General features: G+C 42.7%; 2 protein-coding genes across 3 annotated transcripts; both read left to right on the top strand.

The window, feature by feature from the left end:
* The first annotated feature begins 27,399 nt into the window (after positions 1 to 27,399).
* On the top strand, positions 27,400 to 29,040 carry HNRNPA0 (heterogeneous nuclear ribonucleoprotein A0). The gene has a single exon (XM_044454548.1). The coding sequence runs from the start codon at positions 27,598 to 27,600 to the stop codon at positions 28,528 to 28,530; it is 933 nt and encodes a 310-aa protein (XP_044310483.1). The 5' UTR covers positions 27,400 to 27,597; the 3' UTR covers positions 28,531 to 29,040.
* Positions 29,041 to 36,546: 7,506 nt separating this feature from the next.
* On the top strand, positions 36,547 to 100,407 carry KLHL3 (kelch like family member 3). Of its 2 annotated transcripts, XM_044454524.1 has the most exons (15): positions 36,557 to 36,785; positions 51,418 to 51,531; positions 57,044 to 57,150; positions 62,914 to 63,035; positions 72,297 to 72,459; positions 78,093 to 78,202; positions 81,510 to 81,626; positions 83,839 to 83,988; positions 84,331 to 84,448; positions 85,151 to 85,348; positions 86,034 to 86,135; positions 87,046 to 87,174; positions 88,927 to 89,067; positions 97,667 to 97,810; positions 99,103 to 100,407. In XM_044454524.1, exons 1-15 carry the CDS (start codon positions 36,772 to 36,774, stop codon positions 99,129 to 99,131), a joined length of 1,758 nt encoding a protein of 585 aa, XP_044310459.1. In that variant the 5' UTR covers positions 36,557 to 36,771; the 3' UTR covers positions 99,132 to 100,407. The 2 variants fall into 2 exon arrangements, with proteins under 2 accessions (XP_044310460.1, XP_044310459.1); XM_044454525.1 differs by lacking the exon at positions 72,297 to 72,459 and having other exon boundaries at positions 36,547 to 36,785; positions 78,098 to 78,202.
* Positions 100,408 to 144,179: the final 43,772 nt, after the last annotated feature.

Here is a 144,179-nt window from a genome sequence, read left to right as displayed (position 1 = left end):
CCCTGACAGCTGTTATGCGCAACGCACAGATCCTCACAGACAGCACGGGTTGCATGACCGCCCAAGCACCCGCCCAGCTGAAAGCACTGGCTGCCCACACAGCGCTGCGTGCATCGCTCCCGCCCATCAATGGCAGCCACCAGCGTGACCCTAGTGCTATAGGTGGTTGTTGCCGTCGTCCGAATGATTTTGCATCGTTTTTTTTTTTACTTCTGAGGTTTTTTAAAACAATTGTTTATTATGAGCTCTGCAGCTTTCCAGTGCTTGCCAGAATGCAGATGGGAGGTTGTTACATCATGACATTCTCCTGTTGGCAATAAAAGCTGGACAATACAGAGATCCTTGCGTCAAATATTGGTTTTTAAGGTTAAAAGACCATAAGGTTTGGTGCATACAGCTTGTGAAGTTCTGGTGTGCTGCCTGAGTATGCCCATTTTTTTAAACGATCTGATCAGCACATGTTGTGTAATTAGCTTCTAAGAGCCAAACTAAACAAAAGTGAGGGCTGGGAGCAAATATATGTATATCACTTTGAGTTCCTGGTAGGAAAGGCAGGATAGGAATGTAGAAAGTAGATTCCTTCTTTCTCTCTCTCTCTCTCTCTTTTTAATAGTGACTTCCTTCCTTGATCACCCTTATCTTGAATGGGAACTTGATTGATGGGAGGCCCTGTGGCACCCCACTAGTTACCTCCATCCAATTTGAGAAGGTGCCATTGATGAGCACTCTTTGTGACGGATTTAGCAGCCAATTTTGGAACCACCCAGTAGTTTTTCCATCTAGTCCAGCTTTTGCCAATTTGCTTATCAGAATGTTGAGTAGCACTATGTCAAAAGCGTTGCTAAATGTCTAGGTAGATTATGTCCACATTATTCCCTTTGTCCATTTGAGAGGTTACCCAGTCAAAAATGAGATTAAATTAGTCTGACAGGATTTATTTTTGATAAATCCATGCTGACGTCTATTAATCACTGCATTTTCTTCAAGATGCTTGCACTTTGCTTATCATTTTCCTGAGTTCGTTAAAGTCGGCTTTCCTGAAGTCCAGGATGCATGTTTGGCTCCAGTTACCCTTTGTCTCCTTTATAACTGAGAATTCAAGTATTGCATGGTCACTTTCCCCCAGAGTTCCCATGGTTGTTATTAAGTACACCAGGCCATCCCTGTTAGTATTAAATTGAGGACAGCCGATCCTCTTGTTCCTTTCTCTACTTTCTGCTGGAGAAAGTTGTGGGCATACATGTCAGGAACCTCTTGGAGGGGCCATGCTTGGCAGAATTTGTCTCCCAGCTTGTATCAGGGAAACTGAAGTCTGCCACGATGACTACATCATTCTTCTTGGAAATGCTGGCAAGTTGCTTTTCAAAGGTTGCATCCTTGCCCAGTTTTTGACTGGGTGGTCGGTAATAGACTCCAATAACTAAGTATTTTTTATTTTTTGCTCCCTTAAAATTTTTCTTCCTTAGTGGTCCCAATCCACTTCAGGGCGTTTTACAGTTGCTTTTTTTAAAGTGATGCACAAATGCAATTTTCTAGCTGATTCTAAGGAATTTCATACACTTCAGCTGGCCAATAAATATTATCTAACACTGCTTAGATGTGGCTGCAGGTAGGAACTGATACATAGATCTTTAAAGCAGCACTTGACCCGTTTTTATTTTCTGATTACATACTCTCACTTTTGAATGCACTTCTGAGATGCAGTTTGCTTCAAAGGCAGGGTTGGCCCTGCTATGCAGCAAGATGAAGTGAGCTGCTTTAGGTGGCATCACAAGTGGGACTGGCAGAAGGCCGACACTGGTAGCTGAACAGTGCAGATGGACAGTTTGAGGCACTTTCCCTAGTAGTCGGTGGAGGGCACTTGGGCTTTGCTTCAGACAGCCAAATGGATTGGGCTGGCAGCTTGAGACTACTTTTCTCTGCACATTTCTAAATTTGCATGGCTTTTTAGTTGCCTTATGTCAGGAGTAAGGAACCTTTAATTCTTATGACTGTTAACACCCATGTAAATCAACAACATAAAGTTTATGTTGTTGATTTACACTGGCATTATCCGGCTCCAGATTAGAAAACATTCTTTAGATGTACGATAATAGCTTCAGTAAAGTTGTTCACGTGTTGCTAGACTGTGCTGGAACACACAGAGAACGTGTGCAGGGGAGCAGCCTAACAAAATTCTCATTTGTCCCTCTTTCACTTAAAAAAAAAAAATCATCCCAAGCCCACTTACAGACATTCTCTTTGAATAGCCAAACTATGACTCACCGTAGTCCATTAAAGAAGTGAAACTCAATCCGTTTTTGCTTTTCTCAATACGTATCCCGCTGTTTCAAGTTAAAGCCAAGATGAAGAAACAAGCAATCTGTATAACATTAAGAAGAAGCACAAATTAAATTGACCATCATTCTTACCTATTTTTCCCATTGTCACATAAGCATTCATGGACTAGATGCCATTCATTCACGTGTTACAGTTTTCAAGTTCCACAAGACCCTTTTGTTGGCTTTGCTGCTTCTGGGATTTCCCCCCACCCTTATTTTTTTTTTAACAGAACATAATTTTCTTTGGGATTTTTCTTTGTAATGCTTTCCTTTTGCAAGTATGGGCAAGCAGAATTTGAGAGAGCCAAAGGCTGATCATGCTGACTTTAGCCTTGCAATATATGACAGGCCATAACATATGGTCTGTAAAAGCTGTGGAAATATTATAACAAACAGCAGCATGGAATTTTGGGTGTTACCATTCCTCTTTCCAAAAAGTACCACAAAAACAGGGAAACACCAGGTGTGAGTGTTTTATTCACAGAGTTTTGATATGTCATATAACCCACAGATTTGATGCACTATTTGGACTTTATGACTGAAGTTTCAATATGATCCAAGAATGCATTACTCACATCCATCACGCTTGATTAGGGGACGGGGAAGCACACAAGAGGGATGGAGCTGTCCCCACATCAGAATCACTTCCCTCACTGCACTGCATGGGGAGGTTTGAGGCGGGCTTAAGCTGGGTATGTGCTCATGTCTAACATTTGGCCCTCCGGGACAGAGTGGCATTTTATTGCCTCAACTACCAGAGCCTTCAGGTAAATATGCACTCACAATCTCTCTGCTGTCATTGGCACCTACCTTGACGAGCTGCATTCTTTCCCTTTCTTCCTACCATGCACAAAACCACACCAATTCCCAAGTTCTTTTACCATAGATGATATAAACCAAATGTATAGAGTGTACATCAATTGATTGATCTGACCTGTCCTGTCCTCTCCTGTCCTATTTATCATCAGTACGACTCAGTACAAACAAAAGCTTAAGGAGATTGTTTGAAAAAATAACAGTCTTTCCCACACAATTGAAATGTATGATTAACTCAATGCACAAATCTGAAACATAACATACCATATGTTGGTTTGATCCACTGTTTCGATACTTTTAGAATGTGGTAAGGTTACTGACATGTTGACAAGACCAGTTCAAGGTCCCATTGCTGAAAAAGAGAAATTGTATTGTGTATTAGCATGCAAACAATGGCTGTGGCTTTGCTGAGGCCTCTTCCTTGCTTAAGCTACTGCTCCTTTATGGACATTGTGTGATGATAATGAAACCTACTGCACTGAATCATATGGATTTTATTATTTATTTATTTAAAACTTTTCTAGACTGTCCCATTACCGAAGTCTCGGGATGGTTTAACAATACACAATGTAAAAATAAAACACAGAGTCCTAAAAATCCAACTAAGAATAAAACCCCAATTAAAAAGGTCAGGTCCTAAAACATTGGGAAAATAAAAAGGTTTTGGCTTGGTGCTGAAAAAAATAAAGTGATGGTGCCAGGTGAACCTCTCTGAGGACGAATTCCACAATTGGAGCACCACTGCAAAGAAGGCCCTTCTTCAGATGGTCACCCTCCAAATCTTCAGGGAAGGCACCTGGAGAAGGGCATTTGCCCCATATCTCAAGGGGCAGGCAGGCACATAGGGAAGGAGACGCTCCTTCAGATAACCAGGCCGTAAGCCATTTAGAGTTTTATAGGTCATCACCTTTATTTATTTATTTAAGGTTTTTATATGCCATCCCATTACTAAAAAAAGTCTCTGGATGGCTTACAGAGATGGCTTACATTATGGATTGATTACCCATCCAAGTTTGGGTTCAGTGGTATGAATTTATTTATCCATGTGAAAATCAAGCTAACACGTGCTCACATGCTCTTTGGGGAGACTAATGAGATTTCTGCAATTGGAAGCAGCTTCTTCATTAAGAGGATACCACTACAAGCTTGGGGAAATGATGCTAACGATCAGACAATGGAACCGACTGCCTAGTGAGGTGGTGCCCTCTTCATTGCTTCAGGTATTCAAGCAGAGACCAGAAAGCCATTTCTCAGGGATGCTTTAAACTGGGTTTCTGCACTGAGCCATATATTGAATTCAATGGTCTCAATGATCCCTTCCAACTCTGTGATTTTGGATGCCTTGCAATCCTACTGGTACCCTTCCATGTGCCAATATCGTAGAAAGATCTGCAGCTCAAGTGATCTAATTCCATTGAGAGATGTCAAGCGTGAGTTGTCCTTGAGTAATATGAACATTCAGCCTGTGGTGATTAATTTTTTATGGCTCATTCAGACATGTAAGTGATCACTTCATCCTGCAATCAGTGAGTGGTAAACATGTTATCTGGCCTTAGGATTCAGACACATTAAAACCAAGTCTTCCATGTCTCCCGGTTCATAACCTGGCTGCACATACAACTCAGACTTTTCTGTGATACTGCTTTTTAGATTTGTCTATTCTCCTTACAGAGCTAACCAGAATTGAAAAGTATGCATCGATTGATGATTAAAGCTGATTTTGTTAAAAAAAACTTCCAAAGAACATGCATTTGGAGACTAATTATGTCTTAAACATTTATGCATGTAACAAAAGCTGGGCAGTTCCTTTTCTTGCAGGGTGGGGATTTTTGAGGCTGCAGGGGCAATTCAGAATAAAAAGCTGCAGAGACAGGATGCAAAGGCTTTCAATCAATCAATCAATACAATAATTGACCTCCCTCTTTAACTTCTCTGCTCTAAACCTGATAACAACGAAGTTGATTAGGTCTTTATATATGGCTTTGTAAAAAAAACCCAAAACTTTAAAAATTCCAGTATTACAGAAATAGTTGTAAATTGGATACTTGTGTGAGATTGTGTTTTTACTTTCAACATTTCATGTATGAGGTACTTATGTGCATACATGCAGGGGGGACACACACCCGGATTCCAATCCAAATGCAGCCCCTTCTGCCTCAGAAGAAGTCACCATGGAGGGCAGAGGCTGTAAGCAGCTTTGGGAGAGCTTTTTCTGAGTCCAGGGAGAATGTGTAGCACACACCTCTGTATGCACACAGAGGTGCAGCTGTGGTCTCTCAAACAAAGTTATCACTGACCATATTAAACCACAGGTTTTCTGTAGGTGTGTACATTATTTTTAGTTGAGTCATGACGGCAGCGTGCACATTCAAATTTATGACATGCAAATCAGTTTAGATATGCAACTGGATAGCGCTTTCAGTGGGGTGGGTGACTATGAAACTTCGCAAACCTTACAGCAGAATTAAAATATTAGTATTTCCTCAACCATAAAATAGCAGCATCTGGTTCTGTTTGATCATTTCATGTAGAGAAAAACTCTAGGTGTCAATCATTTTATTGCATTGAATTGGTTGTTGCTATATCAGTTTTAGGGGGAGTTGTTTGTGTAATTCTGATTTTTTAAGAGCTGCTATTCCTGTTATAAGAAGTTAGACATACACATAGGAAAGCTGTGCATGTGTGTTTGTGTGTGCATGCGTTTGCATGTGTACATTGCAGGATTACAGCCAGGATCTACAATACTGAAAACATTTACTTCAGTGTAACATTGGAATAGAATCTGAGATCCCAATCTGAGTATGATAAGCTTGCTGTCTCAGAGACATAGAACTCAGCAGAGGACCATTATAGCTTAAACAGAAAAAGAAAAGAGCACTGAAGATCTGACTCTGAAAACTAAGATGCACAACTGTACTAGAGAGATGCCAAGAGACAAGTCAGTCTTAGGAGAAGTGAATTTTTTGCAACCTAATTCCCCAAAGGTGAGGGGCATCCTTTCCCTCCCCAACTTTCCACCTTTCTGTACTGTACAAGCAGTACTACCTCCTTTTAAAAGCAGAATCAGATTTACCAAAATTTATCCAGAATTGACATAACTGTTTCATGATAAGGTGATGGATGACAACGTCTTTTTCAGAAGTGTTATAGCTACACGGCATGATGAAACAGATGCATAATCATTCCAAAAGAAAGCAAGGATAAAAGATCATTTTTGGAAAAACTCATACAGAAGGCTTCTTTTGTGATGGCATAAGACAGAAGTTATTAAGCACTCAACTTCCATTCCAGCAGCTGCTGAGGCAACTGTAATAAGACCAGAATTAAAAGAAACTGAATGCATTCTCACATGAACATAACACTTGGGTAATAAATTTTCCCCGTGCTTTGCTCTTTTCCACTGTCCCTACCATAGATCTCATCCATTTGGAATTAAGCAGAATCTTCACGAGAAAGAAGCAATGCATATTTTCAAATTCTAAAAATCTGGGGAAAGTGGTATTTTGACATGTGCATCTTCAAGACTGGGGTCCATCACTGAGGCCTAAAGGGCTGCACAGAGCACCCCGTTTTCCCATTCCAGAAGCAAACTCCTGCCCCCCCCCCCACCAGGGTCAGGTGGCATCCCATGAGGTGCTTCAGGATCTGTGGGAGGAAGTGTAATCCACTCATGCACAGAGGGATGGCATCCAAACCATTGTGCACACACACAGCAAGCACAGGAAGACAGAAAAAAGAAACAAGAAAAAAATATCATGAATACTTCAATGTCTTACCTTGTGGAAGTTTCGAATAACATTTCCTCTCCTTTGCTTTGGCTGGTTGTCTTTTCCTTTTCATATTAAGTGTTGACAAAACTAAGAATCCTCTACTTTGTGTCCAAACAGATGTGCTGGCCTTGCTAACTAGAGTGAGACATAAAGCCTCTTCACCTCTCCCCTTTCTGAAGCGACCCGACAGAAGGAGGCTTTCCAGTGGGGACTGAATCCACCACAGTGAAAAGCCCCTGTTTGATTCAGAGAGAAACTGAGAAATAAGACAAGCTCTGGAGACTAGGAGGAGTGGAAAGCCAATGAGGAGGCAGCTGGGAGGAGAGACCAGTAGCCATGGGGACGATCTTTTTTATGGACATTTTTCCAGGTGTTATCTTGCTACCTGTGTTGCAGTTATCTATTTCACTGTATCCTTGTTTACTTTTTTTTATTAAATAGAATCCATGCTGTATTTCATACATGTAAATATTTGCAAAAGGCTTATTGCTTCATTGTAGAACATGGCAGTGACAAAATATGGGGCTTATGCAGCCAAATGCTTGACTTGCCATTTTTACTTTTTATTTTGTTTTTGTTTGGTTCTTCTTGAGATGTTGATGGCACAATTGAAGTGTGGTTATTTTCCCACTGTAAGTCCTGTATAATAATCTGCAGGCTGTTCAAATCAGTAAGTCGGATTCTGCCCACCCCCAAATTTTTCTGGGCCAGATGGGATACACCTCCCACAGGTGCAGCCTCCCACCTGTGGCCTCCCAACCATGCTGGTGGGCAGTGAATACCTGAGACAGCACTGAGCTAGCCTTGGAGCACATCTGAGACCACAGGTGCCAAGACTCGAAAGATGGGCTGTAGCGAAATAGTACCCGGGAGATATGGCAGCAACTCAAAATGGCTTACATGTGTCATTATCTCAGTAATCCTTACCAAAACCTTGTCTTGCAGCTGAGGATTATTATGCCAGAGGTGCGGATGGGGACAGGGGAAGATTGTAGCCTGAGTTCATGGCAGGGTTGAGATTTACATGCAGGCTTTCTTGTCTCACAGTGCAGTCGTACTTGTTCTCTTTGCCATGATTAAAATGGTAGCTTGAAACTCAGATATTTTCCATTATGCCACACATTACCTATGATTTATTTATTTATTTATTTATTTAAAGTTTTTATATGCTGTCCCCATTGCTACATAGCCTCGGGACGGCTCACAACACAAATAAATAAAACAAATAAAATTACAATTAAAACTTGGAAACACACTGGCTGCATAATTAAAACTATAAATATTAAAGATTATTAAAATATTATTTAAATAAAAAGGTCTTGGCCTGGTGCCGAAAAACAAATAATGACGGTGCCAGGTGGACCTCTCTGGGGAGCGCATTCCACAGATGGGGTGCCACCACAGAGAAGGCCCTCCTCCGGGTACTTGGCTTCCTGACATCTCTTACGGAAGGCTCCCGGAGGAGAGCCCCTGCTGCCGATCTCAAGGGGCGGGAGGGCAAATATAGCTGCAGGCGTTCCTTCAAGTATCCGGGTCCCAAGCCATTAAGGGCTTTATAAGTAATTACCAACACCTTGAATTGAGCCCGGGCTTCAATGGGAAGCCAGTGAAGCTGGTAGAGGACTGGGCTTATATGAGAATCAGCAACCTGGCTGCTCTATTTTGCACCATCTGAAGTATCCGGACTGTCTTCAAGGGCAGCCCCACTTATTATATGTAAGAAAAGCCATGCTGGATCAGACCCAAGGTCCCGCTAGACCTGCGCTCTGTACCCACAGGGCAGACCAGCTGCCCACAGGATCCTTCCAGCGGGAGGGGTGCAAGAGCTTCTCCTGTCCATGCTCCTCAGCAACTGGCACACGCAGGCAGTAGCATATAGCCAGTAATGCTAGTAGCCCCTGCTAGCCTCTTCGTGTCCCCCTCTCCACTTTGCCACTCCGTGCACAGTTCCATGCGCCTCTGTCATGTCTCCCCTTCCTCGCCTTTTTTCTAAGCTGAACAGTCCCAGTATAGACAGCCCTGGCATTCAAGTGGGATTATTTATTTGCATTCATTTCTCCTTTTGGTCCTGTAAGTGGAGACCCTCTGTTGGGAATCTCAAATTCTAAAACTGGAAAAGATGCTACCATAGAAGCATAAGGGAAGGGAGTGGAGATGTGTTGTCCTCCTCAGCAAGTTAGTTAGGTGCAAGATACTTATCCATTCCCCTCTTTTCACAGCTATTTTATAATTTCTTCACTGAATGAATATCTGCACCCTTGCATGCAGAATTGCAACAACTGACATCTGATTTCATGCATTACTTTATTTATTATGATTTTTATATAGGCTCTGTGCAGTTTACCATGCAAAAGTCACTGCTTGATAAGAAATTAAGGACACAGTCCACTGCACTGTTCCTTTGCTAGATGGAAGTTTCTGATCTTCTTTGCCCTGCTAGGCTGTTGACAGCAGGATAAGAGGAGGATGAAGCCGCTGGTTTTATCTCTCTGTCTTCCATTTTGCATTTCCGCCCCTTTAGACAGCCCTTTCAGCCTGCCAAGAGGAAGCCAGCTGGTGGGGCTGGGCTTGGGCTGGAGAGATCATAGGATTTCTTGCATCACAAATGCCCCCTTTCCCCTCTGAGACTGCATCATGACCTCAGGAAGTGGGGGGCATTTTTCCTTCCGTGGTGCCTGCAAGGGGACAGAGCAGGGGGCAGAAGCAGATTCCAGAGTCCCTTTCTCAAGTCTGAGCAGAGTGGGGGCATCTAAGCATCCGATGGCCCCCAGGGTGCTCTCCTGTGACCACAGAATTTCTCTCTACTATTGTGTAAAGGGACCCACAGCCTAGAGGGAAGCTGATGCTGGGTACAATTTTCATTGTTCTGCATGAGTTACATTTTTACACTGTCCCATTACACAAGATCTCTGGGACAGTGCAATGCATTAAAAACATAAAATACAAACAATGACTAGAAATTGCACATTATAAAACCACGATAAAGCCAACCACAAGGAGTATGAGTAAAAACCCTCCAGCACATAACCCATCACTGAGCTCAGTTCAAAGTGTCAGCATTCAAGGTGCTAAATGGCTTGGGGCCAAGATATCTAAAGATTCATTTCCTCCCATATATATGGCCAGACCTAAAGGATCATATTCTCCCCTGTATAATTCAGCATACTTTCGGACCTTCCTGAGGCATCCTCCTCCAGGAGATCCTGCCAAAGGAGGTGAGGTGGTGGCTACCCAGAAGAAGGCCTAGTCTGTTGTGGCATCCCAGCCAAAGAAAGAGCTTCCCAGAGAGGCCCACCTGGCAGCTGCACTGTGCTCTTTCAGGTATCAGGTGCCTGAAGACCGTATTTTCTCAGGCACTGCAGTCTTTCAGTTTCTGCTTTGAACCTGTTACTGTAGATCTTGTTGCCTCTGAGTGCAAGAGCCACAGTGACAAAACATAAGCACACAACTGAATTAGCAACTCTGTGAGAAGAAGGTGCTGTTTGCTGTTCTCGAAAGCTACCTGCATTATCACGTGAAGCCAAAACTAGGTCACAGCAAAGGGAATGAAATCCCAGTTACAAATGTCCAGTTAGGAGCTGAATCCTGGGAGGGAAGTCCAGCAAGAACTTAAGGGTCTTGCAGCTTTGCCCTAACAGGGATTCCTGAGTGGTTGAAGAGAACCTCAGCCATATTTTAAACTAAACCCAGGCGTTAAAACAACATATAGCATTACATTAACCAGAGCCAAAGTGTAGGCCTTGCTAGTAGAAGCATTAGCTAATGCAGAAAAAATGTTTGCGCTCAATGGAAGGCCCAGGTTTTAGGCTTTTTAGAGCAGGTCAAAAATGAAAGGTCAGAAATCAACTCATCCCAAATTTGAGATGAAATCCCAACTCAGTCGAAGTTATTTACTTTTTAAATATGTCCAAGGGACTGAGCCCTTATAAACCACACCCCTTCCTGAATCAGATACGCACTGTCAGACTGCTGTGTCCCCAGGGGAGCCTAAAATGCACCCCTTCTCAAATCATCTATCCTTTGTCCGCTTTTCCTCCAATGAGATGGGAACCAGTTGGAAACACTGACTACAGTGCTCTAGGATTGAATATGTACTTAAGTGAAAAATTGACAAGGAAGCCCAACACAATCTGATTTCAAAAGAGGAAACTTTTTAAAAATAAGGTAAGTGGTAAAAAGGGGGAGTCAAGAAGGTTAAGTTCCTTGGAAACCACCGCAACAGAAACTCACCTGGAATGCATATCATGGGTTAAGAAAGCTAGCCCCAGGTCCAAAAAGTCATCACCATGGTTAATCGGAAGCAAACGAATGCCCAAGTTTGTAGACAACACCAAATTAATACTAATCTGTGTCACCCACTCTGGGAGGCTTTGTTTGACTGATGCTAACGATAATTGCAACAAATGAGTGGACCAGCTGGGATGGGGAGTATAGATTTTTGTACCCTTTGTCTCTTATCTTCAGTGGGATTCAATACATGTAATATCAGGTCTCAGCCCTTTCAGATCTGGAATGCACCTTTAACTCAGGTACCCACTTCTGAATTCCTATAAGTATATGTATTTGTATAGTGGCAGTACTTACTGTTCTGCTCACTTTAGATCAGACCCATGACTCAGACCCTGTCAGAGATATGTAACATTAGGCATGGCACTGAGAAAGCAAACAGAAAGATGTTTTACTACAACTTTCAATCACCTGGTGAAATTGGCCACTAATGTTCTCCATAGAACAGTCTTATAGAATCCCTTTCTGTAAGATCCAGTGAAGGGCACTGCCTTAGTTGACTTTACAAGAGAATTAATCACATTTACCACAGAGCAATGGCACTTAATAATGACTGCTAAACAGAGGTTCCAAGGTTGGGGCAGTATCTCATATTGCCCTCATGTTCTGCTTGTAGGCGTCTTAGAAGCATCTTTTCTGACTGCTAAAGGAATTAAGCTGGACACTGAACTAATGATCCATTCTTTTGATCCAACAGGGCTTTTTCCTACGTTCTTATCTTTCAAAATGCTCTACAGTTGTACTTGAGCGGTACCAGCTGCACAGATAAAGCGTGCATGCAGGTAATTCTGCAGTGTCCTACCAAGGAGCTGTAATTCTGAGGTTTAACATTTCTGATCATTTTGCCGTATGAATCTCCCATTTATTTTCCATATTCTTTGCCAGATTTATTACAGAACTACCCATGCCCTTAAGAGTGCAGAGAGGGCAGAATGTCAGCAGTTCTTTTCTATTACAGCACTGAAGTGATGTGATAAGCTGGCGCTGTGGCAATGCAGAGTGGTCCTTCTCTCATCACTTCAGTGACTAGGGTGAAAGAGTAGCTGCAATTCTCCATTCCACAATATGAAACCTGTTCCGTATCAACTCTGACCATCCTGGGGTGTCCCAATGTTATTCATATTCTTTACAGATATTTGTAATGAATAATTTGATCATTTTCACTGCCTCCCCATTCCTCCCTCTCACATGTATCTAGTTTTATAGTACTGTAAAATATAACTTTTACAAGACAATATAGTTTTCTGGTTGCACAAAAAAGAACTATTTATTTTTTAATTAAGAAAATGGCAATATTTGTTAAGGGTGGCAAATCAAATTAGCTGGAAAGGAAGAGATGCTTGGTGAAATGTGCACTCATCCTCAGTTTAGCCAGAAATAATTATTGTTTGCGATCAAACAGCTAAGAAATTGCTGACTGACCAGAAGTAAAAGCCAATAACAAAGAGAGCTGAGGAAAGGGCTCCACAGGCTCTGTGAAAAAGCACAGGCCTCACTCAGGGGCCAAAAGTCATCTATGAAGGTTTGCAGTGAACTTACCAGAGAAGTGGTTCCACACTCTTGGTACCACTAGCTAGAAGGATCAGTCCTTGGTATTCTATCACCATATTCCTTTGCCCAATAATCGAAGTTCTCTGGATGGTTCCAACTATTCATAAAAGTAATACATTGTTGTAAAATATCATACCATTGTAATAAAATGCAAACATTTTAAAATGAAAAAATTAAAACAGTAAAAGCAACATAGAATGAAGAGTAGCCTTCTAAAAGCACCTGGGATGAGTAATTTCTTCAAGCCCTTGGATTAGATCTTTAAAAGCCTCGGTATAAAGGGACATCTAAACCTGCCTCTGAGAAGATGGCAAAGTTGGCACTAGTCGGGGTGGAGGTCATTGCTTGGGGGGGGCACCCCATACTAAGCCCACCTTCTTGTTGCCCACCTCTGAGCTTCCCTTGGAGTTGGCACGCAGAAGAAGTTCCCAGATGCTGACTGGGTAGACTGTAGATGGGAGAGGCACTCTGTCAACTGCTCCCAAGTGGTATATGGCTTTATAGATTAAAACCAGCCCCTTGAGTTGGGCTTGGAAGCATGAAGGCAGCCAGTGGAAGTGGACCAGAACCGATCTTATATGTTCAGACCTGCAGGTTCCAGTTATTAATCTGGCTGCCACATTTTGCATGTTCAGCAGCTTCTGAACTATATTCAAAGGCAGCCTCACATACAGTGCATTGCAGTAATCTAATTTAGAGATCACCAGAGCATAGATTACTTACATCAGGCTACCATTGTACAGATAGACGTGTGGTTGGGCCACCAGCTGAAGCTGGCAGAAGGTACTCTAGGCCACCTGATCCTCAAGTGATAAAGAGTGCAACAGGTTGAACACCCTCCATCTGGTTGGAGGAAACATAACCTGTCTTGTTCAACATAGCTTCGGTTTGTTAGTTCTCATCCACTCCATTATCACAGGGAGGTACCAGTTTAGCACATCCACAGCCTTACCTGCCAAAGACAAAAACAAGAAAAAGAACTGTGGGTCATACTGATAGAAATGCACTCCACAGGTCTGGATGAGCCCATCCACCAGTTTCAGGTAGATGTTAAATAACATGCAGGACAGAATGGATTCTTGAGGAACTGCATGCTGGAAGCCCAAGGGGTGAACAATATATCTCAACAGTATTCACACCTTCTGAAGATAAGCAGTTGAAGAACAGCTGCAATGCAGTTCCATCCACTCTCAACTCAGAGTCACCCCAGCAGAATAGCTGAAAGCTAGCAAAATATCTATGAGTATCAACAGGATCAGGCTCCCCTGACTCTTTCCTGGCATAGGTCATCATACCAGGTGACCAAGGCTGTTTCTGTATCAAAAGCAGGTCTGAACCTTGACTGAAATGGATCCAAATAATCAAGAGTGCAGAAGCTGATTGGCAACCACCCTCTCAAGAACCTTCTGTGGGAAGAGAGCTCTTGCTACTGGCCTAAAATTCTTAAAATCCTACAGGTCAAGGGAGGATTTCTTCAGGAGTGGTCTCACTGTTTCATGTGGCAGGGGAGCAAACCCTCTTGCAAGAAGACATTAATCACCTCCCTGGCCTAGTTAGTTGTACCTTCCTTGTGGCCTTTTAGCAGCTGAGGAACAGGGCAAGGATCCAGTACGCAGAGGGCGGCACAGACCTGCCCATGCACCTTGCCAACATCTTCAGGCTGTAGCATCTGCAACTCATCCAATAAAACTGGACCAGACTGTGCTCTGGGTGCTTCACCTGATTCAACTGCTATGACAATCAAGCATAAGTCCCAGTGGATGCAAGTCTTCTTTTTCTTGGAAAGAACCAGCAAATATATTACAGCAGGACTCGGATGGGTCTAAGCTTTCCTTCGGGCCAGAATGTAATAGGCCCCAGATGCCTGTAAAGAGCTCTGTTGAGCAACAAGTAGAAAATTGAATAGAGGCAGTGAGTTCTTTGCCACCCTCCCTCTCCCTAAATAGACCTGACAGTAGGCACACACCAGGGCTTGATTTCATTTGCTAGGAATTCTCTCCCATATGCATTCAAGCAGCCTCCTGGTATATCCATGCCAGATTTTAATCTGAATTTTTAAGGAGCTATCCATGCTACCAAACCCTCCCCCAAAATAGTTTTAGCACCATGAATCGTTCAATTCAAGTTCAAATAGAAACCTAGAATGGATATGGTGTTCCACTGACACTGAAGCCACCATCCACTGCTGTTTTCTGACAAGGGACCTAGATCAGAGCGTTGAAAAAGCTTCTAAGGTGCAAGTTTGGGGAGGTTTGTCTAGGAAAAGGTGATCAACAAATTATCCTGGACACAGGCTAGTTATAACAGTCAGTGGTTTTTGCTATAATGTTATCTGCCCTATATTCTGCTAGATTGCTGTTTTGTTTTGTTTTCCTTTTGCCGCCATGTTAGCAGCTATTTTCACAGGAACTGTAACTGTACTATTCCAACAAGGTCAAGCGGCCAGATCCATGGGTGGTCAACCTGTGATACATATGTGCACTGCCAGTGGCAGAGGCACTGGGGCTGTGTGGCTTCCCACAGAGGACCACTGGGGTAGAGGGCCCCTGGGTTTGGTTATAACACAGGCTCATGCGTACAGCCCTTCCTGCCCCCTGCAGTGCTACACAGCTCTACTGCTCTCTTCCTAGCCCAGTAGGCAAAAGCCAACATTGCCCACAGCACAGGGCAATTTGCGTTATAGCACGCCATGTGCTGGCAGTGTATTGTACTTAGAACTTGTGTCCACAAGGGTGGACACCATGATAAAGTTCAATCAACAGAGCTTTTCTCCAACGATTAGCTAATCCTCAGTGCCTGTCTTAATATCACCTGCCATGTAGCATCATAACTTTTTCAAAGGTTTTTCCTGAAAAATAAATCTGTACCCACTGAAAATGAGCGCTTTTAGCATTTTGAATGCTTGTAGGTCCAGTAAAGATTGTCATCTGTTTTGCTTTGCTAAGTTTTCTGAAGAATCTGCATGGCTGCCAGTCAGGAACATTAGGCCAGGACCTCGTAGTTGTTTAAAGAGGTGATTAATTTTAACATGCAATTCCTATATTATGGGGTTACTAAATAGGAGATATGGCTGTATGTAATTGCTTCAGTGCTATTATCCACAGCCTGAATTAGCACTAGAATAACAGTAATTGTTCTACACTGTTTGAAAAAACAGTTAATGAATACCAGAATTGTATTTGTTTTGCTTGAATCTTCATGATACTTCTAATTGCTGAATAAAAAACTACATCCAAGGAACCTTTAGCACTAGATAAATGTGGATTGATTACACTATAATTTGATAAGAAAGAATTAAGAACATATTGCTGATAAAGTCTTGCAAAATAGAACAAATACTATTAGGTATTAGATAACAGAGCCTCTCCTGTTGGGCAAAAGTAGACGAAAGGCGAATTGCATTTTGGAAGGCAGGCAACATCTTCAGCAGTATGTGTCTAACACTTCATTTTCTCTTCACACAAGGACTAACTGTAGAGTGCCTGTATTCAAAATAGTAATGACAGTTAATTTAAATCAGAATTAATTCAGAATTTATGGCTTTGTTTTCCCAGCACCAAAATTCTCAGTTGGAAATTTTAGCTAAAGAGGAAATTATCATCCCTTACACTGTTTCTCCCTTTAGTTTCAATAACTTGGTTCCCTGGGAGAGAACTATACAACGGTATATCCACTGAAACATTCAGAGTCTGGCTAAGAATCTTTTTTGTCAACAGAAATCTGTTTCCAACTCTTCTTATCTAATGCTCAGTTTATTCATACCAGTCACAATTAAAAAATTGATGGTCACCCAGCATTTAGCTTTGACGTGGCCTGGATAAGATCAGGCCTCATTTAGCATCATTTCCTAGACACATGCCTCAAAGTACTTAACTGGAGATTAATTAGGCTTAACTGTATCCACTACATCCCAGAGAAAACAGACATTTCCAAATGTCTTTGGAGGGCTTCTAGATGCAACGATCCTTGTTCCAATTATGTGTGGTTAATGGATTACTTCTAGTAAGAAAAAAGCCAGAAATGGTGGTAGAAAAACATGGGAGAGGTACAAGAAGAAGACGCTGTTGTTTGGGCACAGCCCCAAAATTCCACAAACAAGACAGGGGAATGGCACAATAAAAACCTCATCTGGAAGTTTGTGAATTATATTCCTGGTGCCTTGCCAAAGTTGAGTCTCTTGCTTCTCACAAAGAGAGAGGACTGCAGAGATCAAATTCTGCTACTTCTGTCTATGGGAAACATGTTCTTGGAATCAGTGGAGAGAGCAGCAGGCATCAGGAGCAACAAATGGAGCAATCACAGTGCTCAGTCACCTTAGTTACTGTTTGCAGGGCAGGACTTGTCCTGTCTCATTGGTATCCCATCTTTAAAAAGACCATTTTAGGGCCAAATTACATACCACGTGAGAGATCAATATTCCTGATTTTGTCAGATTGTGGAGGAGGCCTGAATTAGTTTGGGGCTGGGAGAGAGGTCATGAAACCTTGTCTCTCATCATAAACCTCCCATGTCAGCTGTAGTTTGTTTCTTATATGACTTGAGAATGGGTCTGAATCTGGATTTGTCATGTTTAAGTCTAATGCTCCATAGCATAAAGAGTGTCTATGAGGCAAAAAAAGTTATGGTTTGAACTCCAAGATAGAGGGTGGTGCAGTGGATCAGAGAGCACCGTCCTGCTCTGAGAAGAGGGTGAGAAGTAACTTTGTGGCTGACCGAAGAACAACCAGTGCAGGCTGAGAATCCAGCTCTTTCTCAAACAGGAAATGCATATTCCACCATGGACAGAAAGTGTGAGGGAAGCACTTAATTACAGAAGATCTTCTGGGACCAAAAATTGTTTTAACTCAACCTGGGCCCAGCCTCTGATTCATCAAGTTCTTTGTTCTCTTTGTTTTGACCTCTATAATTACCTTGGAGTTTAGGCTCTCAGTGTCCATCCTTTCTGCTTCAACATCTTTCATATCAGTGTTTCTCAGTTCCAATCTGGGTTCCAACTGAGTTTAATTCAGTAAATGAAAACTCTTTTGGTTTAGCATGTTAAGTCTTTCCATGGTGATTCAAGCATCAAAACACAGGCAAATTACAGCTGTTAAAGGCCACATCTTTAGCAAATGCATGATTTAGGTAACATGTATATGGCGTGGTATCCAATGCTGTGGTTAATTCTTGCTTCACCATTATCTTTGAGCAGAATGGCTATCAATAGAAGGGTAGGGGACAGAATTCTTAAAACTGTCAGTTCACTGGAATAGACATACTGATTCTATGCAGCTGAAATTACCACTTTACAGTACAAGTACCCAACTGACAACCAATGCCATCCACATAGAATTAATGAATAACTTTATTGAATAAGTCTTCCAATCATTTCAAACAAACAAAACCAGAAACATATGAACATTAAAAAACAAACAATAGTTAAACTAAATATTTGCATTAATATTTAAAAGTCATATATTATAATTGAGAATAACATATCAAGATTTCAAAACATTATATTAAAATTGTCAAACACTGTACAATACTTATAAGCAATATAATTTGTGACAGTTGATAAAACCAAACATATACTAACACATATTAAAACTATTAATAAAATCTGTTAGCCAGTCTATTTTTCCAGTTCTTTTTTTCTTATGGTGGCTACTCTAAGAGCAAAAAGGACAATACTCTGGGATACAAAAAGGGAAAAAACAATGCATAATCTATCCTTCCTTGGATACATCATCTATCTTTCATTGGAATATCTTGGAATCTACCCTGTAACATTGTATCCATCATCTCAAATTGGAGGTGAGTGAAGGCTATGTGCTGGTCCCACTTCATATTACAATATATATTTTTCTTCCTTAAATTGAAGTCTAGTCTTGGATAGACATTTCATGGCCCTCAAGTTTGATAGTGTGGCTATATCAGTCTGCTTTCTAATATCTGAAATCCTCCATTTGACAGCATATCTTATATTCTTATATTGATGCTAGGAATGCTTACAGTCTCCAGACTAAAAGCATAGCTTGGTAACATCTCTATAAATTTATGGAGCCAGGAAGTTTCCAAGGTTTTAGCGATTTGGTCAATAAGATACTTTTTTGAAAGCCTGTCTTCACTCATCAAAACTAACTTGAAGCAATAAATAAATAGCCTAAGATGCATTTGGTCTGAAACTGCCATAGTTCCAAATTCAGTTCTAAGCACATTGGTTAAACAGGTTGGAGCCACCCCAACAATCATACATAAAAAGCAATTCCGGACCCTTTCTATCTCCTTGCTGTTAGAAAATCCCCAGATTTCTGCCCCACAAAGTTGTACTGGCAACACTTTTGCCTTGCACACCTTAATGACTGGCAAGAGGGAGTCAGATTGTCTGTCTTTCAAGAGCCTGTTATTGTGCACAGGCAGTTGCCTTAAGCTCATTTTTCTTTAGTTGCAATGCCCAGGATCCTGTAGAAGAAAAAGCTAGGCCAAGGTAAATATAAGATTCCACCTGTTCAATTCCTTTTGAGTCCAAAAACCACTTACGTGGCTTCTTTTTCTTATAAAAATAGCACGTTTGTATTAATCATTAAATTATTTTCCCTATGATAAGCACTAAATTTTTTCGGTAGCCTTTGCAAACCAACCTGAGCAGTGGACATCAGAGTCATATCATCTGCATACAGAAGCATGCTAACTGGCATGTTATCCAAAGCCTTTGGCATATGAAAAGCTTGACTAGGAAGTGTGGAAACAAGATCATTAATATAGAAGTTAAAGAGGAATGGTGCCAGAATATATCCCTGAAGAACTCCTTTACTTGTGGGGATCTCATTTGTTAATGCTTGATTTACCCCAGTTCTCACCTTTAATCTAATGTCAGTGTAGAGGCTCTTTATAAGAAAAAGGAGTCTCTGATCAATGTTTGTTTTAGTCAGTTTTCCCCAGAGAAGATGTCTATTTATTGAATCAAAGATGGCACTTAAATTGATAAAAGTGGTTTAAAAAGGTGTCCAGCCTTTGTGGAATATTAGGATATCAAATGGGATAAAAATAAAACAGTTATTGATAACAGACCTCAATAGCATTTTGAGCAGCCCACTCCTTTTTGGTATAGAAATCTGACACAGATTTTGCAGGGATATCAATTAAACGGATGAGCCTATAGTTTCTGGGGTCTACACAATTACCTTTTTTTATAAAATAGGGGAGCAATTATGCTTAGTTTCCATCCATTATGCAATCTGTATTTCTTATGTGAGTAAACAGACCTGCAAAGACTGTAGCCTACCAGTCAACAATTGTCTTCAAAGAGTTCAGGAGGCAAGGAATCGCCCCGCCCCGCCTTGCCTTTCAGTGTTCTTTAGTGATAAAATAAGGGACTTTAAGATTGAAGGTCATTTTGAGAGTGCATCAATATTCACAAGATTATTTTCTGCAAAGTTTTTTCTCTTCCCATTTGCCTTATCCTTAAATAATTGAAAACATACACCAAAAACTTGCTGGATTTCTAATTCTAGCTCCCTGTTCCAGTTCTGTCCAGCTTTTTGCATAATAGTTAACTTTCTTCCATATAATTGATTTCTTGTAATTTCACCTAAGCTTAAGCATGAGTGTTTGTGCTCCACTATTGGAAGAATTATGGGCAATTTTCATTTGTTATTCTCACTTTTTCCCTTTGATTCTCTACATTCTGCATCAAACCAGTGACATTTTACATTCCTTGGACTGTTTCTCTTAACACTAGTTATTAACAAGGGTTTCATTCATGAGCAAATTACCTGATATGCAAACAGAACAGATTCAATGTTCCTGTCAAGGGCATGTATCGGATTTCCCAGTGCTCTTCCCTTGCCTGAGCTCAGGAAAGACTTAAGATTCAGAGTGTTCACTTGCTGCCACCTTAATCTTTTCTTGTTCACTATGTCTGACCTACTTATTACAAACTTGTCTGACATACTGGTCTCTGATTGGATTCTAGGATTATCTAGGTTGATGATTGCTCTCATTTTAAATTTACCTTGATTCTTGGGAATAGGTGAACATTTCATCTGGACACACAAATATAGTCTATGACACTTCCAGCGGAATGTGTAAAATATGTGTATGGACAGGGAAGCCTAGGGTCACTAGGCCCTAGAATTTGAAGCCCTAATTTATATGTCAACTCCAGCAGGATCCAATCCGCTTTATTTACTTTCTTATCTCTGGAAGATCAACAATATGTTTCCTGTAGGTCTTCCTGAAGGCCTCACTGCTCTATAGATTGTGCTGAATTGGGGCCAATTCTAGCATTATAATCACTCAGCACAATCATCTGGGAATTTCATACCTAAAGTCCTCCATCAGATATTCCAAAAAACCCAGACATTATGTGAATAATACTGTGAGTTGACTGGTGGCATATAAATGTTCACTAATAATAATGTTAGAGTTGGGGTCTTTAACCTCACTACAGCACAATTTTGATGAGAGTACAAAGATGGTGGCACAAACACTACTTCAAAACAAGATTCTCCTTAGAAGTGTAGAGACTGAAGCCAGCCCTAATAAACTGCAGCTATCAGGGTGTGGGCTACAGAACTTGGCTGTTTAAATACTCATTTGCATGTTACTGAAACAACTCTATTTTAGTTCCTGGTATTTTGCAACCTAGTTTTCCTACTCTTGCTTTTTCTTTGGCCTAATTCCTCTTGCTGCTGAGACCTGGACTCCTGATAAGATTCTCTTGCTTGGACTAGCTCTGCCTCACATCCTGCTTTTGCACTGCTCTTCTTGACCAGTAATACTGTGCTTCTGATCTCTACCCGACAGACTTTGCTGAACAGATTTGACCCAATCATAGAGGGTCAAGCTAAAGGGACTTAAATGCAGAATTCCTTGCTTCTGTCCTCTTCTACTTTTCCCAGCTTTAGTTGGAGCAACATGTTCTACTCCAGGGTGTGGGATCCAAGGTAGAAGATCCCACTTGTGAAGACCTAGAAATGGATTCTGACTCCTTGGAGTTGCTGCTGCTGGAAACCTCAGTTTCAGTCCAGATCATGAGAATCTTCTGTTTTTCTATTCCAAATTGCTTCCTTCTAGTGGCTTCCAAAATGCAGGTAAAATATGAATTTTGAACTCTGGAGCAAAGGGAGAAAGCAGACTACAGAGAAAGTTTTGATCAGAAAAAACTGTGATCACAGAAAGTGTTAATTTTCTTAATTGTCCCCAGTGATGAGAGTTTGCTTGCCAAGCCACCCACATCATCTTTTTCTCATTTGAAGAGTAAAAAAACACACACCTACACACACACACTCTTCATAGAGATTGTATTATATGGTTATCATCCACAGAGATATAGCATACAGAATGGCATACAGTCACAAAAGAATTTTCAAAGCACCAGCCAGATGAAAAATGGGATTACTGGTAGCTAGGCTCCTTCTGTGCCAAGCAGGAAAAACAAGAGAAGCAAGAAACTGTGTGAAGGTGAAAACAGCCTATGGTGGCCAATACACACAAAGCAAAGCTGAATTTAAGATTAATGTATACATTTCTATAGGATTTTAGAAATGCAATTCGTTATTTAAAGCACAACAACAACACACCTTTGAGGTTGTGCTTCTGTTGTGAAGATGTGCCTTTCCCGAGCATTTTACGTGTAATTGACTTCTCTGCGGCTGCCAAACAGTATTTTGGGAAACAGCATAAAAGCCTAGTAACATACGTATACCAACTTGTTGCCATCCTGAAACTGGTAGTCAAACTCTACCAGCTGAGGCAGTTCCTTCAGCTTAGTTAGGGAAGGCTCACATCATGGATCCATATCTACTGACACTTCCATATAGAATATGGTCTCTTCAGTGTGTAATTGGAGATGACACCACATGGGGTGGAGCTTGGAATCTAGATCTCTATGCTGTGTTGCTGTTTATAGAGTCAAGCTGCAAACCTTTTTCAAATATCCATTATTTAAAAGACATGAAATTGTTAGAGTTTCCAATATATATTTTAGTATGTGTGTGTGTATAATTTTATTTTATACATGTATACATTCCAGAAATAAAAAATAAGCAGATCACTTTGAGTTTTAGCCCAATATTCCTTTGATCCAGCTTTATTAATGTGTACTTTTTTAATGCTACTCTGCCACCATGTGGTTCCAAAAAGGTATTTTTTAAATGTTGTAGTTTGACGAGAGTTGCACAGATACAGAGAATGCTAGACAGTGCTTGACTGGGAGTCCTGTGTACAACCTGGTACCTGCAAATAGCTTACAGGAAACAGAGCTTAAACAAAGGGCTCCAAACAACTTCCATGGCCAACATATACCATTTTGTAAACTGGTAGTCTGGGTGAGTGGTAACAATCATTCAGGAAGTGCCCTCACTTTTTTCAATTTGTTCCCTATGTTTTCTTCCCATTGTTTTCTTCATTTGCCTTAATCATGCATTGCAAGTGCTCTTCATGGATTAGGAAATCCTGGGTCCAAAGCTCTGCTATTCTGTCTTGTTGTCTGATCCTTCCATGTCCCAACAAACCTCTGGTTGCCTAGGAAATTTGAAAGTTTATGATCATCACCTTCCATTTTCTGTGCCATAGATAGCTGGCTGTGGGGGATTCAAAAGATGAGTTTCCTGTGTTGCTAAGCAGAGTCTGTCCTTTCCTTCCCCACATGCATAATGACAAGGTTTGAATGACACACCTCAGGTAGCATATGCAATTCCACTTGGGAGTTGTTGTATTGTGTGAACCTAATGAGCTTGGGTTATGTAAAGGTTAACATTTTTATACATGCAGTTTTATTTAAAAATTAATAGATGGCAAGGACACTTCACGAAGCAGTGCTCAGCAAAGGAAGACATCTGTACGGTAAGCATTAAAAAAATAAAAAGAACCAAAAGAAGCTCTCTTGTTGCCACCCTCTGAGTCTCAGAATGCAACAATGAGAACACTAGAAAAAGCACTTCTATGGGTGATCATAACAGCACAGGTAGGTGTATATGGGAGAAGGTGTTTGACTTGGGTCTGGAAACAAATCAGAAGCCAATGCAAGGAAGAAAGTCCACTAACACATGCTTCTAGTTTGAAATCTCACAGCCATATTTTGCACTAAGTGAAGTTTCAGGACAGTCTTCAAAGGCAGTATCACACAGAACACATTATTTGAAATGGGAGGCTAGCAGGGCATGGATTATTGCAGCTATGGTTGCAGCTGAAACACCAACCACAGCTGGTAAAAGATGCTCTTCCTTCATACTGTTCACTTGACCCTCAACTGCCAGTGATGAATCTAATAGCATCACAGTTGCACACCTGTTCTTTCAGATGGAATATGTGTTATATTCCAGAACAGGTTGTATCCCTATCATCTACTCTGAAGAACCATCCACTAGCCTTGGCTCCAATAGTACTGTGACTAGGTACCACTTCAGTATCCCCATAGCCTCCCCGGCTCTGAAGAGAACAGAGCTACATGTTATGTGGAAAATGTTCTCCAAAACCCTGAATGACCTCACTCATGACTTTCTAACACTCATGATGTTAAAAAGTTTGAGGGGTAAGATAGAATGTTGTGTGACCCAAAGCAGAAATCCCCCAGAACCACCTTCTGAAAATGTCTGTTCAAGAAAGAGTGGAACCATAACAAAGTTGTACTGCTCAAACCTAACTCAGGCAGCCACAATAGGATAATATATTTGATGGTATTAAAAGTTCTCTTGTTCTGACAAGCAAGTATCCTGCTTCAATATACAACTGAACCTGAACTCTAACTGAAGTATACCCAGAAAATCAGTCTCATTCAAGAAAGCTTGGGATTGGTCAGCTACCATGTGCATAAATACATTTGCCACTGCCTTGTAACTCTGAAAGTTCCTATGTCAAACCGGGAGTGTTCACACATCTGCCTCCTGTAAAGAGGCTGTGCCCACTTCCTCTCCCAAAGATGATTAACTACCTTCTGGAGCGAGCTGTTATTTTCTGGATGATTCTGAGGACATAGTGGTGACAGAGAAAATTGGCTTTTTCACTGCCATTGCCACCGGAGGGTAGGCCTGAAAGAGTTCAAAAATGAACTTTTGTTCAACTGTACTTGTTCCAAGCTTTCCTCCATTTACATTCTAGACTTCTCCCAACTTCCTTCATTGTTGTCAAGATTTATATATAGAGGAACTATCTCTTCACACAGGCTTTCCCTGGAGTGTGACCCATTCAGCTATGGTTTGTAGCACACAGCAGAGTGTGCAGTTGTACTGCAGAATAATTTTGTGTTGTTGTTATATAAATAACATAAAAACACTATTTATATGTTATAAACATCAGTGCATTTTATCCCCCCATGTGTTATCATGATTGATACATCTGTGGAATATAAATCCAACTAATAAATACATTTTGCTAAGCAGGGGAGATTATTCATGAGAGACTGTGTCAACCACCTGAATCATCCCTGTGTTCCACAGATCAGCCAGAACTTTTTGACAGAACCCCAATTATATTAGTTTCTGGGGCCAGACCAAATGCATACCTCTTTTACAGTCTAAATTTTAACAGGAAGTGATCTGACAACGGGGGACAGGTTTTAAAACCCCCCATTTTCATATCACTATCCACTCTTGTAATGGTGCTTTTCCTGAGAAAAACAGGATAAAACCTTCGTGGGCAATGGTCACACAGGCAAGCAGGCATTCTTTACACCACCATCTCAGCATAGTCTAAATTTTTGTAATGGCTTGGGAGACCAAAAAAGTGAGCAAGATTCCTCTCAGCCCTAATTCAGTTGGAAGACCCATGACATTTTGATGGAAAACGTGCTCTCCCATCCCACCACCTTTTCATGTGCAGAAGTCAACAGCCTAGCAGTTGAATCTAGTATCAGGACATCATTCTCTTCTGCATCTGAAGATAGCAGGCAAGGTTAAGGGGTGTAGGGAAGGCTGAGTGGCACACTCAGCTCCGTCCTTCAACACCTTGCTACCTCTGTGCATCTTCAGCAACTTGTTGCTGTGGCTGAAGGCACATCCCTCTCTGTATCAACCTGTCTGTGGCATTCTCACAGTATCTGTAACTCATGTGTCACAGAATGCAAGAGCCTTCTCTATTGTGGGATTCCAATTATGGAGCATCCTCTTCACAGATTGGTACCAACTGTTGTCCTTTGATGTAACGTGAAAACTTAATTTGCCCAAAGCATTATTTGAATAACTTTCAGCCTTCTTTACTGCCCTGGTATTTGATGAAATACAGTATACAAATATTCATGGTAGGGCCATAAATATTGGCTTACAAGAGCTGAGCAGTGCTATCAGAAATTTTGGAAGCTATTAACTCAGAAATAAACTTGGCACCTAATAACTATAACATAAACATCAAGCTCAGGGTACCTGTTCCATTGCATGGCCTCTGGGTTCAGGATAAGCCCTGGCAATGGATTTCAAAAAGGGTATGCAGAACAAGCTTCACACCACCTGCTTGTGTGTGTTGACAATTTGGTGCTTTCCAGTAATGGTAGGTTTTGTGTTTTTAACATTGTTGGTATAATCTGATCTATCTAGCACCTGCCATAGACCTACACTGTAGCAGTTAAATGATGTCTAAATGACTGCAAAATGTGTTTAATTTAATGAATACACCTTCATTAAATTACCAAGGGATAGCTTTTGATTACACAGGATATACTGGTCTCATTGAACTTTATATGAATCATGAACCACTTATCAGATCAAAACAGTTGAGAGGGCATTGCTATGAACAAGGATGCTCCTTCAGCACTTAGTTTCCTACAATGCTTCTGCTATTGGGCGATATATAAACGAAATTAGTAACAAGCGTGAGACACTTGAAAAATTTTATTTTTCTAATTGTTAAAATAAAGATAATTTCCACACTCCCACGAATCCAACCAAGTATCTGCCTGTATTCCTGGTATGTTTCGTAATATGACTGCTCAGGGCTAAAAACCAAGAACCCTTCGCTCCAGGTTAAGAGCAACCAAGGAACTCCCTTCTCTACAACAGAAACAGTCATTCTGAGTGTGCTTACTAGACAGCAACCCGAAAAAAAAACCGCCCTAACAAAATGGGGCCTTCCGCTGAGTAAAGGAAGCTGGACTCGGAGTCTTAGCGGGGAAGAGACACCCCCTTCCCGCTCGCTGCCGATAACGCTGCAAAGATGGAATATGCACGTGAGGGACCGACCGTGCCTGCTACGTAACGGTCGCGGTCGCTCGGCCGTTCAAATTAGCCTCGTTATAGCCGCAGCGTTACCTTCCTCCCACCCGTAGAGGAACACCGACGCCAAGAAAGAAACGCGGGCGCCAGCCAGCGAGAATGTTCATTGGCTGCTGCCGCTCTTCATTGACATACTGGCGTGGGCGCCTGCCCGTTTCCGACTTTCTCTCGGCGCAAATGTGCGCCCGCCTCTGCGGTGCGCCCCTCTCTAAAAGATAACGTGATAGGTGCCTTCGAACGTCAGTTAGGGTCTCTTTCCGCGTCTTAATTTTTTAAAACTCCCCGTTGCGCGCGAAAAGGATATGATTGGCTTTCGAAACTGTCATTCAACAGAGTAAAAGCAGGGCAATGGCGGGAGTTCGTTGGCTCAGTTGGCACTCAAGAAAGGGGGCGTGCCTCGCGCTACCACGGTGGGCGGGTTGTTCTGCGTTTCCTTTGTGTGTGGGCACCAGTCGCCGGCTGCGAGCGCGCCTGAGGAGGAGTAGAAGCCGCCATTTTGTGCGTTTCCTCTCCCCACCCCCTTTCCCCGTTCTCCGCCGGTGAGGCTAGGCCGAGCTGCCCTCCGTACGAACGTCAACCTCGTAGCGCCTGTCGGTCTTAACTAGGCTGCAGCTGCCCCCTACCGGCGGCAGCGGCGAGGAGAGGTTAGGCGGCCGCGGCTCCGGCATGGAGAACTCCCAGCTGTGTAAGCTGTTCATTGGCGGCCTGAATGTGCAAACGACGGAGGCTGGGCTGCGAGAATACTTCGAGGCCTACGGGACCCTGACTGACTGTGTGGTGGTGCTGAACCCGCAGACCAAGCGCTCCCGATGCTTCGGCTTCGTCACCTACTCAGCGGTGGAGGAGGCCGACGCCGCCATGGCCGCCTCTCCACACGCTGTGGACGGCAACGCGGTGGAGCTGAAGCGGGCCGTGTCCCGCGAGGACTCTGCCCGACCCGGGGCTCACGCGAAAGTGAAGAAGCTCTTCGTCGGAGGCCTCAAGGGGGACTTGGGCGAGAACGACCTGGTGGAGCACTTCAGTCAGTTCGGCCCGGTGGAGAAGGCGGAGATCATTTCAAACAAGCAGAGCGGCAAGAAGCGGGGCTTCGGCTTCGTCTACTTCCAGAACCACGACGCCGCGGACAAGGCCGCCGTAGTCAAGTTCCACCCCATTCAGGGCCACCGTGTGGAAGTCAAGAAGGCCGTGCCTAAGGAAGACATCCAGGCAGGAGGTGGGGGCTCTTCCAGGTCGAGCTGGGGCGGACGGGGAAGAGGAAGAGGCGGCGGAGGAGGAGCTGGCAACCGGGACCACAACGGGCTCTCCAAAGGAGGCGGCGGCGGTGGCGGCGGCGGCTATAATAGTTACGGAGGCTACGGCGGAGGCGGCGGCGGTTACGGATCGTACGGCGGAGGCTCCTACGGTGGAGGCGCCAGCGGCGGCGATTATGGCAATGGGTACGGCGGCTTCGGCAGCTACAGCCAGCATCAATCCTCCTACGGCCCCATGAAGAGCGGAGGCGCGGGTGGTGGAGGGGGCGGCAACTGGGGGGCCCGCAGTAACAGTGGACCATACAGAGGCGGTTATGGTGGGGGAGGCTATGGAGGCGGCTCCTTCTAAGCGGGAATACCCCTTGACCGTTCTGGGGATGTCAGTTTTGTCTGCATGGAGTATGCCCTCCGTTTGTACCGGGCCAGGTTTTCAATTGTTCCCCTACTCTTCGCCTAAGGGCACCTCCATACAAAAGGCTCCCATGATGCGAAGCAGCTCTTGAATATCCCCGCTGGGGTCGCTCTGCTGCCTGTGTCACTTCTTTCTGAAGATGGACTGGGCCTCTCACACAACGATTTTTGTGTTAGTCATTGATGGACTCTATTTTTTTATTGCTTGGACATTAGTCGTTTTTATACTAGGAACAAGATATTGTTTTAATTTTGGTTTATTTGGGGTTGGGAGGGAAAGTCGTGCTTATTCTGGAGTAAAACTTGGGAGGGAAAGGGGAATTAACTTTGTAAGAACTTGGATACCTACACATTTTTTTCTACAAATTTCTCTGGTTCCATGGCTGTAAAAGAGGGGGAAATCGTTTTTACATTTTTTATTTTTTAAATAAATCATTGTGTTCATTGACCTTTATATGTCTCTTTTTCCTAGGGTGCATTCCATACAGTTCAAACAAAAACTTTTTGAGTCAGAAACAAGTTATTCCTCCTCACATTTCTACATGTGTTTAGAATGAAATGCTTTATTTTAAATAAAGACCCCCTCCCTCTCTTTCTTTCTCTTGCTGCCCTACTATCCTGGATTTTTTACTGCTTAAGAGTTATAGGCCAGTTTTTGAAAAGTCTGTTGATGGATGGAGTCAGTTAAAACACTAGATAGTGCATTCACTATTTTGTAATTAGGTTGTTGCCTTGCTGACATAGTCTGTTTTTGTATTGGGAATTATCCATCAACCTATGTTCTAACACATTTAAAGCATGTGCTTTTTTATATAAGTGTTCAAAATTTTGAATTGCTCAGTTTCATATTGTGTTATTTATTGGCTTGCCTGTAAATGATCCATTATGGGGAGGGTGCTTTCCTTTCTATTAAATACTTCGTTTGCATAGTGAAGACATTTCAACTGGATACTATCTTTACTGTTCTTGCTAGAGAAGCCAAGTATCCCTTAGATTGCCACCTGCTGGCAGAATAGTTGGCCATTGCCATAAGCTTTACCTCAACCAACCAAATTGGGGTTCATATCTTTAGACACTTAGGTGACAAGTCAACTTGCATGCCAACAAAATTACTGGAAGTTGGCTGAAGTTATGCATTTAAAAACACCTGTAAGCAAATTTCTTTATTAAACATTTAAAATGCCCAATCTTTAAAATTTGTGCTAGGTGACTGATAATTGGGCCAGTAACCTAGGGGCCAGTTGTAAATCAACATCTCTGTAGTCTGCTTGATGTATATGTAGCCCTCTTACACAGTACAAGTTTGTTGTTCTATTAACAATGTTCTAGAGAGAAACTGCCTTCCTGAATAGAAATATAGAATAGTTATGGATATTACAAATAAAGAATTGAATTCTTCACATGCTTCAGTGAGTATATATGAAATGGCTAAAATGTTGCTGGTTTTTAAATAGGCTTCAACCAAAGTATTGCAGCCTTCAGAGCACCTTTATGTTTTAGTGATTTTCCCAGCTTCATCTGTTACATAGGATTTAGGTCCAAAAAGTTAATGTTAGATGATTGATGGGAATTTGTTTGACTCAGCAGGCTTTTAGCAAAACAAAAAATACTGTAAGGTAAAGTTGGGTTAGTAGTTTTTAATAAGTATTAGTGATGGATGAAGCAAATTTACGTGAGCTACAGTACTGAACAAAGTTCCTGACTACCAGTGTGGTGAAATACATCCGAAAGAGCATGTTTTATTAGTTTGCTCTTGAAGCTCAAGCAGCTATACTAAGTGCACATCAATAAATTGGTTTGACTTGTATCTGTTTGGCTGTGTAAAAAATGCAGGTGGATTGTTGGTTAATGCAACCAAATTTAAGGGGTAACATCAGTCTATAAACCATAAGAATGCTTAGAGCATATCATACTTTCCCTATATAGAAAGCACTTTATGTAAGAAAAAGCATGCAATCACACTGCATTGGCTTTGCAGCACATGAGCATATAACAAAAAATCCATTTATGTAGTTGTTGCATGTGGTGGTCTATATGTGGGTTTTACACAGCAGTGTATTCTGTCTTTTTAAAGCAACTATAATGTGGAATAATCTTTAAGGGTGTTTAGGAACTGTTGTGCCATCTTGAGAAACTTGGGCTAAGAAACTTCAAAGGAAGTTGAAAAACTGTACATTTAATGATGTTGAGGAAATGCTCTAATTAAAAAAAAAACAGTGGTCTTGTCTCTTAGAAGAAAAGGAGCGCCATGGTCATTAGATCTCTAGGAGTGTGTAGACACAATGGACAAGTTCACATGATTGCTGTAGTCCATTGTGGTTTATTTAGGCCATGGTGGGTTGTGGTGCATACCAGCAACCATTTTGAAAATTCATTCCTCAATGAGGGCTTGCTGTGTTTTGTCATGATGTTTGAACCTGGCCAGCAGGGCTTATTTTTGGGTTAAACAATGCTCATGGTCTGTTGAAAGGTTGAAGGTTGTTTCACTTCAACCTTGGTTCCACAAACCATGGAAACAGCCCACTAGGGGCTGAATATTCAGAGGAGCTCAGGCATGCACCACAGCACACCCCATAAACAGTCATAGGGAGAACTAGATCACTGTCTAACATAGTTTTTGTATAGCTTCTGTTTGCTTAGCAATTGTCCTGTAGAATAGTACCCTGATTTCTTTTGAGGCCTTAAATAAACCAAAAAAGTATGCAACAGTACATGTGTATTAGGGGTTTAATATAAGAGGAAGAAGCATTGTACCCACCCTTACTACCACTTGGGTATTTGTACCACTTTGGGATTAATTTCTATATTAGCATGTCTGGTAACAATTCTGTGTGGTACTGTTACTGTATGTTGGTATGAACAGACTTGCAGAATACTTTCTTGGGCACTATATAACTACTACTCAAAATACTGCTGTGTAGTTATGTTTATTTTCCCAATGAGAACATCCTGGTGACATACCACTGTTTATTACTATAGTAAAAATGGTTTGTATATTGCCCTTAAACTTACAAGTGTGTCTACATATTTGTGACCTTTCAAATGATTTGTAAGGTTGTGCCATGTGTAATGAACTGCAAAAACAACACAAAGTGATGCTTAAGTAAAAGGTGTTCTCTTTCAGTGTTAAGGTTTATTACTAATAGGTAATATTTGAAACTGTAAAGTTCATCTGTGTATGGGGAAATAATGTACAAGTGGTACAATCCTATTTCTCTTAACTTATACATACTTCCTTTTCCTAGTTGTTTCCTCAAGTTAGCACAGCTTTCTTGGAAGAGTTACAGGTCAAAAGCTGTGAGTTAACTATATATGCAAATTGGTCTTGCAAAGGTTAAGGAAGTGCAATATATTAGACAAATTCAGATGCAGTATCTGAATCCTACAGTAGTGTAGGATTCAGATACATTACCTACATATCTTGATTTAATTATATCAATGTGCTAGGTGTGATATCTTCACTTTTTGTGGAATGACAGAAGCAGCCTACCCTGATACTTCTGTAATAATGACAATTGCACAGAGCATTGAAAAACAAGATTGTGGCAAAGACTTTGACACAATTAAAAGTTGTACCATTAAACTTATATTGTACTTCTGGCTATACCACAGAAGGGATAACAAAATGTTTGCTTAGCTCTTTGAAGATATTTAAGTCTCCACTTTGTGCCATCTTTAAGGTTAAGAGCTTTAGGTTGTTAAACACTTAATAGTCTTCATTGAAAAGAGAGCCAGAAGCTTAGTTACTCATCAGTTTGAACTGTAGATCACATAGGAGATTAACCTGGTGAAATGGAAACACTTTTATTTTTAACTTCATAAAACTTACTGCTTATTTTCTGAGCAATTAGAAATACTGGACTGTTGAGTAAAGATGCTTACATCTTCCATTAGATCAAACATCTATGAGAAAATCTATGCACTAAAAGCAAAATTAAGCTTGATGTGCAGATGACAGATTTGAAATATTTATATGTCTTAACTATGAACACTTTATATATGAACACTTTATGGTGCTTGGTTTGTGAATGCATAATCTTCCTCTGCCATTCTTGACACTTTCACCTGCTGACAGATTAGTTTTCTGCAGATCCTGTGTGTGTTCGCTTTTCTAAAGTCTAATTTTTTCTTTTATGTATGTGTGCATGATGGTAGAGAGACCTTTTAAACAAGAAATGACTTGTGCAAACAATCCACATTGTGACATACATCATGCAAGGTAATGTAATCCCATACATCTTGTCATGGTACCCTGAAACAAAGGTATGCTTTTAGGCCAGAAATTGAAATCCTAGAGTGAGCAGACATATTTGGGACTAACTCGTATACCTAATTGTGTTACAAGCTCGGATCTTGGAACTCAGTACTATTCATGTATTATTAACAGCTTTTTGGGCATTCCCATCATACAGCATTAATAACTGCTATGTTTTAGACTCCTCACAATATTTGGTTGTATAGACATAATGGAGACAAGTGTATTCTTTCTTATATGGTACATAATTAGCTATGCTTTAGTATAACTACATCAAATTTTTATTTTAACCTGACAATGATGTACCCATGCATGTTCATCACTAAGGCGGCAGTCCTATACATCCTATGCCACTGGGACATACTGGGAATTAGAGGTCTTTTTTCTGTCTAAATATGCATAGGATTGCACCTTAAATGATTTAACATTTCTAAAAAAGTCATTAGATCAAATACCAGAAACTAAATGAAGAGCTACTAACTTGTTCAAGGCCACTTGGTGGGCTTCATAAGCAAGATAAGGATTTGAATTGGTTTCTACAATCAAGTGTCCTTTCATACATGATCTTCTGTTTCCTCTTGAATGTTTTCAGTACTTAGAAACTAAAGAATTTGGGACCGATGACAATCTATTCTGTGGGTGGCAAGCAACTTGCCTGAAAAGGCATCTGGTTTACTTTCAGTGTCATATGTGTGTTGGGTCTACATTTGTGGGCAATGGGGGAATCTTGCTTCATGGTTGAACTATGTAAGTTTGTTTTTTTTTAAGATGTAAGGTCTGTGACAACTCTCTGTATAAGTTGACATAAAGATATAAAGGGGGCTGATTGACTCTTGAGTGCTGAATGTGAACAAATTCAAAAGTATAACCAACTGGCAGAACAATATAGTGAAGACGTGCCAAGGTCTTACTATAAGTATGTCATTACTATGTCTAAATCTTCCCATTTAAGATAGGGTTACAAGTCACTGTACCACATATACAGTTTGCTGGCACAACAAATCTGAAAATTTGGTTTGTTAGTGATTTTATTGTGCAATGTCAGAACTAGAATAGAGAAATAGGTTCCATAAAATGGGCTCACGACATGTGAATTATAAAAGCTGAGAAATACTTTGTACAGTCTTCATTTGGATTTCCAGGGTCAGATTTTGAAAGGGTTCTTTATGTTGTTAAATGAATATACTAAAAATAGCAACCTCAGTGCTGCTGCTTATGTTGCTAAAATTGCATTGTCTGTTAATTCGAGCGATCAACAAGCTTGGGAACCAAAAGGCTGTGGAAGAACAAAATATTTGTGGGGGGTAGGAGAAACCTAAGGACAAATAGTCTCTAAAAATAGCCAATGAGGGTGAGCATACTCAGTGAATACAGAATTCTGGCTGATGTGGGGGTGGATGGAAAACTAGGAGGGAGTGGTATTAGAAGTATTCTAGGCAGAAGCATACCTGGTTGGCAGGAACTGTAAGCATGACTACTTAATGCTGAAGTATTTCATTGCAGGTTCCATTTGTACAAATAGAATAGTACTTAGAGATTCTCATTTTTGTGTGGCTTTTACCATGACAGTACTGCAGTGATGAGTGAAGATGTAATTATCTCAATCTTGTAGCTTTAAAGCACATATTTCTCTGAATCTGGATTTGGCAGTCCTCATGTTACATACAAAGAACATCAACACTGATAAATACAGCTCACGGAAGATTTTCAGTTAATGTTTAGGCACACTTTGGCTCTGCTACCACTTGGTTCTCAATGTTCCTTATGCCTGATTCAACCTTAGCTATAGCAACACATCTTTGTGTCTGCAGTTAGACATGGAAAGTTTTTGAGTTGCTACTCAGTCAAGCGGGAAGGAAGGATTAACTGGGTTTACAGCTTTTGTCCAACAGAGCTGTTCATATACCCCTTAAAATTTGTATTGAGAAATTGTAATGATTTGATCTGGATTTCTAGTAGTTGGGAAGATTGAGGCAAGAGCGAGCATTAATGAATAATGCTTAAATTGATGCATATTTCTGCTGACTATTACAGCATGACATGGGTGGAATTTAGCATGGCAAAATATTGACAAGAAACATTGCTGAATAGTCTCAAATGGAAATCAATAGGAAAAAAGTGAACCAATAGTGGAAAAAGCACATCACAAGTAAAATCAGAGTTTTACTGTGAAAGCAGTTGTCAGACTCATTATGGGTGGTTGGCTGAGCATCTGTTTACAGAAGCCATGTCACAAATGTTAAAAGAGTGTTAAGGCTGACCAAATTCTTTAGGCCTTTTTTCTGTCTCAGGTTTCATAAGATTGTGTTCTTAAGCTGTGATCCTATACACACCTAGGAATAAGTCTCATTGAGCTCAGTGAGACTAAATTCTGAGTATACAATTGCACTGTTGGTTCATGATGCTTGAAAGAGTCTGCAGCTCGCTCTTACTCAATATTCTACACCAGCTTCTCAACCATTCTCTTGAGCAGAGTGTTTCTCTTGCATGTTCCCATAGAACAGAATAGGAAAGGTGGAAGAAGGGGCTGTTTTTTCACTAGCAGTAGGTTTACTTGTTCAGATATTTGTATTTCTCTTTGCAAGACAAATATCTTCACAAAGCTTATCAGTGTAGTATAAATTACATCTAGAAACAATATTTAGTAAAATCAGCAATCCCACAGTTGTAATATAATTATGAAAATAAAAAGCATCCATTTAAAGTAATAAAATACAGACCTGACAGAACAGTTTACCTAGTTGGGTATTTGGAAACCCCTGGTGTCTCAGAAATTTCCCTGTCTGGAAAACAAATTTTAAGACTGAACTGAATTTCATTGCAAGTACTTTGACGGTTATTGGCAATGGCCTCTGGGCCTTCCAAATCTTTTTGAGAACTGAGTAATAGGCTTTTTGTAAGACTATTCAATGGTCTGAACTTCTTAGTAGGTATGTTTAGGAATTAAGTTTAGTTTCAAAAGTGTGTAAAGGCACAGTCTTACACAGGCTTAGACAGAAAAAAAGACCAAAAATTCCTAGTACCCTTCAGTCAGCTATGCTGCAAGTTGTAGGTCTCTTTTCTGTCTAAATAGGCATAGAAATGTGCCCTAAATAAAATTGAAGGGAGAGTGACTTTCTAGTTCTTCAGGAGAAGCAATAAAAGCATGTGAACCTTACCCTTTCTTTCGGAAAACAATTTCCCAACAATACCTCATCATTTCAACCTTCCCAGTTTTTTTATTTTTGTGCTGTCATTGATGATAAAGGTGTCATTTCTCATATTTGTCCCTTTCACCGACTTTTATACATCTTTTAAGTAGGTTATTACCTGTAATAGGCCTTACAGCAGCGTGGAATAGGGTTTGTGATGCTATGTGCTTAAAAGCGAAGAAAGTGTCGATTCCAGCGCAGGCGATTAATGAACCAGACCAGGAAAGGGCACGCTATTCCATTGGCTTTGCTCCATTTGCTAAATCCCCGTTGGTGGTTTTGTTTTGTTTTTTTTTTAAAGGAGCGGGAGCCTGAAGGATGCACTGTGCAAATGCAACGATTTCCAACAGCAGCTGAGGCGGTGCACTGTACCTATGCCCGCAGCTGCTGTTGCCAGGAAACAGAGTAGGAAGCTTGGAGCGGGAGGAGCAGAGGCAGAAGGGAGTGGGCTGCCGAGGCTGGAGCAAGAGCAGCAGCAGCGGGGAGCTCTGGGTAAAGAGAGTGCTGTTTGCTGCTGCAACGTTAAGCTGCTGCTGTTGCTTTAGGAGCGAGAGGAAACGGCGCCGGGGACAGAAGGAGGGTAGCCGATTGCAGCCATGCTGAATCACAGGCGCTGATTAATTCGCCCAGCTTGCGGCATCCAGACCAGGGAGGACGGTGGGAGACGCGGCGCTGCCCGAGGACAGCAGACGAGGGTGCATGCAGAGTTCAAGCTCCACTCCGGCTGCGCACAATGGACGACGAAAGGTTCGTGCCGAACGCGCTCTGTGTGTATGTGCGCGAACGCGACCGGGCGGGCGCTTTTGTGTTTGCGTAGAGGGGATGGCTGGGCATGCTGAGCTTCCTGCTGGCCGATAGATCTTGAAGGAAGAGACAGGCTTGCCTGATTCATTAGCATCTCTCCAAAGTTGACTCCAGTAACCTTCTGGGAGACGCTGCTTATATGCGTACGTTTATTTGTCACGACCACAGACATCTCTGCCCTCAACCCCTCCCCCCCCCGCGCTGTCACTCTGTCCGACTTGTGTGTGTGTGTGGCTGGACTGGTGATGTTTGCACAGCCCTCCCCGCTCCACCGAGGAATCCCCTTCATTACTTTTACAGATTTCCCCCCTACTTCCTGTCTCCGATGGCCCTTGTTGGAAAGTCTCTCTCTCCCTCCTTCCGCTTTTCTCTTTTTCTCTCGATGTTCAGGTTTAAAAGCCTTTTGCAAGCAACTGATTTGGGGCGCCTTGTAGTTGTGCGGTTTTAAGAATCTTATTTGACGGGTCAGTCATTTTAAGGGGACGGTGCCTCCTAGCCTGGGCAAAGCATTTAACTTATTTTGAGTTTAACGAGCCCTTCAGAAAGATGGTGAAGTGAGGTGTTTGTGTGTACGCGTGCATGTAGGTACGTATGAGCGCTAGACCGTGGCCGGTCAGGCATTAGAATGCAAGAGCAGTGATCCTACTCGGGGCTGTTGACTCCGGTGTGGACTCTCCCATTTTTTCTCTCCTGTTTTTATTTCTGCCGTTATGGATTTTACCTTCTACTTCAGAAATGCATGCCTGCCTGGTTCCTTGGCATAGCAGTTACACAGGCGAAAAGCTAACTTGTTTGCATTTAACCAAAAAAAAAAAAGCAGGAAGTATGTGTGCCTGCGGGCATGCATGGGGCTAAACAGTTGCTATGGAAACATTTGAATTTTGATAAAGTAATTTGGGGTTGATTCACACAAACCACACTAATGTGGGATGCTAGTAACTGTTGCTCCCTGCAGTTTCTGTGCTCACATCTGCTGACATGTCCTATCCCTTGAGATATGAGCTAGGGAGTTGTATGTTTTGACATCGAGGTAACCATTGCATACAATCCACCTGTGGCTCCCTGAAGTTCACATGATCATACAGTAGGACTTGTTACAACCAGTTCATTGCAGTGAATTATCATATAAGGAAGGCCCTTTGCTTACTTGATAAAAACCTCACCATAAAGAAACATGGTACAATTAATTACTTAAGGAAAGAAATGTAGGCAGTGACCATATGTTTGCATTTCAGTGGCAACTGGTGTGTGACAAACCATTACCAAAGACTTTTTCCTCACTGGCTCTTAGATTCTGCCATTTCTGGTTGCTCATTTCAAATGTTTTAAATCTCAACAGTGTTGGCAGTTGTCTAAGTATTTAAACTAACAGGAGTGTAGAACATTTACAAAAACAGCACCACCAGTGACCTGTAACAAGGTGAAAAGGAAAACAATGAGCAGTACAGTACTTGTGATTAAGAAGCAATCTCACCTTTGAATAGTATTGTTCATTTACAATATCTGTGAGGTTTAAGCAAGATGATGAAACTTAAACATGGTGGGAGGTTCTAGCAGTGTTTCCCTGTAGGCAGAGTAGAAATGTGGCTTTCTTTCCATTTTGATGGGATTCAGACTGGTCGAAACAGTACTCCTGCCCCCACTCAGTTTTGCTCTTGTGGAAAAACAGGATATGTAGAGCACTTTTTTTTCATATTGTGAACTAGACTCCTTCAGAGAAGGATGAGAATACACTGCTTTCCATAGCATTCCTTGCTTTTGATTGCTATCAGTTTGTGAAGGAGTGCGCCTTGAATGTTGCTTTAACACTGGAATCCACTGCATAACTACTTGGGAATGAGCCCTGCCAAAGTCAGTGGGATGTAGCCTGCACCCCCAACTCTCTTTCACTCTCTTACACACCTTCTATTTGTACAAGAATTCTCGCCTTGTGGTGTGAGATCATGTAGCTCAATATATGTGCAAATCGCTGCATCAGATAGATAGGGCCCGTCATGTGGACTGTTCCCACTTAATGTTATCCTCTCACCTGGTGATGGTGGATGGTTGGCTAGGTAGTCTCAAGTGACTGGCAGATGCATCTGGTAGAGCTATTTCCACATGACCCAAAGCCATCTGGGAAGGTACCATGACAGGGGGAGCAGGCAGGGAAAGCTCAGTTTTTGTAGCTGGTGCTGGGAAAGGAAAATAAAGTGTCTGTTGTGAGGTTTCATGGAGAATAATAAAGATTTGATTGGGATGGTATATGTTTCCAACCAGGACATACTGGGCAATCACACCAGCAAAAGTTTTATTCTACCACGGGCTACTGTCCTTCAGCTCTCATATTTTATCAAATGATGGTGCTGAAAATTCCTGATGATTGTAACAATAATAATGATAATAAGAAAACTTAAGGCACAATCTTAGGTATGTTTAATCGGAGCCTCCCCTGCAAAACCCCTCCCATTGTTCCCCAGCCGGATAAGTATAGGGTTGTGCCCTTAATGAAGGACTGTGGGCTTAACTACTGTGGCCCAATCTGCATGCTGTCAGAAGTTCAGCCCAAATTGCTGGTGGTGCTGATTTTCATATTCGACCTGGACGCTTTGTCCACAGGCATTGCTAAGAGTTTTAGGAACAAAGGACTGTAGAACAGAGACTGGGTTGTTCATGGTGGAAGAAGTTTGATATAACAAAGGAATCTTGCCAGTTTTTAAATGTCTGCCAGTTCAGGATTAGAGATGACCACATTTGATGGACTGAAGCTCTTTTTCATATGTATGAAATTTACTGAGTGAGTCTATGACTGATAGTATTGGATAGTATAGTATTTTCCTATTACTTGGAAAAGAAGACCTATTCTGTTTTGTAGTTTACTCACAGGCAGGTATGGTTTGAATTGCAGCCTCAAAAATTTAATTGCCTCAGTGTGGTACAAGCCCAATTGTGAATATACCCAATATCAGAGAGAGCTCCACAAATTACTACACCTATGCTACTTAAGCTCATGAGTGTCTTAGTTTTTGTCATCTGAGAAGTTGCAGGTAGGAGGTGGGAATTGAGAATAGAAACCAGAATTGTAGTAAACAACTGTAACTAAGCAATATTCATGCTTCTTGGTTTTATTTATTTTATGATGCATCTTCAGTATGCTGTGTAGTTATTGTCTAATGCTGTAGATTGTGTTAAATAATATTTCATTTCAAAAGAATATTTTAGAGTCATTTTAAGTGTTGAGAGGGAAAAAAACCCCTTGGAGGTGGGGAGAGAGAACATGTTTGTGTGTTTTCCTAAATTTTCGTTTGACTGAGCCTTCACGTGTGCTAATTCCTTCTTAGCAAATGGTCAGGCATTGTAGTTCTCAGTTCTGACAGGACAGTTAACATCTACAATTGACAAGAAGCCGGAGTCCATGGAAGAGGAATCCAGTGTGGCTTCCACCACACTTTCTTACAGTGCTTCCAATCCCATGCTGATAGAGGGAAGTGTCTGTCTTCACCAGTGATTGTCTCCACATATGGACATTCTGGTGGATGGCATGCATGGTATGTATGCTGTTTTAAGGCATCTGCTATTCATGGAATATGCTCAATTGAGCTATACTTCTCTCTTCATTCATTGATGTGCATACACTGCTATGCATTGGTATGAGGTACCATTTGATGCTGCTCCCTCTGCCTGGTTCATATGTCTCAAACTGTGATTTCTTCCTTTCTGGTGAGTAGCGACACATCAGGTCAATTTGTATGAGCTGGCCAGCTCACCGTGCTGAGCTGTAGTGTGTGCCAGGTAGCATTTTGAATATGCCTCCATGAGTGAAATTGCTGTGTTGTGTGTACCTGGGTATTGAAGGCTACTTGAGAGTTAAATAACCCACACATAACGCTATACCAGTCTGAGGGTTGCGTTTAGCTATTGGTAGCCAGGTTTGCATGGTGCTGCAACACCTGCTTGGGGGTGAAAATTCAAAATGCATTGTGGCCCATAATGCGTCACTGTCTCAGTTAGTGAATGCATGAAACAAAGACAATCCTTCAGCCTTCTCATCAAGTCAGGCCATATCATGAGCAGCTAGGTATCTAAAGCTATATGAGTGAAATGCTCTTCAGATTCCATTCTTGTTTGAAAGCTGGGATTTCTCTCCCTTGCCATTCCCTAATCTACTTTATCTGTGGCTGTTTACAACGGTTCTTTCTTCGCCTTCTTTCCCCCTCTGCTTTGGCGTCAGTAGTCAGTTTTTGTTTCATTCCTCTTGGTATGATTCTAACAGATTTGGGATCCAAGCATTATATAACAGATCAGTTATAACTTTTTTCTGATGTCAATAGGAGCAAATGAAGATAAAGGCTATTTTGAAAAATGTCTCTTTCCTCTACTTCACCCTGTTTTTGACTCAGTACTGATAAAGGTCTTTCTTGTAAAACCACAATTTCAGAATTAGCACCACTGATCAGATTTTTAAACCATCAGTAGTAGTGGCTTGGCACCTATGAAACATTATGGAAGTCTTCATCTTCATAGCTGAATAGAGCAACATTAGTCCTGTTAAAATAACTGACACTGGAAATAGTTTTCCCTCCATACATGTGATTGGGATGTTTTTGCAAATGAATTGGCTCACTGGATTCCTGGGACATGGGTTGCTAGATGTGGCAAGAAAACTAACTGGATGGACTTGATCCATACCAGTATTGAGCATGCCCACAAGGGCAGCGCTGTCAGCTGTTGCAGAGATATTAGGATGTGTGTTCTTTCTGCAACCCCCAAGAACATTGTTGAGTTTTCAGGTATGTAAATAGTTGATCATGGATGGTTTTTATCTTTAAAATAAGTCTTTGTGATCTCTTCTTCATGACTAGCAAGCAATGAATAATTTTGAGAACAAATTCAGAGCATTCTTCATAGTAGCAATTTGTCTTTTCGGTTTGGAAGCAGCATTTTTCAGTTTTTCCAAATAGCATATCCCCCCCCCCCCAGTATATCATTCCCCTTTGAACATCATATCCTGTCTTCCTGAACAGTTCTTACAAAATATGTTATGTATCAATGCTGAAGCCTCCTTGTGAGACATGGGTCAACATATCATAGCCTCTATGGCAGCCATTAGTCTGTTGTTGGACACTTCTGATCTCATACATTAAGTTGACTTGTAAGCCGTCCAGAGACCTGCAACATAATGGACAGGGTAAAAATACCCAAATACATAAATAAATAAGTTTGATGTGAATCTAGATAAGATGATAAGATGACAGTGATTTGGAGGTGCTGGAACTTGATTTAGTGGCGTTGTCCTTGGCAGGTCATTTACCTGTTGGGATATAGAATTTACTGGAATGCTTTGCTTCTGCGGCAGTGGCAGATCTGTTAAAATTGCCCATCCTAGGAGTCTGATGCATTGAAATTGTTTTTTGATGGCTCTTGAAAATCCTCTCATCCCTTTTGCAGGCAGATCTGTTAAAACTCTTGCCAGTCTGTGGAATGGAGCATATGGCTTGACTAGTTTGCATGATCGCCCATTTAGTAGATCTGACTTTCTAGTTTTTCAGAGAAGTGAAAAAATGACTGGCATGACAAGTGAAGTGGTGTTGGTGGAGGATACCAAGCTTGGGACTGGGATACTCAAAGAACCACTTCCTTCATCATGAACCTGTACATGTGTTAAGATCTTCTGTGACTGACTCTCCACTATTTCTTGGTGGCTTCTGTAATCTGTTTTCATTGAGACATGGGAAAGAGTCTTTTCTGTAGTTTCTGGGACTCCCAACATAGAATCATAGAATAGTAGAGTTTGATGGGGCCAAGAAGGCCATTGGGCCGAACCCCCTGCTGTTGCAGGACACCAATTAACACCATCCCATTCAGATGACTGCCCAGTTTCTTTTTGAATGTTTCTAGTGTGGGAGAGCCCACCGCCTCTCTAGGCAGTTGGTTCCACTGTCGTATTGCTCTGACAGTTAGGAAACTTTTCCTGTTATCTATCCTGGATCTGGGTTGTTGCTGCTTGAACTGATTATTCCATGTCCTACTCTCTGGTATCAAGAGATCTTCACTGTCCTCTTTGTGACAGCCTTTGAGGTACTTATAGAGGGATATCATGTTCCCCCCTCAGTCTTCTCTTTTCAAGGCTGGACATACCCAGTTCTCCCAGTCTCTCCTCATAGGGCAATGTTCCAAAATCTGGATAATTTTTGTTGCTCCTCTGGACCCTTTCTAATTCTTCTGCATTTCTCTTAAACTTTGGTGCCCAGAACTGGATAAATTATTCTACATGAGGTCTGACTAGCGAAATGTGTAGGGGAACTATTATTTCTCATGATTTGGAAGTAGTACTTCTGTTAATCCATCCCAATATAGCATTTGCCCTTTTTGTGGCTGAGTTGCATTATTGGCTCATATTTGTCATCCACAAAAATTCCAGTGTCTCTTTCCTTTTCAGTTTTGTTGAGCCATGTATCCCCCTTCTTGTATCAATGCATTTGGTTTCTTTTCCCTTAGTGGAGGACTTGGCACTTGTCCCTATTGAATTTCATTCTATTGCTTTCACCCCAGTGTTCAAGATTATCAGGATAGCTCTGGATCTTCATTCTCTTTTTTAAGGTGTTTGCTATTCCATCCAGTTTTGTATCATCTGCAGATTTGATGATCATTCCTCATAGTTCCTTGTCTCAACCATTCATAGAGATGTTAATAAGCAGTTAGCCTAGGTCTGAACACCCCCCTAGTTACCCTCCTCTAGTGTGAGATGGTTCCATTGATGAGAACTCTTTGTGTCTGATTTAGCAGCCAATTTTGGATCCACCTAACAGCTTTCTAACTTTTTGCTAATTTGCTTACCAGGATATCATGTGGCGCTATGTTAAAAGCTTTGTTAAAGTTGAGGTAGATTATGTCCACAGAGGTCCTTCTGTCCATTTGGGAGGTTATCCAGTCAAAAAATGAGATTAATTTAGTCTGACAGGGTTTATTTTTGATAAATCCGTGTTGCCTTTTATTAATCATTGCATTTTCTTTGAGGTGCTTGCAGACTGATTTTTTGAAATAATTTGCTCCAGAATTTTTCCAGGGATTGATCTCAGACTAACTGGTCTACAGTTAATCTTTCTCCCCCTTTTTGAAGATAGGGACAACATTAGCTCTTCTTCAGTTGTCTTCCTTCATCAGGAGGTCTTTCTCCCCTCCCTGCCCCCTTGTTATACTTGCAGTGCTCTTTGAAGATCTTATTCTTTTGACAAGCCTGCTGCACTGTTCATTTTAATTTTCTTGGCATATGAAGTTGTAAGATACCTGTTGTCTTTGGTTGGCATGTGTGCTGGCTGGACATTCACACATTTACTCTCAATATGCGTAAACATCTTTTAAGCTTTAGAGTCAAAAAGTGCCCCCAGGAATGGGTGCATTATTTGGAAGAATAAAGAAACTAGAGATAAGGATTTTCAAAGAAAGAACAGAATTAATTTTTTTTAGGATGAAAGCATATTAAAAGGTTAAACAGCCCCTTTAAGTGGGCAGGTAAATCCCAGAATCTAAAATTGGCCCTCTGGGATTCTGTAGACCACAGCTGTTCCTCTGGGATCACCTCCTTTGTTCCAACCTCTGGTTGTTTGGTGGTTTTGTGGTGTTTGTGTAGGTTTTTCTCCAAAGGTTGCAATGCATCTCCTGAGCCATAGTTACTAGCAGTAAGAGCCATAGTTACTAGCAGTAAGAGAGAACATGCTGGCATGTTTTGTATACTTTGCTCTACTGTCTTTGCCCTTGCCCACCCCTAGGATGTGGGCCTCAAGAGATTCTCCAGAACAGAACTTAGTGCTTGGGCTGAAAGAGGCTTTCTCACCCTGTTTATTTATTTCTCAATTTACATCCTGCCTTTTTCCTACAAAGGGCTCAAGGCAGCTTACATCTCCTCCATCTTATCCCCACAACAACAACCCTGTGAGGTAGGTTGGACTGAGAGTCCGTGACTGGCCCAAAGTCACCCAGTTGGCTCCATGGCTGAGTGGAGACTAGAACCCAGATCATCTGAGTCCCATGCTCTTAACCACTACACCACCCTGTTTAAAAACCATCTCAGCTGAACCAGAATCTACCATGTTAAAAATAGCTAATAATCTGAACAAGTACATGTAAAAAGTGTCTTAGGAGGCAATCCCCATGCCGCCATTTTTGCTAGATGTCCATTTTTGCCTGTCATGCAACAGTGTCAGAAGGAGAGGGAAGGAAGCTGGAGCAGCTTCAGAATACCTCATTCTGGGTGCCCTGGTGTCTTTCCCTCCCTGCTCCTTAAAACACCTTCTTCTACTCCTCTCCGAATTTGTTTTTCTGAACTCAGAGAGCAAGTGTTCTGGCTCTTTCTATGTTAGCTAAGATGGGGCAGGGGAGAGGCTTGGTGCTTTGATTCAAAGCTCCAAAATTAGAGCAATGTCTCCAGCCTTGGAGCTAGAAATCTAAATTACACTATAGCCCTGGGTTGGCCAAAGCGAGGCCCTGGAGCCTCATGCAGCTCTTTGACTTTATTTTGTGGCTTGGCAGCTGTGGCTATGAGTGCCCACGGGCACCTGCCTGCTGCTTGCAACCCTCCCTGCTACCTGTGTCCATGGGCACCTGCTTGCCATTTGCTGCCCTCTTTGCCGCTCAAACATTTGACATTTACACAGCTCTTCTGCTGAGCAAGTTTGGCCGCCCCTACTGTAGCCCCTAGGGGCTCCAGGATTGTTCCCTCTGGAAAGTTAGAAAACTGTGTAATTTCTCTGAGAATGGGATGTATGGAAGAGAGGAAGCAAGGGGACAGACATAATTGGAAGGCTTGGGGATGGTGTTTTTGTAAATGAGGGGTTTCTGAGTTGTGAAAATATGTATTTCAGAGTGAAAGATGATTAAGTTCATTCTAGTTCAAATCCAGTGGCTATGGGATCGGTACATTTGGCAGCACTCTTCTTTCTTTAATAAAATTATGTTTTTAATTGTATCTTTGGGATGAGCTGCTTTGGACATTTCCTAGGAGAGCTGGGATATCAATATTTCATTTTTCCCCCTTCACAGCTATTCAATAGCACTGCTCATCTGCTTGTATTTGTCTACAGTGAAGGTGCCTGAGGGGAGTGTGACTGGAGGGTTGAACTCTCTTTCCTGAAGGATGGGCAGTCACTTGTCTGGCATGAATAGGCTAACAGGATTTTGGCATGGGGGTCCTTGAAGAAGCAAGGGCACTACACTTCCTTTCCCACTCAGTGGCTGGGTTCATATAACATGATAATGCACATTCAGGGGTTGAATAAGGGATGAGTGAGGGTTGTTGTTGAAACGTGCAATTTCCATTCCATTCCGAACCTGACAGGGAACCTAGTGGATTCCCTTCATAGCTTGTCTGTGGTTAATGAACTATAACTTACTGCTACAGTTGGCTTCAGGGAATTTAACAATTCATATTTCAACAACGGATTGTTGTTGTGAACTGTCTTGACAGTTTTGGTTGTTGGGTGGTATAGAAATACAATCAGTAAATAAAACCATGCATCATCGACAACCCATATCCAAACCTTGAGTGTGGGTTATCTTGCTGTGTGAAACCAGTCAGTGTCTGTTTGCTGTGTGCATGATTATCTGCAGGGTATTGCTAATGGGAATGGTGCTCTTTAGAAAAGAGAAGAGGGTTGATCTATTGGCGAATCTCCAAGTGATTTGCCATACAGAGCAAAGGTTTCCAACTCCCAATGGTTTTACAGTAGAGATGACAAACATCCATTTTTCCTCCTCATTTAGTCAAAGCTTGGGGGAAAACAAAAGTGGATTTGTGTGTGAGTGCCATTTCTAGTACTGAAAACAAATTCCTTGGGTAAGCATGTGCCCAAAGGCACCTCGGTCTGTAAATCTGTGCATACTTTATACAGCTTTTATTCTTCACCTGGTTCCAGTTGGTGGACCTCAAGGTTGTAATGGTATGCCTTAAACCTGCCTGCTCCTGCTTTACAAAATTCAGCTGGACAGATCATGGCCCCAAGGTGTGTATAATTTAAAATTCTGTTACAGGGAAACAACAGAGGAAATTGGGATGATACTACCACAAGTAAAATAATGAATAGACTAACTGAAATAATCTAATTGTTTTAGTTATAATAGGCTATGGGGACTGTAAACATTTGAACTGAATTTCATGCTTCTAGTGCAAAGCGGATGTTTCTATACCTTAATACAGAGATTGGCAAAAAAAAAAAAATAGATCTGCAGATCTTTTGGACTCCAGCACCCAGAAGTTCCTCCAGTGAGGTTGGGAGTTGTAGTCCAGACATCTGGAGATCTATGTACTGCAGCCCCTGGCCTTTTACATCCTTGCCCTTAAAGAAACCTTTAGGTAGAAGGGTGACTTGTTGTTAAACAGGGCAACAGAATAGCCACAAATTTCTCTATGAAAGCTAGCATAAAGAGCTAAATCCACCGATGGGCTTTTAGAGAATAGGGTCCATAAGTCTAGAGAATGTGGATTGTTCCATGGTGATAAATAATTCCCCTGAAGAAGATTTTTGAAACATTGTGAGACTTCTGTATAAGCCTGGTAACCCTTCCTATCATGCCAGGGTACAAACAGTCTGTTGTGAAAGAACATACACCATGTGAAATTAATAATCAAAGGCTCCTGTGCTTTGAAAGCAGAACCCATAAAGAAAATGCACTCTATTTCATTACTCTGCCAGATTCACCCACTGCTAGCTTATCTGTGTGATTCTCTTGCATCAGCTGAGGGTGGAAACTAAAGGTTTTGCCATGTCTAAAATGGCCCGCTTTTCAAACAAACAAGCATTCATGTTAGTGGCATGCAAGCTGAGCACAGCATCTCGGTATTCAAATGGTTACTAGCAAATAGACCAGTAGGGCTGCTAGGGAGATTGGGTCAAGGAGAAACGTTTTGTACATAAGCTTTAATGAAACTCTAATGCAGTTGGAAGGCACGTGCACTTGGCATTCATGAAAGTGCTATGAATAATCAGATTGACAGTGGAGGCAAAAATGTAGAGCAAAAAATTAAGAGTAAGCTGTGAAATTTTCAAACACCATGGATGTGTAAAGAATAGGGAGGTGGGGCAGCAGTTTCTTTTCTATCACCCAGTTGGAAACATTCTCTCAGTCCTTCTTTCCTAGTTTAGCTCAAGTGTGTCAGCCACAAATGAGTTGGAGGGCTAAATTCTCCCTCTCTCAGAGGGACTTTTTGGGCCTAGTACAAACTTGTAACTTTGGCTTCCGTCCAGCTTCCGTATTTACACCATGGCACCCAACAGGGCTTTTCTTCAGCCTGACCTCTCAATTCACTATTTTTTAAACATAACATTCAGCCTGTGAAGAGTCTTGGCTGTAGCCCTTTTCAGTTGTTATAGGCTCTCCTGACAGGGAGATGCGGAAATGAGCTTGCTGGCTTTGCCCCCTATATTCTCATCGTCCTCCACAGATAACATAGAGGAAAACCACCTGCCTCTTCTGTACAGGGAGACTCTCCACACTATGTAGATTTTCCAAGGTTCCCCGCTGGTGGGTAATGTGAGAGTGTTGGAGTGGGTAGATCCAGCCTGCTCATTCCCATTCCTCCTCCTCATCTCTAGAGTTTACACACTTCTGAATGACTGAGCAGGCTCATTTTGTAACTTTTCACAGGCTGTGAAAACATATTAAGGTGTCTGGGTTTGCCCCCCCCCCCCAATTCAGATGTCCTGGTGCATTTGCAACCATTTTCTTAGTAGAACAATTTACTTTGTAGCTTATTTTTTTCCCTAGGCCTTCTCATTGCAAAATTACAGATTATTTCTTCAATTTTGCCCCAATAGACAAAATGTGTGGCTTATGCACTGTTGTCTCATGTGTGAGTTTTGAGGCGGTGGGGAGAGAAGGAATTAAGCAGAATTCCTTGGGGCTTGTAAACCCTGGCAACAGCCCTGTGTCCCTCTCTCTCTAGCCTGGATCATTATGGTGCTTTGTCACTCTGACCAGCTGTCTCTCCCCCTTACCTACGCAGGAGGAACTGTGGGACTGGCAGTTCTTGAGTGAAAATGGTACAGATGGAGGCACGAATCTCTTGTCTCTCCAATTAAGAAGTCTTAGTTTAACTGCACAAGCACATTGTGTCTCTTCTAGGGAAGAGGCTGGGCCAGCCATTGGCTGTCCAGGATGTTGTTTGCTGTGTTCTAACACTTTCTAATTTGGCTCCAGCAAGCCTAGCAAGATCTGGACAATAGGGACACAGATATGGGGAAATAAGATACCGTAAATATCCTCAAGCACTGTCTCTAATTTAGTGTAATTTCTTATGGGAATGGGATTACAACACAGGCTTGTTCACCTGATTACCAAGCATGGATAAAGTGTGCCCTCCTTGCCCACAATTATTTATATATTTATTTTGCTGTGCCAGCCCACAGCTGACGCTCTCTGAGCCTATCCATGCCGTTATTTTAGTTACCAAAACCTGTACTGCTGTTGACTTGCCGTCTAATCTCAATATGCTCTCCTTCACATTTTGCTTGCCAAAATCCTTCTGGCCAGTACCCTGCTGGCCTCATCTGCCAGCTCTTTCTCTGAGGGTCTGAGCCTCAACCTACCCACAGGCTTCTTACCGTCCAGATAGGCCTTTTTCTGTGCCATTGTTTGCCTTAGAACTTCTTCCTTTTGCCAAAACCATTCTCCTGCCCTGCCAACCTAAGCAATCCTTATCATCTAGCTTTCTCTTTGCACAGACCAAACCCCTATACTTCCCTCACATGACGTTCCACCCTCTTCCCCCTTGGCATAAGCTGGCAAATGCAAGTTCCACCTTCCTTAACTGCCAGTTTAAAGTGGAAGGAGAAGAGCATGCTGTCACTGACCTTGGAAGGGCACACTCCTTCCATTAAGGTGCAGTTTTGAAAAGTTCACAGGAGTTTCTGTGGAACATGGCAGGTGCGCCATGAGAAATATTTGTGGGAAGGGGCAAATAGTCGGGGGTGGGCAAGAAATAGGGGACTGAAAAGAGTGACGAAGGCTAGGATGGGCTGGAACGTGGTGGGTCAGAGTGGGAGGCTTTCCCCCATCACAACTTTTTCCTGACATTTCATGGGCCTTAGTATGATTTTTGTTCTGGTCAAGAGGTTCTAGCAACCTGTGTAAATAGAATTGGTTTGTGTGTGTGTACAATGCTACCATACCAGCAGCTCCGGTATAGCGACTGACAGTCCAGTTTCAAAGTGATGTTGGCTATGTGAAATGTTGCTTTGGTACATTTTTTGAATGCTTAAATCTGGCCTCCCTCTTTTGGGAATGGTTCAGTTAACTATCCCCTTTGAGGGGTCTTTTACCTGAAGCCATATTGGCAGTGGTGGCAGTGAATGTGTTTTGTTTAGAGACAGAACTGGTTTGGCAAGGTTTTGTGTTTATTTCTGTGCTACTGAGGAACAACCCTACTGAAAAACTCTACTGAGGAACAACTTTCCTTTTAGACCTATACCCAGTCTTTTGTAGATTAAGAAAACTCATTCAGTCTGAGGAACTTTATACATTTCATTTAAAAGCCAATTGGTATTTCTGTCTGAGGAACTTCTACTGCCTTTTCTCTGCAAAATGTAGGCAAAATGGCTGACACAAAATATAAAACATAAAAACAATAACTGATCCTTCGAAGACACATATAACAAGCTAAATGAAGCTGCTTTTAAGGTTCAGTTGACCATAAAATAGCAAAAAAAAAAAAAAAAGATGGGGAAAGGCATAGAGGTGGATTTTTTTTATTAACATCTAGTAACTTGCTTCAGCACCTGTTCAAGTCTTGACTTTCACTGCACCTTGACAGTTGTTTACTGTGACACCATAAAAGTTTGTAAACGGGTACTATTGAGATGATAAAGCTGTATCTGTGGTGAAGAAAACACATTCCTTGAACTCACTTGGATGTTAACCTCTTTTCAATAAATTGGGCAGAAGGATTCACTGGGTGGTTTTGCATCTTCCATGGAAAATGTTCTAGAGGATGTTAAAGTGATTTCTGCAGCAGAGATGAGCCAGTTCCCCCTTTGCACGGTGTTTGGGAGCTTAGAAGCAGGATGCATGATTCACTCTATTTCTGCTCTTGTGTAACCAGCAACGTACCTCATTCCCTGGCTTGTCCCAGTAAGAATAAAAAGTGCTGTGTTTTTGTTTTAGTTGAGGTAGATATGCCTGTGGTAAATCCTGTGTCACCTGGTTTTTGTACTTTTAAGCCCAGATTATTTTTGTCTTTTACCTTTTCGAAAAGTTTCCATAGAGTGGGCAAGCTATGTATGCACCTCTTCTGAAACAGTAAGAGCCCACATTTAGTATTCCCAAATATTTGGTTTAGTTCAGCAAAGAGCTTGTGCATGTGTTGCTGCTGCATATTTCACATACTTACTTAGAAGGCATGTGCTTTAGCATAGTCTGAGGTCTTGCAGCGGGCTCCAGTTTCCCTTCACATAGTATGGCCAGCTGCTTAGGCCAGATAATACTTTGTCACCATTTGTGATACATGGCAATGTGTGAGGTAATGGCTTTGTGTGAATGGTCATTTTTTTGTCCTAGTTCTTAAAAAATACAAAGAATGCTCACTTGCGTTTTTCTTGTCCTGTAGCAGCAAGCGGTGCCCTCGAGCACTGGAGGCAGTTGAAGAGAAGGACCAGCGAACAGTGACCATCAATCCTTGTCATATGGGGAAAGCATTCAGAGTAATGAATGAATTAAGGAGGTACTTCTTTGTATTCCGTTTTCATATTCTTGCAATTATTAGCCAGTTGCTAGTTGAAATGGGAGAGACCCACTTTTGCATGCAAATGCTAGAAAAGGAAGCCCAGCACAAGGGTAGCCTTGAAACATGGATGTATGGGTCTCCCAGATCATATGACTACCTCTCATCCCTGAATGGGTTGCTGATGCTGATGTTGAAAGTCTCTATGTTGTTCAGCTCTTTCTCCTTTTTTATTCTTTCTCAGTTTCCTTTTTTATCCCTTCTCAGTTTATTCTTTTGCCTCTTTTTCTTTTCTATACTGTCCGGTTGCTGAAGTTCTCTGGGCAACAGTTGATAAAATAAAATGTATAATAAAAGTATAAATAACAGTTAAATATCATCAGCTTTCACTAAGATTGAAAACCAGATTTTAAGAACTTAAGCCGTGAAGACAAGTCAATACAGCTAGGTCTGCTCAAAGCAGATTATGCACTTGAAGCAGGGCTTCAGATGGGATGTGGTGCAGAAGATAGATGAGGGAAACGCACAAGCTAGAGACAGTAGCAGGTCTTGACGGTTCTGGACACCCCCCACAGTTGCCTCCTCTTTATGTCCTTCCCTCCTACTCAATCTTTGCTTCATGTGTGCTGGATTCTTTCCTTCCCTAAGTCTGGGCTGGGCTGCAGTAGATTTAGTAGCCCAGGAGGAGTGGCGGCACAGCTGGGTGGCATTCCTCTCAGTGCTGGATTTTTCCCTCTCAAGTGGCCCTCCTGGACCAGCAGCCTCAGACAGCAGTGGCAGTGGTCCCTGTTAGATCCTCCGGGCCTGGGGCCCAGCTGTGTTATATGTGGCTATGGGGTCCATAGCACATTTTAACGATAATATTTTTCAACTGGCTTGGAATCCTGCCACTTTCCATACACATGAACACAGCCCACTGATGATTAAGTAGGAAGAAACAATCATATTCTAATCCTTTGTGTTTTCTGCTCTTCACATATGTGCACTGCTGCTTTACAAAAAATGCAAAGAATCCACTCCTACCAGAATCTTCAAAATATTTCCTGAGTAACATAGTCTTATTTTTAGACAAAAATGGTTTTAATGCACTTTTCTGTAGGCACACATCTTCATGTTACCATGATTCTCAACAGAGAGAACTATTTAGTAGCCGGTATTGCAATTTTACCAGTATTATGGCACCTACACCTAATTGGAGAGTAAAATTGCCAGTTTTCTGCTTCATTTCTCTTTGATTGCCAACCCTGCTGCATACCAATTAACATTTTCATATTAGCTAGAAGAGTGCTTCACCATGCCTCCTACCCAATGTGCATGTTTAGATTCCTAGTTATTTTAGAAGAATAATAAGACAAATGCTAAGTATATTCTGTTTTTAAATACCATAAAACTTTGTCTAGTGATACATCACTGCTGCATAACATGACACACTGGAACAGAGATGGATTAAGGACCTGCTTTTACAGAAGGAAGAACTTTGCTTACAGAATGTCCCTTTGCCTGGTTTTGGGGTATCTTCCCCTCCCCCACAACTCACCATGTTCAGCAGAATCTCCCGAGTCTTTTTGTAGCATTTGCAAGAAGCTGGCGGTGTTGCTGTGGGAAAGAGCAGATAGGGAAGTCCATTTCCACCAATGCAGTGGATCCAGTATAAATCTGGATCCATCCCCAGGTGGTGAAGTCTATAAGTAACAACCCTGTGATAAGCAATTACATGTGTGATTGAGATAGGGGTATCTGTCCTCAGCTGTCTGAGTTCATATGTAATCTTTTCCAGAGCAAAATCTGATTCTGTATCTGCCCTGTCTATGCTATATAGAGTTACAGTGAATTTAATCCATAACACTATTATTGGCAGGATGCATTAAGAAGATAGTTGTGGGTATAATATATGTTCCTTGCCATGTGAGGAGATACAGTTATTTGTATACATGCAGGTGTGCATTTCTGTGTAGGTCGTACCAATTTTGCATGATAACACATCAGTTTTAACACACATGATAGGATCATTTGTGAAACATGAAACATTGGCATAGGGAACATTTTCTTTGCGTATGTGCACAGGAACAATTATTTCACTTTTCTGAGCAATGGAAAGTGCCTATTTATAGAGATGTATTCATTAAAGAGTAGTTAAAATGCCATTATTAAATAAAGTAGTGACTTCCTCGTGGCCTTGGGCTGATGGGAGTTGAAGCCAAAAATATCTGGAGGGCACCAGGCTCCAGAAGAAAGTAATTTTTATTTTCAGACATCCTGTTTGCTGAATTGAAAGTGCATATAAAGTGGTAGCATGTCAACTTTTAAAATATTAACAATATTTAATATCGTCATAGGGGAGCTGATCCTTTTAGTTTCTCTTTTCTGTACTTTTTTCCAACTGGACAATACCCTTTCTAAGGATATTTTTAGGTGTGACAATCAGAAATGTATATTGTTTTCCAAGTGTGGTTGCACTGTAGATTTGTATAGAAGGAAGTCAAGAACACCCAGTTTAATGGCACTGCTTGCCAAAATATCTGGCCACAAAAGGACAGTGGGACTTTTCAGATGCTAACTTTATTTTTATTATTATTATTAGATCATTTCTATGCCGCCCCTTGCCGAAGCCTCAGTGTTGCACCATGTTTATCCCCTATAGAAGTGACCTTGAGATCACCAGGGGTGCATGGGGTGCTTTTTGATGGGTGTGTCCCGCAGTGATACTGGAAGGTGGTAAAGCTTGTCTGTCAGCAACCACTTGGGAGTAATCCATGGCCCTTGTTTTGCTCATGTGGCAGTCAGCCTTTAAACAAATTTGAATGCAAGGAAAAGGGGTTCTCACACCATAGTTGTAGTTACAAAAAAGGCACCAAAATTATGTGCAGAAATGCAATACCTGCTTGAGTGCTTCCATGTCTTTTCTGCTAGCACAGAAATGAGGGGACGAGTGTACAGTTGTTTGCGTGCCTAAGCACTTAGCTGCATTGGGATGATATAATATTAGATTATTGCTTTTGTAATTTGAGTGCACTGGGGAATAATGGGAGGGAGAGTGACAGCGCTGCTCTTAGTGGAAGCTAATGGCCTGTCTTATGTACAATGTTCTTCTAAACATACAAGACTACAGCTGCCCTTAAGCCTCTGTTGTCTCTTTCCTTGCAGTGCACGTTGCTAAGATATGCTTTTGGCTTGCACGATTTAGTTCTGTAATCCTTCAGTGGCAGCACCAAGTCAAAAGTATGAATTGGCATCGTTGTGCGAAGGAAGAGGCAACAGTCTTGTGGGTGGCAGCAGTCTTGCATGTTTGGAAGAGCAAATGCACAATACAAAGCCATTAACTTCCACTGAGAGCAACTCCGTCACTCTCTCCCCCATTATCCATGTTGATAGTTCACAGAAGGTCCCAACAAGATCAGTGCCATTGCTGTCTGGTCACGTCCTTTGATATGAGCAAGACAAAGTAAGCCAAGAAAGCTTGGCAGAAGAGAGGTTTCAGGTTTCCCTCCTCAGAACTGCTAACTTCATAAATAGACCCCTTCCTCAGGAGTCCTGTTGTGGGTATATAAGGTCTAGCCGCGGTGTTGTGGACATCCCAGGAAGCTGAAGATGGCTGCGCATGTCCTGGCCTTGGAGGTATTTGTATGGGGAGGAGAGAGAGGAAACTTAAAGCACCATGGAAATTGCTGTGCCACCAATTGCTATGAATAGCACGTACAACCCAAAAAGAAGATGCTCTACTACACCATTCCCATTTGTTTAAAAACAACTTGGAAACTAAGAATGGAATTTTAGTGGTAATAGGACACCTAGACATAATACAGAGAAAAACACTTTTGCAGACACTATAGATCAGAGGTCTCAAACTCGCGGCCCGCAGGCCAATTGCCGGGCCGGGTGGGGCACGGAGCAGGGGCCCTGCGGCCTTCAAAGTGCCGGCGGCACCCAGGCCGGCCTCCGGGAGCAACGCGGGATGAGTGGCCCACCACCACCGCGAGGGTGGGATACTTGATGCGGCCCAGCCTCACTCTACTTCCAGCGGCCCCCAGGTCAGTTGAGTTTGAGACCCCTGCTATAGATAAAAATATCTTCAACTTAATATTTATGAAAATGAGCTATTGTGTTTTCAAAGGGCTGTTCTTTTAATATGTCCAAACACCTTCAGATTTACTTGTATATGGAAATAAGAATCACAAGTCTGTACTTTAAAGTTGAGCTCAAATGTTAGTTAAATTAAAATGAACCGGGTCCTGGAGTTTGTTTAATGCGAATAAGACATTATTAAATAATAAACTCCATCAACTCTTAAGTTTGTAAAAGCAAAAGTTTGCAGGTTTATTATTATTATTTTCTTTACATCATTGTGTATTCCAACTGACAGACTGGCATTTCTTTCATGGCTACCTGTACATAATTAATTTTATTCCCATTGCTTCCTTCACTGTGACATCATCCTGAGATTGTAATTCTCCATATGTCCTTGAATCTAGCAGGCATGGTCTTGCCATGTAGCAGCTCTCCCTGGTCTGGTGCCTTTCAGGTGTTTTAGACTGCAACTGTTAAGTTTTTGCGACCATTGCCTGATGATGCTTGTTGAAGTCTAAAACATTGAGTGTACACCAGATTTTGGAACACAGCTGCACAGAGTTCAGTGGAATACCTGTTGTTTAAATTTATTTGCTAAATCTCATTTGTCAAAAGTTCTGATTATTTCAGTTTGCTGTGTATTTCCCAGATGAAGCTGTGTTACCAGAACTTTTCTGAAAGGAACTCTCCTGTTTATCAGAATACTTTATACAGCCTCAACTTAATTTGGATAAATGAGGGATTGGATTTAATGAGGGATGGCTTTTTCTGCACCTTAAAAGCCCAACACAGCCATTGGCACCTAGGCCATGTATTAGAACAGCATGGAATGATTTTTTAATTTAATTTTTTAAATATTGCTTAAATGGAGGAACTGGTATGAATTAGTGGAATTACTTTCCAAGAGCCACATGTTGATTGAATGAGTAGCGAAGGAGGATAGAAAGAATCTGGCAGTATAAAGTGCATTTCTCTATCAGGTTTACTGATTTGTCCATGGAGACTGATATAAAGACTTGGTTGTCTGCTCAAACTAACAGAAAATGTTCCTTGCAAATTCAAAATAATCCAGAGGTGGACTATGTGGGACTTAAAATATAACTGAAAAAGAAATTTTCCCTTTTAAAAAGGGGCATTGTCTGGCAAACCTAGTACTAGATAATGCAGAGTTTGACCTCTTCATTTCTGCCCATTTTTCTTTAGTCCTTCTTATTAGATTCCCCTCTACCCTATTCTGAGAGGATGGAACAGATCAATGTTTTAAAAACCACAATCATTTCACAAGGTTACTGTGGTTGCTACAGTAATCGTTGAGTTTTTATTTGTTCTTTTCTTGATAGTTCTGTCCAGCAGAAGAGTTGTCAGAAGAAACTTGACCATTTCAGCATTCATATAGATAGCAATGTGGGAACATGTTCTAAAACCCTGATTATTTGTGTATTCACAGTAAGCGGCTTCTGTGTGATGTGGTGATTGTTGCTGAAGATGTTGAGATTGAAGCCCATCGTGTGGTCCTAGCAGCCTGCAGTCCATATTTCTGTGCCATGTTTACAGGTAACCTTGTGTCCCTGAGATCACTATTACTGCTTGATAACAATCTGAAACCAGATACGTTGGGTGCTGCTATTAGTCTCATCTTTGCCTATCCTGAAATGTATATTGCTTGGACAATGACAAACAAACATGAAGCTTATCGTTTCCTATATGACTGGAAATTCACAAACATTTCAGGTAACTTCTGCTGGCTCAGCCAGGAGCATAATCAAGCCAGGTTTGATTGTACTGATGTATCAAAAAGCCGTATAATCTTCATAATGCAAGCTTGGTGCCATTTTTTTGCATTCAGGGTGGCATGATCAGGGCTTGAGTCCATAGGGAATCTGAGGGGTGTTGGGTGGGGATTCAGCCTGTGTATCCCCACCAGCTCCGGTGAAGCCAAAAAGAACGCCTCTTGACTGTAACAGGCTTGAGCAGGCCACATCAAGTCATCTGAAAAGGGTTATAGCTAAGCACGCATAATGATTGATTGAGCAATCCTTCTATATGGTTTAATATAAATTAAATTAAATTTCTAAGTGGTTTGCATATGAATACTAAAAACCACTATTTAAAATGCTCAAAACCATTTCAACTGCATTCACAATATATACACCCTAATTGGAGTACCAACACATGGTAATCATAATTAGATGGCTGCAGCCATCTTCAGCCCATCTTAACTTTTGCTTCTATCTTGTCCTTCCTGTTCTTTTTAACACCCCCCCCACCCACTCTGCATGGGAACAGTAATATATAAACAGGCCCTTACAATTTTCCTTAAAAGAGAACAGAAGAAACACCATGAGGCCAAATGCAGAACCTGGCAGGAATGATTTGCCATTCCTGCCAGGTTCTGGAAATAACATGATATTGACGATATATTACAGGAATAATATATTTTACAACCAATTGTTTGCTTTTCTGATTTAAGGCATAGCTTTTCTCATATCATAATCGTTATTTCCATTTCTAGTAATATAATTGCATTTCTCTTTGCTTAACCCAGTAGCAACCCACAAAATAGTCATGTCTACTCCCCCATCTGGCAAACCACATTTGGGATCAGTAGGGATGGGGATAGTTAAAATAAGAAAAAATCTTCTGTGTTGGTCCTTTGACTTGTGCAAAGCAGCCCTTGGAGACAGGAATGCTCTTGCAGAGTTTATTTAATGCCCGCACTGATACCACCTGCTCAGTTTGATTTCCATGAACCCAAAATAATAGGAAAGATCTAAATTGGGAGCAGCGTGCTAGGCCCTTCTGCATGATACGCCCTGGTACCCACTTTAGATTAAGATGCAGTTGTGGCAACTGAATCAGCATCCTGTATTAACATGGAAGAGAAACGGGGTAGCAAGTCTGGTATGGATGCTGTGCCTCCCTGCAAAGGCTCCCTGATGCTTCTGGATTAATGGGGAAACATTTAAGAGGAGCCTGGGTGGGTGCAAAGCAGTTACACCTGAGAGTGTCCCTATTTCCTCCTCTTTCCCTTTCCAGTTCATTGTCCACTAGGATGGCCAGGATGGGCTTGAGCAGTGAAGGGTTTAAGATGACAGGAGTAGAGGAGCAGAGGAAGGGCCACAGCCCAGTAGTGGCAGCCATGGTTTGATTACGGAAGGACCCAGGTTCAGCGAATGGCATTGCCAGTTGCAGAGATCAGGCAACCACTGATGGAGATAATTTTTCTCTGTGACCTGGAAAGCTCTTTGCGAGTAAGAGGAGACAGTAGAACAAATGCTCCATAGAACAAATAAGGCAGTTTCATATCTTCCTTTCTAATTACCCTACCGTGCAATTAGATGAAGGTAAGGAAAGCAGTGACCTCTCAGTTCAGCAATTTGTCCTTGGACCAGTTTGGTGCCAACCAAGTGGTGGACTTCTGACCTTGAGCCACATAAGAAAGCAAGTGTGGCCGAATGCTTAGGATGTTGGACTAGGACTCGGGAGATTCAGGGTCTAGCTTCCACTTGGCCATGGATCTCACTGAGTCAGTTTCAGAGGCCAGTCAGTGGCTCTCAGCCTAACCAACCTCACAGGATGATCAGATGGAGAGGAGAATTAAGTACCTTGCAGGATAGTATTTTTAATAAGTAAAACTAACAGAACAAATAGCAGTGGAAGTGATACAGCTGACTTCATGAAATGTAGAATTGAGCTTTCAAGTGCAGTGGATCCAACACAGAGCGACTGAGGCATTGTACGAATGCTTTAAGTACAGAAATAGCTCAAAGAGTCTGGCCTGAAATCATCTCCCTCTCTCTCTCTTTCTAGCACTTGTGCAGAAGAGCCAGTACAAATAAATGCTGTGTGAGCTCAGACGCCCACCCTCAAGCTGCTTCCTCTATGGGCTTGTGTAGTTATAAAGATCTCAAAATTTTCCATGCACTCAGAGGGCCAACTGCAGCTTCTTTGCTGCAGTTCATACCCCCTTCATCCAGCATCATATGCATTCCTGTTATGTGAGCACACCGTATGTAGCTTAATACTGGGACAGGCTTCAGCTGCTGTTATACCTCCTTTCTGTTTAAGCTATCTTTCCAGTTTTAAAGCTATCCCAGGTAAATACAATTTACCTCATGGGAAAGATGGGGACTTTGTCCTTTCCTTAAATACATGCTAAAGTCCAGCAGTAGTGAAAACAGTAGCTGGTATTGAACTATTCTGTGAATTCTCTGTTCTACCACTGTTTACTGACTAGACTCATTGCTGTAGAGTTAAGATGTTGGTTGTGCTCGACTGTCTCTAGATCACTGCAGTGTTTTACCACTAATTTCTGGGTTTTTATTTACAGAAGCAGATGATTCATTCTCGTTGTCTTAAAAAGTTTACTCAAACAAATAAGGATTATGTTTTCATTGGTTTCCAAATAGTATGTGCCGTGTTTCTAAACAAGTTTTTTTTCTTATTGATGTTCCTATTTATTTAGTGGTTCCTCTTTTCTGTTGCTCTGTTTTCAACTCTCCAAAACTGGGGTGGGGTGGAATTGAGTGGAAAAGTTAATTTTACGAATTAAAACACCAGCTCCATCATCATTCAGCACATAAACTAACAGAACTTCAGAGGTATCCTAGTATGATTTCTTCTGAAACATACTGAAACATAAATGGTAATTCAAAATGCACCTCTTCAAAACTGCTAGTATTAAAACCTGTCAAATTACAGAACAAACTTAGTATATGGCAATGTGAAAACCATGGTGGTGGTGGGGAAGCAGGGAAAATAAACTATTCCTTAAAAGATTACTCTAGCCATGGAACTTGGTTGCTTGGAGAAATATCTTTGCAACTCTTCATCACTTGCCATGTACCAATAAGGAAGCCTTACTACTTGATAAAGACTCAGGGTTTACCACACATCAGAATGTGTGGCAGGGAAAAAAACATTCTCTGTATGTTTTACAAACATGGATAACCAAGGAACCATATAAGTTGGCCCATCCCAAGTTGGCCTGAAATGGTCTTCTAAGCACTTTGGCCCCACTGGTACTAGCTGAAATAGTATCAATTAAATGGTGCCAAATAGAGAAATACTTGCACTTGCTGCTCACTTTGTTTTCTTGGTGCAGAGTTTAGTGTGTGATGTATTCAACCCTGGTTGGGTCCAGCAGGATGCATAATAGAGAGCATCTTGGCTACAAAATTAAGCCATTTGGAAGTATTTAGGGAATATGGGATGACAAACAGGTCTTGTTTACCCATACTGTTAGAGGTACCAGAATGCCTAGATCAGCTTTCCTTCAGCTTCCTGAAGCCTTGACTGAGGCTGATGGGAATTGTACTAATTGTACAGATCTGGGAAAACTAGCCTAGATAATCATGCAGTCAGGAAAATTGGATAGCTACATATGTCTAGTTAGACCAACATGGACTGTATTAGGAATTCAGATACATGGAGATCTGATTACTAATTTAGTTTATTGTAATGGCGTTTGAGGTTAAGGGAGAGCGAGACTGTGTGTGCGTCTATAAAGCACTGTAGCAACATTTTTGTGGTCCTGAACTAGGTAAAAATTTAGAAAATGTGTAGGAAGCATTTTTTCAAAGCTTAGAAATGAAAGGATTTCTCCTCCATGGTTGAGCAAAGGAAGCTTCTGTCAGTAAATATAATGGGAAGGTTCTTGTTTCAGAGAAGACAGGAAGGTAGTGAGTTGAAGCTTAGATTAATTGCAGAAACATCACAGAATTCATAAATGGTGTAACTACAGGTTCCATGATCCTCATTCCTCTAGAATGGCCTTTGGATGGCCCTAACAGAGAATCATGTAGAGGTCAATATATGAAGTGCTTGGCGATTTATTGGGCAGAGGGTCTTATCTCCTCTATCCTAGTTAAATTGATAATTTGAGACTGAAAGACCTAGGCATTTCCTTCCAAATTTGGCTTGTCTCAGTTACAAACCATTTAGAGCCTGGTTCACCCCCAGTTATGTCAGGAGAGTGACAGTGTTTGCTCCCCTCCGTCCACCCCATATTGGCCTGACTCCTCCTTCCCATTCCTACGCTCCCCTTCCTGCCTGCCTGCTGTTGCTTCCTGTTCAAGCATTAATAGCAGGAAGCAGGGGAAGTCTCTCTTCTACTCCCCTTTGGTAGCTGACAGACTGCTGTAACGGCCAGCTAGTTGCCCGGAATGGAGGGGCTGTGGGAGAGGATACCTCCTTTCTTCCTGAGAAACAGCAGGAAACAAGATAAGCGGGGGAGGGGGAGAGGAGGGCACATGGTTGAGGGGAGGCAAGCAGGTTGGAGGGGACAGTTGGTTTCTTCCGTCGTGTGATTCTGGGGTGGGCTTCTTGTGGCCCTCCATGGGAATTGGCCTGCAACTCCCATGATCTGTCACCATTGCACACTCCTGGTTTAGATTAAAGTCCGAGGTGGAGAAAAACTCTCAGGTCTGTAGGCTTGTTTCCAATACAAAATGAACATTGCAAAGCTTGGAGATTTCTAAACCAGGAATTGTGAAACTTGGAAGCATCAGTAGTTATCAGTAGTCAGAGAAAGAAATTTTGATTTACAGCTTCTATCATGCTACCTCTTGTTCTTTGCTCCTCCTGTAGGGAATAAAAGCCACCCAACAATGTAGGGGATCTATACAATTTGTGGAACACAAACATATTTTGGTCTTACACTGGCTTCCTCTTTTGGAGACTATATGTCAAGGAGTACAGATATCAAAAAGATTTCCAGTGGGACATAATACCACAAAATAAATGCATGAAATTTTAAGATAACCACAATTACCATGTTATTTTCTCTAGTGGTGAAGTTTTCTTCCAAGGAGCAGAAATTCTGCTGAGGGAGTGCAGTGAAATTCACCTCTTCACATTTGCTTCTTTTAAGAATGTAGAAAAGGGGACAAAAAACAAAGAGTATGAACTGATATAGAGTAGGAGCAACTGTTATTCATGGTCCTTACTATTAGGGCACATTCCTGGCTGGGGAATGCTGGGAACTGTAGGTCTTTTTTTTTTTTTTAACTAAACTTGCATAGCATGGCATTTTTAAGAGTGAACATGTTGCTCTCCCTGGCACCTGCAGTAAGTAGTTCTTTCAGTCCCACACCACAGATCTTTTCACTTGCCAAAATGTATTTTCAAATTAGTTTTGGAAGCAGCACTTTAAGACTTGGCCCCGGAATAATGGTGTTTGTGCTTTTGAGTATTCTAAAATAGCTGGTATTTCGTGTGTTTTTGAAGAAGATGGGTAGAATTGACCAATGCACAAAAGAATTTAAAGGGAGAAATAAAAAATAATGATTTAAAATTATTCTTAAAATTTGATTTCAGGAGATATGACAGAAAGCAAAGCAAAGAAAATTGAGATCAAAGACGTTGATGGGCAAACCTTAAGTAAGCTGATTGATTATATCTACACAGCAGAAATTGAAGTCACAGAAGAGAATGTTCAGGTGAGAACTTAAAAGATTCTTTTTGGTGGTAGCCTTTTTCTTGTGGAGTTTCATCAAGCTTCCTTTATTAATCAAGCTTCTAAGCAGGATTTAAAAACATTTTTGTATTTATGATAGTTTTTTCCTGCTGGTCTTGTACATTGTTTTTTTCTGGATTTAGAAAACATTTGAGTTCTTCTGTTTTTGTTCATTTATGGAGCAACCTCATGAATGTCTGCTCAGAAGTATGTTCCATTGAGTTCACTGGGGCTTACATGTAAATAGTTATAAGATGCAGTCTTATCCAAAATTCCTTATAACATTTTGATTCTTCAAGTTTGGACTTTAAAAAATGCCTTAAATCTTAAAGGCTACACTGTAGCAAAAATTAAAAGATTTATCCTGGGCAAATCACTATCTTTATAATCATTTCATCCACCAAAATACTTACTTATTAAATTATTTTAGATTCTGAGTTTTAGCCCTAAGCGTTTGCTTATATAAGAAACCAAAATAGCATGCAACTTCCTTCTGCTGGTGCCTGGTATCATGTGAGGCCTCCACTTGTTGCCAGTTGTTTTCTGGATGCTGTTCATGGTGTTTAAATGTTCATATTCAAAGGGTTCAGTCCCATAACCTTCTGATATTGTATAGGTGGGGGCCACATTCTTCTTCTAGAGTTCTTCTGAGGTCCTGTAATCTCAAAGCTGGTACTCAAAAGGCATGGAAAGAACCACACTGACTGCCTTTCCAGGGTGGCCACTGGGCCTTGGAGAGGTTGAAAGGGGGGTGTTATCAGGACAGGGAGGGGAGGAGGAGGCTGGGTTTGATGGTCAGTTCCTGTCAGTGCCCCACCACCTCTCCTCTCCCTCTGCCTCCTCCAAGGAAAAGGGCTTCCTAGAGAAGTTATATCACATATGGTGCTGCAGTGCAGAAATTGCTGCTTTGCTGAATGTGCACTGGGTGAACATAAGCCACCGAGTCTGGAGGTGCAGGCTTATCTAAGACAGAGGTTGCTAGACCCCTGCATGGTTCAGGGCTAGGCTTTCTATGGGACCAACTCTCTCTGATTCTCCCCTGCTTCTCAGACAGATCTGTTCCACCTGCTGCCACCTGGGATCCATTTTAAGGTTGAGCCTGAGATCTTCGACATGCAACTCATGTCCTCCGTTTGCTGTGGCTATTGAACCTTGACAGTCTTCATCACAGGGCATTGCTGTGCATTTTAAAAATACATAATGCACATTATAAGTGGCAAACACAAAACCTGAACAGAAATCAAAGGGAAATTTCATTTTAGTTTACTGAAAGGGCTGGAAAGAAACAGGATTCAAGGTCTAGCCACTGCTGCTGGGAATTAGGGCACATAATTTGCTTTTGCCAGTCCTAGGTCCGACCTTCAGTTAAAAGGGTCACATAGAATTTGATGCAAGCAACCTCTGCTTAAAACCCTGGAGGACAGCTGCCAGTCAGTGCAGACAGCACAGCATCAGTGGTTTGATGCAGACCTGTACTTTGATGTAGCATGAAGCAGCTCCTTGTGTTGTCCTGCATTTTGGAGTGTATGTTCGTGGAACGTATGACAGATAGCACCTTGGAGGTTTTTTCCTTTCTCATAAACTTGCCTAGGCAAGCTCTAGTCAGTTACTCTGTTACAGGGGAAATGAGAAGTCTAGAACTCGGTGAATGGGCCCATCAGTGGGCAAGTTCCTTAAGCTAATTTACATTGCCTATTTCTCACCCTTTCCAATGATATCTAATAGGCAAACAGTGATATGGGAACCTTTTCATGTTAAATTCTTACTTTTACTCATTCGTTTTCACTCCTTTATTTTATTACATATATTCTGAGTTCTGTGGCATCTACTCAGTTCACAGTTTTGCCTTTAATATCCTGAAACTACTGTAGGAAAAATACTGTACCATTCAGAACTCACTTCTGCTAAGGAATGGTTACTCCAAAAAGGAAATGATTTGTACAACTTTTATCAGTGAAGTCATTTTAGGAAGTCCATTGAACTAGACAGCTGTGGGAAAGAGGAGGCAAAACAGTGTCATTTGAACCAGGAATGGTTTGAAGAAGGCTCACAATTGCACGTAGCTCTTCAAGCCTAACTCAGGCCTATTACTGCTTGGACCATTTCTGCCACTCATGGAATTATTTGGATGGCATTCAGCCTTGACAAAACACCAGCAGAATAGTCCCCCCTCCCCCCACCAAAGGATCATTCTTGACCCCAAGAAAGATTTGTGGATTGAAGCTTGTGCTGTGGGTGGGTGTAGCAATCCCTGGCTAGATTTAAGTACACATGATTCAGTGCGAGGCTCTCCAGTGTCATCTGTAACAAACGCAAACTTCCTAAGAATATAAGAAGAGCATTGCTGGATCAGCGCAAACGTCCATCTAGTACAGCATTCTGCCCACACAGAGTCCAACCAACTGCCTGTGGGAAGGCCATAAACGTGATTTGAGTGCAATGGCAACCTCCTGCCCATGATCCCCAGCAACTAGTGTGCCTCTGATGCTAGGGGCAGCATATCCGGATTAGTAGCCACTTATAGTTTTGTCCTCCATGAATTTACCTAATCTCTGCTTGCAGCTAGCCAGGTTGGTATCCGTCTTGCAGAAATAATTTTCATAGTTTAACTATGCATTGTGTATTTCCTTTTATCTATCCTGAATTTTATATCAGCTTCATGGGATGACTCCAGGTTCTGATATTATTTGGGAGGAGGGAAAATGTCTCCTCATCCATTTTCCTCATAGAGGAGTTGCTTCTGCTTCTTGTTTGTGTCAATTGGCCTTTTCAGCAGTTTTCTCAGACTTACAAGCTCCTTTTTTGTTAGCTCCAGTGACCAGAACACTATTCTAAGTGTTGTTGCACTGTAAGTTTGCATAATGGGAGTATGATATTGGCAGTTTTATATTCAGTACCTTTCCTAATTATGTTCAACATGAAGTTTGCCTTTTTCATAGCAGCTGCACAGTGAGCTGTCATTTTCATTAACCTGTTCAACCCAACCCCAAGATCTATTTCTTGGCTACTTGGTGAAATCTCAGATCCGTCAGCTTATACTTGAAGTTGATAGTTTTTGTTCCAGTGTTTTTCCCTTGTGCATTTGCTCAGCAGTTTTTCTAGGCTACAGATAGAACCAGTCCATTATACTGAAGTTGGTTATAGAGATAATGGTTCATTTATTACTTTCAAATTAATATTATAATTGCTTTTGATCTAAGGGTAGAATAATGCATTTCACACACATTCATTCATTTCACATTTCCTTGGGAAAAGCAATTTCAGGAGGAGGTAATGAGCCCAATCTCTCCTCCAGATCATCCCCTCCCGTAAACTGCTTTTCCTCATAGGATTGTTGAATTTTGTTGATTTGTATATCTCTGTGCATGCATGTGTTCATGCACGCTTATTATGTAGATATGTTATTAGAAAATAAACTTCCATGTTTTCTCTCAAAATGAACTTCAGGAACAATATAAGCAACCAGGGACAAATGACTTGTGTTTGAATAAAAAGCAGAAATTCCTCTGTATTTTGATGGAGCTAAGATTTTGCCCTTGTTCTGTCAACAGGCTGAGAGTTTTCCTGACATTATTACTGAAGGAAATGGTCTGTTGGTGAATGGATTTCCTGAGCATTGGTGTTGTTTTCTGTATTTGAGGCACACAGTTGAAAGATCCTATGGATTCACTCATCAGAAATCTATATATTTGAAAAATTGGATAATGATACCACTTGCCTTCTAAGTATTTTAGTGGAAACATGGTAGGCCAGTGCCACTTTGGCTGGCGTAGTGGTAGCCAGTGCTTTGTGGTTTAAAGCAAATGTCCCTAACCAAGTTTTAAAATTCGGTTACTGCAGAAATTGTGGAATTGGGTGGTGCAGAGTAGGGATATATGGATTTTTAAAACTATGTTACATCTGCAGTTCACTGATTGTCAGGCATCATTGTTCCTACATCCTCGCATTGATGGAATCAGTATTTTTTGGAAGAGAATTTCATTCTCCCCAACTGCATTCTCTTCATTCTCTCTGCTACACTAATGTAGTATTACTTGCATTAATTCTCATGCCTGGTAATGCAAATTTGCACAGCTTTCCCCAAGGGTAGAGTCACATATGTACAAATACCCCACAAAAATCCACACTTTTACTCTAGAGCCTATGCAGGGTGTGGGGGTGATGTGCATTCTTGGTTGGCATTTTTACCCCCATGTTTGTGTATGACTAAATCTGCATACAAGCCTGAAAATGTTTAAAATACCCAAGTCTATAGAATCCATACAACTTGAGTAAAATAGGTATGCTGGAGAGAGTTGTAGCCCTAAACAGAAAAAGTATACCAGCCTGGGGTAAGTTGATAGAAAACATAATTTTCTTCTACACCAGATCTCTGGTTACATGGTGGCTTGCATTCCTTGTTGGCAGGCAAAATAGCTTACCTCATTCATATAGTAATCTGGACTTATTTAAATCTTGGGGATTTCATCAAGATTTCTTTGCTCTACAAAGGTCTGGCTTCAGAGAAACAAATTAATAACAATTAGCATTTATATAACACCTCAGAATGTTGGAATCACTTCAGCCATTTTTATGATACATTTTTAAGTTATATCAGTAAAATCTTATAAGGGTGAGTGGGTGGGTGAAGGGGGAACTAAGCAATAATAGTCTGATTCAAACACCACAACCAAACCATGGTTTGGAAATTGGCACCATGCCTCATGCTTGAAAGCACTTCTTCCCTTGCATTTTGACTGGCAATAACTACATTTGCCATTACCTCAGAACAGGGCAAACTTTGGTTTACTACAGAATCACCTTCCCCAGCCTGATGCCTCCATTTGTTTTGGATTTCAGTTTCCATCAGCCCCAGTGAGCCTTGCTAATGCCTATGTATGATGGAAATTGTAATCCAAAACAATGGAAAGGGTAAGGCTGGAGTTAAGCTGTTAGAGAACATAGTTTTTATCCAAAACAGGATAGAAAACGCAATTCAAATAGTGACTTCCATTCCTTGCTTGGATACAAACTGTGACTGTAGCTTACCTGATTCAGATGTCACAGCAAACTGTCTCTGTCAGAAACCGGGAAGTCATTGAAGGAATCAGAATGCTTACGACTGGGGTCCTCAAACTTTTCCACCAGGGGGCCAGTTGAAAGCTGCCAGTGCTGGGCGTGGGCCGGAAAGGTGGTGCCGGCGGTGCAAACCACTGCTTCCCCGTGCGTGGGCCGAGGTAGGCAGCGGAGGGCGTGCTCGTGGGCATGAGTGCATGCATGGCAGGTCCAAATGGACATGGCAGGCTGGATCTGGCCCGGGCCATAGTTTGAGGACCATGGCTTAAGAGGAGCAGGGAGTGTACAAGCTGGAGACATTGCCTGGATGGTGAAACTTGGTTCTGACTATTTTCTTAATTCATATATTTATATTTACATCTATCTGTCTGTCTATCTAACCCCCTTTTTTCTCCAAGGAACTAAAGGTGGCTCACATGATTCCACTTCTCTCCATTTTTAACTGCGCAGCAATCCCAGTGAGCTTCATGACTGAGTGGGGACTAGAACCTGCATCTCCTGGATTCCCAGTCCAACACTCTTGACAACTATACTACTGAATACAGTTGTATAATGTTTAGGTGGATTTCCCCTTACTGGGAACAATGGAATAAGTTTTGCTTAACTTCGAATTCCATCATTTTGAAGAAATAAAAGGCACTGAAATGATTTCTGAGATTCTTGCTGAAAAAAACCCATTATTTCCGTTTGCTGGCTTAAGTTAATCAGTTCTAGAAATCAAAGTATTAGGGCACGGAGACTCATTGCTTAATTAATTTCTGTGTTTTATTGTTGCCTATTGGGGTTAGTGCTGTCTAAACAAAGTTACTGATTTGTAATATTCCTGTATGATCCTGCTGGGTTGGATTTTTCTTGCTGGAATAGAGCAGTGAAAGCCCCCCCAGGGCATGTTGCAGTTTTACTACTGTTCTCCTTCGCTGAAGGAAGTCAAGTCAGTAGGCGGATATAGTTTTCTTCTTGCCAACACAAAGTAATGAAACAGTAAGTCTTCAGCGACTTTTGACATGTTCCTCTGGATCTTGCCTTACAGGCACACGTCTTAGTTTTCTTTATACAAATAGAGTAAGAAATATAGTTTTAATAGTGAGGGGAAAATGCAATGGATGCTCTTAAGATTTCACAGTGGAATTACCTTTTTAAAATTCTTTTTAGTTACAGGCACTTGAGAAGAGTCCTATGAGCAGATATACAATTAAGTGCTCCAGGCCGTCTTCTCAGTCTGGCCTCACTGAGTAATATCATTGACATCACAAGCATGTCACATATAGATATGATGTTCTCAGCAGCATTGCCCTTTGGGCATGCTGGGAGTGTATAATGACAAATAATTTAGGATGAGTGAGTCTGTCAGTGCAGTGTGGCTGCCTTGATTTTGTTGATGCATGAATGACATCCACGACACAGAATCTTTTTGTGGAAATACAAATGTCTGGACTGGCTGGCTATTTGGCTTGCTTAACTTTGAGGACCACTTTCAGTGAATCAGAGGGCTACAATATAGTTCCTTGCCACAACTACATAGAATTTCCATACAGTCTGAAGTGCCTGATCCTGCCTAATCTTGGAAGCTAAGCAGGGTTGGGCCTGGTTGGAATCTGGATGGGTGACTTAAATGTTGAGAACAGCCCAGAGAGCCTCAGCTATGGGTGCCATAGAAATGTAATGTAATGATGATAATAATTTATGTGAGTGCAGTTATATGTAATAGCTGTTGTCCAGTATAAGAATAAATTGTTCTTGTAATGCACAGTTCTGGCATAGAACTATTGATAAAGGACAGGCGAGAGAGTAACATGTGCCCTGTAATGTTGTACTGGGGCAATGTAAGTTGATGGTGTGTGATGTTACAGAGTAACTTTAGATGTGTAGGACTTTGCATGGTATGGATTTAGTGGGCACTACCCTGACGCCTTGGCTCAAGAATCGGACTTAGTTCTGAAAGTACTCCCTGGAAATCTTTGAATCTCATTAAGACTCTGAACTGCGTCAGGGATTCAGGAACTGTAGATTATATGTGCTTCATTCTTGGTTAGATTAAGGTGGTTGTAACTGCAGAAATTGGAATGCCTTTGCCTGATGACCATGCTACCACGTGGCCAACCGGCCCATGAGGCTACCGTTGAACTAGCCAGCCTGGAGCCTTGGTAGGGGAAATGGCTTTGTCTTGAAGCATCCCCATCTCCAAGAGGCGTGAACAAGGTCAAGTACTACTTGAACACACTTGAGGGTGCCTTTGGTTTTGACTACTCTATAGCTGCAGCCCTGTACAGCCAGCTCAGTGTTGTCAGTCAAGGGGCAAAGAGCCAAATATATCATTCCTTTTGTCCTGCCTGTCCTGCCTTCCCTTTGTCCAGTATCTGAGCCACTGAGCTTTTGGTTTGAATCTGCACAGCTGCCTTGGAGTTTTGGCAACTGATGCTCATATTTCTTTCTGCAGGGGCCTCCCTCACAATGCTGTGTACAACCTAAGGTCTGATTGGCTTTAATATTTCTCTTTTCGCTGTATGATTTCCCACTCTCTCCTGGAGACTGCTCTGCTTTTCTAGGACCAGAGCTTCCCTTCACTTTCCAGCTGAACCCCCTGATTGCTGCTCTTGCCTATTTCTTCTCAGAGCCAAGGCCGGTTTGCCAGTTCACACACTCAGAGAGAAGGCTTGATCCGGCTCTGGTGAAATGCCTGTTGAGTTCCAAGTCCAGGTTCCACAGGAGCACAATTGCTGTGTGACCTGCAAGGTCATGAAGGCAGCCTGCAGCGTCCAGGGGAGTGGCTGTCTTTGAGTTCAAGAGGGGCAGTCATAAATTGAGTCAAAAGTGTTGGTGAACAGCCATCAGAAAGACTAGGGCTGAATGTGCCATTTCTGAATCTTACTGGAAGCTTTGGAGGAGCAAGAATTGCCACATAAGAGTAAATCCACTGCAACCAAATAGGGATTGCTCCAGGGTCCCTGGTAACCACTTAGTCTCAGTTTGGAGCCAACTATCGAGGGAGGTGGTGGGCTCTTCGACTGGAGCATTCCCAACACAGCTGGACGGCCATCTGTCAGGCTGCTTTAACCTGGAGTCTTGCCATGAGCAGGGGTCTGGACCTGATGGCCCTCTTGGCCCTTCCAGCTGCACTATTCTGTGATTCTGTGATCTCCCTTTGCTGATCCAGAAGCAATTCCTTTTGCTCGCTTTGGACAGTCTTCAGGCCTGCCACAGCGGCTGGAGGCTTCAGCCTCAGTTTTGAATTGGGAGCTCAAGTGGAGAAACATGAGAAAAATGTTACTATTTTTCTATTCGAATGGTTTATTCTGAGGTCAGCTCCTGCCCTGGTCCTTTTTCTCTTCTGAATCTGTCAACTGCCACCTGGGCTGCCCACCACGGTGACCTGCATGCAAACTCCCCTGGTGGCAGACCACTCCAGCACTGTCTTCTGCTTCTTATTTGACACATGCTAATTTCCCCATTTTTAGTCTTTCCCTATAGTTAGGACTCCTAGAACTAGTACAGTTGCCTATGTGTGTCAGCTAAACAAGCCATTTTCCTCTTTCATTACACTTATGCATATGTGTGTGCTTTGAGAACAAAGCTGTGCAAATATCTGAATACTTCGTACGTTTATCTGCCATGGGCGCACCACACTTCTGGTTGAAGGCCTCCTTTGATTGATACATGTGTGAATTAGAACATGCAGCAATAACAACAAATGAGAACGGTGGACTGAACATGGTGGTTAAATCAAAACAGTGTGAACAACAGCCTAATGAGCCGTAGGGTTTCTCTTATTTTGGGGTCAACTCCTGTCCTGTTCAGTAGAGAATACATTAAAAATGCACAGAACAAAGTGACATCTTACATTCCTTACTCTTAAAAAAATCACCATATAATAACACTTGAGAAATTCAGCAATTTAGATGCATTTGCTTTTACATGAATATCAAAACTGTCATTCTGTTCTATAAGGCATCTTTATGCTCTTTGATGGGAAAGTAATACCAAAAGAAATTACTGCATGACTGTGCTTGCTTTTTCCTTTTTGTTGTGTGCACTTTCTGTTTACTCTTTTCTAAATCTGTATTAGCTGTATCCATTCACTGTCTCTCTTTAAAGAGTGCTGTATCAAAGTTGCAGTGGATTATTTATCTGAGAAGGTATCCTGGCACTTCAGTTGCTAATCCTTTCTTGCTTTTTCTTCTCTGTCCTTCAGGTTTTGTTGCCAGCAGCCAGTCTATTACAGTTAATGGATGTTCGACAGAACTGTTGTGACTTCCTTCAATCTCAGCTCCATCCCACCAATTGCCTTGGAATTCGCGCCTTTGCAGATGTGCATACTTGCACTGAATTATTGCAACAGGCCAATGCCTATGCAGGTGACCACAGCAGGCTCCGAAATGTCTCTTGTTTTAATGCTATAATACTTGAATTGAAGGGCAAAAGCACCCTAGATACAATGCCTTTTCTAGCCTAAATAGTTGTCAGAAAGGGCATGTTGGGAAAATGACATGTGTGGCTGCCAGTGCAATCTCAGCATTATTTTCCTCCTGAGCACACTTACTAGGGAGAGAATCCTATTCAACACAGTAGGACTTATAAGGAAACATCTCCAGGATTGTGATATTCATCACCTACAGTTCTGCCTTTTATATAATTGGAAGCCAGTGACTGCTGCTTTGGTTGCAGCAGCTTGCTTGATAGTGTTTTCCATGTTTATCTTGCATTTTCTAGGATTCTCTTAGTTTAAATTTTGATGCAAGTGCCCTGCAGTTTAAATGAAAGCAGGGTTCACTGAAGACAGCTGAGGAGTTTTGGAAGTTCTGGGTGCATCAGGGCCATATTCATGGAGTGCTGGAGCTTCATATAGAAGAAGAAATTCTTACTATAACTAGCTAAATTTTTTATTTTTTTTCTCCCAAGCCAGGCATATTGGCATGCCTCTTATAATCTAGTCATTCTATGGGCCCAATGTGCCATTGCCTTTCACTCAGGAATCTTCCACAGAGTCCATTGTAGAATCCTAGAGTAGAAGAGTTGGAAGGGGCCATGAAGGCCATTGAGTCCAACCCCCTGCTGCTGCAGGATACCATGTTACACTATTCCACTCAGGTGACTGTCCAGTTTCTTTTTGAATGTCTCTGCTGTGGGAGAGTCCACTACCTCTCTAGGCAGCTGGTTCCACTGCTGTATTTCTCTGATTGTAAATGTGAGCGTGGATCAGAGTGTAGATATTCGCCTAACAGTCTGTGCATTTGTGAATGCAATTGTACAAGGATGAATGAGGTGCACGGATCCTGACGGCGTCAGACCTTTTAGGGCAGGGGCAGGAAACTTGTGGTCTGGCAATCCTAGCTAGCATAACCAATGGTGAAGGATGATGGGAACTGACGGCCAGTGCATGTGCCTTCTTCCAGTTTAGACTAAAATCTGAGCTGGAGAAAATCTCTCAGGGCTGTATTGCTTGTCTCAAGTACAAAAGGAGCTTGGAGACATGAACTTTGCAAAGCTTGGAGATGTCTGAACTTGGAATGGAGGAAGTTGGCAACTCCATTAGTCATTGGTAGGTAGAGAAAACTACAGTTTTGATTTACAGCTTCTATCACACACCCTTCTGTTTTTTCCGCATATAGATGCTCATCTTGCTTTTTGAGAAACTAAATTCAGGTCGGAACCACTACACTAATTTTAGATTCAGCAGCTCTGCTCATGGAAAGTTAGCGTATTAGATTGGTAAGCATTAAGAGCATACATAACAACATAGGAGAAGTCCTGCTGGATCCAACCAAAGGTCTACCTAGTCCAGCACTCAATACACAAGGTGGCAAACCCAGCTGCCCACATCATTGCTAGAGCAGGATGGGTGCAAGCCCTCTGCCCGTCTAAGCTCTGCAGCAAGGTAGCATGCATGGTAGAAATTTAGCACATAGTAGCAGAGTCTCTCATGAATCTTTCCAATCCCCTTTTAAAGTTGTCCGTATTGGAGGCCATCACCACTTCCCAAGGGAGCAAAATCCATAGTTTATACATTGTGTGAAATAGTATTTTCTGCCTTAAACCTCCCAGCAATCAGCTTCATGAAATGTCAGTGGGTTTGAGTGCTATGAGAGAGGGAGAAATGTCTTCCCCCTCCACTTTCTCCATACTGTATTTGAAACACCTTTACTCGCCTGATTTCTCAGTCCCACTTGTCATAACCACTTCTCATGGGGAGCTGCTCCAGCTCCCTGATCATTTTTGTTGCCTTTCGCTGTGCTTTTTCCAACTCCACAATGTCCTTTTTCAGGTAAGGTGACCAGAACGCAACACCATGTTTCAAGTGTAGTCTTAACAAAGATTTGTATAAGGGAGTAACATCTTGGCAGTTCTGTGACATCCTAGCTTTCAAGAAAGGGGAACATCCAAAATATATAGGCTGTACCCTGCAATATGAAGTGTCACAGAGTCTCCAGAGAACTCTGTGTAAGATACACAAGACATTACCTTGTCTGAGTCAGCTCTGTATCAAGATAGGAATATAAAACCTGGAGAAATTTCTTGACTTTGTTAAAGTAGTGTTATGCCTGGAGGTGAATGCATTCCCAGCAGGTATGCTGAAAAATCTTTTATGTTGAAGCAAAAGTTTTCTCTCCCTGAGGCTTCAGTCCTATTCCCAATTCACCTTTTCTGGGGCTTCCATAGTTCTCCCTGCATTCACACTTAATAGCAAATGCTAAGTGTGAACCAAATTGCCTGAGAAAGATTCTCAGTTGCTTCTTTGGTGCATAAGAAGCAATGGAGAAACTTGCCTAGGACAAATGACTCACTCTTAAAAGATTTGATTTTTAGAACCATTTAATCTTTAACCAGACAACTATTGCATTTGGTTTAGGTTTGGCTGTTGGGTAATTACAAGAGCTTGCTTTATTGGCTTTCATGAAGCTCTTTTTACTGTAAAAGAAATGTCATTCTCAAAAATGCTATCATTATCCTTTGGGTGTACATTAACTGTGTTGAACCAAATATCTGCATGTTAAAACAATGGAAAGTACTTTGAAAAGTGCCTTAAGGAATGACATGGCCTTGCTAACATAATGGCATACATTTCTGTCTGAATAAAACTATGAGAAGTTGGCTAGGAACACCTTATTCCCCCACTTTGCTGCATTTTCCCTCCTTTTTCAATAACATAGGCCTGATTCTGGCCCACATGTATAAGGTTTGGTTGAAATTTGTCTGCAACTGCCATCTGCTGGCCAACATGGCTATAATGTGTATTTTCAAGAGATAATTGAACAAATGAGCAGCCTTACTACACAGCAACAGAAAGACAAAAGTGAGATTGAGCATTATGGAGCTCTAATAGCCCTGCTTTTCTGTAAGTAGGGGGTAGTTTATTGTTGTGAGCACAGGTCATAACACAATCCATACCTGCCCAGGAACAAGAACAATTAAATCCTGAAAGCCCAAGTGTCTCATTGTGGTTATTGTTGTACCTGACTCCCCAGGATCCTGACATAATAGAGATACCTATCAGCTTTCTCAGGGCATTCAGGATAGGCATGACTCCTCTAGGCTCCAGATAGGCATGACACAGTCAAACACTAGAATAATCAGCTGTCTCAGGGTATGCATGATAGGCTTAGCTCTCCTAAGCTCTAGCCCATTCAAATGTTTAGTAACTGCCTCAGAGAATTCCCTCAGAAAATGGAAAAAGCTCACCAAAGACTGTAATGGGCAAAGATTGCTTAGAAGGTGTAAATTAAAAGATAAAAAAACTTACTGCTAACCAAATCTGCTTCTGTATATCGTTTGCTCAACTGCTTATGTGATTCTGTAACTCCCCATTGTCGCCATTGTTCTGATTTCTGTCAAAAACTGATTGTATTGTTTCCCATTTACCAAAAACTCACTGTGAAGCTATAAAAACCTCATTCAAACTCCACCCGGTACCGCATTCGCCGCATCCTAACCATGAATGTTGGTCCGTGCAAGAAATCTTGCAGGTAATAAATCTCCTCTTTACTTTACCATCCGGTCTCTGGTCTCGTCTGTAACACCGCGGGTACAACATTTTGGAGGCCCCAGCGAGATCAGAGCCCAGCGAGATCAGAGACCAGTGGTCTGGCTTCCATCGAACCCGGGACGGGCCCTTTTAGGCAATTTTAGCCTTTTCTTTTTACCCCGGTTCGGTGGGACGCCTGGCTGAAAGAGGAGTAATTGGTAAGTGTGCACGGCGGATTTTCCTTTCTTTTTCTATTATGTCAGGATCCTGGGGAGTCAGGTACAACATTCCCATTACGTCTTTGGTGAGCTTTTTCCATTTTCTGAGGGAATTCTCTGAGGCAGTTACTAGACATTTGAATGGGCTAGAGCTTAGGAGAGCTAAGCCTATCATGCATACCCTGAGACAGCTGATTATTCTAGTGTTTGACCCTGTCATGCCTATCTGGAGCCTAGAGGAGTCATGCCTATCCTGAATGCCTTGAGAAAGCTGATAGGTATCTCTATTATGTCAGGATCCTGGGGAGTCAGGTACAACAGTTATGACTACAATAAAACAATGCCGATACTAAAAATAATTCTAAAATACAGTTTAGCAAGGAATCTGACGACAATTAGTGAGTACAGATTTTTATCTGATTTCAAAGATCAGCACAGTAGAAATGCCCGCTTGATATCTAATGTGGCTCAACACAGCAAAGAGCATCTCCCATTTGTTGTGGAATCTGCCCTCAGGATCTGCCAAGGGCTTGGAACTGCTTTCCTCAGTGATACATCTAGAAGATTCAGGGAATGCTGTGAGATAAATAGTTTTTCTTAAAGACGGGTGTCACATGGAGAACTCTGAGTGCCGGCTCAAACCAGCATCAGGGCAGGTGTCCTGTTCAAGGAACCAGTCACAAAGTTTCCTTGTGTCCGCTAATGTGGGCCAATGGTGCAGCTGCAGAACTGGGGACAGCATGCTTGTCCATCAGTTCCCCCCCTATAGTGCCAAGCTAAATGGTATTCTGGGTGACTTTCAACGTTCTTAAAATATATTAACAAGGTCACATGGATTCTTACAGATATTCAGGGCAACTCCGTCTCCAGGGAAGGAGACCCAAGATTTTCCTTAAATTAGTTTGCATTATTTCCAGCTGAGCAAGAGCTTTCTCTCCCTACCCCAGATTTTTACCCCATGCAGCAGCTAAGAAATCACTGAAATATTTTAGGTATGCGGGCTATTAAATGGCCTTCCTTAGCAGAAAAAAATCAAAATAATCTCTACCACATAACAGGAAGTTGTTAATGCTTTATTGAGATGTACCTTCCAAGAAAAAAAAAATTCTGGAATGAACCACTCAAATATTTGAAGAAGGGCCACTGCTCTATTTACTGAGCATTAATTGTTCATCTCTATACAGCTCTATTACTGTAGAGCTGCAGGTATCCACACATCACCGACACTGTGCTGTTTAATTAGGAAAGCAAGACAGACATCACAGTCTACAGAGAAAAAGGCATGCAAGCACATGTAGCTTTCCAGAATGCAATGGTGGCTTCCCTGGGTGGTGCCCACAATGGGTAACTTTATGCTGAGTCAGGCTGTGGGTCCATCTAACTTTTGACACCAGCCTTGTCCATTCTGGTGTCCTCCAGATGTAGTGATGGGAATTGTTCTCTAACACATCTGCAGGAGCACTACACTGATGGGCAGAAGCTCTCCAAAGTTTCAGAAAGGTATTTGTCTCACTTGTGCCTAGAGATGCCTGGAATTAAACCCAGAATGTGTCGTATGGAATGCATCTGCTCTAGTCCCTTTTCTAGTGTGCTTGTGAAATTCAGAGACTTGCACACACTTCAGTCAGCTGCACGCTTTATGTTGTGGTTATGGTGCTCCCTTCCTTCCTAACTTGGTTCAGGCATCCTGGCCTCCCAATCAGACAGTTTGCTGTTGCACAGGGATCTGATAGCTTTATTATGATTGTTGACCTCTTCCAAGGATTTCATTATAAACGTCCTCTTCTCAATTTCTGATTCTTTGGAACAGAGCAGCATTTTCCTGAGGTGATGCTTGGTGAAGAGTTTCTCAGCCTAAGTCTCGACCAGGTTTGCAGCTTGATATCGAGTGACAAGCTCACTGTGTCATCTGAGGAAAAGGTACAGTCTTGCTGTGCACACTCATCACTGTAGAACTTTGTTTTGAGAAGCAGATAAAATAAAGGAATAACTCTGTAAAGGGGTCAAGTCCAGCAGGAAAGGACTTGGAAACAATGCAAAGTGAAACCATCTAAAGAAAAGAAGGCAGCATCCAGCATGACACTGCAGATCAAATAACATCAGGCTAGTGCTTGCTGGCACAATGGGTTTTTTTGGAGACACCAAAAACCATGCCAGCACCTGCTGTTGGTACTTTGCTGGTGGTGGTTTATGCTTGTGCAGTGTCATTTATGTTAACGGTGTCAGACTGGGTACAGCTCACAGTGCTCAACTGGAGCCTTGTGAGATGCACAGTAGGTCAGAGAGAGCACTGCTGTTGTGTTTCAGCCAGTCCTGCCAGTGCTAATCCTCAGGGCACCAAAGAACTGTTTTTTCACATGCTGAGCGACTGCTTCACAGCTTCAATTTGCCAAAATGGTGATAATGCAAAATAGGGGTTGGGCTTGGCTCCAGCCCCACATTGATTTTCTCTTGTATCACAGTAGGGCTTGCCTCTGAATATTTGTGGGGAGCTGATGTTTCAGGAGAACTGTGAACAGAGGATCACGAACTTGCTGTCATGGCCCTTTGAGATTTGGCTTAGGGCCTTTTCCCCCTGGTGACTCTTTGCCCAAGTCTTTTTTTTTTTGGGGGGGGGGCTTTGAAAGCACTCTTTGTCCCAAAGCTTTTTATATCTGATTTTGTCCTATGATTTTCTTTTCTGAATGTTATGATTATGTATTCTCATTCAGTTTTCTATGGCTTTGCTAGGTACTGTTGTGAAATTTTCTTTGACCATGAGCTGCTTTGTGCAGAGAGGAAAGGATATTTTGAAAAGCAGGATACAGATAATTTAGAATGGACTAATGGATTGCTAGTGACAGATTTTATTTTCCTGGGCTCCAAGATCACCACAAACGGTGACTGCAGCCAAGAAATTAAAAGACGCTTGCTCCTTGGGAGGAAAGCTGTGGCAAATCTAGACAGCATACTTAAAAGCAGAGACATCACCCTGCCAACAAAAGTGTGTATAGTCAAGGCTATGGTTTTCCCAGTTGCAATGTATGGCTGTGAAAGCTGGACCATAAGGAAGGTTGAGCACTGAAGAACAGAGACCTTTGAATTGTGGTGCTGGATAAGACTCCTGCGAGTCCCTTGGACCGCAAGGCGATCAAACCGGTCAGTCCTAGAGGAGATCAACCCTGACTGCTCTTTGGAAGGCCAGATACTGAAGATGGAACTCAAATACTTTGCCCACCTAATGAGAAGGAAGGACTCCCTGGAGAAGAGCCCAATGCTGGGAACAATAGATGGCAAAAAAAAGAAGGGGAAGGCAGAGGATGAGGTGGCTGGATGGAGTCACTGAAGTAGTCGGTGTGAGCTTAAGTGGACTCCGGGGGATGGTGGAGGACAGGAAGACCTGGAGGAGTGTTGTCCATGGGGTCGTGATGGGTCAGACACGACTTCATGACTAGCATAGCACAGCACAGCATAGCTGGGGAGTAGAACTTGAGTGACAATACTGTACTCTTCTCCTCTTCCTCTGTTACCTTTCTGTGTGGGAAACAGAAGATGTGCCTTCAAGTATTTGCATCCCAGGCCATTTGGAGCTTTAAAGGGAAGCAGCAGTGCACATCTTTGTGTTTAAAAGCCTCTGGATCTTGCAGTTAAGAACAGATGGGGAAATGTAAATGAAATGAAGGTGTCTAGCATCCTAGTTCAGTTGGGACTAGTGTAACTTTGGAAGTTCCATTGCAGGTTCAGGCAGGTAGCAGCAAAGTGCTATGTGCTGAGGGAAAAGAGTTCACTTTAATAGCTGCTCATCAAATTGGAAAGATGAGAAGGCACAATGACCAAAGTTCACAATTTAAAATAGCGCGAAATGAGCAATTAATTTCCCTTTGGCAAAAAGTACAGCACGCTGAATGGAATGCAATTAGTGCCACATTAAATTTAATGTCCCATCCTTAATTTACACTGGTCAGATGATACGGTTTTCAAAAAGCACCAGCATAGGTATGTGCACAAATGCCATCGTCACTTTTGGTCTGTGTTCTCAGCTGGCATATGCAGTCTGCTGCACACTCTGTAAATGGAACCTCTCTTACCTTGGAGCTCCCTCCCTGCATACGTGGATGAACCTTTTCAACCTGGTGGCTCATACCGAGTGCAGCTTCCCCGCTGAAATACATTGCAAGTTGTGGGATGCTGGGAGATCTGAACAAGGAGCATCATTTAAGATATGTGTCACTTAGGTTCACCATGGCATTTCATACAAATCTGGACCTGAAAGTAACAGCTAGTTATTTTAGAAGAATGAAAATTGCTAGTCTGTGTTGTGAGGAAAATGTGGCTTTCAATAAGCAGGAAAGATTCCTAGTGGCAAAACTGGATTTTTAATGTCACACTTCTGTTGATTTCATGGGATTCTACAGTTCTTCCATGGCCTTTAGGCTGTATTGCCACATGTCATTGCCCACTGCTTCTCTGCTGTGTTACTCCTGATAGACACAATAAAAAAGTCCTGTTTGGGCATTCATCTGAATGCGTGCGAGCTTAATCTGAGACCCTGCCCCTGCCCCTGCAGGTACACTGGCCTCACCACCTGTGTCTTCCAAGTGTTCTTGCACTGCCACCTTCAGCTTAGACCTTGCTATGTTGAATTGGTCTGGAAGGGAGTTTTAATAATCTTTGCTTTAATATGAGTAAAACTCTCAATGTAATTGTGAACCCTGACTGAACAGGAAAAAAAGAAAAGAAAAAGAAGTGAGGACAAAATAAGGCATGCAAATTAAGAATTCTGCATCTCACTCTTATTTTGTATGATTATTCCTGTGATTGAAACAAGGTGAAAGTTTTCTTGATGGGTTTCAAGCAGTTTTTTAAATAAGCTAATCTGCGTTATTACAAGTTACACCTGTGATTATTATGTTGTGCACAAACTGCATAACAACTTGCATGCTTGGGAATTAAAGTGTCTCATTTATTTGGAGTAGGAGAAAAGAAGAGAAAAGAGCAGAGAATTATGTCATATTTGAAGAATTATATTTGTATCTGGCACGTGCTTGATCTAAATATGTTCCCTTTTAGTTTTTTAAAGCTTCCTTTATCATTATTCTCTTTCCTTACCTTTTGAAATAAGTTTAGTTCGTTTCTGAAAACCTGTTGGTTAGCTTCTCAAACCTCTGCTTCTTAAGTTGGTTTTGACAGTTTTTGATGTAAGCACCTTTGATATAAAATTATATATATGTTTTCATGCTGTTTTCAGGTGTTTGAAGCTGTCATTTCTTGGATAAATTATGAGAAAGAGTCTCGCTTGGAACACATGGCAAAGCTGATGGAGCATGTCCGGCTCCCTCTCTTGCCTAGAGATTACCTTGTACAGGTTAGTAGTTGTCAAATCTCTACTGCAGGATTGAGAGTGTCTGTGACTTGCCATCTCTTGAGAGACAGTAGTCCTTGCCTGCCAGCACACTTGGTGAAAATGTCAATCTTTTCTTAAACGGAATGCTCCACTGGACAGAACAGGGGATAAACTTGACCATAATAACTAGTGCAATACAAACCCGCCTATTCTGTATTCTGTTGAATTTGGAAGATATGACTTTAGCAGCCTCATATTGTACACTTTCTTTCACTGACAGATGGAGTGGGCAAACCCTTCTATAATGTCCATAATTTGTTTGTGTGCAACAAAAACAACCACATGGATACTTCTAAGCATCCCTTTTCACCTGTTCTTTTAAGTGCCCTTTCCACAGCAACTATACCAAAACCACCATCTTTTTTTAACCCCCAGTGTTTAAAGGGAAGTTTGGGGGGATTTGCTGTGTAGATACTGGAAAAGTTCTTCCCATATGCTCATATGTCCTTATTGCCTCATGGCCATTGGTTTTAGAAGCTTCCTGCCCAGAATATGATGTCTCGAACAGACGGCACAATTTCTTTCCTAGGCACAATGCAAGCAGATGGCTGAACATGCCAAGTTTTTCCCATTGTTGAAAGGGAAAGTGGAAGAGGAAAGAGGTGTATGTGTTGGTGGGGCTCTGTTTTCCTTGGCTTGCAACTGGAGTGCTGAACATTTGAGGCTCTAGATTGCAGCTCCTGTCTAGAATACACGGCAATGCATGCATGGGTATTGATGCACAGATCAGCGTTTGAATATCGCATCCTCAGAACATCTTGGCTTTCCAAATTTTAATGTCTAGTACTTCTTTCTTCTAGTTGCTTATACTTTGGATTGCATTCTAATACTAGTAAGTGGAGTCCTTGCAAAAATGTCCAGGTGCAGAAACAGTGTTGCTGCATTTGGAGTGCATAAAACATTTAGGCCACATATGGACCAGCAATTTGTGGCATTCACTGACTCTCTGTGCAGCCTGTGCAAGTTGCCCCTGCCGCCGCCAAATTTTGCAGTGCTGATGGGAAGAATCTTGCATGAGGAGTCTACCAGTTTGAATCACTTCGAAGGGGGATTGGACCAATTCTTGGAAGAGAAGATGATCAACTAGTTCTTACGGCTCTATGCTACCTCCAGTATATGAGACCATATGCCTCTTTACACTGGGGAACATGGGTGGGAGGGTGCTGTGGATCTTGTTCTGCATGTGGGGTTCCCACAGGCATCTGGTTGGCCACTGTGTGGACAGTAGGCTGCCCCAGATGGACCCCTGAACTGATCAAGCATGGCTCTGAGGTTCCTAACAGTGTGAGCCACACAAATTCCTTTTCATGTAGCTCCTATTTCTGGGCTGCTCTCAGCTCAGCAGCAGGCATGTAATAGGCTAGGAGACTGCTTGGAAGGGATCCCATTTCTTCAGCTCTTTCTCACCCTAGTGATGAAAACCTTAACAAGTCAGGATCACACTGGCTGTCACCAGCATGAGCTTTGCTTGTAAAAGCTTCGGAGCACACAGGCAGGGGATCTTTAAACCCCCATTCCTAGGCATTACAATTGAGGAAGGGGGGGGGTCTGTCTCTTTCTTTGCCTCTGCTTCTTGAGTGGTTTCGAGAAGGGAGTTTGAGTTGTAACACTTTGTGTGTGTGGCTCCCGACTCAGTGTGGGAGTCCCCGGAGGCAAGAAGGTTGTGCAGCTATGCCTTTGATGAAGGTAGCATAACTTACATGCATCCTTGCCTAGATGGACTGGATAATACTGTCACGGATGAAATAGGAAGCTGCCTAGGAAGGCCTTGGCAATCATAGGCAGCCTATAAATGCATGTAGATAAATAAAAAAAGGTCACAATGGGTAGAATCCAGTACTGTTTGTGCACTAGCAAGACACTGGTGATTTCTGAAGCAAACCCAGAGATGCCTTCCAGCCAATTGTTCGGGTTGCTCTGGAAATCCCCAGCTTCCAGTTGTGCTAGCGGTGGGTCCTATGGGCTCAACAGACTGAACAGAGGTGTAGTGGCTGTGCTGGACTTCCCAGTGAAGCCAGATGTGGAAGAAGCAGTGAGGAATTTATATCGATACTCCTGTTCCAAAAGCGTTAGTGATAGTCAAAGCATATTCTTAATGACACTGCAAATCCACAGGGGTTCCCCCCTACTAGTGGATTAAAGCCATTGTACTAACCTTTCTTGATATTTTCAGACAGTTGAAGAAGAAGCTTTAATCAAGAATAATAACACATGCAAAGACTTTCTAATTGAAGCCATGAAATATCACTTACTTCCTCTGGATCAAAGGCAGCTGATAAAGAATCCTCGGACAAAACCAAGGACACCAGTCAGTCTGCCAAAGGTAAGCTAGATCTTCCGAGCCAGAGTTCACTCACTGGCTTGTCCTGAAATGTAATATGTACAATATATACAAATAATAATTTCCAGGTAGAGAAGTCTCGTCACTTCATATTCTATCAATCTGAGCCTTCCTCATCCAAGTGCTTTTCTATTATTGCTGATTTGAACCCCACTGAAATTATCCTGCATGCCAGAAAATTGTTTTTATTCTGCTGACTGTTGCTTTTAGAAGCCTCATATAAGTTCAGGTATTTTATTTTTCCAAATTTCTGTTTGCTGTTAAAAATACACAAATGCATGGGCTTTCCTTTATCTTGGAACTTTATTTCCCGCTCTTGCCAAGGTGATGATTGTGGTAGGTGGGCAAGCCCCCAAAGCCATTCGGAGCGTGGAGTGTTACGACTTCGAGGAAGAACGGTGGGATCAAGTTGCTGAACTTCCTTCCCGGAGATGTAGAGCAGGTATTCCTCCCTCTTTTTGAAACAGCCTCAGTCAGAATCCCAGGTATTATTATTCATTATGCATGTTATATTTTCCGTTATATTGTGCAACTGTATGTTTAGGCCACATAGCACAAACCCATTGGAGATAGTTAGATTGCAGCCATTCTTTGATAACAGATTCTGTCTGCAAACCACTTCATAGGTTTCAGCAGCCACTGGGAGTCATTTCACACATTACATTTTTTGAGTGTATAACAAGAAGTTGTATAACCAACAACTATGTGATTGCAAACCCTGGGTGCTCCACAGCTGTGAACTCACCAGGGAGTTGTGATTGGCTTAGCCATGGGAAGACTCAGAACCGGGCTGTCCTTGGAGTGCTCTGTGCAGCTGCCAATAAAGGCTGCTACAAAACGCTTCTGCATAGTGTTGGCTTCCTGTTGACAGCTGTGACATTTTGAAAACTAGTTTCTCCCCCAGATAGGATATAGTTTCCATGTCAGGGCCAGAAACCCTCACAGAAGTGCACTGCTGGCAGGAAGGTTCTCCTGGTACTAGGATGCAACATTTATACTTTATGGCTTCCACCAGGAACTGCCGCCACACTGGAAGGTTTCTTGGTTGCCTTCGTGTAGCTGCTGTAACATACAGCACCCCAACAGGAATTTTTTCAAAGAATGTTGCATAAAGCCTTTCTCTCCTCCAATTTGTTTTTAACAGGGGTGGTCTTCATGACTGGCAAAGTTTATGCTGTAGGAGGTTTTAATGGCTCTTTGCGAGTCCGAACGGTAGATGTATACGATGGAGTGAAAGACCAATGGACGTCAATAGCTAGCATGCAAGAAAGACGGAGCACTTTAGGAGCTGCCGTGCTTAATGAGCTTCTCTATGCTGTTGGTGGATTCGATGGAAGCACAGGTAGGTTGCTGAACAAAGGCCAAAGCCCAGGGTCAAATGTTGCCCCACCTTAGTTCTTCAATACTTTACAGTTCCTCTGAAATAATCGCTTCTTCCACTCGATTTCAAACATTCCTGCTGTATACAAACCCTCTTTGGTACTCTGTACATCCTATTTTTTACATCCTGCTTTATTTTAACTGTAGTTTCTTGAGAAAATTAATGGAAGCCTAGTTGTTGTTCATTGGACACCTTGTATGGCAGAGGCCATCTTTAATTAAAGGGCTGTTGAGTTTTGTATACATGATGCATTTTTGTCTGCTTGTATGAAGAGAAGCCTAACTGGAGTAGTTACACAAGAAAACGCTTTCCTTTTTCTTGATTTGAGCAGTGCTCAGAAATGAACATCTTTTCTCCATTTCTTATTTATTAAGTAGTACTTTTAAACTCAGATGTTGAATGATTTTAAGTAACAAGCATCGAGATGCTAGTCTCAGGCATAGATGCTCTTTGCAAGCGTATTAGTGGGGGGCATATTAATGGGGGTGGTTTAATATGTGGACAGGAAGCTTCTGGCTACTGGCTTAGTTCAGCCAGCTTTCTTCTCCTTTCTGCATGGAAGTCACATGAGTATTAAGACAAAGAAGGCACTATATTCTGCTAAGCTGTGGAAGCAGAAAACATGTTTATGTTGTTTTCAAAACAGGTCTGGCTTCTGTGGAGGCCTATAATTATAAAACCAATGAGTGGTTTTTTGTGGCACCTATGAACACAAGAAGGAGCAGCGTTGGAGTGGGAGTTGTGGAGGGTAAGAACAGCAAGCTGACATCTCAGGCCCTGCAACTTCGCTAACTGTGGCATTCCAGCCACAAACCCTGTTGAGGATATAACATGGAATTAGCTGGAACTGCCCGGTGCTGTGGGGTGTTCTGTAGATAAACCCCCCTCTTGAAAATAAGGCTAAGCACAGCAGTGGCTGAGGTATATGCTTAGATCCTCAGTGCTGAACATTGTATTCCTTAGTGTGCTAGAAAGCATTGCTTGCTTCTTATCAGCTGGCCTGATAGAAATCAAGGTTGCTGGAGGCATGAAATCCTGCACTGGCTAAACCATGTGCTAAAGTGTGCTCTATCCGCAAGGCCACTTGATTTTTTTGCCCTAAATGAAAGTTGTTTCGGTTAACTTTCATTTACTGCCCAGAGAGCCTCAGCCCTTGGGCGGTATAAAAATGAATGAATAAATAAGTATACAAAACATGGCATAATAGGAATTTCTTGAACATAGAAAGCACCATCGATTACTTATTCAGTGGTTCTCTAGCTCCATCTAGTGAGGAAAGATCAAATCTTTCACATCCGCCCAAATGGGAATTTGCCACCTGTGCTGCATGAATGTGGGGATACTCGCTTACTCTGTAATTCCTCACTTCCAAGTCTCCATGCCCATGCAAAAATTATCCCATCATCCTTGGGTAAATATACTCCAGCTAAATTGTTCTTCAAATTTCACCAATGGATCTATGCATTTGATACGTGTGAAAAATGTTAGGTGGAATGCATTATAAAGATGGACACCTATTAAACACATGGGTTTTCACAATGTAAAATAGGTGAGACAGTTAGCAAAAGGAAAGCATTGGTTGTAGCATCTTAATGCTGCCACTCTGCATTCCTTCACTCTCTTCTGACTGGTCAGTGCTGCATATTCATTCCATGCAGGTAAACTCTATGCTGTGGGTGGTTACGACGGAGCATCACGTCAGTGCCTTAGTACTGTGGAGCAGTATAATCCGGCTACAAATGAGTGGGCTTACGTTTCAGATATGAGCACTCGGCGCAGTGGTGCAGGTATTTCATTCTCAGCTGTCACTTTTCAGTTTTTCCTCCCCTTTACTGGCTCGTATCCTATTTTGCCCTGGGATTTGCAGGACTGCATTTCATGCTTCTAAAAATAACTCTGAGAAGGAGCAGAAATAGCATTTCTGCTCTTTTCCAGAAGTGGACAGGTCAGTAAGGCTCTCGGAAGGGAGCTCTGCTGATTTGTCCCAAGTTGGAAATGAACAGTTGCATGCATTTCCAGGATCGCTTTCAGAAGTGTGAAGCCTCGTTATGCAAGCAGTCACTGTGCGAACTCAACAGAACCGGTGGAATCGGAGTACCCCATGAGTGTTCTTTCCATACCCAATCTTTGAATAGCTATTACATTTATTTATAGTTACTACATTTATTTTAAGAGTTCAGACTTCATTAAAAGAAATCCGCTGTGTGCCTTTCCTGGTGCCTGGTGCCAGTACTGTGTCTTCTCAGAGATTAGTTTTAAGGAATCTGCCCAGTATAGATTCTGTTCATTTTCAGGCCAAATGCTGGCATGAGACCAATGCAGGACTTGGAAGCATTCTGCCAGAGAAGAGTTGAAAATAACTCGATAGCAAGTGATGGAGGAAAATGGAAACTTTTTTGGTCTTGTCTACAGATGGAGGGAGAAGCTATTGCAGATAACCGCACAGACCCAGCCAAACATGTGGTCTCTTCTAAGAGCAGCTGGTGGCCAAGGTGATCCCAGCTGAAGGAGACCTACCACACAGACAGTGTTAGTAGCTGTAGTCCGTGCACGTCTTCATAGATTCCTTTCCAGACACACCCAACTGGCACTGACAAGCAAGCAAGGAAGTGGGCATGCATTTGGCTTTGTCTGTGGGATTTTCATGTTCAAGGTTGCCTTGCGTTGCCCAGTTCTAATGTGTACCTTTAATTTCTATGCTGCTTCTAGCAGGATGGATGGCTCAGGTGTGTTCCCTAGTTGGCCAGTGAGGCAGGCACAGCATTTATTGGTTCATCTCAGGAATGGGGGACCTTTAGCTTGTAGGCCTTATCCAACCTGGAGAGCTTCACCAGCTGCCTGTGGGCCTGCCAGGAGCTCAAAGCCCATCCCCTGGAGGAATCCCTGCTCAGTGATGGGAGAAAACAGCAGGAATTCCTTTGCACGCCACTCTGTCTCCCAACCAGGGTGGCAGGCAGCAGAAGATTGCCAGCTGGACAATTGCCTTCATGCACTCTTGCCACGATCACAGCGAAGAGCAGAGATTTCCTTGCTCGCTGCTTCCCTGCTGAAGAGCAGGCGCTCACTTTTGTGCACCCTGTCCTCGCAGCTGGGAAGGGAAACCGGTCACGAAACTGGCAACTCAGCCAGCTCTTGGAGAAGCCACTCTTGTAAGTGCCAGCAGAGGCAGTTGGTGTGCCACACCCCAACCAAGCCAGCTGCTCCTCCAAGGGTTGGCGGAGGCCTTTTTCCCACGCAGAGGGAGGCATGGAGTCTGTCTCTTGTGCTCTTTCTGGACAGAGGAAAGAAAAGTGGGTGGGGATCAAGACCAGATGACATTAGTGAGGGGAGGGGCTCCTTGTCCTCCACTTGACAGGGAGGGCTTTCTGTTTCTCTTTGTTGTCCAGGGTTAGGGGACTTTTGTTCATCTCATAAGCCTTTGTCATAATGGAGCAGTTTAGAAGATAGGAGTGGCAAAGAAATTCCGGATTGAATACAGAGCTGGAACTTATGACGAGGGCACTGTAAGCCTTGGGTGGAAACTGTGCTCTGCTTTGTAGGTGTCGGCGTGCTGAGTGGACAGCTCTATGCGACTGGAGGACATGATGGTCCTTTGGTGAGGAAAAGTGTGGAAGTGTACGACCCTGGAACAAATAGCTGGAAACAAGTGGCAGACATGAATATGTGTAGGAGAAATGCAGGTATGTATTTCATATATTGCCAAACATTTATATGCCCCTTTTCACATATAAACAGTCTTTTAGAGCAGTTAACTTTATATTAAACAAAACACCTATAAAAAGGTAATTTCTATTTATTTTGCATTCATCTCATTTTGTTTTAAGGAGTAATATCTACATGCTTGAAGAGAGGTTGGTTTGATGTGTCTTTAAACATAGTGACTAGATTGTATATAAGAATCTATTCATTTAAGTCTGCTGGAGCTCTGGTGTTCAGCAAGGAATCTGGCATCCAGTGTGGAACATAATTTCCAGGGCATCCGTTTTCATTTTAAGAACACGTTTCTGTCTCTTGTGGTTGCATGCAGAACAGACAATCTGCTTGTTTGGGTATTCAGAGTACTCTTAAAACATCCCTCAAGTGATGTGCAATAGCTGTGAGTGGAACAGTAATGTCACTATAGAATACAATAAAAATATGACCATGGACAATAGAGAGCTTGTCAATAGAGTGCACAAAAGCCAAAGTAAATTTATGTGTTTATTTTATAGGACTTCCAAGTCCAGCCGTAGAGACTTTTGTACACGGCACATTTCCTACTCTCCCATCCTTTCCTGCTCCCCCATCCACACCCTTTTTCTTTCTTTGTATCTATTTGTATATTTATGAGCATTTCAGCATAAATCGAGCCCCCAAATCCATTTATAAAGCAATTTTTACAAATTTGGAAAAAAATTAAAGCTTTGTCAGACCTCATGGACCATGGGCCAAATTCAGCCTGCCAGGGATTGGCACTGCCTTTCTCACCAACCACCAACTGTTTGGTGGATTCCCCCCTTTTGTGTTGGTTCTGCAGGGTGGGGACATGCAAGGACATGACTGATAGAATTGGAAGTGGAGGCAAACTCAAAGTTGTCTTCACTTCAGTATCTTTATTTTCCCATCCACCTGCCCTGTGGATCCAGTTTTATGGGCTTTTTGGACTCTCTATTGAGGAAGGGAGGATTTTGGAGAAGGCTTAGGATAACTCATACTTTGGTCTCTCTGATCTCCGTCCCCTGCCCACTAGAACACATGCTTCCTTCCTTTTGCAGGGACACTTTTCTGACCTCAGAGGCTGTGTTCTTTCCATGCCAGCTGATAGTGGGCAGGGGAGGAGGGCCAGGTCTTCCATGCCCCTTCTGAGGTTGGACTGCCTCCATAGACTAAGAAAGGAAGATCTGAACAATCTTATGGTGGATGCTGCCCCTGGATTCCTCTCTCCAAGTTTAAATGCCTCTCCTAAAACTTAACAAGAGCTTTAGGCTACAGTCCTATGCATGTGTAGACAAGACAAAAATCCTACAACTTGCATCCATGCTGGCTGGCAAATGTTGGGCTTGTAGGGCTGTTTTTTTCTTTTTCAACATTCATAGAATGGCATCTTTGGGAAAATATGTGGGTATATTTGGACACTCCTGCCTTTGTTTTTGGCCCTGCACACCACTGCAATGTGGATTCAAAGAGCTTCTCTGAAATTGAATTGGCCTTTAGGCTAGAAGCGGTTTGGCACTCCTGCTGTAAAGCATCACGCTAGAATTAAGAGTAGGAAAGAATCTTAAAAATTTGGGGCTAGGGCTAATACCACCCAAATATTAAAGAGTATTAAAAGCGCTTTGACAGTCCACCTAAAACTGGACAAAGACTTTGACCCTCCTTGTGTTCCTGCCCACCTAGACTCACCTAGAACAGTTCTGAGGAGGAGCTTCAGTTACAGTGCATGGAGAACAGCGAAATGAGTGTGGACTGGGACTGGATGCCATCAAGGAGTTTAGGGGCTGAAGCTTCGCCTCCTGTTGTATTCTGTCACGTACAGGGAATCCAGGACTGCACACTGTCCTCTAACATGTTCAGTACCCAGTCTGTACCTTGAACCATGCCCAAATAGTCTAAAAAATGGGTATCTGTTCATTCTTCGTCGTGGCCTCTGTGTATCACACATACAGGTACTGCGCCTGCGCAGTGCCTGTGGCCAGAAGATTGATAGCTAACGGTTTTTGGCGGGAAGCTCCGCTCCCCTCCCCTCTGTGGCCTATAAAGAGCGGAGCGTCCGCCATTTTGTTCAGTCTTTGCAACCACCGTTCACTGTGCCTCATGCCACTTTCGATTTTCGCTTCGACTATTACCTCGTTCTCGAATTGTCCCTTATCCTAGTTTTTTCCTCTCCTTGTTCCCAGCTTATTATTCTGGGTAGCTTTCTCTCATTATTTCTTCTTTTGATCTATCAATATATATCCTCTTCACTATCTCTCTTTTCTTCCTCTTCTTCTGCGATGGCACAGTGAGCGGCTTTCCGCAAATGCGCGGATTGCGGGTCAAAAATGGCACCAACTGACCCGTATGACCTATGCCTCCTCTGCCTGGGAGAGGGGCATAGGATGGATAAATGTGTGCAATGCCTGGCCTTCTCCAAGCAGGCCAGGAAGAACCATGAAAACCGGCTTCGGAGGCTCCTTTGGGATCGGGCTCTGATGCAGTCAGACCTGCTCATCACCGTCCTAAAACCTGGCTCCGCTTCTGTGGCCCCACCCTCACGGCCTTCGGACGAAGGTGCGTCTGCTTCGGTGGCCCCCTCTGCTTCACCTAAAAAGAAGCATGAAAAGCGGAAGCACGCCAAAGAGAAGTCGGCAGGCCAGAAAGGAGAAGGTCTCCAAGCCTCCAAAAAAGTCTAAGACTTTGGACCATCCCCGAAATCGGAATTCGGAACCGATGGGACTCTTGGCACCAGTGGCGGTTACGATACCGACCCCACCCGAACTGGTCCTCCAGGAGGCTATGCGGGTTACCCCTCAAGGGTCTCCCGCCGTTCGGTTGACCTCCCACCTGCACCCCTTCCAACTCTACGGGGTTCAATTTCTGATGGGGAAATCCAAGACTCCCCTCCTAGGGTGAGGTCACCGACACCCATGCCTACGGTGACGATGGAAACGGATGTTGGCCTGTCCCCACCAGGGAGCCGGAGGAGCCGCTCGGTAGAGCAACGCCCGGAGAGTTGGTGTCGCCCTTACTACCATACTTGGGGTGATCCGCTCTCTGTACGGTACTACCCTGCTCCCAGGGCACGATCATCTCCACCCAGCGACCAACCGCGATCAGTGGATTCGAGGCGGGTGCCACCTCGATCCCCACAAAGTGGAAGCAGCCGCTCCTTCTCGCTGGCAGAGTCGTCATCTTCGGCCCCACCCTACTATGGTGCCGATTCGGCTGACTCGGAGGTCGACTCAACCTCCCCGGACATCGCTGTGACATCCCAGGGTCCTGTGTCACCCGACGAGTCCCACGTCTCCTTCGCGGAGCTGATGTCGAGACTTGTCCAGTCCCTGGACATCGATGCTGCCCAGCACCCGGGACCGTCGACGGACAAGTTTTACGACGTCATCCGCGGGGAGCAATCGACATCTATCGTTCTGCCGCTCATAACCTCCTTGCGGCAGGCGATGACGCAGCCCTGGGACCTGCCATCACATCCTCAGCCGACGTCCAGGAGGTATGAGTCGATGTACAGGGTTTGGGAAGAGGATATTCCCTTCCTTCTCAAACACCCAAAACCGAACTCTGTGGTCGTCGAATCCTCGCAGGGCAGAGAGGCGAGAGGACACACGGCACCGAGAGATAAAGAGGGCCGAAAAATAGACTCTCTGGCCAGGCGAGTCTATGCTGCTTCGGGCTTGGGACTTCGCATATCAAATTATGAGTCGACGTTGGTGAGATATCAATATTTTATTATACAGCGCCTCCACAACGTCGCCTCCACTCTCCCAGACCACCAGGGTGATCTCGCGAAGGTCCTGATCAAGGAAGCCATGCAGGTCGCAGTGCAGCAGTTATCCACGGCAAGGCACCACATGGATACTGACTCCCGGGCCTTGGTCGGTGCTGTTTCCATTTGGAGGCATACATGGCTCCGTAATTGTAATTTCCCGGAAGAAACCAAGCGGCGGATAGAGGAAATACCTTTTGATGGATCCGGGCTTTTCTATTCTCAAACCGACCATAAGCTCAAGAAGCTCCATGAATCGAGGATGACGGCACGCAGGATGGAGATCCAGTCTCACACTAGACGTAAGTGGTCCTGGAATCGTCCATCCTACAGGCAATCCTACCAACCGAGACAGCAGCCTCAACACCGCCAGCAACAACAACAGCAGCGACACCGTCCTCAGCCCCAACAGTGTTTCCAGCAGGGCCACCATCGTTTTGACAATCGGAGGCAATGCTGATGGGACTGGCGAACCATTCCTCACACTCCTTCAATACCCACCCCCCTCCCATTTGGGGATCGGCTTCGAAGCCGACTCCCCATTTGGGAGTCCATCACATCTGACCGGTGGGTATTATCCATTGTTCAACACGGCTATTGAATAGAATTTGACATCGTTCCTCCTTCGAGTCCGATCTGGTCTGCTGTATGCTCACCGGTACTCCTCGACGAAATACGTCAACTTCTCCGTAAAGGAGTGATTCATTAAGTATTTCCATCTGACGGACTTCACGGATTCTATTCCAGATACTTCACGGTCCCTAAGCAGGATGGTGGTCTACGTCCGATTTTGGATCTATGGAACTTAAATACATTTATTGTACCAAGAAAGTTTCGTATGACTACCCTTCAGAACATTTTGCTGTTGTTAAGGAGAGAGGATTGGTTCGCCTCACTGGACTTGAAGGACACCTACTTCCACATTTCAATTCACCCAAATTACAGGCATTTCCTTCGTTTTGCGATTGCAAGCCAACTTTATGAGTTCACAGTTTTACCTTTTGGACTGGCTACGGCTCCGAGAGTTTTTACCAAGTGCATGGCTCCTGTCTGTGCCTTCCTACGCCTTCAGGGCATACAAATTTATCCGTACCTCGATGACTGGCTGTTGGTCTCACAGTCCAGAGAAGGACTCTTGGCAGCCATCCATAAGACCTGTGCCTTACTAGATGACCTAGGCTTACGTATTAATACAGAGAAATCTTCTCTTCTCCCAACACAGATGCTCACCTTCATCGGAGCCCGCTTGGATTCAATGTAGGAGAAAGCTTTCCTCCCGCAGGACAGACAACAGACTCTTGCTCGCCTTATCCATCGAATCCGACGAGAGGGAACGGTCGCGGCGAGGTCTATCCGGAGGGTCCTGGGACATATGACGTCCTCAGTTGCTGTGGTTCCACATGCCAGACTTCGGCTTTGCTCGCTACAACTATTTTTCAACAGGGTGTATCACCCTCAAAGAGAGCCACAGTCCAAACTGATTCGGATCCCATCTTCCGTGCTCCACTCTCTGCGCTGGTGGCTGAAACCGACCAATCTTACACTAGGAGTCCCCTTCAGGGCGCGATCTCCTACGATAACCCTCAGCACCGACGTGTCTCTCCTAGGATGGGGAGCGATATGCCCTGGCCTATCTACCCAGGGTACGTGGAATCGTCTAGAATCCACGAATCATATCAACTTCCTGGAGCTACTGGCAGTCTTCAAGGCCCTCCGTTCTTTCGAGGACCTCCTTCATCATCAGATCGTTCAGATAACCTTGGACAATATAGCGACCGTTTTTCATCTGAACAAACAAGGAGGGTCGAAGTCACCAACTCTAGCCAGACTCTCGATGGAAATTTGGGACTGGTGCATTCAGAGACACATTGCGCTGATGGCTGTTCATGTGGCTGGCATAGACAACATGCACGCGGACCTTCTCAGCAGGCACATGTTCACCTCTCACGAGTGGAAACTGGACCCTCGTACGTGCAACCACCTTTTCAGGCACTGGGGGTTCCCTGATGTGGACTTATTCGCTACCCAACAGAACAGGGTGTGCGAGGCTTACTGCTCAAGAGCGGGAATCGGACACGCGTCCCTAGGGGACGCATTCATGATCCCTTGGAACAACATGCATTTCTATGCCTTCTCTCCGAGCCCTCTTCTGATGAAGGTCATAGCAAAGATCGTGCACGACCGGGCATCAGAGATACTAGCTGCCCCTTGGTGGCCACATCAAGCGTGGTTTGCGAAACTACTCGACATCTCTCACAGGGAATTTCTTCATCTTCCATCGCTCCCATATCTTATAACGCAGGTGGACGGCACACTTCGCCACCCAGACTTGCTCTCATTGAACCTAATAGCGTGGCGAATTCGATGATTGACGTTCCATCGATACCGATGACGGTTTCGAGAGTTACGAATCCGACAACTTCTGTTAATCTATCGGTACCGATGATGACTTCATCCACCTCGGATCCAATTGTCGAATCACTCGGGTGCTTCCCCTTTCTCTGATCTCTCTGCACCATCCAGTTCGAGACAAGACCCGTTGAATTCGAATCCGACGTTTTTGCACCCTGATATTCAGCATATCTTCGACTCTGCCTAAAAGCCATCTACAAGGAGGTCATATAAGGCTAAATGGAAACGTTTTTCCACCTTTGTCGAGTCGCGTTCGTTCTCTCCATTCCTCTCATCTATTGAACAAATTCTTCAGTTCCTTCTGGAATTTCACCATTCCGGATTGAAGCCGTGGTCCATTAAAATTTATACAGCCGTGATAGCCTACCACCGTGGATTAGTCGAAGGATCACCTCTGTTTTCTCATCCTATCCTCAAGAGATTCTTGAGGGGACTATATAATCTTAACCCATCAATTAGACTGGTTATGCCCACATGGAGCCTTTCTGTAGTTCTGCAGGCCCTTATGAAGGCCCCCTTTGAACCTTTAGCGACGGTGGATCTGCAATTGGTTTCTTGGAAGACAGCGTTTCTTGTAGCTGTCACTTCAGCCCAGAGGGCCGGTGAACTTTGCGCTCTTCGAATAGACCCTCCTTATCTAAACTTACACAGAGAGAAGGTCGTTTTACACCTCGACCCGTCTTTTTTACCCAAAGTGTCTACACCTTTCCATACAGGACAAGACATTGTGCTGCCTGCTTTTTTCCCATCACTGTCGACCCCTTTGGAAAGATCGTTGCACTCACTTGATGTTCACCGTTGCTTAGCCTTCTACCGATCGTGGACGGAGTCTATTCGGCGATCCAATAGACTATTCATCAAATATTCTACTAGGGATCAGGGCGATCCAGTCACTCCACAGAGACTTTCTAAGTGGATAGTCCACACTATTGTCTTGTGCTATCAGTTAGCTAAGCTCGAACTGCCTTCAGTTCCCCGCGGCCATTCTACTAGAGCTGTTGCAACCTCGTCTGCGTTCGCAGTGGGGGTCCCGATTGATGACGTCTGCCGAGCTGCTACTTGGGCGAACCCTTGCACCTTCGCCAGGCACTACCGTCTCGATGTTCGAGCTCGACGGGACTGCTCCTTCGGTAGAGCTGTACTCTCTGTTCTTCACTGAGGACACCTTCCCTCCTCCTTGATGGTAAACTTGTTAATCTACCCATATGTGTGATGCACAGAGGCCACGACGAAGAAAAGCAGGTTGCTTACCTGTAACTGATGTTCTTCGAGTGGCCATCTGTGCAGTCACACAACCCACCCGCTGGCTCCGCTTGGTGTCGGTGAGTGGACGCATTGACAGCTCAGTGTCGATGAGAAGGCATCTTTGGTACCGACCATCCCCCATTTTTACGGTACCGACAAAAAACAAAAAAAAAAGATTTAAAATTATTAAGAGATCGTACGTTCGGTCGCAAAGACTGAACAAAATGGCGGACGCTCCGCTCTGTATAGGCCACAGGGGGGAGGGGAGCAGAGCTTCCCACCAAAAACCGTTAGCTACCAATCTTCCGGCCACAGGCACTGTGCAGGTGCAGTACCCATATGTGTGACTGCACAGATGGCCACTCGAAGAACATCAGTTACAGGTAAGCAACCTGCTTTTTCAAGATTAGTCAAAAAGAGAACTAAATGGGGCTGAATCGTTTCATTTTTTTGCAAAGCAAATGGCAGGAGCATTCGGTGGATTGGAATGGGATTGTGGGAAGTGTGCTCTGTACTGATCATACATTGGCTCAGTATGTCTGTACAAGGGTGAGCAACTTGTGGTCCTCTGGATGCTTTGAATGGCAGCTCCCCTCAGCACTGGCCAGCATAGCCAGCAGTCAGAAATGGTGCCAGTTGTCTGTAGTGCTCCCTGATAGGCAGCACCTGTTAAGAGTTTCAAGCAGGAGTTTTTCCCAGCCCTCCATGGAGAGCTTGTGAGTTCATGTTGGGACTTTCTGCATGCAAAGCCTGTTGGGTTTGTTAACCATCTCTCATTCTTTGAACTTACGAATGGGCTTACTTTGTCCCAAATAGAGGTCTTCTTGGTGCCACCTTCTGATGGCCACCATTTATTTTCCCAGAATTCCCAGGATGCCTCCTTGTTCCAGAACTTTCTGAGTGTGTCAGGAGTGAAGTGGTGTCCTCCTGTGGGCAGGTGGCAGCAAAACATGTTTTTGAAAACCCTGCCCACCAGTGAGTGTTAATGAGATGGATATGTAACAAATTACAAAATTTCCACACTCCTAAATAGTCATAAGAACAGCTTATGAAAATTGAGTTTTTTAAAAGTATCCTGATATCAGCAAACATGCCAATGACGGTTGGGTATCTAGGCACAATGCTAGCACTGTGAAGGCCTGAAGAGCATATTTTTGTCCCAGGGGTGTGTGCAGTGAATGGACTTCTCTATGTGGTTGGAGGAGATGATGGTTCCTGCAATTTGGCATCTGTAGAATACTACAACCCAGTCACTGATAAATGGACCTTATTACCAACCAATATGAGCACTGGAAGAAGTTATGCAGGTAAGTGGCAAATTGAGCCTGGAGGCAATCGAGTGATGGGCAGGGCAGTCCCTGTTGCCTAGATACTTGTGGGAGCTCTTGGCAGGGAGCCAGCGCTTTGGCCATGAACTCTCCAGTGGCCCATCTGAGTGGGGAAGCAAAGGCAGGTCAGCCATGGAACAAAGGGGACCAAGAGGTGGAACCCCTTGGCGCAATCCTCAGTAGTCAGTAACCCATTCCAGAGAAGGAGAAAACCGAGGCGCAACACAAATAGAGGGGCATTTGTCAGGGAATCACACAGAAGTACTGTTTTGTACACACATATTCTTGTTCCAGCAACAAATTCTGATCTATGGAGACTCATGACTCTGTGATGATGAGTTGGTGGGAAGAATCCACTCAACCATAATAGCCATGAAAATAATTAAAGTAAGACAGGAGATTCTCCATGCCATACAGAAAGGCAGTCTTTGGAGGAGAGGGACAAGTTCTGAAAGCATTTTTATATATATAAAAATAATATATATATATATATATATATATATATATATATATATATATATATATATAAAAATATATAATCTCCACCTTTCTCCCATTGTGGAACTCCAGATGGCCATATGGGATGTCCGGGTGGTCTCCCCCTAAGCTCAGGCTAGCCCCTGGGCTGCTTAGCTTCAACATAGTAGACATGTATCTTTATATGAGCAGAGCCTTCCACAACCCTCTCTCCATGTCTCTTAGAAAGCAAAGTCTGGGCATCCAAAATATACCCTTTTCCATATTTACAGAGCATCCCCAAAAGAGGGGTGTAATGTCTGAGTAACTACAACTGAGAAATCAGGGTGGTGCAGGGAGAGAGGAGATCAAGTGAAGTTTACTTTTGTGTAGAGATCTCTAGCTTTACACAGCAAGATTGGGGTGGGGGAGGAAAAATGGACCTATCAAAGAAGGAACTATTGTGTACTTTTTAGATCTAGAAAGATCCTTCCAAGCTGTGGTTGCTGCAGCCTCTTGCTCTGTCTGTCCTGATTTTACACACATGAGCTTTCAAAATACTTTACATACATGAAAATAACAAAAACTCATTTGCTGTGCTGGCATGCACCTTCCTCATCTTCCTCCCAAGGGGTGGGGGGAATCACTGTTTGTTGCTTAAAAAATGGACTGGGAGAACTGTAGGACTCTTTAAATTCTGCCTGCTGTGTAGTTGTTACAGGCAGAATTATGAACAACTCAAATCTTTGGATCTTGGGCATTCTCCTAAGTCTAGAAATTATTGACTGCACATGTGCTTTTCTCTTCCTTTGCAGGTGTAGCTGTGATCCATAAACCATTGTGACAGCAATTCATATGAAAGCAAAGATGACAAACTGTGTCTGTATAACTTGGTGGATTTTGGAAGATCCTGGTATCTTAACTGCCACTCTGTTGTTGCACTGCCAGCATGCCCAGCACATGCTAAGACCACCTAACTCTGCTCAGCAATAGCAGTGCATCAGTATGAAAACCCTGCTGTGAACGTGAAATAACGTGTCGGTTGAGTGGGGTTTTTTGGGTGCAATCCGCTGTTTTATGTACAGCTGGGACTAAGTTTGAAGTGAATTTCTCAAGAGAGGAAATGTTTCTTTATGGCATGTAAGAGGGAGAAACAATACTTTGGAATACTTCACTACTGAAGTTGCATACACACTATATGTGCTAGAAGGCATTTCCTGTAATTACACCTTTAGACAAATCTACTGAGACTGGAATTTTGCAATGCCCTTCAAAAGAACCTGGCCTACAAACAGGTCAGAGGAATACACTGGGAACTCTGCTCATACAGTGTATTGGCCCCATTTTGTGCACATACACTAGTTGGACTTTGTAACTGCGATTCAGGACACGGGAGGTATGCACTCTGTGACTTCCATCTTTTGCATAGAACTGCATTCACATACAGGATCAGATGAGCAGCTCCTTCTCTGGGGTGGAGGCATACTTCAACTACCCAAAGACTAACAACCCCATAGAAGCATAGTGTTCTGCAGGGCACTTCAGAATGAATTTCGCTCAAGGAAAGGGGAGTCTAGATACTGTGTCTCTTGTTTATTGCCAAACAATTCAGAAAATCCAAGCTTCACACACCTCTTTTAAGGGGACATTTAGGTCCTTGTAGTTGATTTGAAAGAATCCGCTCTGGTCACGTCTAATTCTCCTCCAACACTCATGGAATTCAGTCGTGGATTTAGAGTTCCAGCCCAGCTCTAAAAGCTCCATCAGGGTGTGGCGCGCAAAGATGATATTGCCAAGAATAATGGTTTTGAGAGAACTCTGGACAAGCCTATCTGAGCAAATGGGACTTCAGGATCACACACAGGATGGCTAGCAGTCTGTCTGGAAAAGTAATTGTAAATCCTGACCGAGTTGAGATTAGACTGGACTGGGTTCCACCTATACCTGCATATACCTCTCATGCATTTGGCCAAACACCATTCGTGGTCCAAGATGATATTTAAAACCTTTAAGTGTCTTAAATGCTTCCACCATATGATTGTTTAATTCCACCCATTTTTCTTAACTGTCCTTTTATTGTTCTCCATATTTTCATTATTATAGCTGGCTTAAAAATGTTACTTGATGTCTAAAACATATTGTCTAATTAGCAAAGAGAACTAAGTTAGTTTTGAACATAAGGAATTCCAAATCCAGCAGGGGGAGTGAGCTTAGATATCACGGCGAGGGCATGGCGGCGCAGGATAATTTGGATTCCCAGATCTGAGGTTGGAAACAGTTCGGTCCTGGTTCCCCACAGCAGCCAGCATGGAAGAAACTGCATTGACTGCCTCTTCAAGGTTAGAAAACAGAGACGGGGGTGGGGAGACAAAGAAGCAGGGAGTGGGGAAGGCTGGGACTCCTAAGATGCAAAATCAGCCATCTCACTGAATGCAGAGAATGAGCTGCAGCGGGGTGGGAATCACCTTTGCTGCTGCTCCTGCTCTGCATTGGATGCATGGAAGCCTCTGAATTCAGGGGCTTATTAGTATTGAGGGTGTAAGTGCTAGGAGCCTGCCCTAAGAAGCTTTAGGCATATCTAAAACCCTGTGGTTTCTTTTGTGTTCAAAACCATCATCAAACTTAAAGTAAATTTCCTCCTAGAAAATGATTAATGCAGCTTCCAGTGATTCCAGAGTATATAATGGAAACCAAAACTTTAGTGGAAAAAATGAATAGGAAAATATTCATTTTCTTCCTCCTTGGCCCCCGCATTGCATGGGTGTATTGGTGTTTTTAACATTAGAATACTTTATTTCTCACGCAAATAACTTTTCTATAATTTAACACAATTGTCAAATATCAATAGTGAAGCAGAAAATAAAATTGAGCTTGCATTTCAGTAAGTGTTAAGAAGGTAAGACTTAAGGGCTTTCATCCATTGTTAGATTTGAAAACAAAATGACAGTTTTCATAAAGTCTCTTCTGAGAATTTTGATACTTTTGGTACTCTGGCACAGATGCTGTACTATCAAAATACAGTTAAAGAACGCACGTGGCAAAATCATGATTGCTCTTTAAAGCAGATTCATGCAGATCATTGATTGTTGTCTGCTCGACATCTGTGTCTTTTGAAAAAGAGAAATATAGCCATTTCTATATGTAGTTTCTCCTTTATGATTTCTGCCATGGAATCATAGAACAGTAGAGTTGGAAGAGGCCAGAAGGCCATCAAGTCCAGCCCCCTGCTGACCCCAGGACACCAACTTAACCATCCCTCTCAGGTGGCTGTCCAGTTGCATCTCAAATGCCTCTAGTGCGGGAGAGTCCACAACCTCCCAGGGTAATAGGTTCCATTGTTGTACTGCTCTGACAGTGAAGAAATTCTTCCTGGTGTCTAGTATAAATCTGATGTATTTTAACTTCAGTCTGTTATTCCGTGCCCTGCACTCTGGACTGGACAAGAAGAGATCTTGTCCTTCCTTTTTGTGACAGCCTTTCGAGTACTTGTACAGTACTATTGTATCTTCCCTCAGGCTTCTCTTCTCGAGGCTAAACATGCCCGGTTCATTCACTCTCTCCTCATAGGGCTTGGCTTCCAGTCCCTGGATCCTCCTCGTTGCCCTCCTCCGAACCCTTTCCAGCTTGCCTTCATCTTTCTTCAACTGTGGTGCTCAGAACTGGACACTGTACTCCTGATGAACCTAAGGAGGGCTGACTAAGTAGTACTTCATGTGATCTGGAAGTGATACATCTATTTCTGCATCCCAAAATAGCATTTGTCCTTTTTGCAGCCACATCACATTGTTGACTCATCTTCAACTTGTGATCTGCAACAATTCCAAGATCCTTCTCCCTCGCAGTGCTGTTGAGCCAAGTATTGCCCATTTTGCCATGATACATTAGGTTTTTTCCCCTTGGTGCAGAACTAGGCACTTGTCCCTATTGAATTACATTCTGTTGCTTTCAGCCCAGCTCTCCACCCTATCAAGATTACCTGGAATCTTCTTTTGGTATCCCACCCAGTTTTGTGTCATCGGCAAATATGATAATATGTAATTCCCTGCATGTCCTCTTCTAAACCCAGCCTTAAAAATACTGAAGAGCACTGGGCCCAGAACGGAACTCTGTGGTACCTCCCGTTACCTCCTCCCAGTTTGAGAAGGTGCCATTGAGGAGCACTCTTTGAGTTTGATTTTGCAGCCAACTGTGAATCCATCTGATCATTGTTCCACCTAGCCCACCTTTACCTAGTTTGCTAATCAGGAGACCATGGAGAACTTTGTCAAAAATGTTGCTAAAGTCAAGATATACTATGTTCACAGCATTCTCACAGTCCATCAGGGAGGTTACCCAGTTCAGAAAATGAAATCAGATTAGTCTGTCAGTATTTGTTCTTGAGACATCCATGTTGGCTTCTAGTAATCACTGCATTAAATGCAAGGTGTTTGCAGAGTGACTGCTTTAGGATCTGCTCCAGAATTTCCCCGCGGATTGATGTTAGACTGAGTGGTCTGTAACTCACATGTTCTTCTTTTCCGTTTCTTGAGGATAGGGGTAACAGTAACCCTTCCCCAGTTATCTGGCACTTCTCCTGTCCTCCATGAGTTCTCAGAGTTAATAGACAGTGGTTCTGAGAGTTCTGCCAGCTCCTTTATGATTCTTGGGTAGAGCTCATTGTGTCCTGGAGATCTGAACTCATTTAGCCCAATTAGGTAATACTTGACCATTTGCCTATCAGTTTTGAGCTGCCATCCTGCTCCTTCAGCTTGTACTTCCCCTTCATCAGGGAGGTCATAGATTTTTGTTTGGGAGAAGACTGAGCCAAAATAGGAATGGAGCACTTCCGTATTTTCTCTGTCACCTGTTTTCATTTTGCCATCCACATTGAGTAGTTGACCCCCTACCCCATTTCTTTCATTTATCTTTTACTTTAGACATATCTGAAGAAGGCTTTTTGTTGCTTTTAGCATCCCTCTCCAGTCTCAGTTCATTCCTAGCTTTAGTCTTCTTGATGCCATCTCTGCAATTCCATCCTACCTGTGTTCTTCCTTTGCAGCCTGGCCTTCCTTCCACTTCCCATACATGTCCTTTTTGTTTTCAGATCATCTCAAAGCCACATGGACTTCTGTGGTCTTTTACTCTTTTTCTGCGTTGGAATTGTGCCTTTGGAATTTCCTTTTTTTTTTTTAATTCCCATTGGGCTTGGACTCCTTTTCTCATTAGAATCACTTGCCATGGGAGTTTACTTATCATTGTTGTGAGTTTATTAAAATTGCTTTTCTTGTAATCTGGGGAACATGTTTGACTATATTTGGCTTTTGCTTCCTTTAGAATCAAGAGCTGAAGTATGGGATGCTCACTTTCCCCCAGAGTCCCTGTTGCCACCATTAGGTCTGCCCTGTTGGTTACAATCAAGTCAAGGACAGCCTTTCCTCTTGTTCCTTCTTCCACTTTCTGTTGGAAGCGGTTATCAGTAATACATGTTAGGAATCTCTTCGAGGGGCCACGTTTGGCAGAATTTATCTCCTAACAGGTATCAGAGCAACTGAAGTCCCCCTTAATAAGAACATCATGAAACACTGGCAATTTGCTTTTCAAAAGTTTCATCCTTGTCTTCTCCATGACTCGGTGGGTGGTAATAGACTCCACTACTGTATTCCTTTTCTTCCTTGTTCCAATATATTAATTCAAATACTCTTGATGGGGCTTCCAAGCTCATGCATCTGTATTTCTGTGCAGAGATATGTATGTTTAGAATATAGTGCAGTTCTGCCTCTCTTTCTGCTCCTTCTGTTCTTCTTGAACAATTTATATGATTCACTTGTTGAATTCCAGTCATGGGAGTCATCCCACCAAGTTTCAGGTATACCTATCAGGTCATATTCACCCTCCTGTATTAAGAGTTCAAGCTCATGCTGTTTGTTTCTGTACTCCTGGCATTAGTATATAGACATCGAAGACCAAGTGCTTTATACTCTAGCTTTCTTCCTATATTTTTTAGAAGACTATTATTGGGCACTGTTAGAGCTGCTCTCTCTGTTGTGGTGCATAAGCCTTTGTCTGTTGTTACCCCCAGGTGTACTTCTCCCTTCCCTGTGGGATTCAGTTTAAAGCCAAGAACAACTTGCTTCCAGTGTTAGGGTGGGGAAACCTTTCATAAAGACCTGTTTATGGGTTATGCGTTCTGTATGGGGAATCCTGCCCTACAGCATTCAGCCTCCGGTGTCTATGTTTGAGTGCAATGCTTATACAATATGCTGGCTTGATACGAATACTGCTCCTGTATGGAATATCTGTGCTCCACTGCTAGGTTGTTTGCTGTATGGAATATCTCTGCTCCACTGCTAGGTTGTATGGAAGTAGTGTGAAGTTGTTCTGCAGGTTGGCAGCCAACCACATCTGGTGTTGCACAAATCTACTTCCATTCAGACAATAGGACTTCCTCTCTCACTCTTTCCCCTGTGCCCCTTTACTCCCGAAATCTCCCAATCTCCAGCAGAAGATTTTGTGCAGCCAACAGTGTCTACTGGTACTGGTGGGTGGAAATTATTGGATTTGGCCCAGTAATTTTTAGGGTTGAGATGAAATCCTAATAATTACTTTGGCGTAAGCCCAGTGGACTGACTTTGGAGTAGAGTTGTGTAGGATTTCACTTGATTTCTAAGAGATGTGGCTTGTTCAGCAGGTTGAAGATGCTTCCAGTTACCTCCATGTAGAGAATACAATATGACTACTCAATACCATTTAAATGCAATGATGCTACCACCCCTTGTTATTAATGGAAGTATCACTTAAGCACTAAGGAGACATCCTCACCTCATTTGATTATTCAGATCTTGTCACAGATGCACATACACTGAGAATGAATAGATTTTGTCCCCTTCACCACCAAAAGTGTGTGTCACTCATATTTTATAACTGACAGCCAGTACATTTTTGAGCTAATTGGCCTAGCTGTATTCTAGAATGGCCCCTATATTTCCAAGGCCGTATAGAGTACTAGCAGTTCATAAACAGTCAGGACATGTATAAATGGCTTTGGCACAGCCAAGAGCCTCATACCTAGCAAATGGTATATGTCACTCCTTCCATGTGTAAACTTGCAGGGTTAATGCAAGTCAAATGACCTCATTTTCCAGCTATGCAATATTAATAATTGCTACACAACAAGCAGCTGCAATAGCCCCTTTAAATTGCTTTTGAAATATCTTACATTATGTGTACATTTTTAATATTTGTACTGTGCCGATCCTGAGCATCTGAGCCAGATCCTTTCAAAGATTGCCTTTTTATAGGGCTGAAAATAGAGCTTTAGAGCTAGCGAATTTTAATGTTGCTATTTTTATAAGATAATTCTCGAGGATTCTTGGATCTTCTTTGATTTTGGTGACATTATGATTAGTGTCTAATCCTTACACCATGGGCCCAGTTTGCATCAGCCATTTGTGTATGATGGCTTGTATATTTTTGCATGTAAAAGAAAGGAAAATCTTTGGTTTCTCTTGACTTTATGAAAAGGACACTGCCGGACTCAATTAACAATGGACTGTTACCTCTGTGATTAATAACTTCATGAACTGCTGGATTTATAACAAGAAATACGTCAACAAACCTCTTTTTTAAGTTAGGGTGTGTTTGGCATTTTGCCCAGTGCAAATACTGCACCAAGAAGTTGCGTTTCTCGTTCTAACGTCAGGTCAGAATGTGCTCTGAGGCTGAATCAGAAGTAATAATTGTACTAGGATTTGTTGCCATTTAAATCCGTTAAGTTTTCTTGGAACACGACTTAATGATATCTGAAATACATATCTCTATATGTATTCTTTGATAAAATTGCTGGGCTATCAAAAAGCTGGCTTGTTTGGTTTCAATAAGATGACTTTCCATAAGTCTGGGATGTAAGAATCTAAAACTCAAAAGATTTAAAAGTGCATTTGGAGATTCAATACTAATCTAAAGTAGCCTCAAAAGGAAACTGTTAATGGCACACAAGTGGTTCCCCTCCTCCAAATTTAAAATGCTGTAGTAGCCTTCTCACCTGTGTTTCAAAATTGGGAAATTTAAGGAGAATTTTGACAGTTCCAGCCAGCTTTTAGGTGGACATATTCCTCTAGTTCATCACCAAAAGCGCCAGGCAGTGTCCAACTCTGTCTGTGCACCAGCATCTAGTGCTTCCTAAAGCACCTGGAAATAATCTAAATTCTGGGGCAGAACATGACAGTGGAGATTGTGGAAGGAGCTCACCTGACCTGACCTTTTCTGGAAACAAACACTGAGGCTCATTTCCAGCGTTGCTCTAAGGAACTGGCAACTTCCTGTTGTGCCAGCTGTGGATCCTTGCTGATGCAGCACACTTAGCAAAAGCACTGGGGCAGAGCCGAATACCAGCCATTCAGACATGCATTGCTGTGTTTATACAGAAAGTTGTAATGAACCTGCTTTCACTGCTGCCAGATTTTGAACTAGCTGCTCACCCTGTCTGAAGAGAATGCACACACTGGCTCAAGTAAAACAACTTCAGTTCAACTGCATCCTCTTCTGTATTTAACTGTGACCTTGGCTAGCATTGCACAACTCAGCAGTGGAAATGCAATTGCTTTATTTTTTGCACTATTGGTAAACAAAGAACTTCCAGTTTTCAGTTACTGAGGAAGCTTGCCAAGTGAGCCATTGCATTTGTCAAAAGTTTGCTGAATATTTTCCCTGTAAACCGCAGGGCAAACAGGATTTGAAATATAAGTGAATGATGTGAAATTTTGATTCTTCTGAAGCAGCACTATTTAAACATGGCTGTTAAAACTCATACTATCTACAGGTTTCGTTTAACAGTAAAGTGATAGTTGGTCAATCCTGGCAGAGTTATAACTTATCAAAATATTCTTTTGCTGCAAATAGATAGTGGCCACATTCAGATGACCTTCGATCCTGTGTCCTTCCTCATCTCCCTTGCACAGCACAGTTTCTAACCGATTTTTACAGTTTCCTCCTAAATCAGAATCTCAGACCACATTTGACTTTGGTTTATGGGTACACAACTGATTGGGCAAACTATGGTTTGCTGTATTTGAATGCTGGCAAAAGTCAGTTTAGTAAATGTGTTGTGTTAGGGGAAGAGCAAGCTTACACACCTGAGGCTTCGGTCTGCTCAAGGATATAGTGCTAAACCATGGTTTGCTCTAATGTCCGAATGTGCTCATTGTTTGAGGAAATACAGAAATATAAATCCAATAAACAAACCTTTTCATGAGATACTAAATTATTTTATTTTCCTGTATAGTAAAAAGAAATGCTAAGAAGTTTAATTTGTAAATATATTGTACGAAATAAGTTTTAAGACTAACTGAAGATTGTAAATGCATTCACCTTGGTTGCAAACTTTTTTCTATAAAAAGATAAAATAGACATAAAAATGTAGCTGTGATCTATATACCAATGAATTCAACATACTAATATTTAAGTAGGTTTACAGCCCAATCCGGTGCATGTTTACTGAGATTTGAGTTCAGTGGGACTTGCTTCCAAGTAAATGTGCATAGGATTGCAGTCTTAGCTATGATTTTCAGTATACTGCACATGACATCCATTCGTTCACTCCTTATAAACTGCTATTGCTGCGGGACCAACTGGTTTGTGATGCAGTTCTTTTTCCTTTTCTATTTCAGCAGCAAAGCTTAAATTAGAGACAACATAAAATATTAGTTTGTCAAGAGGAGGTAATATCCGTTTTACAACACGTTGAATTTTGGTTGAATAAAGTTGAGCAATTGAAATTGATTTCGTATTTATTCTGATCCTACCAATAGTTTTGAATGAATGATTTTTTGAAATACACAGTTAAAAAGATATTTAAATAAAAAAGATCTCGATTATTTCCAGCATCCATACAACTGGGTCCATTAGCTGTGTTTGACAATTTAGAAGTCAAATTTTGTATGGCCATCTAAGCAGCTGATGGAGATCTCTTGACAAAATACACAGATTTTCAGTATATTTTTGCTCTGAATGGACAAGTCACTATGCTTGGAAAGAGAAAGCTGTGAAAGGACAGTATCCAATTAACCTGTCCTGTTGATAGTGGAATGGGGAGAGCATGTTTGCTCTTCCCCTTCAAAATGTGCTCTGGGAATTTGGGGATCCTTCAGAACAGATTTGGTGGACTGCTGCAGTTGGGAGGAGAGACAGGTAGTAAAGTCCTACCATGTAAATGGAAGTCCATTCAGGTAAGGTTGATTTTGTTTGCCATAGTTGACAATGGCTGAAAAACGCTGCATAAAATGACCACCCACTAGAGGCCTCCTGTCATTGCTGGCAGTGGTGGGCAGCTGTTTCTGTGCTGTGGTTTGCCATGTCAAGGGGCTGCTAAGAAGCATTTTTTCCCCTCAGAGCTGCTGCATGGGCGCAATTTCAGGCAGATCAGGGCATGCTCCAAACTATGAAACCACGGCTTCCTGAGGTTGAACTGCCACATCTTTCGCAGAGACCCTTTGTGGCACAGCGGTTTGAGTGCTGGACTATGGCAGGGGAGACGGGGGGGTTTAGTCCTCCTTGGCCGGGAAACTCACTGGGTGATTCTGGCCCAGCCGCTGGCTTTCAAGCTAAAATACTTAATGGGGTTTTGCAAGAAAAATGTGGGAAAGAAAATAATGCATGTATAAATATCATGATGGTGACATTGGTTGTATGAGTGACAAAGAGTTGTGTAAACTGTACAGCACAAATTTATGTGTGCTTATTCCAACATCCTGCATTTGGTAGGGCTTATACCCAGATTTGCATAGCATTGTAGACTTGAGGGTGCAATCCATGTGTGTTTAGACACACAGTCTCCCCCCCCCCCCAAAACAAAACAAAACAAAACAAAACCTCCTAGCATTCCTCAGCTAGCATGACAGCTGAGGCATCTAACCATGAAGCTTAAAGTTTTGGCCATGCTTTGGCTACAGAATCCTTTTACAGTAACCTAACCCAAACCCTGACCTTATGCTAAAAGTATCTTCAGTGAATTGTTTGTATCTCCCCAAAGCTTTGTGAGCACAAGGTTAATTTGTTGTTGATTAAAAAATAATACTTGTAAAAATAAAAGCACAAGAACAGACCTGAGTTAGTACAGTTGTCCATATACCTTAGGTTTCCTGGGGCTGATGCATATGTTATGAGAAAGACATGGCTGCTCTCAGAACAGAGAGCTATGCTTTTCATCCTATCTGCTCTAATAATGTACAGTACTGTGACATCTATTAGCCATAAGGCTCCCTGAGCCGGTTACAAATAAATATTCAATCAAACAATATATAATAAAGCGATATGCCATTCTTTGTCATGGTCTCTGTGCATCACACATGTGGGTCCTGGTGCTGAAATGAATCCAAAGCAGGAGCCAGGTGAACCCCACTGGAACACTGGTTTCAAAGTTGAGGTGCCACTCCTGAGAAGACCCTTCTTCTTGTAGCCATCCTCCTTATTTCCTGAGGAGGGAGCTCATTCAGAAATACCTCCAATGATGACCTAAGGGGTCAGGTAGGTTCATATGGGAAGAGGTGCTCCTTTAGATACTCTGGCCCCAAGCTGTTTAGGGCTTTAAACACAAATGTTAACACCTTGACTTGGGCCTGGACTTCAATTGGTAACCAGTGAAGATGGCAGAGGACTGGCTTTATATGATCATACCTGCCAGTCCACATCAGCAGCCTATTGTCCTATTCTGGACCAGATGAAGTTTCCTACCCATCTTCAAGGGAAGTCCCACATAAAACGCATTGCAATATTCCAAATGAGAGGTTACCAGTGTGTGAATAACCATTGCCAGGTTCTATATGTCCAGATAGGGCCATAACTGGTATATCAGCCTTTGCTGATAAAAGGTGCTTCTGGCTACTGAAGCCACCTGGAAATCCAGCAATCATTCAGGGTCCAAGAGCACTCCCAAGCTACAAACCTTGCCCTTCAGAGGCAGTGCAACCGCATCCAAGTCAGACAAGATGGCATTGTGTTGACCTGCCTCCAGGAAAGAGGAAATGCTAGGTAGATCATTTTACCAGAAGTCCTGTGTTTTCCATAATTTCCAGTGCTGCCTTCAGCCCCCTGTTTATGTTACTGAGAGCAGTGAAGTTTATTAGAAAACTGGTCATTACATACACGATTCTGCATGATATAGGAAAACAGAAGATATGTATATGTAGTGAGACATGCTCTAAGCTGAGATTATTTGTTTAGGCAAAACTGCTCCCGCCCCCAAATAAAAAATCAGATTTACAAAAGAGACTATAATAGAATTACAAAGTCATACAGAAAACAGTGAAACTCCCTCTTTTTAAAGATGCTGCATGTTAAGAATGGGACTTGTTAATACCATTGCCAAGTTCCAACTCAGTCCTTCTCAGGTCAGGTAAAATATACTAGAGGTCTTCAAAAAGTTCCTGCACTTTTTTATTTATATATATATATATATATATTGCTGCTATTAAAAAAGTTGGTAGGACACTGGAAAAATGCATCGCAAAGGAAGGTAACTATGTGATGTGATGTAATTTGTTTTTGAAATTCTTAATAAATAGAGTTTTTAAAAGTGTGGAAACTTTTTGAAGACCCCTTGTATTTTCATATGTGTAGGACTCCACACTAATTTGCTTCAGTACATTTGGGACACATTATGGTGGGTACATAAAATATATTCCTTAAATTTTCACTCAAGACTGAATAAAGAAAAGATGTGAACCTGTTAATCAACAGAAATCATCCCCAAATAACAAAATCCATGGACTGTCTGAAGTGTGTAAATATTCCCATTGGTTTATTCATGAATGTAATTTGCCTTTCCATAATTGCAGTCAGTCAGCTTGTTTATATGTGATATATCCCAGTCACCTTCATGACAGATACTTTGATCCAATAGAGGAGTCTAAAATGGAATGGGAAGGGCAGTTGTCACTGATGTCAACTTGCCTCTGCAGCCCCTGTGCCCCCTTCTGAATCTTCTTGGGGGGGGGGTCCTTTCTGGGGAAATGAGGGTATCAGATAGCAAAAGCAGCAGCGTACTCTTATTAAATCGATTGCGCTCTTTCACAATTATATCAAAGAAAGGGATGGAGCCTGCAATTATGTAAAGACTTATTGAACTGGTATACTAAAGGATGGTAACTGTGTTCTTAACTCTTCAGTTAACTGGTTTTGGACAACACAATAACCCAAACTCAAGGACTGAGTTTGGGTTTTGCTGAACTCTGGGCAGTTGAAATGTAGGTTATTATGTGTTAATTTAGCCAAGAGAACAAGCTACGATGAACAAGCCACAGTTCACAATCCAGCAACAATTCATGGGTTGATGGGTTGTTTGTGGTCAACGAGACATGGCTTATTAACATAAATGGGTTCAGACAACATGATAACCCATGTCTCAGTGACAACCCATATTTAACCCTTGAGTATGTGTTATGTTGTCTGAAACTTCACTGACCATAGCAGTCTAACAAATGCTTAACTTTGCCTGGATTGCCTTATGTGACTTTAGCCATGACCCTATCTGATGTTACGGAAGTGTGTCTCTTGAATACTGGCTTAATACACCCATCTGTGGTGTACAATAAAACAGAAACATGGATAAATTGAAATGTGCAATACAAAAAAAGAAGAAGAAGAAGAAGAAGAAGAAGAAGAAGAAGAAGAAGAAGAAGAAAGAAAACATTGACTTTCCTGTCAGTATGAAATTGCAGGTAAGTTACTTGCTCCATTAGAGCTAGCATTTTCATTTTGTGAGGTCTTTCAGGTTTTTGTGCAAATCCTCATACAAGAGGTGTGGTGCATTTTCCAATGTCTACACTCTTGATTTTTCTCATCAGTTGCTTCAAATGCTTTGCTCTGTCACGTCTGTGTATTTTGTATCTAATTAATTTTCTAGTTTTGAGTGCATGTAGCAATTAAAACCTACAGTAGATAAATGAATGCTCCACACCACTCAATTAGAAGGCAATCAATCTAAAATTCCAAGAGTATAACCTCTCCAGTGAGAATTCATCTTACTTTTGTGTGTGTGCATGCGCGTGTGTATGGCAGCCAGAAAAGATTGGTGCTAAGATAAAGATGAAAGGATTTGAACTTGGAAAGTGCCATCTAAAGTCAGCCGCTAGAGGTCACTATAGCCCATGGAAGAATACGAGATCAATGAAAGGGAAGAGCAGTTGCTGAGGCTTATAATCAGTTTCTCAAAATACCTTCCAATATTTGCAGAAATCTGAATGCTATCTTCTAATTGTGGGGTAGTATAATAATGATCCTGTGCACTATAATTATCGTGTTCATGTAGACTAACTTTTCTGTGTGTTTTCTACAGCTGATTCTAATGCCAGATAGTTAACTTAAAGCATGAATTTTATGAGAAGTACAGAGATATGTACAAGACCAGCTCATGCCTTGTAAGAATTCCATTGGGTAAGGGGGAGGAATGCTCTGTGCATTTCTCTGCCCACATGGAGCATTTCAAATGCTTTCTCCTTTCACCCCTCAAATGGAGATGAAGGCGTTCAAAACAATGCCCTTTCTTCCAGAAGAGATCACTTTGTCTGTCCAAGTAAGACCTCAGCAGGGAGGGGTGGAAGAGGGTGTTTTACATGTTGTAGGTGTTCTGCACACAAAAAAACCAGTGATTCGGAGTTAAGAAAAAAGAAACCTATCATGGCTCCGTAACTACACATGTACCGTATTTTTCGCTCTATAAGACGCACTTTTCCCCCCCTCAAAAGGGGAAAGTAAGGGGACACTGCCGGCCCGCCTGCACCACGTGGCACCACCTGGCCGGCACCCGCTCGGTGTGCCCTGCTCCACTCCCCCCTCCGGTGCAGGTGAGAGCTGTGCTGCTCAGGGGGAGCGGTGCGGAAGAGGAGCTGCGGGCTTTAACCCGCCAGCCGCACGGAGAGACGGACTGCCCACCCCCACCACCCGGGAAGACCTGCCGTGGAGGAGGAGGAGCTGCGGGCTTTAACCAGCCAGCCACACGGAGAGGCGGACTGCTCACCCCCACCGCCCGGGAAGACCTGCTGCTGCTGCTGCGCCGCCCGGAAGACCACCACTGGCACGCTGCCGGCCTGGCTGCACCACACCTGGCCGGCACGCGCTCGACGCGCTCTGCTCCGCCCCCCTCCTCCGGTGCAGGTGAGAGCTGTTAATCACAGGTCGGTGTGTGTTTTCAAATGGCAACCCGTCTTTTAATGAAGCCCATGGGGAAGTGATGGGGAATGTGCCTGTGATTATCAGGAAGCTTTCCATGGATCAGTTATCTGTTAGTTGATCAGACACATTTTTTTTAGGATCAGTGGATATTTGAACAGCATTACCTTCGTGTATGAAGTTTATTCTTCAAAGGCTACTTAGTCCGCTGTGTGTTTGATTTACCGTACAATATCTCATTTTTTGTCACAAGTTTTTTTCTATGATTTACTAGTAGGGCAGCGTGGACATTACTGGCTTTTTTAGATTTATAACTGAATTATCTGCAGCAGCTCTTGTATAACTGGTGTAGATTGTGGATTCCTTCAGTAATTCCACTACTGACTAAGAAAGTGATGTCAATGATTGTGAGCAACAGAGCTTCATAAATTCTGACTCTAGTGATGATGAGTTCTATGGGTTCAACGAAAACTAGAAGAGTACTCGAACTTTAAAGTCTCCCTTTTGTTAATGACAGTGATGATGGTTCTTAATGCCACTGTTGACTGCTGTTCACTTTACAAGGTTGAAATAGTTGGTGATGACCTATAAAGCCCTAAACAGCTTGGGTCCTGGCTACCTGAAGGAGCGCTTACGTCCATATATGCCCGCCTGCCCCGAGATCAGCGGGAGAGGCCCTTCTCTGGGAACCTTCCGTGAAGGAAATTAGGAGGGTAGGTACCCCGAGGAGGGCCTTCTCTGCGGTGGCGCCCAACCTATGGAATGCACTCCCCAGAGAGGTCTGCCTGGTGCCGTCGTTATTTGTTTTTCGGCACCAGGCGAAGACCTTTTTATTCAAGCATCATTTTAATTGTTAACGGTATTTATTTTTATTCTTTGGCCAGGGCGACTTATTTTATACTGTTATAAGTGTTTTATATTGTTAATTTATGTATTTTAATTTATTTGTAAGCTGCCCTGAGGCTTCGGCGAATGGGGCGGCCTAGAAATTTTCTAAATAAATAAATAAATAAATAAATAAGGTATTACTGTATTCTGTTATAGTTTATTAAATAGTTTAGTAAACCATTTGATTCAGAATTTTTTTTTCTTGGTTTCCTCCTCTAAAAACTAGGTGCGTCTTATGGTCAGGTGTGTCTTATAGAGCGAAAAATACGGTAACTACTTTTCCTGTGGTCTTCAGATGTTGATGGAGTGCAACTCCCATCATTCCTTACCATTGGTTATGCTGCATAGGGTTGATGGGGGTTGCAGTCTAACAACATTTGGTGGGCTACAAGTTGCCCACCTTGCTGAAAAATCTGTGAAGAATCGAGTCAGCAACCCCCCTTTGGGATCTCCACCAGCTGTTTTGGACAACAGCTCCATGACCACTGGCCAATGTTGACTGGGGTTGATGGGAGCAGGAGTTGCAAACACCTGGAGGGCACCAGGGTGGGAAAGGCTGAGCTGTGCCTCCAGTATGCCACCCAGCTGTTGTTGCTCTTCTTGGTTGCTGGTTCTGCACTGCAGGTCTCATCTTTGACCTACACCTAAAATTTTCTCATCTAGAAGAAGCAGCTGCAAGGTCAATAATGGTGTGAAAGGATGTGATTTAGGTAACCTATTCAACATACATTTCTTCTAGCTGGGAAGAGCTAAATGAATTAGATTGATGTAAAGGGCTTGTGGGTGGAAGCTTGCCTTCATGGAGGACGTGGTGTTATGCCACGTTCAGATTAATTTCCCCCTCTGTAAGAGAAGGAACTTGAGCTCCTCTTAGGTGACTGGCTCCACTGAAGGCTGAGCTTTGTTTGCTCATTTGCATTTATATACCACCCCAATAGCCCAGAGAGCTCTTTGGGCAGTTTAACTAACATTAAAACCCCACATACAAACAAAAAAAATATCCAAATGAAACAAGAAACACTAAAAACAACACCAATAATACTAATCAGCAATAACTCCATATAAAACTTTAACCCTACAATACAGCAGCAACAATAACAATATTTAAATATACATATATAAATTTTCCATCTATTAGTTCCTAAATATCTGATGGTTGGGGGGGGGGGCTGGCGCCGAAAGGATAGTAAAGATGGTGCCAGGTGCCCCTCTCTGGGGAGCATGTTCCAGAGATGGGGTGTCACCACTGAAAAGGCCCTGCTCCTGTTTACCCCCTCCCTTCTCAGAGGTTTCCTGAGAAGGACTTTTGTAGCGGATCTTATTGGACAGGTCAGGACCTATGGCCAAAGGTGAACCTTCAGATACCCGGACCCTAAGCCATTTTGTGCTCAAAGCACTTTGAACTGGGCCTGGACTTCAGCTGGCAGTCAATGCAGCCAATAGAGGGCTGCTTTGATACAGTCTTATTAATAGGCACACTGCCCTGGTCTGAATCAGTTGAAGTTTTCAGACTGTCTTCAAAGGAAGCCTCACATGAAGCACATTACAATTGTCCAAACAGGAGGTTATCAGAGTATGGATAACCGTGGCCAGACTCTGTCTGTCCGGATAGGGCTGCAATTGGTGAATCGGCTGTGGCTGATAAAAGGTGCTCCTAGCCACCAAGTCCACTTATGACTCCAGCGATAATGCTGGGTCCAGGAGCACCCCAAAACTACACAGCTTGTCCTTCAGGGGAGTGCAACCCTGTCCAAGACAAGTTGGGAATCTTCCAGCTGGACAGACAAGCTGCCCCCCAACAGTAACTCTGTCTTGTCTGGAATGGCCCTCATCCACCAAGCCCAGGCACTGATTCAAAATGGTCACCCCACACCTGGGTCTGATGACCCTGGGATAAGATTGGGCCCTGCCGAACCCCACGGCACACCTGCCACGGCGCAGAGCAACAATCCTCCAGCACTACCTTCTGGAAACAACTGGCCAGAGGGGAGTAGACCACCTCCTATTCCTAACCCAGCCAACCTTTCCAGAAGGACATCATGGCCCATTGTGTCAAAAGGTGCTGAAAAGTTCAGGAGAATCCACAGGGTCACACTTCCCCCGTCTCTCCCCCAGCCAAGGTCACCCACAGGGCAACCAAGGCAGTAGATATTAAACCGGTAAGAACACAGACTACACTTGTTCTTAGCGAAAAGGCTAAGAAGCGATAATCATAATAATGGCTTTCCTCTTGGCTTTTCCAGAGGATTATAAGCTTTAGGGATCCAAACATTTCTTCTCTCCAGAACAGCTGCACAAAAATGCAGCACGGCAAGGAAGCGGCACTGCACAGCCAAGATTGTGATAATGATCTTCAGTGCATTTTAGCCCTCACCAATAATTACTTGCTGGAATTAGCTATGCTAACAAAATGTTTCTGTAAGATGCAACTTAATCGCAAGGCAATATTTTTTGCAATCTTTTGATAGAGAATAGAAGTCTCCAAATGTTCTGCTACAACTGGAATTCAGGCTAACGATAAGAATTTCAAGAATATCCCTCCATGAGTGGAACATACGAAGTCATAGGTCCATCTATTTCAGTGCTGTCTCCACAGTCTAGAAGCGGCTCTTCGGGAATTCAGACATGACCCGGGGCTTTTCCATCCCTATCTGGAGCAACCAGGTACTGGACCTGGGATCTTACAAATACAAGACATGTATCCCTGAGTGCTGTTCCTTCCCCATAGGGCAGACAGTGAAGATTAAACATTCATGTAAGTTCTGAAGACCTGAAGTCAGATCATGCCTCTGCCCATTCTAATTTTGATAGCAACATTAACTGAAGAGCTAGAAATCCTGTACAACTAAGCCCTAGAACTGGGGAGAGGAGGGCATTTATCTCTCCTTTTTACTGATTGCTCATGTAGTTTTTGCTTTAAAATTTAACTTTTTGGTATTTATAAAGAAAACACAAATTTGTACAGCTAAAGAGATAAAAACTGTCTTTTTACTTTAGGCAAATCTGTAATATCAAAACATGCAAGCGTGTTGCACGCCTAAAATAATGTAAGGATTTCTGAGGATTTCCATGTGTTTAAAGTCCATCAAAAACGAATAGCTATTAAAAAAAAATAGGTAGCCCAATCAACCTGAATCAAGATGACTTAAGTGAAATGGAATTAAAACTGACTGAATTCAAATACTGTGACTTTACTAGGGTGTGCTATTAATATCAAAACAGTTGCAATAAACAGTATATATTTGAAGCATAAAAGTAATTTTACTTTTCAAGAGTTCAAACCTGTTTTGATGTAACTACAAACCACCATTTGGCAGATTACAAAAATTGGCCCAGAACTATGTATGCAATAGTTGGTAATGCTTGAAGCTCTGTTCCAAAACCTACTGCAGGAGTAGGGCTAGTTAGACATCACTCGCTGGTGAGATGTTAGCTATTTCTACTGTGAGATCAAAGAGACAGATGTTTGAATAGAGGGTACTGATTAAAATCTTTACAGTATAACAACATTTACAAAGGAGTGGGAAAGACTAATTTCTCAAGTTTCCCCTTTTTGGAATGTGCATATTTTCTATACTAGCATGCTTAGTGACAAAGCATGCTGATTCAAAAACTAAGTATTTATTCATTTATTATTTGATTTCTAGCCTTTCCTATTAGCCACATGGAGCCAGCCCAAAGCACAGCATCATAATCCAAAATCTTTCACAATAAAACTTGCATGGTCTTGAACTGTAAAATCCCATCTGTTTAGAGTATACACAGAGGTTTGGCTTTATCTGTACAAATACAAATATTCTAAGCACAAGCAGTTATTGTAATCCTAGATACATATATTTGCAAAAAAGCCTCCCTGGTTTTTGTTTTTTGCCATTTTTGGCAATAATGCCTGTCAGACTAAGACTGGGTTTGTGCAACACCTTAAGCTGTGGTGGTTATGTGTTGTTTCCAAAAGTAAACAGGGAGACAGATGCATTACTTTCCCATTGAGAATGAAGTGAGCAATGGTGTGTTTCTTGCAGAGGTGGCAGGTGAGGGCAGTAGAGAGTGAAGGCTAGAAGCAGTCACTCTGGGCAGGGCGACTCTATGGTGTTTCCATACCAAAAGTAGTAAATTGGCATTTCCAGGAGAAAGCCACAGTGAAGAATAGAAACTTTAGAACTTACTGTTGATTGCCCTGAAAAATCAGAGTATAGAATGCAGTTGGCTTTGCAGCTTGCTGTGATGGGTTTCTTTTGAACATTTCTTTTATGTATGTATGTATTTATTTATTGTGTTTGTATGCTGCCCCATAGCCAAATGCTCTCTGGGCAGCTCATAGTGCAATATAAATATATTTAAAATACAGATTAAAGTAAATTACAATAACAAACCATAAAACATAATAAAATTAAAATACAATATAAATACAACCATATAAATAGGAAACAGGAGGGAAATAAACACATATGACCAATAATAGCCAATAAAACAATAAACCAGCAGCAAACCAATAATCTAATCTAAAAACAGCTACTAAATAAAAAAGTCTTGACTTGGCACTGAAAGCAAGATAGAATGAGTGCCAGGTGCACCTTCCTTGGAAGGGAATTCCAGAGGTGAGGTGTGACAACCGAGAAGCCCCCTTTCCTCGCTAGTTCCCCCCACACCTCATTTGGGGCCAGGATCAGAAAGGAGGGTCTCCATGGATGGCCTGAGTGGTCTAGCAGGGATATATGAAGACAGGCATTCCTTTAGATTTCTCGGCCCCAAGCCATTTAAGGTTTTATATGTTAGCATGAGCACTTTGAATTGGGCCTGGGCAATAACAGGCAGCCAATGCGATTGGCAGGGGACCAGTGCAATGTGTTCTCTCTACTACCTCTTTGGGGGACTCCTATATTTTCAAGTGAGGGATCCCTCAAATTTTCTTTGGCTTTGCACACACACACACAAATATATATGGCTTGAATTCGATTGCTGATGTGATCTAGGAAGTGTCTGCGGCTTGGCACTAAGAAGAAATAAATAATGACTGAGGAACAGCCAAAAGTGGATCTCTATAGCTTTAGTAGAGTTGACTTCCTCATGTTTTTGTTCTCCCCCAGGATGCTGGAAATTGGGACTTTCTCATATTGGTCTCAAAGCACTGCTCATCCATGAGAAAGAGCAACTGCAGCAATAAATTGATAACATTACTTGGCAACCTTATTCCCCCACACCCCTCCGAAGATACTTTCTGTTGCTAGGAGCAAAATCATACCTCTGCCGTCCTGTTCTGTATCCTAAGTACCCTGCAGTACATAAAGTTAGTTGGCCAGTATTGGATGCTAAAGAACACATAGAGCAATTTAGGACTGTACTGTGATTTCCTTCATGGTTATTACCTTAGATAGGGATTTTTTAAAAAGTGATGTACAAACTCAATTAAAAAATCTCATAAACAATGTAATAGACTAGAAATTCCCATAGAGTTTTGAACCAGTAATTAAAGAACCACTTCTGCATCTTGCAAGAACAGCTGATTGTATGCAAACTCTTGACAAAAATTATGGTGCTATGAACTTATGGAGTAGGGCAAAAATCAACAGTGACATTTTCCCATTACTCTCTATAGTGGCAGAAACTGTAACTGAGAATGGGAGGGAATTTCAATTCAGTTCATTTCTGAAACAGAAACATTGAAATTTGCATGTTTCTTCATATTCAAGATGGAAAAGATTTGAGATTTAAAGAATTCAAATGGAGGAGAAAATAATCTGTCAGATGTGTCCTTATCTCTACTGTCAGTTCTATTGAGAAGTTGTCCCTTTTGGAAAAGAAACATAGAAACAGAGCAAATCAAAAGGGTGCCCCGGGCCATCTAGTCTGACCCCTGGCTCCAGCCAGTTCCGCTCACGCATGCCCACCATGCCTTGCCTATCTTTGAATGCCCTCACCAATGGGGCCTCAACCACCTCCCATGGAAGCCCATTCCATACCCTCGGGGTCCTAACTGTCAGGAAATACGTCCTGGCATCTGAACTGAACCTGGGTTCCCTGAGCTTTGCTCCACTGGAGCTCGTCCTGCCCTCCTCTGCAGGGGAGAACAGGTCTCTACCCACCTCCGTGTGACACCCCCTCACATACCTGTATGTCACCAACAGATCCCCTCTGAGTCTCCTCTTCTCCAGGCTGAAGAGACCCAGTTCCCTCAGTCCACCATTTGTGGACAGCTTTCTAATTGATAGCTGCTGGAATTAATATTACCATCTTTTTTCTGGTAAGGCTCCTTTACCTGTAAAAGCTGCATGATAGCCAGAAGTTCAACGGATAAGACTTCTTACAACTTCATCAGTTGGATTTCTATTTGCAAGCCAATTCTGAAAGGAGTAAGAGATGAATGTACACTGTAAATGGATTTTGTAAAATGAAAGGAATAGTTGAAAGCACAACTTTATCATTCAAGCATTCCTGGAAAAGATAGGCACAGTAAATTCATTGTAAAACCTGAGGGTTAGTCATAGGTTACATTCCTACAGCCTTCAAATTCACAGTAGCTGATCTGGTTAAAAAATACTTAATTTGCTTGATGATATCATAGAAGCTATCAAACAAGGAAAGGTTTCATGATGTGCAAGAGATTGGCTTATTGACCTTAATTGATATGGAATGGTGGTTACCATAGAGAGCAATGGTTTTGCCCACGCTCCAGCAGAACAGTGAACAGCTGAGAGAGAGAGAGAGAGAGAGAGGGAGGGAGGGAGGGAGGAGAGGGCATTGATTTTAGGAGATGCAAAGCATAATGTTGAAAAAGGTGTGCTGATGAAATAAAATTATATGGTATTGGGGGGAGCTGGGTGGATTCCAGCGCATGAAAAGTGGTTCAGAAGCCCCAAGTCAAACAACTGAAACACTGTTTCTGATGGCACCCACTGATGCGTCAGTGAGGTTAACAGAGAGAGGCAGGAGGGACAATGGATTTGAAATTTCACTCAGCATCATTTGTGACTATCCTCAATTATTATTTTCAAAGATCAGATCTAAAGACAACTGCTCGCAATCCATCTGTATTTGGTTCCTGCTTTGCTGAAGTGTCAGTAAACAATTGTGCAAACAAATATACAGAAAATAATAAATTCAGGATATTGTTAAAATTTGATATTTCACATGCAAAATACAAAATTACTTCTACTGTAGTTGGAACAAACTATTTTTTAAAGCTTCCTAGATAGAAAGAAAACCTTCTATATGCTCAACACTAGACTCTCTTAACACACCTATATTTTGTTATATCTTATACCTATGGTAGTTGCTTTGTTTTGGGTTCCCCCATGCTGTTCGACAAACTCTGTATCTCTCCAAAGGCATGCATTTGGAACTGATTTTGGCACATGTGCCCCATGCTTTGGAAGGCTTCTGACTCCTTTGGCTTTGTCAGCAAGCAGCCCTTTCCCATGGCACGGCATTGCTGTGCCAGAGAGAAACGGACCTGCCGTTCTGCCCATCGTGAAGCTCCGAATGGCACAGCACCTTTGGCAGGAACATGGGCGCTGATTTGGCCAACCGAGCCTTTATGAGGAGACCACACTTCTGCCTTTCACTGCTCCTGAAGCTCTAGGAGAGGAAGCTGCTGCCCTGCCGCTCATGGATTCCTCCGCTGGGTGCTTCAGCCACAGGCTACGAGGGAAATCCCGGGAGACCACGTCAGGGAGAAAAGCAGCAATCCTAAGGGTGCGTGTCTCTGTGTAGCTCAGCATCAATCATCCTAGCAGCATTTAAAAAGACTGAATAAAGCTCCAGACAGGGCTGGTTCAGGGCTGAGGGCATGGTGGGAGGGGAAGCCGCTTGTGCTGGCAGGGGAAATTGTTTTAAGAATGCCTTCATGCTGTCAAACTTTTTTCTACAGAAGTTAGAAAGGTGTGAGTTTCTCCAAATAGCTAATTCTATACCATAAGCCATACATGCCACCTTGGATATATTAAGTGCATCCATCCACAAGCAACATAAGCCATGGTTTGTGATGCTGTGACAGTGGGGCCCTCATTCAGCTCTCCCCCTTCCTGTTGTGCAGCGGTGCAGAGATTCTGCTGAATCAAGCCAGAATTCCCTGATACCTCTGAATGGAGAAACTCTAGCGTTATGTTGGGTAATAATCCAGGGTGCTTTTGTAAGCCATTTGTTAACCAACATTAAGCCAGAATTCCCAGTTTGGACATAATAGCAAATGTTGGCTTAATGCTGATGCGTATTAAGGAGACTGAAAGGGCCAGGTGAGAGAGGAAAATACAACTATGGTTTGCGAAGTGGTGGATGAGTGTTTAAATGCATCTGTTACATCTGCAGCATGCTCAGAGCTAAGATCCTTTCCCCCTTTTATTTCACTTTCTACACCAGCTGCCCATTGCCTGTCTTGAGACTTCTTGGTGAAAATCTCTGAAGTGGAAAAAGTCCTTTGAGCTTATTTTAATTTCAGCCAGAAACCTTTATTTGTTAATAGTATAGCATTGCAAGCTGACAAATGCTATCCCAAAGATAATGATACTGAGCACATGTGAATGTATTTCCTTATTGAGAAACTGCAGCAAACTCTTTCCTCAGTCAAATTCAATGTTTTCAGGTCAAATGGCAACATTTCCAGTCACTACAGAGCTTTTAAAAACATATATTTCCTCAAAAATAAACAGAAAAAATCCAAGCGTATATTTTTGTTTTCTAGAGCTCCTTAAATCTTTGATTGCAAACCTATGCCCACTTGTCTAGGACTAATTTAAGTCAGCTGAGCTGACTCCTGCATATACAAGATTGGGCTTTCTGTAGCCAGACACCCAGTAATTTATATGCCATCACCTATTCAACTTTTAAGGCTTTACAGTATATGAATGTGAATACAGCTTAGGTTGTCAGGAGCAGTATCTAGGTGCTTGCATTTAGCTCCAGGGTACTTATTCATATTGACTGGCAATTGCTATTATTTTGGTCTGCCTCAGTGTCAGTCTGTCAGGTTTGTAGAAGACTGATACTATTGCATAAGCTTCCTCACAGCTTCTATTTTGAATTCGGAATACATCATTTATATATGAGCCTTACTTCTTCACGTTGAAGCGCTTACTAATGGTGTATCCTACTCATAACAGTTATACTACATAGAACCAGGGCCTAATGATGCCTGTAAAATTAATGAAACAATAATAAAAAGTGCCTTTTATTATTAAAAAAATCTATATGGGAGTGCTGATAGGGATGTTTCTTTAAAATTTAGGTCTGAAGGAAATGTGTGAGACTTCTAGCCTTTTTTCTTATGTGCTGCCATTGGCCGTTCATGCTGTCTTAACAAGCAAAGGTTGTGATTAATGAGTCAACCAATAATGAAGGTATAAGTAGCGAAATGAGTGGTATGCCCGGAGGTTGATTATCAAGAATTTCAAGTGTGGCTACAGTGAGACTGTTGATGGATTCAGGTTCTCACAATGCAGTTTTAAAATTGATATGTAATAAATGAGATCCACAAGCGATTAATAAAAAACCTGCTAATTTTAAGTCCCTGTGAAGAAAATAAAATGTGGTGATTATTGTTATTTTCTCACATAAATACATTAGATAAAGTCTGTTTTGAATGTCGTTATATGAAACCCAATCCCTTCCCTCAGCCTGAATTACTATTCAAGGCCCCTGGAAAGGCAGATGTGAAGGAAAGGCTGAAGCTACAGTGGGTAAGTTTTCCACATTTATCTTTGTCATGTCTTCTCCTGTGAGTGACGCAACCTTCACAATAGCTGCCATGTCGGAGCCAACGGCAAGATACACCATGTTGCTGGTGGTTCCACTTCACTAGTAATATGCAGAGTTTTGTCACATTGGAGAGATTTCCACTGACAGAGAATCAAAAATTAGGCTCGAGTGCAAATCACAAAGGCACAGCACTGTCAGTAGCTTCTTCTGGGCACCTTTGGTTTGGCTGTGGATCATAAATCAGGATTGTACTGGAAAGAGGTGGATTGGGACTCCCTGCAACATGTCATTAGTCGGAAGGCTTTGCCTATCTCTATACTGGGAGTATTTCCCCTCTTCCACGTGGAAAATACTATGTTGCTAGTTTTGAGTAGTCTCCCATAGACACCAAAATTAATCACTTTCAAGACATGAACTGATTCAGACCTTGTTTCTGTTATGACTGAATGTGAGAGAGTTAATTTCAAGTGCTCAACTGGTTGCTCCACTTTAAGGGGATTAATCCAGGGCTAAAGTAAGTTGTGAGGCAAAGGGACCCTGTTTTGAATTGAGATGAATGTTAAACGACTTCATGGACTTTTTCTCCTCTTCAGGTATGGTTCACGCATGCTGATTACTTGAAGACTGCAATATGAATTGGTGACTTGTATAGGTGGAGAAGTCAAATGCTACAGAGAAAACCTTTATATATACAGTGCTGTTGAGTAGAGACGATTCATATATCAAGTGGTGAGTCAGTGAATTTGAGTAATCTAGCACATGTGTGCACATCAATTCCTAGGGAGAGCAACTTCTGGAAGTGATGCAAGGCTTTCCTATTTGGAAGTAGGTTGGAATGGCTTGGCATAAATCAGTATTGGATGGAATGACATATGATTTTACTCGTTTGGGTTTTGCCAATTTTGGGGTACTTTGTGCTTCTCTTTTGGTACAAACATAATTTAAACTGCTTCTGGCCTTTGAATTAGAGAGAATCCTAGTTGTATCCACAGACCTTAATAGTATTTACCATAATTGGTCATGTAAGGCATATAAGCAGAAGAATTTAGACATCAGTGTTATTGACCTGGCTGGTCTTCTTCCTGCCTTCCAAGCGGACTGAAGAAAGGCTGTTTGACTAAAATTTTATTATTTCAAAGCGGGTCAGCTAGGTTGGCTTTAAAGAATAAATGAAGTGCATTGCAGAAACCAATAATGAAAGAAACAAGCAAGTTAGAAAAGTGGTCATTAGGGAAAAGTGGCATAATGATAAAGAGGCAGGTATTGTAGATGAAATATCTCTTCTGCCCTCCAAACTGAAATGAGGAACCATGTCCTCAAGGTGGATGCTCCTGCTAAGGACCAATTGCTCAGGCTGCTTGATGCTTCTCAGCTGATCAGCCCTCTTAACCTTATGTTTCCTTATTGAATTAATGTGGTTGGGTCTGCCTTTTCCCATATCAGCTAGCTCCGTAAACTTCCCACAGAATCTGAAACTGCCTGATTCTCAGAGATGGCTTAGCTTATCTCTGTGTCCACTGATATTGGCACTTCAGCCATGGATTCTGGACCTCCCTCCTCCTCTTTTGAATCAGAATCCAATTCAACAACTTTTGAAGGGTGTATTATCAGTGGAATGGGACCGTTCCCTACAATTAACAAAGTCTGTGGAATGTTGCATGGTTATGCTCTTGTTTGGGCTTGGTCAGTTTTTGGCTTTATGCTGAAAAGTCCGTGTTTCAGAAACTCTGCTAATAAGGGCTGGTCATTGGGCTAGTCAAAATATGTGATCAATGACATGTTTTAGTAGCAGTGACACATAGGCCATGGATTGCTTTAGTAACAGAAGGATATGTCAGTTGAAGTTAACTGATGATGCAGTCAAATTAAGCTATTCTAATCCATGGTTTATAGTTAACAAGGTTCATGTAATTGTATATGAAAGATAAAGCAAGGAATTGAAGATAGCAGACAGTTGAAAATCTTATTAAAAATGAAATCAAGCAAACATACCTACCCAGCATGGGCACGCACACACACACGCACGCACGCACGGAATCGAGTCGGTTTGTAGGTGCAGCTTTAGCTGTACAGTAATTTAAGAGATGCTTGTTCTTTAATGAAGTATGTACATTAATACAGATTTATACTCCCATAGTTTTGTGTTCCCCTCGCCTACAAGGACCCATCAGGGGATACTGTGGTGCAATTCAAAAAGAGAGCTATGATCTACACACTGGCTTTGTGGCGTATTTGGCACTATATGGCCAACAAAACCAAACCAAACCAAACCAGTCAAACCAGCAGTCTGGCAAAATAGTCTTACATGGAACCATAGAGAATAAGAACAGAGCTTCAGTTTCTTCTTTCCTGTTTGTTGGTACTAGAGACTTTAGGCTGCATTTCTATATGCCCTTGCTTTGAATTAAGTCCCACTAAACTTAAAAGGCCTTATTTCTGAGCCAAACATGTATAAGATTGCACTGTTATTTTCTTACTTCTACACCACAAGATGGCATCAGCATATAGTAGTTGCACCTTCTGAACTGATGCTACCCTGCTTATTTATTTATTTATCGGGGGCGGGGGTTATAATAAATGGTCCACTTATCACATAGGTTTCTCTGTAAAACTGTTACTCTTACTGTTTTTACAACACATGTTTCTATTAAGGGTGCTTTTAAAAAGAAAAGAAAAATCATATAACAACCAATGGCAAAACTGGCTGATTGAATCTTGTCCCGATAGCAGCATGCCACTTTCTCTGCACCAAAGACCACGCTTGACATGCATCATGCACTACAGGAACACGGCGAAGCTGACATTAAGTACCTGTCAACATGCTGTGCCTCACTGTGACTTCTGTCATTTCCATGGCTGGGACTTATTCGCGGCTTAACCCGATGACTTTCTTGAGTCAGCGAGCTTTAGAAAAGGGTGCTTCGGGTCACCTCACAGATCATGAGGAAATGCCAGTGCTGATTGTGCAAACATTTAGATTCGTGGTACCAAAGTGCTGCATTTTAATTTTCGCTCCTTTAAAAGATGGCAAACATAGAAGCGCTGTGTACACTGGTGTTGGAGACCGCCTACGGCAGGCTCCTGTTACCTTTATGTGCTTCCTACTTCTGGGCTCTCCACAAGCAGCTGGATGGCCAACATGTGCACAGAATGCTAGTCTAGACAGGACTTTGCTCTGATCCGGGACAGCCCTCTGTGTTCTCTGAAAGAGTCTCTTCTATGCTTCCTTACAGCTCCTTTCTCAAGTCCCCAGCAAATATCCAAAGGGTCAGCCCTTCCTGCACCCTTGTGTGTCAGTATCCGATTTGCTCTACTAGCTTCCTGGGTCAATACAGTATCCTCCACCCTGCAGCTGGAGGAGTGCTACCCATAAAAGCCTCTCCCCTAAAAATCTGCTCTCCACAGCCAGCTTCTCTGTCAGATGATTAATTCTGCAGATGCTAAGAATCCATGATGCATGCCTGCAGATACTTAGCGGTGCCTCCAAATGTTTAGGCATCATTGTGCCCGTGCCAAGAATGACAATGTTTATTCATAAATGTGTGCACATCGTGAAGAGTCGCTCCTTTTACGTGCATGTGGTGCCTGCTGAATGCAATTCTAAGCAGTCTACGCTCGGCATCTTGAATGCGGAGCACTGTGTGGGCCTCTTTGGCTTGTTTTCCAGTAAAATGCTTTTAGGGTATCTCCTTTTCTGGGACAAATCTTGATTGTGGTCATGAGTATCTTAGGTTTAAATATAAGTCACATGTAACATTCATCTGATAGGCGACACTCCACTGCAAATCACCCCCAAGAAAGAGGCACTTTGCAACAGAGAAGCTGTTTTCCCCTGGAAATTTCCATCCCAGGCAGTGTTATGCTAGAGGAGTTCCAAACTGAGTTTGAAACATAATCATAGAATAGTAGAGTTGCAGGGGGCCATGAAGGCCATCAGGTCCAACCCTCTGCTGTTTCAGGACACCAATTTGCCCCATCGCACTCAGATTTCTGTCCATCTTTTTGAATTTCTCTAGTGTGGGAGAGCCACCACCTCTCTAGGCAGCTGGTTCCACTGTCTTACTCTAAATATAGATCTGAAACAGTTAAAGGGCAAAAGCAGCTGGGCAAGAGGAAGTTTCAGGGGAAAGTGGCTGGAATGAGAAAGCAACTCCTTTTCTTCCTGGCAGTTCTGTGCTCCTTAAGTTCTCTCCTGATGAGGATCTTGCCTCCGCTGCAGTCATTACACATGGCTGCTATCCAAAGAGCATGTGGGTTGTAAACACTGGTTCGCAGTGCTCAAAATCATAACTGATGATGCTCCCAGATGACTAGAACACGGGGTCATCCCATGAGGCTGACTGGTGGGAGATTTAGGAAACATTTTTTTCACACAACATGTAATTAAACTCTGGCTTGGGCAGGTGGAACTCTGGTACCCATCCTGCTGGGGTGGGGGTGGGGTCCTGTCACTGTGTGAACAGAGTGTTGGACTGGATGGGCCAGTGGCCTGATTCAGCATGGCTCTACCTGTGCTCTCATGCTCTCGTCAGCTTTAGCCTCAAGTCAGTTTCCTCATTCTGCTTGTGCATTTGGAGGTGTGGTGGTGGTCACACTTTTTGGTGTACCACCTGAATGGTGCCCACCAAAGGACAGAGGACAGAAAAGTCTCTGTCTGAGGACAGCTTGAAAACCTTTGGCGTAAGTCATGGGTGCCTTGAAGCAAGGCTTTTATTGTGCTTTCACATTTGTTTCATTCAATGGCCTGTTCAAGGCCACTGCCCACTTGCATCCCTCCCATGTTTTCCCGCCATTTCTTCCATCTTTTTTTCTTACCACAGGAGGTCTATTAGGGGCAGGGGATGGATCAGCTGCAGTGTTTTCTAACTGGTAGCACTTTGCTTGGAAACAGCCTACCTCGTCATCCAAGTTTTGCTTTAATTTATTTATTTGTGTGAACAAAACATACTCACATTCCTACATCAGTGGGCCAAAAGAATTTGAGAATTAGAAACAAATGAATGATTCATCCACCCAGGCCGAGGCTTTGACTACTTAGTTCCTAAAAGTCTGTGTTTGAATCCCTGGGCTTCCAACCATCTTTCTGGTGCTGAATTACAAGGATCATAGGATCGCCCCTTCCTCCTTCTCTTCAAGAGCTACATGGCAAGTGTGTACTACATGGAACTCTCCATGCTGGGAATAATGGAGCCCAATGAATTTGGCAGGTGCCAAAAGGCATGAATTTCACGTTTTTTCTTTTTGTGGTAAGCATAATTTTCAAATTCCTGGGGCAGAAAGCAATTGAGATTTTTTTTTAAAATGAATGAGGGAGAAAGTATGATTCTGAGATTCATCCACAGCTTTCTTTAGCTGGAGGGTGGAAGAAAGTCCTTTTTACCTCCATTCAGAAGATGCAAGGAAGAGCCAGAGATCAGGAGTCCTCTTCCTAAGAAAAAATTGTCTGGCTGGTCGTGTTTCAAGAACCCTTCTCATCCGATTCATTCTTTTTCATCCAGTCCCCAAGCTTGCAAGAACATGCTGAAGGGGAGCAGGGAAGGAGAAATATTATCTTCCAGAGTGGTCCAAGCACCGCACAAAAAAAGGCCGAATACTGCGCTATGTATAAATAAATTATGCATATGATATAAATTATACAGGATTTATTTTGCTAGTTCTGAGAAGTAGGAAGGAGTTCTGCAGACCCACTCTTTAGCCATGGACTTTTGAGTTTTCACCAGGCATTGCCTGTACAGCGCCAGAAATAAGTTTGCAACTAAAAGGGCTGGATTTTCTGTTTAATTTTAGAGGAAGCACATAGCTTTACCTATTGGAACAGGCCAGGCTTATTCCCAGGCGTCCCCAGGTAGGACAGAGACAAAGTAATTAAGGTTAGCACCAGGCAAAACATCAGCATATAAAGACTTCCTCTCGCGGAAAGCAGATTCTGGATCCAACCCAACATCTATTATTTATGCATTATTTCATTTTACATGCTCGGGCAATAGCCCACAACTCAACTCTCTGAGTGGCTTACAAAACAATTAATGGAACACAACATTTTAAAATCTATAAAAATGGGACATTAACATTAAAATCCAAAAATATAAAGAAATGAAATACAGTGATATTTAAATAAAAATAGAATTAAGATAAAACTATAAGACAGATAGAGAGTAAGCTAAAAATCAAAATTTCACCCTCAAATCAACTGTTAAAATAGCCTGGCACCAGAATGAAAACAATGGTGGTGCCAGGCACACCTTTGTAGGGATCCTATTCCAGAAATGGGGTGCAACCAATGAGGAGACCCTTCTACCTGCCCTCTCCCTCACCTCCCCGGGAGATGTCTCCTTGAGAAGGACCCCCTGACTAGACATATGAAAGGAGGTGGTCTTTCAAGCACATAGAGTCCAAGGTGTTTAGAGCTTTATATGTAAGGGTTTTTTTTGTTTAGTCTCAAAGTCATGCCTGACCCATCACGATTCCATGGACAACATTCCTCCAGGCTCTCCTGTCCTCCACCATCCCCTGGAGTCCACCTTAGCTCACACCCACTGCTTCAGTGACTCCATCATGCCACCTCATCCTCTGCCGTCCCCTTCTTCTTTTGCCATCTAATATTCCCAACATTAGGCTCTTCTCCAGGGAGTCCTTCCTTCTTATTAGGTGGCCAAAGTATTTGAGTTTCATCTTCAGTATCTGATCTTCTAAAATCTCCTCTAAGACTGACTTGTTTATCTCCTTGCAGTCCAAGGGACTCGCAGGATTCTCCTCCAGCACCACAATTCAAAGGTCTCAGTTCTTCAGCATTCAGCCTTCCTTATGGTCCAACTTACACAGCCATACATTGCCACTGGAAAACCATAGCTTTGACTATATGTAAGTACAAACACTCTAAATTGGATCCAGAATTTAACTGGTAGCCAGTGTAAGCTATATAAAACAGGTGTAATATGGGTCTGTGAACTAGTTTCTGTTAAGAATCAGGCAGCCCTGTTTTGAACCAGGTGAAGTGTCTGGACTGTCTTCAAAGGCAGTCCCTTGTAGAGTGCATTGCAACAGTCAAACAGGGATGCTACCAGAGCATTAATAATTGTGGCTAAGCTTTGTCTGTCAGAGCTGGTAAATCAGTTGCAGCCAAAGGAAGGTGCTTCTGGCCACTGAGTCCACTTAGGACTCAAGTGACAGTTTTGGGTCCAAGAGTATCCCAAGCTGTGGACAGTGTCCTTTATGGGGACTGTGACCCCATCAAGCACAGGATATAGTCAGTTTGGCTCATCCAACTGACTGCCCACCAAGAGTACTTCCATTATGCCTGGATTAAGTTTATGGTTACGTCAGAACCAGAAATGCCTGGAGATACAGTCCATTGCTGAAAACAGTCACCCTATGTCTACCCGTCCTCTCTATGTCTGGTACCATGTAGCAATGCAGAAACATTTGAGGCAGCTGTCAGGACAAAATGAGCAAAAGCATTGCCACAACATGGCTATCAAAAGCCTGCCTCTATAAGAACAGCTTTAGACTTAAGTTAGGATTGCTGATCTGACCAGGAATCCATGCCACAAGTCTTGCTCCCCACATGGACCTTAGAAATGCTTATGTTCCTGGCCTGAAAGGCCTGTCCTTTGTGGCACACTTTAGACATGCTAATCTCTGCCTGTCCCAAAGGTTCTTTTCTTTTGTGTTCACCCCTTATTGTTTTATCCTAATGTATCTCTAGCATACTGCCTACACGATCCCCTATCCCTCTTCCAAGCTGTGTATGCAACTGACAGGTTGTTAAAGCAACTTGTACAAGGTAGTCCCTTTGGGACTGCCTACACACACATTTACTTCCTGCATGTCTGAATAACATGTAAATGTTCTTTTGATTGTACACCCCCAGCAAACTCTCTTTGGGTGGTTTTTTTTCACTCTCAACATGACTGAGCATTCCAAGTCACTCATCCAGGTAAGTAGCAGTCAACAAAGAAGTAGAAAAAGCAGAGAAACTAGTATTGTGGTCATACACAGAGTGGTGTAGTGGTTAAAAGTGCAGAACTGGGACTCAGGAGATCTGGGTTCTAGTCCCCCTTCAGTGTCAGAGTCCAAGATGTGGCAGCCAGTTAAACGCATGAACACAAGGACCCAGACACCTTAATGCCAAGAACTAGCCAATGTCCAATCTGAATTCCAAGCCAATAGTAGGTAAGCATGAACCAGGAGTCCAGAGCCAGAAGTCCATACCAGGAGAGAGTAGCCTTGGAGCAGAAATGGAAGTAGAAGTAAGGCCCAGACGCCGGGACAGCAGCCAAAGATTCACAGCAGGGTCCATGAGCAAGAGGAGGTCCAGAGTGCAGGGTTCACAGCCAAGGATTTCCACAGCAACAGAGACCACCACAACAAGTCAAGAGACCTTCATTGTTGAGGCAGCTTCTGGAAGGAAGAGCTGGTTTTTATATAGTTATTCCTTCAGGGCTCCCAGGTGGTGCTCGTAAGGGCCCTGATAGCTGCAGTAGGCTGTGGGTCCAATCCTGCATCAACCAGGACCGTTATTCCGGCTTTTGGCCAGAAGATGGAGCCCTGAAGCTGCCTCAAATCCTGACACTCAGCCAAGGAGCTGACTGGGTGACTCTGGGCCAGTCATGGACTCTCCACCAAACCTACAATACAGGATTGTTGTGAGTATAAGAGTGAGAGGAGGAGCAAACTGATGTAAGCCACTTTGAGTTCCTTGAAAGGAAAAAAGGGCAGGATATAAATATAACAAAGAAACAAATAAAATAATCCTCCTAAAGTACTGAGAAGTGAAGCAGGACTTCACTTTGAGTCAACAAACTCTAATTCTCCTTCTAATTTTTAAAATGATTCCTTTTGTACACCAAGGTGAATGTGGAACTTTCCCAGATGAGGATGAGATTGGGGATTTTAGACTTCAAAGGTAGCACTTCCCATCTCATAGTCCTGTGCATGCCCTGTGCTGCAGAAAGCTGAGTGATAAATACTGGAAACAAGTATGAAAATAAAAGTCGACCAATGATACACAGTGAATGAGATTTCTTACTTCCACGGGTATAGTTGGAGAGTTAGGCTAGTAATCAGTGGATTTGTGGCTAAGGAAGAACATAAACCAAGGCTTCCCACATCCATCCACATCCAGTACATTTTTGCCCAATTTGTTCTTGAGTCCCTGAAATTCACTTGACTTGTCCCATGTCATTCAGTGGTTCAAAAAGCTTCCCCACCCTTCTGCTCAAGATAGTTAATGATTTAACTTCTGCTTTGTGTTTGATGTTTAGGCTCTGCATGCTTTTTGGAATGGGGAGGCTTTGAAGTTTCCCTGATCAAAGATCTCATGCTGTGAGAATTTGACCTCTGGCAGGGTGGGATTAATCATTATGTCAATGATTGCGGAGACTGGTTCACGCCTCATCCACTGCCTCCTGCCCTCTGTTTTGCAGCGGGCAGCCATTAGGGCCTTCCAGTGCGATCCACAAATTACTTCAGCTTCCTTACATGCACTTAAACTGTCCTAGTCCCCCTGCAGTTAGTTGTCTGCCCTAAACTAGCTGAAGTTCAAGTACCCTTGTTTAAATGGTTGGGGATCATGAAGTCACGCTCCCTGTCTCGGCAGCCGATTGAACTAATGTATTGGATTAAAGCTGATGATGGCCCAATCAGTGAACCTTCCTACCTATGGCTGCTGCACTTACAACTCTGTCAGCGTGTGGTAAATTGGTTATGCGATTGTTCTGCCATGAACTGAATTAATTTTTAGCAAGCCAGCGCATCCCTTTTTGATTGCTCTCGGCACACTCCCCGCACCTTTGAAGAGCTGTTTTCTACGTGTGGCAGAATCACATGCCTCATGAAATGTGCCACTTCATAGCACATCCAGACCATGTGAAATGCACCGCGATAGCCAGCACTGGAGGCATCCCGTATTTTAATGGAGAGGACTAATACAGGTTCCTTCAATGGCAATTTTCCATTTGCAACTGCAGCAACTTCTATCAAGAAGGAGCAAGGCGGAAGGGGGATTTTTCTTTAAGTGGGACCCCAAACATACACTAATACACTGGTGCACTTGCGGTATAACGGGAATTTTAGGGACAGCCATGAAGGAAATTTGGTGGGAAAGTGAAGTGGGCCCTGTGTATCTCCTTACTGCAATGGGCCTTCAGGAGCATTCCCTGCTTGACCCTGTTCTTTCTTTTTGTTTGTAATGGCGGGGCAGAGGCAAATTAGTCTTGTGAGCGGGTCACTTCCCTCCTTCCCTCCCTTTCAAAAGGCAACCTTAGAAGCGCAATTCTTAACTGGTTATAGACACTTAACTGGTTATAGCACAGTAGCAGTCAGAATAGCTATCTCTTTGAGCTGTGGAAGAAGCCTCTGCCCATGTAAAGAGTTGAATCCAAACTGAAATTCCCACAGGCTCTTCCCCCCTCCCCGCCGCCGCCTTTTGGCAAAGCTTCTGGCTCCACCCTCAGGGTGGGTTTTGCTGCTTGTGCACTAGAGGGCAAGGATGCCGGTGCTTCGTCCTGGCCTAACAGGTCTTCCTTTCCAAGTTGGGCAGGTCCTCACACCCTGCCTGAGAAACTCCACTAGGTAACTTTGAAATGTTCAAGTTCTTGCCCCCTCCACTTGCTCCTCCACCTTCTCAGATTTGGATGAAAGCAGACCATAATGTGCCAGAGACAGCCCCTTGCCACAATTATCATTAAAACTATTATTCCCTCCCTCACCACCACCTCCCCAACTGGGTGCCCTCCGGATGTTTTGGATGACAGTGCCAGCTTTCCTGCAAGTTGGGGCTGATGGGAGTTGAAGCCCAAATCACCTGGAGAGACATTGTTAGGGACAGCTATACTTCCCCTCCGAGTATTTTTTCCTAATTAGGAGCATCTCAACCATTATGACTATTATAAATAGTTGAATAACATGGGTGAGAAAAAAGGAGCAGTAGCTCTTTGCCAGTCAAGCAAGACAGTAGCAGCGATGTTCAGAAAGGGGAGAGGGACAGGGGCAGCTGATGGTGACGGTGTTGAGCAGTTAGACTCTCAGAAGGAAGGGACTATTGAGAGACCCCCAAAACCTGGAGCCCGCACTGTGCACAGTAGACACCAGAACTGAAACAATGCATAGATGACAGAGGGCTCTGTTTGCTGGGAATCTTGGCCTCGGGGCTACAGTCCTGCCATAACATTTGCTCAGAAGTAAGCTCCACCCAGCAAAAAGTTCCTTGTAACTTTATTGGGCACTTCCTTCTTGTGGCTGCTGTGTCTGCCTGTCAGGGTACAGTAACTCTGAAAAGATGCAATAGCACTTTGCCCATCCAGACTGGATACACTAGCCTGCAACTGCATCTCAAGCAAAACATTTTTCTTCCTTTAGATTCAGGCAGGAAAAGAGCAGGAAAACAGCCTGGATATAATTTATGCCAGCCTAAACATGCCAGTGTTTTCCAGATTCTCCATGAACAGTGAATGAAGGATGGCCATCCAAGTCTAAACAGTTAGTCTGGAAGCAACCAAATGATGCCACTTGACTGAGATGATTTTAAAGAAACATATTATTGCACAAATTGGCAGAGAAATGATACCTGAAAACACTGCACTAAGTGCCAGCTGGTGTTTATCCTAAACAAAAAAGTCTCCCCCGCCACTTCATGAAAATGTGTTGCCCGAAATCAACTGAAGTAGTTTGGCAGGATTGGCTTTGTGAGTCCTCAAGTTTCCCTCCCAGGCAATATGGAGATATATCTGCATTTGTGCAAGTGGCCAGAGAGAGAACAGGAAAGTACAGTTTTACAGCAAAGGATCACATTTCTGTTAAAATATTAGACAGCATCACATTTCATTCCAAGTCTGTTCCAGAATTATAGTTCATGTTCCTGCTAACATACATCTAGCATGCTGGACCCAGAAAATCAGCCATGGAGCCAACTGGGTGACTTTGGGCCAGTCACAGACTCTCAGCCCAACCCACCTCACAAGCTTATTGTAATGAGGATAAGACTGAGAGGAAGAGGAGAAGTATGCAAGCTGCTGTGAGTTAGGAATGGAAATATGGAATGGAATAGAAAATAGAACTGCCAAAATCTCACTTCCCTTATACAAATGCTTGGTGCGACAACACTTGGAATCGTGTGTTCCGTTCTGGTTGCTTTACCTGAAAAAGGATATTGTTGAGTTGGAAAAGGTGCAGAGAAGGGCAACAAAGATGATTAGGGTGCTGGAGCAGCTCCCCTATGAGGAGAGGCGATGACCATTAGGACTCTTCAGTTTAGAAAAAAGGTGAGTAAGGAGAGACATGATGGAAGTGTTTAAAATAATGCATGGTGTGGAGAAATGGTGTATGTGGGAGACAATTTTCTCCCTCTGATTGGTGGAAGGTTTAGGACAGACAAAAAAGTACTTTTTCACACAGTGTATAGTTGAACTATGGAATTTGCTGCCATGTGAAGTGGTGATGGCCACCAATCTGAACCTGCATGGCTTTAAAAGGGGAGTGGATTCATATAGGGACAGATAGATTCATGCAAGAGGAGGCTCTCAGTGGCTACTGGCCTTGCTGGGTGAGTGCTGCCTCCATCCGCAGAGGGGGCCTGCCTGCATACACCAGTTCCTGAGCAGCTCAGGCACGGGGAGGTCTTGCACTCATCCTGCTTGGGGGATCCTGTAGGCAGCTGGTTTGCTACAGTGTGTATGGAGTGTCTAACTCAGGGGTCTCAAACTCAACTTACCTGGGGGCCGCTGGAAGTAGAGTCTGGGTGAGGCTGGGCTGCATCAAGTATTCCACCACCGCGGTGGGGGTGGACTGCTCATCCGGAGGCTGGCCCAGCCGCCGCCGCCACTTTGAAGGCCGCAGGGTCCCTCCCCCATGCCCTGCCCGGCCCGGCAATTGGCCCGCGGGCCGCGAGTTTGAGACCCCTGGTCTAACTAGATGGAACTTTGGGCTGAGCAACATGGCATTTCTAATGTTCTTCTGAGTTACTTGTAGGGTAAAAGACAGGTTATAAATAAATGAATAAATACATAGTCTAGCTTGGGCAGAAGCTAGATTGATTTATGTGGCTTTGTTATTAAACTTTGTACTTGTGTATGGCTTATTGTGTTGTGAGGACAGAGCTTTATGCTGTGATCTGTATGATCCTGCGAGTCCCTTGGGCTGCAAGGCGACCAAACCGGTCAGTCCTAGAGGAGATCAGCCCTGACTGCTCTTTAGAAGGCCAGATCCTGAAGATGAAACTCAAATAATTTGGCCACCTGATGAGAAGGAAGGACTCCCTGGAGAAGAGCTTAATGCTGGGAACAATTGACGACAAAAGAAGAAGGGGATGGCAGAGAATGAGGTGGCTAGACAGAGTCACTGAAGCAGTTGGTGTGCGCTTAGGTGGACTCCGGGGGATGGGGAGGACAGGAAGGCCTCGAGGAACGTTGTCCATGGGGTCGCGATGGGTCGGATATGACTTTGTGACTAACAACAACAACATATGATCTGGTTCCTAAATAGCCAGAATGTTAAAAGAGCTGCTATATACATTAGGGTTTCTGTTCATGGATATACTGTCCAAAGAAGAAAATGTGTGTATATTACAGTATATGAAGGCAGTCTTCTGTCACGGGTAGAGAGACAGTGGCCAACTAATCTGTGCATACAGGTAGCAAAAGCTTATTTCCCCTGACCTGCGGGCCATGCAATACACATGTTGTTTTACTGAATAAATATACCTTATGATGTAGCTTTAAAATTCCTTAAGTCCATCATGATGGCTTAAATGCTTGATGAATCATGCTTTTTCATGACTTATTGTGTGCAATAAAAAGCAAGAGAAAGACATTTATCTCAAAGCAAAGCAGTGACTACACCTGTGCATTTTGAAAACTGTAATGACTTTTGTCCTTTTCACCAGTAGACTTTTGCTAAACCTATTCTGTGACAAACACTACACCCTAAATCATCACCTTCCATTTCTCTCCAGTGAACCACAGAAATCATTTACCAAGCCACTCCTGCATGGCCCAAATAATTTTGAAGTTTATTGCCACTGCCTCTTAAATTGACAATGATTCGCCCCTCCAGTTTGTGCCATTATCCTTTTCTTTATCACCTTGCTACATATTTTTTTCCAGACCACTGACACAAAAAAGTGAATAAAACCAGCCTTGATAGTAATCTTTATAACATTTTCCATGAGAGCAGCTTCCACCCCCAAAATACATCGGAATGAATGTCAAGGAAAAGGTGTACTGGATCTTGTCATACATAAAAATGTGGTTCATTGTAAGCAATGAATTTTCACTAGGTTTACCTAAATATGCCAGAGGAATTTCTATGGCACCAAGTGAGATGGGGCTGGGATGTTGGAAAACCTATGTGGACTCAGATATGGGTTCCATTTATACTTTCCTGCCTTCAGTTCACTGTCTTGTTTTTCTTGCTTAAAAACTGTTGCATTGCTTATAAAATGCAACTACAGTTTTGTAAATTTAACATATTACAATAGGTATATTACAATTTAGACAAATAAATGACTAGTGTTATTTAGAAATGTCTTGACGCTTTAAAAGTTCACATATATAACATAAAATTGCCCTCAATTCATACATTTAGCTCTATTTTTAACATGCATTCACTTGTTTCCTCAATTATCTTTTATTTATCAAGACCCAAATTGCACAGGGCCCCTTCTGAGTTTTGGCAGTAGTGGTTCTTTGTGAAGCAAACATGATTCCGTGGCTAGTGAAAAGGCAGAGCAATGACTGTTGGTTGCTGAAAATTGGGGTGGCTGAGGAAAGTTCCATGGGAGGTCTGTGAGATAATATTGAGCAGAATTAGGATGAGGAATTCCCCATAACTTCTGATTTCTCCAAGAGCAGGTAATTCATTGGTTGAGGAGAATGTTTCTAGAGGCCCCGTCCTCCTAATTCTATCATTTTTCCTTTACGTTGGAGGGAGTTGGTGCATGTTTCATACTTTCCTCAGTCTAGCTTAACTCAAGCTGATGTTGCAATAGTAATTCAGATCTATGAACGGACTGACTCTTACCAAAAAAAAAAAAAGAAGAAGTGGGAATAGGGCAGGGGAGGGGAGAGCCAGCTGGTTAGGTCTGGCTGTGCCTCACCAGGTACTCAACCTTACAAAGCACCATTTTTGGTTTTAGCATATTTAAAGATCACCATCTCTAAAGGGGTGAACTTATGCATGTTAAGACCGAAAACAAACAAACAAACAAACAAAAGGCATGCAACTCTCAGCATGCTAGGAATTGTAAGCCCCCTTTTCAGTTTAACTATGCGTAGAATTGAGCTTTAAGTGACCCAGACTTTTAGTAAGGCAGGCATGATGGGAATAGTAATGGAAATTCGATGGAATGGCCACTCAATGGAAATTCCACTCTCGGTGCCACACTGCTGGTAGAGCACTGGGGTTGTCTATACGTACCACGTATAGATGCTGCTGAGGTCACGTGGGGATGATGATGATGATGATGATGATGATGATGATGATGATGATTATAACATTTCTATGCCGCCCCTTGCTGAAGCCTCGGGGCAGCTTACAACATCAAAGCAGCAAATTATAACTAGTGCATCTTTGAATTCCAGGCGTGATTTGGACAGTTTCAGCTGCACACACCACACTTGCTCTGTTTGCTTGTTTACTCCTGGCCCTTAAATCTTTGGAGGAGGGAGGGGGAGCTCTAAAGAAGCGTGCGGGGGCAGCTCATCTAGGCTGCAAGCCTTTTAAAGACAAAACTCTACACTGTTCTTCTATTATCTTTGTAAAAAGAATGGGAGGCAAAGAAAATTGGGGGTGGTGGCATTGCTGAAAAGTGCCTTGGTTTACACTGAAAATACCTTGACTGTGCTGCTGCATAGTAGGCCCGATTCCCACCATGCGGCAGATTCCAGAGGAGAGAATGGGGCTGTAGCATGAAAGAAATCAACACAAAAAAATATCAAGACCAGGGAGCCTGTGTAAGGACAGCATCAAGGATCGGCAAGCCTGTCTATGAACCACTGGAATTCTGCACCTCCAATGAATTCAGAGTGGTGCTTGTGGGACTAGCCTATTTTATTTTGAAGTTATTTGATGGTCTAGGTCAGGCTTCTCCAACCTAGTGCTCTTCAGTTGTTTTGGCTTTCCATCAAAACAGTGAATTCATGGCGGACTGTTCCCATAAAGAAAACATAATTATAAAATGGATAACCTAATAGTGTATTCGCATGCAAAACTTTATTGTTTCTAGTTAATGGTATCCATTAAAAATACCCCATTCTTTCTTTCCTTTCAATTGGATCTAATTTGTTAGCTTTCCCATAGTTGTAAAATCCTACATTTTCCTAATTCAGCAATATTTTATTCATGTCTATGGGGAAGAAAACCCATTCAATTTAATAGGTATCACTTCCAGGTAAGTGGTTATAGGATTTCCAGCTGAATGCGAGACCTATGGGAGATTGTACATGACATGGTGGAGATATTCACACAACAGAATTTGTACAAGAGGCAAGGGTCACATCCAATGGTCTGTCAACAGAATGACATCTATCACCATAGTCTATCTCTGGCCCATAGTAAAGCAATGCAGAAAGAAGTCTTATGTTGTGGAGACAGAGAGACAGACAGGATATTTTAACATGCATATAGTTCCTGTAAAATATATCCAAGTGCTTCTCTAATTGGAAAATATTCAAACCATGGTGGGAAGGTGGGCTTTACCTCTTAACTTTTATTTGATCTCATGGACTCACAAGAACCATGTTCACTGTTCAGCCTCAGTACCACTAGGATTTCAATCATATTCTTCTGGAAGCAAGTTCTCATTTATTCAGAATGAGGTATCGGCAATCAGGTGAAACATACTAAGGGTTCTCCTATGCACGCTGGCTGGAGAATGCCGAGAGTTGCCGGGCTTTTCCCCCAACCAAACATGCACAAAATTGTTCTCTAAGTTTTCTTCTTGTGTGGAAGATGAGTTAACTCAGTTTGAGGCAAAAGCTATGTACTGAAAGACATGCTCTCCCCCAAGCCGCTACGGCTAGGTGCACTAAAATAGATTAAGCTGAGGCAGGGTTACAATTTTAATTTGATTTGAAGTAGCAAAATCAAACCGGCACAGAGTTGTCTGTTTCTGCCTTTGTAAGAGTTCTGAATACTAATATGGTGAATAAACAGAGAACTTCAGCCCTGGACCATTGTGAAAGATTTAGTTTGCTTTGGGCATGGGAGGGGTCATCCTAGGATCAGGTGTGTCTGGGGAAATAAAAGTTGTAGAAATTGGAAAAATCAGAAAAAGGGGAAATAGATAATAAAAAGAGCGGAGGCAAAAGGACACATAGGAAGCACTAGCCTGCAGTGGAAAATCATGTCACATAATCACCCTATGGTCTAGAAAACCCACTCAGTTGTCCCAAATGGTGTTGCTCTTGGAGCTAAAACAGTACCAACCACACTCAGGGAGGAATGAGCACACAGGGCGATGCCAAGGTGTGCAGAAGGGTGACATTTTTAAAAAAAGGACTCTGCAGGAGTAGGAGAAAATCATGGAACAGCCCCATGAAGATGGAGCATGCTCAGTGGCCACAGAACCGGGGTGGGGGAGGGGGGAGGAAGGCATGCCTGGGAAAGGAGGATGGAAGACAGGGCTGCTTGTGTGGTTGTTTGCTATCGCTGACTTGTGCCAACCCTATGAATGAAAGCCCTCCCAAAGATCCCGTCCTTGACGGCCCTGCTCTGATCTTGTAAATTCCAGGCTGTGGCTTCCTTTATGGTGTCAATCCATCTCATAGTTGTTCTTCCTTTTTGTTTCCGTCTTCAACTTTCCCTAGTGTGACTGCCATCTGCAATGAGGCTTGTCTTCTCATGACGTGACCAAAATATGAATTTCAGTTTTGTCATTTTTCCTTCCACGGAAAGTTGCTTGAAAGGATGCATTCAGGATCCGGACCCTATTTCTGTCATCTTTTGCTTCTTGTCTGAATCAATATTAATTGTGAAGCCTGCTAATATAATGTTTATTGCTCCCACATTAAAGGTGGGGGTGTGGCTTGGAGAGTGTGGAACTCACACCCAAGACTGCAAGAAATGTTTTGAGCTGTCTTTGGTGCTCATGTGTTATCTGGGCTTCTGGCACTAAAAGTTGGATGAACTACTTGGGCTTTTAAAAAGGGGTTTGAACATTTAAACTTTTGTAAGAGCCCTGCAGTGGTGTCCAAATATATTAGACCTCTGTTGCAGGCTGGGGTGAAGCTGGGAAAGTAGCTCACAACATCCCCTGTCGTGTTAGGCATTGCTTTCATCCCAACAAAGCAAGTGGACTGAGAGAATCATATACAACAACCCTGCAGTGATGCTCAGAGTTACTACTGCAGGGCTGGTTTGGATTCCCCGTCAAAAATGCCTCCTACCACTCCAGTTGCAGCAAACATAATTTAAATTGCATCCTCAGTGCTGCACCAAGACCAAATCAGGCACTCAGCTGAAAGCAGAAGGCTCACACTTACTTGACTTGCATGTAGACTAGCAGTATTTTTAAATGTTCAAACCAGAGGAAAACGTAAGGTAGGAATTCTGGGTTTTTATGTTAACCTGTGTTTATCCAACCTTCTTTACCACAAGATCAGGTCACACAGACGCACCAGGGTTACATGACAACACACTTCCCCTCTCTTTTTCAGATCTTCAGACAGTGAATGCTGTTGCTTACACTGGTGACCCCCTGCAAAAGGGGGGTGGCTATAAGCAGGCTTGGGAACCCCCACGATTTTCAAGAATGTCATAAAGTCTGCAGGAAAAGACTCCATGGTGGGGGGGAACCCTCCACATTACTCAATGAGGAAGGATACAAAACCAGGAAAGGGGGATGGGATGGGACAGTTAGATCCCTGAACAGGAACCCTCCATGTTACAAGAGTTTGTTGCAGTTCTGTGTCTGCCTTAAAATCAGTGGCTAATATTCAGAAAGCTCCACGAACCCCAGCCAGGCACTTGGGCGTGCCCAACGCCCATTCCACCCCTGGAAAGGAGGAAGAAACAGTTGCACCAGGAGCTGCTCTTGAGCCTCAGTGGATCCCGGCCAATCTATTTCCAGTTAGTTCTGTAAAGCCCTTTTTTCCCTCTGGCTTCTGTCTCTTCACTTATTTTCTTGTTTTCACAGAAGATAAGGGCCACTTCAGATGCGATTAATTTTCCACTGGGATAGCAATTCCATGTTCAAAAGCATTTGTAAACCATCTCTAATCATCATGCATAGCGACTGCCCACACACTTGTCCCCCCATCTGTGTATGTGCTGGAAAGTCATTATTTGTCAGCGTTCGGTGAATTGAAGTGATGCAAAGCAGTCAGACAATGTACTTGCAAGAGACTGTATGCTGGGGTACTGAACCCTCTTTAGTCCAGGGGACAAATGCCATTTTGGAAAAACTCTCAGGGACTATATCCCAGGGGAGAGCCCAGAACACCAGCATCTTTTAGCTTAAAGATATTACTGCCAGTAACTAAGCCCAGAGAGACATTTTTCCTTTAGAATGAAGAACATACTGCAGAAAGGCCAGGAAACCATCAAATGATCACTGCTTGGGGAAAGAGGGCCTGGCCATCTGCAGAACTCTGGAGGGCTGGATTTGGGCCTCGGTCTGATGCGTTGCACCCCTGCTATATGTAGTTTGCATCATTTTCCTACAGGGAGGTGCTGCCCATGTATGGACCTTCATTCCATGTGAAGTGGCAACATCCAGATAATGCACCGCACTTATGCAAAGTGAAGCTGCACTTATTCAGTCAGGAACACCCATCTGGTATTTGCAAGAATAGCACTGGTTGAAATGGGTTGAACAATTCACTTTCATTGCCCATCTGTTTCTATCAATGTTTGGAGTAGACATTCCTTGTGTGTGCTGAAAGATTTAGTTCCAATTAATAGTTTCACTTCCATTTCTCGGTAAGTGATTAATATTTTCTCTTTTCTCTGGTCTGATGTTCTGACAGGTCTGCACACAATCTCATTCTAGATTTGCTTCCATTATTCCTTCTCTAGTTAGAAATTCTCTGTTATTGATATCGTTTTTCTTGAGAGAAAGCAAATAAAACGTCACTGTAACTATTTTAAACACTCCTCATTTGAATAAGAAAGTGAGTCTTAAGAACTGGTTATTAGTAATGCATGGAAAGAAAGGGGTAATGGTCTGCTTACCTGCCAT

This window comes from Varanus komodoensis, unplaced genomic scaffold (assembly GCF_004798865.1).
Source record: "Varanus komodoensis strain SLA01 unplaced genomic scaffold, ASM479886v1 scaffold7_3, whole genome shotgun sequence".
NCBI classification, from domain to species: domain Eukaryota; kingdom Metazoa; phylum Chordata; class Lepidosauria; order Squamata; family Varanidae; genus Varanus; species Varanus komodoensis.
This window is presented reverse-complemented; position numbering and strand designations above follow the sequence as displayed.

Coding starts and splice junctions, on each gene's coding strand:
- KLHL3 (XM_044454524.1), top strand. Junction 72,460..78,092: donor ACAGGCCAATGCCTATGCAG/GTGACCACAGCA, acceptor TCTTTGGAACAG/AGCAGCATTTTCCTGAGGTG. Junction 87,175..88,926: donor CACTCGGCGCAGTGGTGCAG/GTATTTCATTCT, acceptor TCTGCTTTGTAG/GTGTCGGCGTGCTGAGTGGA.
- HNRNPA0 (XM_044454548.1), top strand. CDS start 27,598: ATGGAGAACTCCCAGCTGTGTAAGCTGTTCATTGGCGGCCTGAATGTG.